Source organism: Pogona vitticeps, chromosome 3 (assembly GCF_051106095.1).
Source record: "Pogona vitticeps strain Pit_001003342236 chromosome 3, PviZW2.1, whole genome shotgun sequence".
Taxonomy (NCBI): domain Eukaryota; kingdom Metazoa; phylum Chordata; class Lepidosauria; order Squamata; family Agamidae; genus Pogona; species Pogona vitticeps.
In genome coordinates, this window is record NC_135785.1 from 243552815 (window position 1) to 243696993 (window position 144179).

Here is a 144179-nt window from a genome sequence, read left to right on the forward strand (position 1 = left end):
TTGAACACAATATGTTAGTTTAAAAATATTTCTTTTAAATACTATTTAGATCTCACTCTTTGCCCATCTTAGTACACTTTTGTTCCTCTTCTTAATTATAAGAGGTAAACAAGTATGCCCCTACCAACAGAAGCCAGTAGAATGTACACCTTTTATGAGCTGAGAGTGTAATTTTTAAACACACTGGAAGCTACTCCTTTCCAGTTCACAAAGATATACCTTAAGGTCGCATAGCAGGTTATACTACAGAAGCTCCTGAATTTCCCCCCTAAAGTTAAAAGAGCAGGAAAGTGGAAGTAAATTTGTATTTAACTCCCTATGTGCTGCTTAACAAATGCTAACTGATTCAGCCAAATCAACACCTGTGACTATTTTTTTAAAAGCTAAGCAAGAGATCTTCATTTGTGATCTCCGTATCCTCTTCATTTGAGCTTTCAGATGAGTTTTTCTCCCAAATTAAACTGGATGCTATATTTTTACTGTACCAGAGAAGAGCCCACCCCTTTCTCCCATATTTCTCAGTTCAGGTCTTCCAAGCTGGAAGGCACGTTTCAAAATGGAATTCCTCTGCAGTTTCCTCTGCTGTGTCTCTACACTGGAAAGACTGTAGCACTATAATCAGACACAAAAGCAACAGAGGGCAAAATTGCTCAGCAGGTGATGAGCAGTCTGGAAGGATGATGCAGCAGACAACATCCTTTAGATGCCATGGATCGTTCAAAACTCATAGGAGCCTTTATTCAGCTGAATATATTTTTCATGGCAGACTCGCAGTTCTCATGTGGAACACAGTGGGTAACTATTGGTAGATGATCATGCCATGATAAACAGAAAAAAAAAATCAAAGTGATATAGCAAAGTTTATTATAAAGATTAGGAAGATGTACTTCTGTGAGGTTTTTTCAGTTTTTATTGTATTATAAGAATGTATACAGTATTTGCATTTTTAGAAAGCTGATTTCTAAAAGCTAATAAAACAAAAGTTTTGTAACACCTCCTTTAAATGCAACTTTTACCTGACTGAATAAGTGGAAAGCAAAACAGGAAGCTTTGGACTTCATGACACAGATGGAAGTGGTTCACAGCAGCCTTGTTGTTGGATCTTTATCTTTTGTCTGTCCGGGTAAATATTAGTGTATGATATCCCTAGGTGTCACTATCTTCTTCTGTCTCATCACCGAAGATATGACACTTGTTTATGTACCCTCCTAACACTTTTCCTAGGTAATCAATATAAGAATAGCCTTTGTTTCTGCTGGAAGAAGACAACCAGTTCCAAACCCACTGTTATATAATGTCCAGTGCACCTGTGACATTAATGGCAATATTGTGCTTCTGTATGAATACTGTATGTCAGTCCCATGGAGTGAAATGGATATTTATGCTGACAATTATAACCCACTGAATTTAATAGTAGTGTATAGATAATGTAGATATGCAACCCATACTTTAGGAATTGTTATCAGTACAGTATTAACTTTTTATATTTTTGTTAGCAAGTAACTTTTTTTGCATTGTAGTCAACAGATTCTTACAGTATGTCATAATCATTTTGTTAATTTTTAATGTGGCATTGGATTCTTTCCCATCTTAATTTTAGAATGTTTTTTTAAAAAAATACACACAAATTAATAGGAATTATAGATAAACTGTGAAAAAACAGCAATTTATTTCAGCATTGCCTTTTCAAATAATTTTTTTAATTTAAATAAGGAAAATACTGTAAACCACTGAAACAATGTTTACATAGTACATTGTTGTGGCAAGATTGAATTCTACTGAATTCTACTGACTACATTAAAATTTGAGCTAAAAACTTAGGAAACTGAATTGAAATATTAACTTTGTAATATGACAACCATATGAAAATGTAAATTGTTAATGGTAAGCCTGTAGTCTAATGAAAAACAATAGCTATTAAACATGCTACTTTAATGCTTGAGCATTTAATTTATACTCACACCAAATATTAAACTAGTTGGTGTCATCTTTAGTTTGAATAAAAGTTTTAAAAATGCATATTTTACACACTACAGTACCAGTCATAAAAGTCTTCATAGATATATCGGCATGCTACTTCCTTCTGACTTTTCTTGAGTTTGACAAAAGTGTCCTAGAGTTTCTAAATCTACCAGGGTCATAAACTGATGTTTGGAAACCCTGAACCTAGACTGTTGATAGACTTCTATTGCTATTAAAGTATGGGAACTCTAGATTTAAGGATCTACCTTATCTAAAGTCAGGCTGTGACCTCTTTTGTTTAATGGTGTCAGGCAGCCAATAGCCTCCAAAGTAATAGTTTCCACAGGGTAAACAAATAAATGGTACCTTTGATGCAGAAAGCACCATACTCAGTCCCTAGCATTTTCAGTTATGAGTTTTTGGACCTGAAATCCTCTAAAAGGATGGCTGGGATGAAACCTCTCCATCAAGGGTTTTATTAGATTTTATTGGACTTTTTACTATTAAAACATGGCAGTTTATTGTTTTAACTAATGTAGAAGACTTAGAATTTTTCACAATAGTAAACTGTAGCAGAACTGAGAAAAATTATATAAATGGCTTCATTCTAGCCAAACATTATTCTCCCAGCTAATTTTGAGAGAGATTTGGCACACTGAACTAGGTGTAGAAATAAGAAAAATCTGAAACTCGAATGTTGAGGAATTACTCTTCCCAGTCTTTCATCCTCAGAGTATTATTCTTCAGTGTTTTACCACCATCAAAACCACTGCTAAAATTAGTATTAGGAGGTAGTGATGGGAAGGTTAACTTCACGAAATACAAACCTATTAAAAGAGTTTAAATATTTTTAAATTAGACATAAGACATTATTCATAAAAAGTTGTTCTAAAAAGTATTACTTTTTAAATATTTTGGCCAACATTTGAAAATCTCTTTGAATGTTCATCTCACTAAATAGAAATCTTGGAATACAGTATCTAAATCTGGATGTTCACTTAAATTGACAGGAGAGAAAAAAGCATGGGAACATATTTGATGTTTCGGTACTTGGAGGAACTTAACTGTTCCAAATGATGAAAACGCATTAGTAACTAGCTATCTTTCAGTTTTCATTATGGTCACGAACATAACTATGATTGTTTCTAGAGACAAGATGACTGATCTTCTTAGTCCAGCCTGTGGAATACTTGAATTTGAGGAGATCTGAAAGTAAGAAGAAAGCTGGCACATGTGTTGGTCAAAGCAGAAATGAAATTTATTTTTTATGATATGGAAAAAAAGTGATGTTAGAAACACATGACTGTCATTTCTCAGTGCACCTCAATTACTTCCTAGTTATATGCCCATTGTGCACAACTAGATATACTTCCTGCAGAAACCTATATGAGGGGCTGTCCAGAAAGAGAGGGGTTGAATAGGTAGCAAGACTCCCCTTGAGTCACCTTCAACTCATTCTCCCTGATAGTAGGCAGAGGGTTCAGTCCTCCTAAATGGATTGTGGAGAAACAGAATAAGTTACTAGGCAAAGGTACAGGTACCTCCTGTTCATGGGTGTCTGGGGGTTTTGGTGGTGTTTCTACCTTCCAGAAATGGAGTAGCCCTCACAATCAACAAGAGTGGGAAAAACTGTACTGGGATACAATCTCAAAAATGATAGAATGGTTTCAATACAAATCCAAGGTAGACCTTTCAACATCACAGCAATCCAAGTTTATGCACCAACCAACGATGCTGAAGACACTGAAACTGACCAATTCTATGAAGACTTATAACACCTTCTAGAACTGACACCAAAGAAAGATGTTCTTCTCATTATAGGGGACTGGAATGCTAAATTAGGGAGCAGTGGCCAGAGGACTGAAAAAGATCAATCTGCATCCCAATCCCAAAGAAGGGCAGTGCCAAAGAATGCTCCAATTACCGTACAATTGCACTTATTTCACACGCTAGCAAGGTTATGTTAAAAATCTTACAAGGTAGACTTCAGCAGTATGTGGACCGAGAACTCCCAGAAGTACAAGCTGGATTTCGAAGGGGCAGAGGAACTAGAGACCAAATTGCTAACATGTGCTGGATTAGGGAGAAAGCCAGAGAGTTCCAGAAAAACATTTACTTCTGCTTCATTGACTACATAAAAGCCTTTGACTGTGTGGACCACAGCAAACTATGGCAAGTTCTTATAGAAAGGAGAGTGCCTGACCATCTTATCTATCTCCTGAGAAATCTATATGTGGGACAAGAAGCAACAGTTAGAACTGGATATGGAACAACTGATTGGTTCAAAATTGAGAAAGGAGTATAACAAGGCTGTATATTGTCAAGATGGATGGGCAGTGTCATCGAAGCTACCAACGTGAATTTGACCCAACTCTGGGAGGCAGTGGAGGACAGGAGGGCCTGGTATGTTCTGGTCCATGAGGTCATGAAGAGTCGGACACAACTTAATGACTAAACAACTCCCTTCCAGTATCCTGAATGCCTTTCTTAATTTTAATGCACAGAGAGAAACACACTATATGGGAGTTGTACGTGCTGTAGGGGTAAGTTACACTACTATGCAGTCCCCCCCCCCCCAAATTCCTGCAGACACAAGTTTGTCGTTTCATTCTGGCCGGAGAGCCTCGTCTCAAATCTTTCTTGCTTTCTAGTCATCAAAAGGACAGCGAAGGCCCAGCTGGGCTGCAGCCGCTCCTGCCGCCTCTTTGTGGCTTGCCCATGCGCTGTCGCTGGACATCTACGCTGGGCCCAATCCTCCCGGCCGTGGCACGGGAGGGGTTGCTGGGCAGATGCCAAAAGCCTGTCGTGCCCTTGAAGCGAAGGACAAGAATACATCGATCGGGCGAAAAAAGGAATGCCTCAAAGCAAGTGGTGGGTCGAGGAAGGGAGAGCACCAGAACTGCGGAAGTGTGTGTGTGTGGGGGGGGAAGACCCCGTAATTAACACGTCTGAGATATTCCCCGCCTCCCTCTAGGCAACAGGCACCCCCGAGAAAGGAGATAAAAGCCTTCCTCCCACAGAGCTGAAGGGTGCCTGACTAAAGCATCCTTACGACCCTCTTCTCTCCCTCTCCCCCCACCCCCAATTTAAACCGGGCAGCCCTGCTTGGAAGGCGCTTTCCCGAGCAAATCGCCGAGGTCACGTGAACAACCAATAGGAGCCGTGCTTTTCTAGTAACCAATGGGAGTGGCTGTGACATCCCTGAAGGTGGAGGGTGGGGGAGGCAGCGTTTCCTTTAAGCCGGAGGTGGCCCAAGTTGCCCACGGGGGTGTTGGCAGTTCTCCTCTCTCTCTCTCTGCCGGGGGTGCTGCACTTGAACTTGCAAGATGAATCCTATACAGGAAGGACGGGTTGTGATTGTTGGCAGGTAAAGTTCTTGCTCCATCTGACTGGCTCTCGTGTAGGATGCCCAGGGAGAGGAGGTGGAAGAATGTTGAATACAACAAGGGGCTCTGGTGGTGCTCAACCCCAACTCCCAGAAAACCTGCAAGGCATAGGCTGCGAAGTCGAATTGCAAAATGTTATTTTTCTGGGGCTACAACTCCCAGAATTCTCCAGCCAGCATTACCAGTGCCCATACCAACTGGGTGGGTCTGGGAGTTGTAGTCCTTAAAAAGTAACTTTTCCAAGTTCTGCTTCTTTGTAAAAAAAAAAACAACAACAAGGTAACTGACATGGGCAAGTGCAAATCGCCGAGGTCACGTTGCTGGAGCAGCAGAGTATTGAGACAAATGAATAACTTTCCTGTGTGTAAATAGAACACTTGCCTAAACTATTGAATCTGCTTATGCTTAATCTGTGTAAATTACCTTGAAACACACGGAACAAAATATATATTGAACATTGTGAGAAAATAACTTTAGCAAAGAAAAAAACAAGAACAACCAGTATTCTTTCTCGTTTTTAAAAACATTGAATTGATATGTAACATAACTGACTGAATCACATTTGTGGAAGGATTTATAAATAACCCCTTTTTGTGAAGCTAACTGACACAGTTCTTTGTGGTTAGTTGCCATAATATTTTCATGCAAGATACAATTCAATGGTTTGTTATTTTTGGTCAAGTTTAGCTGTAACTGTAGGAGTAAATTTGCAGGTGAAATGAGTGCTGCTGTGTGCTGAGATTAAATAGCTTCATTCTTATGAGATGTTTTAGTCTTGTCAATGATCCAGAAAAGGATCCTCAAAGAATAAGGCGAGGCATGAACATTTGCTTCATAAGGGCTACAGCATAGGTAGCTGTAGAGGTGTGAACTGGACCATGTGTTTTTCACGTGGTCACATGATGTTTCACTAGGATAGCGGTTAGGGGCTGCATGCAGTTATGCATCATTCACCACTGGTATGTAGAGGGTAAGGTCAAGCAATTCCTAATGGTAGCACCAACTGGGGAAGTGTTTATGACATTTAAAGTGGAACACTTTAGCTAGCACAGAACAAAGGTCAACCACTAGTTTCTTATAGCTAGTGTTCTGTTGACAAACTATCAGGAATGGCTTCTGAATTCTTGCATGATATATGGTTAATTATACCAACTGCAATTTCATAGAAAAGGACCTCTTGAAAGGCCAATGAAATGCATCTTGAATTTTAACCATATGTTGGAGTAGTAGTAGTAAATGAAAAGCGGTAAACTACAGACAAACTATGTATGATTAGTAACCTGTAACGTAGAATTGCTCCATTACAATTAATTTGAATGTTACTGTAAACTTGTTCAGTGAATGAATGTTTGTTACATGACATCAAGTCCAATCTGACTTTTAGTGTTCCTTATAGGGTTTACAAATTATGTGAGATACTAAACTTGGGAAGTGCTTCTTTTTAACAGCACCACCTGCCCAGTGAGTTTCCGTAGGTGTGCTGAAATTTGAACCAAGTTCTTCCAAGTCTTAGCCCATCACTCTGCAGCCTAAGCAGAATCAAAAACAAAGCAGTACTTTTACTCAAACCAACAAAAATGTCATGAATTCTTCAGAGATCTTAATTAGACTAGTGAATACAAAAAAGGTAGGGGACAGAGAAATAAATTAAAATTAGATTAGATGCTATGGCCACAATGTGTTCATTTTAGCCTTCATCTGAGAATAAAGATTGCAGAGTAGATGAATTAATCTCTGCTAGATGGTTCAGATATTGGATTACACCTAAAATTCTGTTGCAGAAGCAGTGGCTGATCTTCATTTCTGTAAACAAAAGGCCAAGTCCAATCCTGATCTATCCTTTACCTTGGGTTATGCAATAGGTTCCTCAGTCTGCAGAAAGGAGATATAGTGGGGAAAAGACATTAGAGTGTTTATATTTGTAAAACTTGATATTTATTTTAGAAGGTGCCTTAGGTTTAGTCATTTGTAGCCAAACTATAGAATGTTACCTGGAAAATGGAGGAGAGGGAACCCTCAAAATGCAGTGTTTCTCCTCACTTGATAGAAAAGTCACCTTCCTCTTGTGATGGATTGCACTTGGGGAGAAAGATATATTATTATCGAAAGTATATGAGAAGCAAATACAGCTGTATTAGTCCATGATTTTTTTTAAAAAATCCATAGTTAGGTAATGTCTTTATTCAAATCAATCAAAATGTCACAAGTCAGTGTGCAAGCTTTTAAGTTCTTCAGAATTTTTCATTGGGTTAAGAGATACAAGGAAGGGACGGGGAAAATGCAAACAGAGAGAACCAATCCATATTAAAAATCCAAGAAAGCCAGCATTCACTCATACTTTTAAGGTAAAGAACTACAATGAAATACTCCAGCTCCTTAGGTCAATTTTTGTGAAAGGCTTCCTTCTATGAGGAAACTATTTACAGTATTGTGAAACCTTTTTCTAAAGGTCAATGCAATTTAATCATTTAATTAAGAAGTAATAGCATTAGACTATGAGCCTTACTGAAGATAAACTAGTATGTAACTGTTTGTAATTAACTACTTAATGTCATGAAAGGTGGTTATCTGAATTTGATTTCAGTGTCTTACCTACTTGTTAAAATGTCTCGTCTTTCTAGTTCTGAAATACACAGCTTGTAATACTGCACATTTACTAGCTTACTCAGCAACTTACTTTGAAATGTACTTCCTTTTCCCTCCCCTGTATATCTCCACAGCTGCCTTGTGTGTCTCTGGAAGGTTTTGTTTAAAAATATTTCTTTCTCCTGTAGCTTTATTTCTCAGGGATCCTAGATGTGATATTTGATTTGAACTGACAAGGATAGCCAACACTTAACAGGTTCTTGAGGCACTTGATATCCTGTTACATTCTGAGATCTGCAAGTTGTTGAAAATACCATAGTGATCTAGCAGTATGATTCCTTATCAGTTTCGAGTCTGAATCAGTCAGATTTGCAAACTAAGTCTATTTATTTCTCTGTGCTCAGTTGCAAAACAAAGCAAGATAATTTGCAAGCTGCAGAAGATGAGAAAGGTGTATGTTACGAGAACTAAACTTCTTTATCATTTAAGGAATTCCTACTACCCCTATTATTTATTTTGACCTTTTCTTGTGCATGAACCAATGTTTCCCCTAATCTGTTTGAATTTCACAATAAAGTTACATCACCCCCCACTATGTCATTACCTGAAGCTCTATGTCTCCTCATGATGTTCTCCCCACCACAACATACAGATGAAGGGCAGACCTTTAAAAAGCTGCACTGTACGATTCAGGCATCAATTTCTGCCTTATTCAGAATGGGGATGGGAGGCTTAATTCCTCTTTTGTATCACAGTTCACACTCCTGGTAGTATCAGACAAAAAATATTTTATAACTTCGCTGATTTTCAGTGACTATGGGAGAGCGTGGAGTGGAGGACAATGTCATTTCGTGTAAAGTTCCGGAAGTGAGCAATTGCCTGATAAAATCCTTGCTAGGAGATAACCCTGCTGAAAATCCTCAATCCACCACCATTGAAGGAGCTCCGTTTGTCTGTGTGTGAGACAAACCATTGCCTGAAGAAGCTAGGGGCAAAGTACCATGCCCCAGATGTTTTTGGACTGCAATTCCCAGTATTATTGCATAGGAGTTGCAGTTACTTTGCCAACCCAAGGTCTAACAGTAAACCTGCCCTTCCCTGCTTCCATGGCCTAGACACAACTTGACCTTATCCAAAGAATTCTTGAGATCATGTTTAATGTCATGTATGTTCTATCCTAGTTCATTTTTTAACATAGTTTACAGAAATTCAGTGCAGTACTTGAATGCAGCCTTGTAAACACCTACTTGCCTTTGGCAAGTATATAAATCTCTTTTATTCAAGAGTTACAATTTTGTAAATTCACTCAGCATTTTCTGCATTTTTGAGGAGGGAATTGGAGTCAAACCTGTTTGCCATGAGGATTTTAATGTATGTACAACTTAGATTAGTGAGGACAGTGAGGCTGAAAGATTTTTGTACAGTAGAATTTTTTTGTAAAGTTGCTTGAACTTGCCATTGTGTAGTTATTCAAGCTAGTTTTGTGAAAAAATGAATGGAATGTGTTCATTTTTCCAAATGCATGGAGAAATTCACAGATTCTATTTGTACAAATCAACATGGAGACTCAAAAGTATAAGAATATGAAGTAGCCCCACAAAACCCATTAACGTCACCTGCTAATACTTCATTTTGCAGTATCTGTATTTATTTATTTATTTATTTATTTATTTATTTATTTATTTATTTATTTATTTATTTAATATCCCGCCTATCTAGTCGTCTAAGACCACTCTAGGCGGCTAACAACAAAGAATACACAATATATGTATTTTAGTAGTATTAATTTATTTTATAAGCAAAGTCTTAATTTTTAGCGGTATGTATATTCAACATTAAAAGGGATGTGGTGGCACTGCTGGTTAAACCATAGAAGACTCTGTGCTGTAAGGTCAGAAAACCAGCAGTTGTAAGATTGAATCCACATGACGGAGTGAGCTCCTGTTGCTTGTCCCGGCTCCTGCCAACCTAGCAATTCGAAAGCATGCAAATGCAAGTAGATAAATAGGTACCACCATGGTGGGAAGGTAACAGCGTTCTGTGTCTAAGTCACACTGGCCATGTGACCACGGAAACTGTCTATGGACAAACGCTGGCTCTATGGCTTGGAAACGGGGATGAGCACCGCCCCCTAGAGTTGGACACGACTGGACTAAATGCCAAGGGGAACCTTTATCTTTACCTATATTCAACATTTATGCATATTTTACATCTATTAATTTTTATGTATCAATTTTAGCAGTTATTTTCCCATTCTTTGTTAGTTTGATTGCATTCCTTTTATTTTTGTATGGTTTAGTGCAGTAAATATCTACTACAATTCTTCATATGTTTCTTTCTTTTAAAATCTGTGAGGATTAAATGAATTTAGCTTTTGCTGGTTTATGCCTTAGTTTTATATGGAAATCTAATATGGTCATTATTATTTTTTAAATGTAGCTCTTCCATGTGAGTCAGTGTGATGTAGTGATTGAACTGAGTGTTGAACTAAGACTTGGAAAACCTAGATTCAAACCTCTATTTGACTGTGACAACCTACTGGGGGTGGCAACGGTAAATCATTCTTTAAACATCTCAAATATATAAAAATCCTGTTAAGGTTATCATAAATCAGATTTACTTGACAGCATATACAGTAACACACTTTTACAGAAAGAATGTCCAAAATGCATATTTCTCTGGTTTTAATATTAAATTCAATTTGCTTCTCAGTTTTTTTGTGCAATTAACAATGTTAATTATAATAATGAGGATGAGACTGTTTTACTCCTAATTACAGATTCTTAGTGTCTCTTCAATATGGACAGTCTACAAGACAATGTAATGTTGTATGAATATTCTATTAACAATGGCTGTTTTCAAATGATATAATGAGCGAAGAGACCTGTGCCTTTCAGTAACCAGTGACTTAAACTGCCCTCATCTTGCATCTCAAAAGACTTTCTTGATATCTTCTAGCCACATATAGACTATTCCATTTGGTAAAGCTGTTGAGCTCAGAAAAACCCAAAGCAGGGGCACTGTGTCATCATGAATGGGAAGCAGGCATTCTCTTTACTAGGTCAACATCACTACAGTGGTACCTCGCTAAACGACAACCCCGCTAAATGACGAATCTGCATAATGATGACTTTTTGTGAATCGTACCTATCTGTTCTAGTATACAGTAATGCCATCAATGAAACAATTAGCTTCGTATTACTTTAAAAAAGGACAACCACTTATGCAATTGGGAGATGTGCTCCAACTAGATCCTAGTCAAGAAAATACCTTTGCTCTAATACGAAGCTAATTTGTATTCATACAACATTACATTGTCCTGTAGACTGTCTGTATTGAACACTTGTACTAAGAATTAGTAATTAGAAGTAAAACAGTCTCGTCATTATTATCATTACCATTGTTAATTGCAAAAAAATTTGAGAAGCAAATTCAGTTTAATATTTAAGCCAGAGAAATATGCATTTTGGACATTCTTATGCAATACTTTCTTATGCAAGTGGAACTCTCTGTTTGCCTGGCAGCACAATGGCTTTGTTTTCATGCCAGTCTGGTGCACAGACTCAGCTACACGGACACACCTGGAGCTGGAACCGATTGTCCTGCAGAGAGAAGCTCTCAAGTGGATGCTGGAACACCATACGTACCATTAGTGGGCTATGCCAGTCTTTCTTCCTCTGTGGCAGTTTTCAGGCCTGCAATTCCCAAGTATGAACACCAGCTATGCTTTCTGCTCTGCCAGTCTTAAATAGAATTTCAGTCTACACATGAGTGGATTGGCAGGAATGTATACTAAGCCTGCATGCACTAATATAAGAGGTTTTAATAAGTTATATTTTAAATTATACATATAACTGTATAAGTTAGAAATGAAATAAAGTAATAGATTTCTGCAAGACATTCAGCAGTCCCTTCGTGATCTCTGTTGTGTGAATGCAGGCTGTATGATTAGATAGATAGATAGATAGATAGATAGATAGATAGATAGATAGATAGATAGATAGATAGATAGATATAGATATAGATATAGATATAGATATATAAAAATATAATATAAATCCATTAAACAAACCAGTTAAAATGTAGGGAGAGGGACTCCCATATTGAGGTTTCAGACTATGGCCAGGAAAGCTGGATCAAAGATTTAATGAACAGCCTCATATTTAGCAGGCGTTTGCCCATTCGGAGCAGAGATTCAGTTGTACTGTTTGTTCTCTACGTGCAGTTCAACTAATCTTTGACGTGAGGTCAAAGTTACAGTGACTTTGGATTTTCCTCCCTCCTAGCTCAACTTGTCTGGAACACTTACTTGATAAATGTAGCTCTAAATTCAAGCACCTTTTCTTTTTAAAAAGAAGAATCACATAATCTGTATAGAAGTAGCCCAAATAACATGCCAATCAAATAGCAGTCTCTTATTAAAACTAAAGTTATATGCTCAGACTCTGCCCTCACAGAATGGCTGACTTCGTGTTGATTAGTATGATCCAGGGGTATATAGAAGCCAACTGGTTTCTCCATGTCTGAAATTTCCTCTCTAACTCAAGTAAAGTCCACCCAGGTGATTCACAAGGAAATCAGGTTTTCCAGGCATGCCCAGGTCCAGGAAGAACATTCCAGGTGACTTCCACATGTAACCCAAACCATTTCTACACAAGCGCACATAAAGTTTGACAGGTTCTAAAATTCGTTGATAGACTAAAACAGTTTCCTGGTTGCAAACCTGATTTCAGATGTCATAAACCATGCATTATCATGAAGCGAAGTTATTGCAAGCCTCCTCCCTCCCTCCCCTTCTCAGGAAATCTGAAGTTCTCATTTCCAATTTCAGTTTAATTGCAGTTTAGAATTACAGGTGCATGGATTATACAAATCCATACTCAGAGCCACTCCTTAAATACCTTAAATATCTCACTTACCTTCAAAGCCCTATTAGGGTCACTATAAGTCAATTCTAACCTGATGGCACATAACAAAACAAATCTGTATAACCAAAACTGTGCTGCTCAGACCTGTGCAATTCAAAGAAGTGCATACACACATATACTTCTCCCTTGAATGCATGGGTCTGATACATGGATTTAAAAATAAATAAATATTTCAATAAATAAATATATAAACATTCAATAAATACTGTGCTGCTATTCACCTCCAGGAGGTGGCCTGAGAAAGGTGGGTCCCAGACTTACTGAGGCCCTATTGTTGGTGGCTGGCCCTCTCTCCTGTCATAGCAGCTCCACGTGGTGGCCAGGGAGGGTGCTGGTGCATGCTGTACAGTTAATATAGTACACTCCTCTGCTCTCTCTCTCTCTCTCTCTCTCTGTGAATCAGCTGCTTATACTTTGTAGTTATGTTTTTAGGGGCATATGAATTATACATGGATTTTGAACTATTTAGGGGTCTGGTGCCCCTAATCCCAGTGTTGTTGAAGGGAGATGTGTATTATGGAGGGGCTGGAAGAAGGGAAAAGGAAGAAGCCCTATTCAGATTATTTATTTATTATTTATTTTATTTTATTTATATGCTCCCCACACTACCCGAAGGTCTCTGGGCGGCTTACAACATTTGAAATACAATAAAAAGTCAAAACAATTAAAATGCAATTAAAATATAAACTCTAAAAATTGCCATTGGACCCACAGCTGATATTATTTCAATAACAGTGGTGCCCCGCATAGCAACGATGATCCATGCAGCAAAAATCATCGCTATGTGGGAAAAAAGCCCATAGGAATGCATTAAAACCCGTTTAATGCGTTCCTATGGGCAAAAAACTCACCTTTAAGCGAAAATCCTCCATACAGCTGCCATTTTCGCTGCCCGGTAAGCGAGGAATCCGGGCAAAAACACAGTGGGCAGCCATTTTTTTAAACCTGGTGGCCATTTTGGGACCGCTGATCAGCTGTTGGGAAATCATCGCTATGTGAAAATCGGTAAGCAAAAGCTTACCGATCATCGCAAAGCTATATTTTCTCATTAAAAACATTGAAATGCGATCGCAAAAACTTAATCGCTATGCGGATTCATCGTTAAATGGGGAGCCCGTTAAGCGAGGCACCACTGTAAAAGACTTCTGGAACAGGAAGGTTCTGATCTGGCGCCTAAATGTCATCAACGTGAGCGCCAGACAAATCTCAGTCGGGAGGGCATTCCATAGTCTGGGGGCAGCTGCAAGCCGTCCCTCTTACCTCCTTAAGGGACGGCTCTTTCAAAAGGGTCCCCTGACTAGATCTTAACTTATGGCCTTGAAAAGAATGCTTGACTAGGAGAGCTCAGCACTAGTTTTCTTTTGTTGTTTCTTTTGACAGCACCATCGGTAACTAATAAAATGCATACACTAACCTTCTCTTCTTGTTTTCTCATTAGTGGACTCATTGGATGCAGCTGGGCCATGGTTTTTGTGTCTGGTGGTTTCCAAGTAACACTTTATGATATTGTGCAAGAACAAGTAACAAAAGCCCTGGAAAAAATTGGGTAAGTCATTGGTGTCACTTGACTGATTCAGTGATTAATTTGATTGTATTATTAGCTTCTAATATTAAACTATATGAATAAAGAAGGAGGGCTTGAACACGGATTCATATCAGCAGTGCTCAGTTTGTGGCAGGAAGGGAAGAGAATGGTGTTAATGAAATTCTCAAGCACCATGCAGTAACTTTTCTCCTTGGTCAAATCATACCACTGATAGCCCCGTAACAAAGGTAATTTAGGGATCATAAAAGCTAAAAGGATTTCACTGTATTTGAGAGTTGACTAATAGTTCATTTCATGTAAGTTTTTCCTTCATAAGGATGGTTACTGATGAAAAGTAAGTTACCACTTGGCAAAAGTTTCTACAAAACACTGAGAAAAGTTACCTTTTTTTTTACTACAACTCATAAGTCATTCCTTCATCATAGACTCCCTCAGCTAACATATAACCTTGGCTATGTGGGTTGGTGGAGAATTCTGGGAGCTATACAATAACACAAAGCAACTTGTTCAAGCTTTGCTAAAAATCACCAAGTTGTTTTTGAATTGCAATTACCGTTGAATTACAATTAATAGAACAACAGAGTTCTATTAATATACATTTAGTAGCAGATAGATTACTTACATTTGGGTTCCAGTACTGGCCTACAGAGTACCCATAATTTGTTTATAGACAAAAGACTAGCAACCTTATTTCTTTATAAGCGTTCACAGATCAAAGTTTACTTCCTTGCACACGCCGAGGAACTGCACTTTGATCCACAAAACTCATGCTGAAATAAAGAAATTAGTTTTTGAATGGTTGCAATATATTATTTTTTCTTATTTTCTTTTGCCAACATGTTGAGACAAACGAACACATCTTCTTTGAAAGTGATCTGTATAATGTGCAGTGTCCCCCACTGCCCAGACAAGTGGCAATCACAAAATGACTGCCTATGTGTATGTTTTCAAGAGGAGAGTGAATATGCATGCACATGCCCATTGGAACAGACATAAGGAATCATAAAATCTGTAGAGCAGGAAAAACAAAGTGTACTGCTTATAGAATGCTCCGTAGTGCTTAAAACTCTCTCTGGGTGATTTTCAATTTAATTATGCGGGCTACACATTGCCCCCCAAAAAAGCTGGGTATTCAATTTACTGACCTCAGAACAATTGGAAGCCGAGTCAGCTTGAGCTGGCTGCTTGAGCCCAGGATTGAACTCAGGTTGTGAGCAGAGTCTTCATTGCAGTACTGCAGTTTAACCACTGCATTCTGAGACATTGGAAGATATCCCAATATCTCCAAGTACAATCCATGACAATGAAGGACATGCATAGCTAAAGCATCCTTAGCATATCCATCTCACCTCTTTTTAAAAATACCCAATAAGGGATCTTCCACCACCTTCTGAGATAGTCCATTCCATTGTCAAAGAGCTGAGTTCTTCTTAACATTTAATTGGAATATACTTTCTAGTAATTTATTTATTGAGTTTCTATACCACCCAATTACAGTAGTGAAAATACTACTCAGAATGCTGTACATAGCAAAACACGCAAACCCCACCAAATGAAGCAATCTAGCAAAACAATAAAAATGATATTTGATCATTTGAATCTTTTATATTGGTCCTACCCTCTGAAGCTACAAAAAAGAAGCTTGCTCTATTTTTCATGAGTCAGCCCTTCAGATACTTGAAAATGGCTAGCATATTACCGCTCAGTCTCTTCTCTCAATTAAATGCACCAACTTCCTCACCCATTATTCATAGGGCTTGATTTCCAAAACTTTTAACCATCCTGGTCTCCCTCTACTGGACACATTCTAGCTTTTCAATATCCTTCTTCAATTGTCCACTGGAATCAAAGTCTCTCTGCCTCACAGCCCATGGACTGATGTTTAGAACTGCACTTTCAGTCTCAACCCAAGCTATAGTAAAACATGACTTTTATTCTGCTGCACTAAATCGAAAGAAAAGGAACTTCCAACACAATTCTATCAGAGCTTGTAAAAGTTACTTTTTAGATTAGAAAAAGGGACTATTTGCTTTGCTTTATTTTTCTCAAAACTCTAACTTTTCCAAGTTGTGCATGCCATGTGTATTGGCTCAGGTGTAAGCCATACTTGTGTTTAATATTGCTTACTCCAAAGGAAGTTTTGTGTACTGGGCAGTGGCCCAAAATAGGTGGTGCATGGTGGTGAGCAGAAGGCAGCCAGAATCATTCTGTGTTGAAGTTTGAGCTCCCTATAAGACTGCTTTTTCAGGTAAACAGTGCCTTTTTAACCTTCTTGTAGAGTTTCATCCAAGGGTAGGCTTTGGGAGGATAAGTTGTTAAACTTGTTGCTGTGCAGAAAATGAACACTTGCCCCCGTCTCATTGGTAAAGGTAAAGGTTCCCCTTGACATTTTTAGTCAGTCATGTTCGACTCTAGGGGGCGGTGCTCATCCCCGTTTCCAAGCCGTAGAGCCAGTGTTTGTCCAAAGACAGTTTCTGTTGTCACGTGGCCGACTTAGATGCTGTTTACCTTCCCACCTGTGACAAACCCAGACCTACTGGGATCTGTCACACAGTTTCACTAAGCTGCCACCAACCATTCCCTATAAGAAGTCACACAGACCAGGGATGGATTTTCAAACAATAAAAAGAATAAGGTTTATTTTAAATACAAACAGGGTAAATAAAACAATCAGGTGAATAGATAAAGTAACGTGGCTTATTTCACTCATACATACACACAGTTTGGTTCACACAGAACCTTTACTTAAAGCACAGACCCTGAACCTATCAGTTCTGGCTAACCAACAGACACCTGAACCTATCAGGTTGGTACTCTGACACACAGTAGTACCCTGTCTGACACACAGACTCCCACAACAGCTTCTTCTTCCCAGCTGCTGCTCCGTCACAACCCAGTGTCTCTCAGTGTCTCCTCCAGTGTGTGTCTTTCACCACACAGGCATCACATATTTATACAGTACAGCCCCTCCTCCTGATGTCCCGCCTTCCACTCCCCATAGGATGGAACTTTCCCTCCAAACCCATGACAGACAGGTAACATCAGTGCTGTATGTAACACCTCCCCTCTTTATAAGTTGTTTTGTAGGGGGAAAGCTAAGGTGCTTTTCACCAAAAAACAACCTGTATAAAATACACAACAACAGTTATACATACCATATCATACTTACTTATACTTACATTCTAAGTTAAACCATAGCAAATAGGCATTTAAACATTTACCATATACATTACATCGATTTACCTTTATTCATACAAACCAAATTCAGAAAAACCAGGTACATTTACTTTTTGTCATCATTATATACACATAGTCCATGTTTCTTTCGCCGTCTTCAATCTTCAGGTCTTCTTGATAAGGCGTCAGCAACACAGTTCACTGACCCTCTGACCACCTTCACTTCAAAGTCATAGTCCTGTAGGTTTAAAGCCCACCTCATAAGTTTGCTATTGTGGGTTTTCATTGTCTTTAACCATTGCAATGGTGAATGGTCAGTACACAGAATAAAATGTCTTCCCCAGATGTAAGGCTTGGCCTTCTGGATCGCGTAGACTATGGCCAAACACTCCTTCTCCACGGTTGCCAAATGTCTCTCACCTTTTTGGAGTTTCCTACTCAGGTAGGACACTGGATGCTGGTCACCATTCTCATCCTCCTGGCACAGAACTGCTCCTACCCCGCTGTTAGACGCATCGGTGTAGATGATGAACTCCCGGTCGAAGTCTGGAGCCCGCAGCACAGGATAGTTGATTAACGCCTCCTTCAACCTCTGGAACGCCGCCTCACAGTCGCTGGTCCACGGGATGCGGTCATCAGCCTTCTTCCTCGTCAGATCGGTCAGCGGAGCCGCAATCTCGCTAAACCTCGGGATGAACTTTCTGTAGTAGCCCACCAACCCAAGAAATGATTTTACTTTTTTCTTGGTGTTAGGTCTAGGCCAATCACGAACAGCTTCTATTTTGGCCTCCAGGGGTTTTATCACTCCTCCCCCTACCATGTGACCCAAGTATTTTATTTCTGGGCTACCCAGCTGACACTTGCTGGCCTTTACTGTTAGCCCTGCTGCACTTAACCTCTGCAGCACTAACTCCAGGTGTATCAGGTGATCTTCCCAGGTATTACTGAAGATCCCTATGTCGTCAATGTAGGCCACTGTAAAGTCACTGAGCCCTGCCAAGGTCTGGTCCATCAGCCTTTGGAATGTGGCTGGTGCATTTCTGAGACCAAAGCTCAGGACTCGAAACTCATAGAGACCAAAAGGGCTGCAAAAGGCAGTCTTTTCTTGATCCCTGGGATCAATTCTTAATTGCCAATATCCCTTTACCAGGTCCAATGATGAGATGAACCGACAACCCCCTATGGTTTCAATCAGGTTGTCTAGCCTGGGCATTGGGTAGGCATCAGGAGTGGTTACACGGTTTAATTTCCTGTAATCAACACAAAACCTAATGCTCCCATCAGGCTTGTCCACAAGGACTATCGGAGAGGACCAAGGACTAGAAGAGGGGACGATTATGTTCTCCCTCAGCATCTCGTCCAGCTCCTTCCGCACCTTGTCCCTATAGGGTCCCGTTACTCGGTATGGGGATACTGCCTGCGGGGGTGCATCCCCTGTGTGGATCCGATGCATCACTCCCTTCACTATCCCCGGCTTGTTGGAAAACACCTGCTGATATTTACTAAGCAGCATTTTTAGTTCTTGCTGCTGGTCTTGGGTGAGTGCAGGACTGATCTTTACCTCCTCTGGGTTGTATTTTACTTCCCCTCTACCCTCCCAGAAGGGTAATTCAGCTTCCTCACTCTCAGCTGCTTTTATCGCGAATAAAACCCTCTGTTCCCCTCTGTAGTAGGGTTTTAGGGCATTCACATGAACCACCCTCCTTGCTTGGTTCTCCTCCTGCTCTATAAGGTAGTTCAGGTCTGACATCTTGGAAATGACCCTGTATGGTCCTGCCCATTTGAGCTGCAGTTTATTCTCTCTGCAGGGCCTAAGCCAAAGCACTTCCTCCCCTGGGTCAAAGTGCCTCTCTCTAGCTTTGTGGTCATACCATGTTTTCTGTCTGACCTTCTGAGCTTGCAGGTTTTCTGCTGCCAGCTCTAGATTTCTCCTTAGGTCATTCATCAAGGTGTCTATGTATGTCACAACGTCTTGTGGATCATCCTGGGTGATCTGCTCCCAATTTTGTTTGATCAAATCAAGGGGCCCTTTCACCCTTCTTCCAAATAAAAGTTCAAATGGACTGAACCCGGTACTGGCTTGTGGCACTGATCGATAAGCAAACAAAAGGGATTGCAGCTTCTGGTCCCAATTGTTTGGATTCTCTGCCAAGTAAGCCCTAATCATGCGCATTAGAGTCCCATTGAACTTCTCAGTTAACCCATTACTTTCCGGATGATAGGCAGTGGTTTCCTTGTGCTTAATTCCACAGATTTGCCATAAGCGTTTCATGAGCTTTGATGTGAACGATGCTCCCAAATCTGTGATTATCTCTGAGGCAAATCCCATCCTGGACATATACCCCACCAAAGCATCGGCCACTGTGTTAGTTTCAATGTTAGTCAAGGGTATGGCTTCAGGATATCTTGTGGCATGGTCCACAATTGTTAGAATGAACCTGTTCCCCCTCTTTGTGGCCTTGGGCAAAGGTCCCACAATATCCACCCCTATGCATTTGAACGGAGTGTCAATCACAGGCAAAGGGCACAACTTTGCTTTGGTCCTGTCGCGGTTATTCCCCTGCCTTTGACACACATCACATTGTTTACAGAACTCCCTGATCTGCTTCCCTATGTCAGGCCAGTAGAAATTCTGTGTGATTCTCTGCTGTGTTTTGTTCACCCCTAAGTGTGCAGCAAACATGTCAGAGTGCCCCCTTTGTAAGATCATGGGGCGATACTTTTCAGGTACCACCAGCTGACTTCTGATCCCATCTCCCCCTTTTGAGATATTCCTCAGGGTTTCTCTATATAAAATCCCCTTTTTCTCCAGAAATCTCACTGGGGTTTCAGGTGTTAGCTGGGCGTCGGTCACCTGTTCAAAACACTTTTGGAGAGTGGCGTCTGCCTTCTGCTCCTGTCCAAATCTGCTGTCTGTGGTTAAGGTTTCCACCACAGCTTCTGAACTCCCCTCTGCTTCCGTCTCTGGCTCATCATTACCCCCCTGAACTGTCCCCGTGGTGGCTTGTGAGCGTGTAATCACGAGCACCCGTTTCACATGTTCAGCCAGGTCATTTCCCACGAGCACGGCTGCTGGCAGAGTCGATGAAATCGCTAGCCGCCAAACTCCCCTCCAGCCTTGAAAGTTGACAGGTACCTCTGCTACTGGCAGAGAGATTACCTGCCCCTCAATCCCTGCCACCTTTATGCTCTCATTTGGGATTATAAACTCCCTAGGAATGATATCTGGATGGCACAGGGTTACCTGGGAACAAGTGTCCCGCAGCCCCCTATACTGACGGTCAAGTATTCCTACGTCCACTCCTGCTGTCTCAAACAATTGAGAATCTGTTTTCACCAGCAAGCAGCGCTTTACCTCCACAAGAGGACCATTTTCCTCAGCCTGATCAGCAGAGGTAGCTGTTCCAGACTGAGTAGCCATGGCAACAGGCTCCCTCTGTGACACTGAGCCTTGCTCTTTCTGGACACAGAACACAGCTTTTGGCTTGGTCCCACTAGACTCCTGAGGCACCATTCCTTTTAGCTGCTTTAATTTCTGACACTCTGAGATTAGATGACCCTTTCCCTGACAGAAATAGCATTTTCTGGTGTATTTTGATTCTCTCTCATCTTGTTTTGGTTTTCCCTCCAAAATCTGAGGTCTTAGTTTCATGTCTGAGGGCTTCCCTTCACCATGGGCCCCTCCCCCTTGCTGGCTTTTCCCTGGTCCCTGAGAGTACTTGCTGTAGGTTTCTTTGGGTTTACCTACAGATTTCCCCTCACCCAAGGGCTTTCTTATTTGGGAAATAAAATCCGCGATCTCTGCGGCTGCTGCCACAGATTTCGGTTTCCTTTCCCTCACCTGGAATTTCAATTCCCCATGCAGGACTGAATAGAACTGTTCCAGTGCTATCAAGTCTTTAAGCTGCTCATAGGTCTCTGTCCCCTCCTGCGACAGCCATTTCTCAAGCAGCCTCACCAATTGGGCCCCCACTTGGGTAAAAGTCTGTTCTGGCTTCTTGGTGAGGGACCTGAATCTTTGTCTCAGCTGCTCTGCATTTATCCCATGTCTTGCAAAGACCAGTTTTTTAAACTCTGCAAAATCTTTCATCAGTTCCTCAGGCATCTCGGCATAAACCTCAGCCAGGCTACCACTGATTAAAGACCGCATGATGGTCATCTTCTCAGTTTCCCTCACTGAGAAGTCCACAAACGCTCTTTCCACTAAGGAAAAGAACACCTCAGGACAATCTCCCTTGTGGTACACAGGGAATTTCTTCAGGTCAGCCTTAGACAGTTGGCCTCCCTCAGAATCCCTATTGTTATTATTATTCTGGTTCATCATTTCCAGTTTTCTTAATTCATACGCCATCCTTTCTTTTTCCAGAGCAATTTTCTCTCTCTCTAATCTTTCTTCTCTTTCCAATCTCTCTCTCTCTAATTCAAATTGCCGCTGTTTCTCCCTTTCCCTTTCTTCTATTTTTTCTCTCTCTAACCTTTCCTCCACTTCAAATTGCCTCATCCTCAGTTCATGCTGTTGGGCTATGAGCAATTTTCTAAGTTCTGGGTTCTGCTCTCCTGTGCTGTCACCCTGCACTGAGCCAAATTCATCCTCAGAACCTTGGTCAATCTGGGGGTCTTTCACATCACTCATTTCTGCCATCTGGCTTCGAGTCAAGGGCATAATCCCCCCTCAGAACAGGCTGCTTTAAAAAGTCAAGCCTCAAAATAAAACGACCACTTTTTTCCTTCTTGCCTCAGAACCAGCTTTCCCTAGAGATTGCTGCTGTTCTTCAGCACTACTTGCAACAGTATCGAGTCAGAGCCTACCCCCCTCTGCTGGGCCTCTCAGCTGGCAAGCTAGCTCGCTGTTGCTATGCAGTTTTGCCTCAGCTTTTTCCCGCCAAAACTAGGCTGCCTCAGAGCACCTTAATCTAAGTCTCCCCAGTTGGCACGTTCTTCTACTAGCGCACCTCCCCGTGAGGTACACCTAGAAGATTACCTACGCGCCTCAGACTGTCCCTGACTAGACCCCCCTTGCTCTGGGCACACTTGCCAAGGCTTTGCTGGACCGCTGGACAACTGGACCAGTCGTATCCCACACGCTGGACACCAATCAATGTGACAAACCCAGACCTACTGGGATCTGTCACACAGTTTCACTAAGCTGCCACCAACCATTCCCTATAAGAAGTCACACAGACCAGGGATGGATTTTCAAACAATAAAAAGAATAAGGTTTATTTTAAATACAAACAGGGTAAATAAAACAATCAGGTGAATAGATAAAGTAACGTGGCTTATTTCACTCATACATACACACAGTTTGGTTCACACAGAACCTTTACTTAAAGCACAGACCCTGAACCTATCAGTTCTGGCTAACCAACAGACACCTGAACCTATCAGGTTGGTACTCTGACACACAGTAGTACCCTGTCTGACACACAGACTCCCACAACAGCTTCTTCTTCCCAGCTGCTGCTCCGTCACAACCCAGTGTCTCTCAGTGTCTCCTCCAGTGTGTGTCTTTCACCACACAGGCATCACATATTTATACAGTACAGCCCCTCCTCCTGATGTCCCGCCTTCCACTCCCCATAGGATGGAACTTTCCCTCCAAACCCATGACAGACAGGTAACATCAGTGCTGTATGTAACACCACCGAGATGGTACCTATTTATCTACTCGCATTTACATGCTTTCAAACTGCTAGGTTGGCAAGGAGCTGGGACAAAGCGACGGGAGCTCACTCCGTCACATAGATTCGATCTTACGACTGCTGGTCTTCTGACCCTGCAGCACACAAAGACTTCTGCGGTTTAGCCCGCAGCGCCACCACGTCCCTTCTCATTAACACCCGTCTCATTAACATTCATTATTTGGAATGTCCTGTTTTTGAAAGGGAGGATTATAGGAGAATTCCATTATCTGTCAATGGAGAACATTTTGAAGGAAAGGACAGTAATCTGATCTGATTACCCAGACTGCTGATGCATTTCAGATATCATTTTTCCATATGACTGTTTGCACTGTGCTGATATTTGTGCATATGACACAATGATTACCACCAGCTTCCTTTTTCCCCAGTAACACCAGTGCAGTGGGTGTTTTTTCCCCTTGTAGATCAAAGTAGAAATTTGACATTATGTATTTAAATGCTTATGTTTTTAAGCAGTTATTTTTTAAAAAATAATATCAATAAAATATGCTGCAACCCTTTCTAAAAAAATACAGTCTTGCAAGGTTTAGAGATTAAAATTCAACTTTAAAAGGGAAGCTTTCTAAGAGAAGGACTCTAAAAAGGGGGGCAACATAGCTTCATGAGGCAGGGAATCCCATTCACTGGGAGCATCCTCTAAAAATGCTCTCTCTTGGGTCCTTACCAAATGTGCCTGCAATGATGTTGGAACTCAGAGAAGGCCTTCCCCCTAAAGATCTCAGAAACAGAGGTATTATATGGGGAGATATAGCTCTTCAAATAGCCTGAACCTAGCCATAGAGGGCTTTATGGCTCATAACCAGAACTTTGAATTGGGCTCGGAATGGACTGGCAGGCAGTGAAGTCTGGCTGCAGCATTTTGAACCGGCTGAAGTTTCTGAACTGTCTTCAAAGGCAGTTCCACATAGAGCATGTGACAGTGATCCAAATGGGATGTAAGTAGGACATGTGTCACTGTAGCCAAGTGAGGCATTTTCAAGAATGGGTGCAGCTGATACACCAGTTTTCACTATTCAGATGCACTCCTAGCTGCCACTGAAACCTGAACTGACACATCTCTAATGAAATTCTGCATTGTGAGCACAAGTTGTGAGTGAGTTCATTCTTTTATGTCTCTTAAGCACAAGTTTTTATAGCCTGACTGTATAGGTTAAAGCAAAGCTAGGAGATTGTTTTGGTCCAAGAACCTAATTTTAGTTTGGGAGTGTTGTCAGGGTCACATTCCAGAAATGAGAGGGGCATACAGCGGGAGACCACTAAAGTGGTCATTTTATTTATTCAAATTGGACAGGTCAATGTTAAACAAGTTTCCAGCTAAGCATGTAAAGTATAGCCCAGTTACATAAATACCTTGCTTGTGAGTATACAAAAGTGACTAAAACTCAGTTATGTACAATAGCTTCCAGTATTTTAAATAGCTTCACCTCCAGTCACTATTCATTGATAATAATACATTCTGATACTGAGGTTATACAAGGTGAGGCAGGGAAACCTCCTGGATTTAGCTTACTGTTGATATAAGCTAGTGAAATGGGGTGGGTCATAATGGGGTCTTTTGGTAGCATATGCCTTACCATTTTCAGTCACCACCATTGCTTGGACAGATACATGCTGTGCATTTGTCATTGAAGTGTTTATACTTTGACTGTGGATTTGATGCTATTGCACTACATTGTGGAACCTTCTGATTCAACTAATGTGTGGTTAAATAAAAAAAATTATGCGTCAGAAGACTAGCGGTGGTGGCGGATTCAGGTGTATAGTCACTGAGTTTCTAGAAATCTGGTGCTAGACCAGGTCCTTGGGATTTAAAGCTTCTCATTTTTTTTCAGACATTTTTGATCATAACTTGTTTTTCTGGTTCTGTTCTTTGCTGTAGAAAAGTGCCTGCATTTGCAGTCACATAAGTTTATTATCAGCAAAGTGCTCCCTAATGCAACTAGAACATCAATATACTGTATAGAAGATTTTAACCTAACCTTTGAAACTTGACACTTTGTCAAAGCTTGATACCAGAGAGTAAGAGATACGCTGGATGGCACCTTATTCTCAGAGCTTGCAATGTTAATTTCAGTGTGTGTGTGTGTTACACCCTTTAGAAACTGCTGGCCAGTGTTGCTAGGAAATTCTGAGAGTTATTGTTCAAACATTTTTCCAAGCTTCAGTTACTCTGTTAGGTGTATTATCACGCACCGTGTGCAATAGCTGAGGAAAGCTTTCTTAAATCTGTGGCATAAGACTGTTCTATGTGATTAACGTAATAATTCTAGAAATGAATAATACCACTCTTTTTTTTTTGTCTTTACCAGTGAACAGTTGAAAGAACTGGAAAAGATAGGAATGCTGAAAGGTTCACTGAAGGCTGACGAGCAGCTGTCTCTCATTAAAGGTTGCACAGATTTAAAAGTAGCAGTAGAGGGTGCTGTTTATGTTCAGGTGAGTAGCTCCATTTCCAATGTAGGAATGGGTTTAGAAACTAATTCAATTTGCAGTTTCCAGCCGAAACACAACCGAAAATGCATTTGGACCTTGAAATTCATATTCCTCAGGAATTTGAAGAATGGTTCACCAAAAAATGTACAGCAGTGCATACATTTGCATGTATTAAAATAATTAAGTGATCTCTCTCTCTCTCTCTCTCTCTCTCTCTGTATATATATATAAAGTCTTTGTGATTTTATACATGTTATATTGATGTGTCTTTATCGATGTAAGCTGCCCCGAGTAGACATAAAAATCAAATGAATGAATGAATGAATGTAATACATGTTTGGAAAAATGCCAGGTTTCATGCAGGCCAGGATTAGGGTGGAGTGAATCACTGTGAAAATTGTACAGATTTAATTTGTGGAAAAATTAGAAGCTCAATAAAATCAAATCTTACAAATATGCTCTCTCTAATTCATTTCAAGATGAATTTACTTGTTAAGAAAGCCACAGACTTGAGTTGACGAGAGCTGAGCAGGACTGTTGATAATAGGACTTTTTGGAAGTCACTAATTTATAGAGTAAACTGGCCACTAATGCCAGAAACATGTGTTCAGTTGTCAGCTTTATTTGTTTAAAGAAATTTTGTAGCTGATGAACCTAAAGACATTGGTCAAGCATAGTAAAGATGAGCAAGCTGTACTCTTCCTGTTCTAACTAGTTCCAACTATTTGTTGCTGATTAAAGCTTAGTAAAATAAAGAAGTGGAAATCTGTGTAATGATGTGCATTTTCTCTGGCAGTTTATAAGCCAAAGTCATTATTCAAATCCAATATTTCTTTGTATCATTAAGCTGCAAAAGTGCTTAAATATGTAAAATGTTCAGAAACCTCCTGGAAGAAGTTGCCATTTATGGAAAGGAGAAACAAATTGTAACACATAAGTAACTTGGATCCCTCAAGTGTAGCAAATGAAAAATCAGTTAGAAATGGCTCAGTTCAGTTTACTGGGAAATCCTGGTAAATAAACTGAATAGAGAAGTTGATGAACAAGCTGTATCATGCCTCCAGTTATAGTAAAGCCCCTTAAAGCTATACACGTTTACCTGTGTGTTAGTCCAGTTGAACTGAGTGAAACTTCCTTGTGAGACACATGTGTGAATGGTGCTTGCAGGTACCCTGATAAACAGTTCAAACAGCTTGTCACTGCTTCTGAAAAAACCCTTACATGTGTCAGTAGAATCATAGGATTGCAGAACTATAGAGCTCGAATGGACCCAAAGAGTCATCTAGTCTAGCCTCTGTCAAAGCAAGAAATCTGCAGCTAAAGCATGTTCAGGGAATAACATGCTCAAGTTTCATAAAAATCGCCCACCCCACCCTGCACAAAATGGTAAATTGAAAAACCTCTGCTCAGAGACATGGAATCTGTGTACAACTATATGTTGCAGTGTAGGGTACTCCTGTTGATTGTTCTAGTCAATTAGCTGTTGGGTCCAGCTTCCTCTATCCTGTTCTTCCTCCTCCAGTTTTCATGCTTTTTCATTAGTAATCAGAAAGAATTCCATTGTAGCCAAACGATTCTGTCCTGATTGTTTTTTAGTTTAGTTTTTTGTTGTTGTTGTGGGGATGGGAAGTTCCCACCTTAGACTTTTTAAAAAAAAACCCTGTTCATACTTCTTTAAAATTGCAGCTTGTTTATATTTATTATTTATTTATTTACAGTATTTTTAGCCGCACCATTACCAGTGGCTTCTGGGCGGCGTGTGTCTGTGTATCTGTGTAGTGCTAGTTTTACTCTGTAAGCTTAACACTCAGTCTGAATAATAGTAAAAACAATACTCTTAGAACTCCAGAGCTGGAAGGAACCCTATAGATCAATGGTCCCCAACCTTGGGCCTCCAGATGTTCTTGGACTTCAACTCCCAGAAATCCTGGCCAGCAGAGGTGGTGTGAAGGTTTCTGGGAATTGTAGTCCAAGAACATCTGGAGGCCCAAGGTTGGGGACTACTGCTATAGATAATTGAGTCCAGCCCCTGTCAAGGAAGCACAGTGGGGAATCGAACTCCCAACTGGCTCTGCAGCCAGATAGCCAAACCACTGAGCTATTCAGCACTGAAATCAGTCATATGCCATATGAAAATAAGTGTGGCATGAACAGCAAAGTGACTTCTGGCACTGCTGACAAACGTGTATCAGTGAACAAGCTGATCCTCATATACTGAACTCTAAAGAAAGATGAGATGCCACTCTTGAAAAATGTACATAGATTTGCAACAGACAATATGTTCCTTTCTGTATTGCTTCCACTAGAGGGAACTAGTATACTGAAGAAGACTGAAGGATGCCTAACTAACTACCCTACAAAGTGATTCATCTGTCTAAAAATAGCTTCCGAGCTGGTTATTTTTCTCATAAACTTCAGTATACAAGCACTTTCTGTTGTTCTATAATGACAAAGCTAGAACTGCTGTCAGTAACAGTAATATTCAACAGGGGAAGTTGGACTGCATGATTCCAGCCTAGATTGGTCCATGCAGCTCTGTCCTGTCTGTGCCAACTGAGAGCAGTTCTCAGAGGTTCCAGAGAGGAGCCTTTTCCAGCCCTACCTAGAGGTGTCTGTGAATGAACCTGGGCTGCTGAGCTCAACCACTGAAACAAACCCCTTCCTTAATCAATTGGCAGGATGTTGCAGCTACCTGGTGAATGTGATCTTAGCATGCTGGCTGATTGGATGGTGTTTCTTCAGTAGTGACACAGTCACAGACAGCTTGAAAGAAAAGGCAGAGCAAACAAACTGGCATACGTACAGTATAATGATCTGAGTACATGCTCACCAAAATGCCCAGGTGTTCCCTTCTTCCATTGCATTTCTTCTTGTCTGATATATCATGAGTTTTGAAGGTATATAATTTGATTGTATCATTAGAACAGTCATTGATATTGTTTCCCCACTTCTAAAAATGCCTGTTAAGAAAGTTAATGTGTGGTGTTTGAGGCTTTGTAGAATAGGATGGGCAATATGGAGCCTGTGGGTTGCAAACAGCTCCCTGTCCCAGAGCCTGAATGCAGCTCCCAACCTGTCAATTACACACCCTCCATTTATTTATTTTTAATTGGTGCAAAGTCTGCTTGTGTTCTCTAGGGGGCAAGGGGGGCAATTTTGCTATCTTAGGAGGGCTTCTCACTTTGTATTTGTAGTGGTTTAGAATGCTGATTACAGCTCAGGGCACCTGGGTTCAAATCCTACTCATCCCTAGAAATGAAAGATGAAAAATATATGAAATAAATAAGATAAATACATCCTTTTTAAAAATTTGGGAGGGGTCACTAGATGGGAGGGCTTCTTGGGGGTGGGAATTACTGTATGGAAGTGGATGCCAGTGCAGCCTCCCAATGTTCAACATCAGTATGTGTCACATCGTTGCCTCTGGAGGTTGCTGTCTCCATTGTAAAATATATAAAGAACATAAAATGTAGGGAGCTATTCAGTCATCGTTCAACCTCCTTTTGTTTTATTTCATAGCCATAAAACACGATGTTACTTTTGAGTCATAGTAAAAATACTCTTCATATTGATTCCCTAATATAGTATGGATATCTCTTTCCTTTTGTGTCTCAACTTATTTGGCTCCCAGGCATTGATTAAACAAGTGAGCTGATCAACCCAGGGGAAATTAGCTTTGGGTATTTTCCAAACTTAATTACCAGGATCATACCAGTGTTCATGTAAAGTTGCAAAAACCTCCTGCTGCTGATTGCAACTAATTCACATAGTGCTGGAGCACATCTCTGTGATAATGCGCCGAGATGTACTCTGTCACCTTGTCAGCTGGCGGCAGCAAAATATGCACATCCTACATGTATACCAGCCAATCACTTTAATTTCATTGGGAGGCATTAACACAAGCTTGAAGCCCCGTTCACTGGGAAACATTCTAAAAGATATGGCAGAATCCCGTATTAGTCCCAAACATAATAAATCCACTGATATCATAGAAGCAATGATGAGCATTTACTTTCAAAAAGTCTGCTCTGGGTATAAATAACATTGAATTGAGGCCAGTGTTGTTTTATGACTCTCAGTAGTTAAAGAACAAACTGCTTGATGTCATAAGTCTGTAATTCACAGTGCTGGATGATCAGTAGATGGAGCAACCGAGGACGCTTGTACTGATCTTGACAACCATCTATACAAAATCAAATCTACCTCTCAAACATAAAAATTAGTTTTTATAGAATATGCTGGCTGTCAGTGAGTAGGAGAAGAGCATAGACATCCTCTGACCAATGTAAATCATTTTTGGCTCCTTGAAATTTGTGTCTTGTTAGAAGATAACCTCATTCAGCACAATGATTAAAGGTCCTGGGTTGTTTAATAAGTAAAGTTTGGTTACTTAGTTACTAAAGTGAATCTTTGTACTTGGGGCTAACTTTTTTAACATCAGTGGAAATCTGATAAAACAAGGAAACAACAAAGTAGAAAATTTTGCCTCAATCTAGCTAAAACAATCTTGCTATTTTTAGGAAATTGTAACGAAAATATAGAGCCCAGATTTAAAATTAATTTGAGAATCATTAAGAAATATGTTTTGAATACATTTGACCAAATTTCAAATCAAAAATTTGTGACTAGGTTGTAGGAGAAGAAAGAGTCTAATGGCAACTTTAAGACCAAAAGATTGGCTCTAAAAGTAGCGTTCATGGATACAACAGCTTGTGCTAATCTTTTTTCTTTTTGGTTATTGTGCAGAAACAGACTTATGTGGTAACCTCTGTAAAAACTGCTCCAGTGGAGGTTGCTCAATTATATTGTTGTCACCTGCACTCCTTATTCCTCAAATTCAGTTGCACTAAAAGTATACCAATTTTTTTTCAAGAACTGCCCACTCAAACATGAAAAGCTGATGTTAAAATGTCATCCCCACTTTTACCCATAAGTTTTAGTAATATCATCAGCTTTTACTTAGATATGCTAAGGTGGGAAAGTCACAGGCCTGTCTATCAGCTTTATACCATACTTGGGTGCTTGGGTATTTGATCTTCAATGCTCTCTTTTTTGGGTGGCAGTTCTGACCCTCCCCCATGTGCCATGAACTTGGGAGTTATAAAAGGAAGCAACAGATGCTAAATTTAGTATCTTCTTCAAGAGCATATACAGTGGGGTCTTGACTTGAGAACTTAATCCGTATTGGAAGGCGGTTCTCAAGTCAAAAAGTTCTCAGGTCAAATCTGCATTTCCCATAGGAATGCATTGAAAACCATTTGATCCGTATCTGCTCTTTTCCCTCCATAGAAACTAATGGGAAGCTGCTATTCCGCCTTCGACCACTAGAGGAGCATACTTGGTTTCTTTTTTTCTTAGGTCAAGAAAGGTTCAGGGAAGGCAGGGAAAATACAGTCCAGGCAGTACAGTACCAGGCAGTCTGAAGACTGTCTCCCAATCCACTCTCTAAACGCTGGGAGGAGTGAGGAAGCAGACAGGCACCCTTTTCACTGGCCAACAGTTAACTGAAAGTTCAAATTTTGCAGTTTCCCTGCCTCCCACGTGGTTTTTTTTTCAGTTTGTAACACAAATCTAAGGAAGCCTCATGGCGCAGTGGTTAAAACGCTGTACTGCAGCTAAAACTGTGCTCACGACCTGGGGTTCAAATCCCAGGTAGCCGGCTCAAGGTTGACTCAGCCTTCCATCCTTCCGAGGTCGGTAAAATGAGTACCCAGCTTGCTGGGGGGGGGCAATGTGTAGCCTGTATAGTTAAAAATTGTAAACCGCCCGGAGAGTGCTTGTAGCGCTATGGGGCGGTATATACGTCCAATAAATAAATAAATAATAAATAAATATGTAAGTCAAGTCAATATTTTCCTGTGCGAGTGGTTCTTAAGTCAAAATGTTCTTAACTCGGGCCGTTCTTAAGTCAAGACCCCACTGTAAAGTCTGCTCACAGAAGTGTAACATGTTGCAAAGAAAGTCTCAAAGAAGTAAGGTTGACTAAGGTTTGTTTCTGAGCTAAATTCAAAGTGCTGATTTTCATCTATAAAGCCCTACAGCCTTTGGGACTGGGCTGTCAGAAATACTATTTTCTCCCATAGGTACATGTCTGCAGTTTGAGATCTTACAGGTTTGGTGGCTGAGTAAATGAGATCAGATTTTAGGTAGCAGCACCCAGTTGCAGAATTCCTTCACCAAGCCAAGTTTATCACTTTACAAAGCAGTGATTTTATAAATATTTCAAATAAACCTCATATCAGTAACCACTGAGCATTTTTCAGTTGACTTGTTCTCAATGTGGAGACGGTTGGCCATGTTCTTTTGTATTGCTCCTTCTACACTGGTTTCCGTGACACTTTTGTTCGTCCAATTTTGCAAAGCATCCCTGGAAGAGATGATGAGTACTATACGTGTTATCTGCTGGCAGACCAGTGTCCATCAGTAACGGTTAAAGTGGCCAGTTTCTGTGCAGCAACACTAGTCTGCAAGAGAGAAATGGTGCCTTAATCCTCTATATACATGTATGGATGCATATGTGAATATGTATGAATTGGGGGTAGGGGTATGCTCCTAACAATTATTTATGGAATTTGTTTCCCTAAAACTCTGCTGCACATAATGTATATTATAGTTGTATTGACTCTGTTTATTCTTATGCAGTTGTTCTGTGTTATTCACATCTGATCTGTTGATCGTACAAATAAAATTATTATAATGTGCTGTAGCTGCAGAAGAAGGGGGGGGGAAACGAACAATTTTATCTAGGTGGATTTTCCCTTCGATGTCTCAGAGGGAACATCTTTGCACACATGTTAGTATAGTCCTCCACCCATTTAAAATATGATGACTGTCAAAGTTCTTCTCTTATATATGGGATTCCTTATCTCAGCTATTTAAATACCATACCATAAGCCAGGATTATAAGAAGAAAAACCACCTAAACACATTTTGCGCTAGCTGATGTAATGCTGCAATATCTTACCTCCTGTCCAGTAAGTGACTGTGAAGGCGACTGACATTCAGAAATGCTTGAACAAGGAGTATCTGGCCACATCTAGTTGACAGAGATCTATTATGACACTTCCAGTTAGCAGAAAAGTTCCCTGTTCCCTTTTTCATCCTTGTTTTGAAGAAGTATAGGGCTTACTAGGATTTGCATCCAAACTGTGCTTTTAAATGCAATTTCTCTGAAAAGTACTACTCTCTAAGAAAATCTAGAAATCTTTTTTTTAATGTTAAAAATAGATTAAGCTTAGTAGCCCTCCCAATGTTGTGGCTGGCCCATCACTTGAGGTTTTCAAGAAAAGATTGGACAGCCATCATCTCGGGATGGTATGAGGTCCGGGATGGTATGAGGTCTCCTACCTTGGGCATGGGGTTGGACTAGAAGACCTCAAAGGTCCCTTCCAACCCTACAATGATTCTATGATATAATCCCCATGAACAGACTGAAATAAAATAAAATTAGCTTGCAGAGTCACAGACTTTGTCACTGAACATACTAAGACAAGCTTTACATCATATGGATGGCAGGGAAAATACTGATGTCATCGGTGACAAACTAGGTACTTTACATAGAACAAATGCACTTACAGAGCTTGAAAATATTACTACACATCTCAGATAGCCTCAACCAGTATGGCTAAGGCTAGGAATTCCGGGATGTATCATCCAAAAAAGTAATTTTTCCAAGCTCTGTTCTGTTATTTCAAAGGAACTTCTTCTGCACTGCAAAACCCTAACTGAAATAAGCCCAATATAAAGTGTTAGGGCTTGAGAAGGAAAAGTGCCTTACTTCTCTCTGTGAGGTAAGCAACAAAATGGACATTCTTTTCCTCCTCCTCTTGCTTACATAACCCTCCTGTACAGGCCTGGGCTTTGAAATTTCTCTTCTAATGGTCAAAACAACTTCAGAGGCCCATATGGTGAGGACTCCAGAAAGGGAGTGGCAGAGCCCAGGCTCTAGAACTTGCCAAGAGACTCTAGGTTTGCCACTTTTCTACTTGCTTTATTTATATATGATCAAACAGGACAACAATCTGATGAGGTCCTCCCAGGAATGGAGGAGAAAAGGGACACCTTCCTTTGTCTTCCATAAAGTCCAGTGCATTCTGACAACAATGGAATAGACAAGGACACGATTGTGGTTTTCTTCTCTGCTTCCTGCTTACGACAGTGTCAGCGAGGTCCCTACACTGCTTACAGCCACAGGATTTCCCATGGGGTGAGAGGAGTTTGTTACTTCCTGGATCTTTCCACATCACTATGTGTGTGCCCTCTCCCTCAAGTGAACTGTTTGAGAACCCACAGAAGCATTCAGAATTCCTATGTGCTTAAGTTGCTGTGCTTGCCAGCACTTGCCTGCCATGTTGCAGAAAGATATTTTGATGGTAGAAGAATTTTACTTTATTTATGAAAGCTGTGATAACTTGCTACCTCATTTCTTAATAAACTGCTTCTGCCTGCAGGCAGCCCTGCTTCCTCCCACTTTTATTCTTGCCTTAAATATTTTGAGGTGTCTTCAAGCACCATCCGTTAGCATTCTGCTACTCTAGAAAGCTGACCTTTTTAGACACATCAACACCAGACACCTAATTGTTTTTAAAGAACTGCATATATCTGTAATTTTCATTGCTGCATTAGCTGCCATGTATTAAACCATAACACCATGGTGATTAGAAACAAAAAATGCCCTGTAATGGATATGCGTATAGGTTAGTACTTGCCAGTTGTACTGAAATACTTTCTGCTGTTAAGGAAATTATTTTATGCACAGGAAAAGTATTACATCTGAGTGGTCTTTTTATAAAATGCACAAAATGCTCCAATAGAGTAATAAATAGTACATTGAGTTGCTGATAAAGAGGCATCAGGATGGTTGGAGTCCACTTTCTGATCACAGCTCCTGTGGAATTGTTTTTACCACAAGCAAAGCTCAGCTTCCTTTTAAATTCCTCCAAGACTATTAGAGCAGCAGTCCCCAACCTTTTGGGGACCACAGACCGGCTGAGCCTCTGAGGAAGGTGCCCCCCCCCCCGCACTCGCAGGGGCACGATCGCTCTTGGGCGCATGCGCTCTTGGGCGCATGTGCAAAGCGGTGGGGGAATGCGTGCGCACTCGCCAGCGCCAGCGTGAGTGTTCCCCCCCTTCATGCATGCACAGGAGGGCCTGCACGCCTGCTCACCCGCGTGCCCACCCCTTCACGCGGACGCTTGGGCGTATGCATGAAGGGGTGGGGGAGCGCTCACGCTGGCGCTGGCACATGTGTGTGTGAACAAAGCAGCTGTGGGGAGGGGAGTGCTGAGGGGGGTGGGAGGTCTGTATCTGTGGCCCAGTCTGACTCAGGCCACGGAACAGCACCAGGCCACGGACTAGGGGTTGACAACCTCTGTATTAGAGAACTGAGGATTTGTGAACAGAAGAACTCGGGGGAAAATACAATGCTAAAACTATATCTTTAGTTAAAGCCTATTGTCTATAATGCCACAGCTCAGTTCACACGTGATGACAAAGTAATCTTCAAGGGCATCATGGTTTCTTGTTTACAAGCAGCATGCTCATGCACATCATCCAGTCCTGCGCTGAGTGGCTAAGCAAACAGTGGCTGTATCTGTGGTTCGTAAACTGAGCTAGAGTCTGTGGTTGACACAGCATGCTTACCTGGACAGAGCATCTGCCATTTATTCAGCCCCTCCGACTTGCAGACAGAGCCATGTGGAAGTAAGCAAACAGCATCCATTGTTAGCAAGATAGCTTGTTCACATGAAACCCAGAACTACCGTGTCAGAACACACTCGGGGTCTAAGAGGAACATTTTGGAATTTGGCAAATAATTTTAGTGGTGTTCAGACATTTTGTGATTGAAATCCATATTTTTCCCCGCTCTGTTCTCCAAACATGCTGTGCACCACAATAAGAACTGTGATAAATCCTTCAGTTAGTCCTGCAGCTCAGTAGCTGTCTCACCAGATAACTGGATCAGAAGTGGTTACTGGTAGTTTATTGCTATCGGAGATACAGTGGTGCCTCGCTAGACGATGATAATCCGTTCCACTGAAATTGCTGTTTAGCGAAATCATTATCTAGCGAAAAGCATTTCCCCATTGGAATGCATTGAAACCTGTTTAATGTGTTCCAATGGGGAAGAATCGTAGTTGTCTAGTGAAGATCGGCCATAGGAAAGCCGCTTTGCGAACCACCGATCAGCTGTTTAAATCGCTGTCTTGCGAAGCTTAGGTCCCGAAAACACCTGTTTGCGAGCGCAGAGGGAACTGTCAGAATCGTCATCTAGCGAAAATCAGTTTGCGAAGCAGGGACCAAACATTGTCTAGCGAAATTCCCCCATTGGAATCACTGTTTTGCGAATCGCCACCTCAGCACCCAGCAGTGCTTCCTCCTCCTCCTCAGCCACCTCGGCTCTGGAGGCTGCCTGGGCTTACCTCGCAAAGTTTGCTCCTCTGTCATGGTGGGGGTAGCTGCTGCTGCTGAGTGTGCCTTTTTTTGAGGGGGGCCTTCAGAGGAAGGTGGCAAGACCTCCGTGTGTGTGTGCACGTACCTATGGGGGGCCCACCCCGTTCTCTTCAGGTACCGATGGGGGATTGTCTCCTTTGGCAAGGCAAATTCTGTGGGGGTTTTTAAAAAAGTTTTATGTCATGCCCTCCTCCCCCCTGCTAGGCAGTTGCCAGCGCTCCCTCCCTTCTCCGCTTCTTCATCCTGCTGGTGGTGGTGGTAGTGAAGAAGGAGCCGGAGGGGGTCGCATGCCCCTCCTCCTCCTCCTCGTCCTCAGAGCCCCAGCCGGGCTAAGGAAACTCCTGGGCAGCTTCCTCGGGCTCTTGCTCCACTTGGCGAAAAATCTGATGCGGCCCAGACTCACCCAGACTCTGCCTCCAGCGACCTCCACATAAACTGAGTTTGAGACCCCTGGTCTAAGAGCCATTCTAAAGATAATACATAACAATTAAAAACCTCCAGAAACAACATACACAGAAAATGGTTGTCACCAGTTAAGGATTGTCTGCATAAACAGGTATGTTTTGAGCAGGTGTTTTGAGTGGAATAAAATCCTTGCCTCCCAGGCATGTGGGAAAAAAATGTTCCAAAAGTGCATGCCACCAGTCAGATGGCCTGCCATCTGGATGTTCCTTTGCTTGTGGAACAACAAACAAGGTCTTGATGATAGTCTGGTCACGCATAAGGGAAGGCACACAAAGATGTGGTAAGTATCCTAGACCAGAGGTATTTAGGGCTTTGATAGCCCACAGCACAATTTCGAACCATGTCTCAGTAACTAACAAGCAGCCTGTGCAGTTCTTTCTCTGTGCAGATCTGAATGTGCCTGTTGCTCAACATACAAATGAAATAAGTGAAATTATTTTAATTAAAAAATGGGAGCAAACACAAAACAGGTGAAAATGACTGCTGAGAAACAAAATGGAGGAAATACATGTGCTTACTTTCTCCCATCGAAGGGACCCAGGGTGATGTATAACAGCTAAAAAAAGTGTACATATACAGTGGTGCCTCGCTTAACGAGTGCACCGTATAGCGATGTTTCTGTATAGCGATCCCTTTTTCGGGATCGCTATACGGAAACATACCCGATCTTCGCAATGGGGAAAACCCGCATTGCGAAGATCGGGTATTGCGGCGGCCATTTTGGAGCCACCGAACAGCTGTTCGGCGGCTCCAAAATGGCTGCCGGAAGCCCGGAAATGGCTGCCGGCAGCCGTTTTCACGCCAGGCCCTCGCTTAGCGAGGGCGCGAAAATGGCTGCTGGCAATTGGAATCCTCGCTGAACGGGTAAGTAAGAAAGGTATTGGAACACATTAAACTAAGTTTAATGCGTTTCAATACATTTTCCCTACCCGTTTAGCGACGATTCCGCATAGCGAAGGTTAATCCGGAACGGATTAACCTCGCTATGCGGGGCACCACTGTATTTAAAATCACAATCAGTTAGAATATTAAAATATGGTTAAATCTATTTCAATTTTTAAAGCATCATTAATTTAAAACAAATGTCTAATTCTGTTTTTTAAGGGATTGCCCTGCCCCGGGGAGCAATTGGTCAGTGGTTGTAATCATGTCAAGGGAGCCAGGTTAGGGAAAGCTAGTGTAAACCATGTTATATATTACATGGTAAAACAGCAGCTAGTGGAATGACTGAATAAAAGCTTGATTTCCAATCAGGACTTGTTTCACACACTTGTCTTACTCTCTTCAAGGATTATTTTCCAGGAATAAACAGACTGGGAGTGGAGTATTATAAAACTTTGAGAAGAATGTTAGTACCTAAATTAACATCCCTTTTAAATAAAATAATTGAAGGAAAGAAATTCCAATATCTTGGAAGCATTCATTAATCGTATTAATTCCAAAAGCAAATAAGGATCTAATTGACCATGGAGCTTGTACACCCATTTCATTAATAAATCAAGATGCTAAGATACTAACAGCAGTATTACCAAAGAACAGGAATATTTTTTATTGGTAGATGAAAATAAGACAATGTGATCGGGTTCAACTTCAGATTTTAACAACTCCTCATTTTGTGCCGGAAATATCACAGGAGATGTCTTCTTGATTTTAACATCATTGTCTTTATTATTTACATGATAGTCAACATTGTTCATAACCGGATCGAAAACACTTAATTCAGACAACAAGCTATAACTGTCCATCATGAATTCCTGTCCAAAGTCTGTTAAACTCACAGGGGTGCTGGGCCAAACTTCTCCGCATCGGTGGGGTGCGCTCCTCACTGCACAGATGGTGCCGCAGCATGGGTGTCATACCCAGTCCCCCTCTGGAGGTGGGGTGTTGTACCTGAAATCGGGACGGATCTTCCTTTATTCTTAGGAAACACTATCACCGAACACTCCAAGGCTTCATATCACGTTTCACCCGACTCCTTAGGAGTGGGGTTTGGAAGCAAGCCTCCTAACTTTAGATTGGGGAAATCTCTTAATAATTCTTGCTTCTTTATCTTCTCATACTCCCGTAACCTTTCCACCTCTCTCTTCCGTTTCCATAACTCCAATTCTATCTTGAACCACCACTCTCCCTGGCTACTTATACCCTCTTCCCAAACTGACAAGTCCTGCTCCTCCCCTTTCTTATTCCCACGCTCTTCCACCAAACATATTTCAAATTTCCCGCTTCTCTCCGCTCTCGCCCCCCTCTTCGGTCACATTCTCCTTTCAGTCTGTCTCCAGACCGCTGCTTTCTGACTTCGCATCCCCCTTTTCTCCCTCCCTCTGGTGGGACGGCACACTCTCCTCTGGTCCTCCTTCAAAGACAATGAAAGGGATAAGTTGAATTCATAAGATATGAATAGATGCAGAAATCCAACAAGAATTTCCTAAAACATTATGGAAATATGATTTAGGAAATAAAATAGGTATAGAGGTATGGAAGAATATATGGGATAAAAGGATATTAACGTTTATGTCCATAAAGATAAAGGAAAAAATTTATAAATTAATTTGGAGATGGTATTTAGCTATGGTGAAATTAAATCAAATAGATGCTAATTATTCTAGGTTAGGTTGGAGAGGATGTCATAAAATAGGTACTTATTTTCATATGTGGTAGGAATATAAGAATATTGAAATTTTGGCAATTGTTTTTAAGGATATCAATGAAGTAGCAAAGGTAATTATAAAGGTTTGCCTTAAAATTGTTCTTTTATTAATATTTGATAAGGAGCGCTAGAGTTAGACAATGAAATTATTAATTTCAAATTTATTGACAGCAAGAAGTTTAATGGTAGCAAGGAACTAGAAAGTAAAGCATGCTTTTCAATTACTATAAATGAATGGTATAAAGAAGTTTGGAATATAGCTATTCATGAAAAATTATTAAGTGATATTAAACTAAAGAAGAGTGAGATAGATAAGAATATTTTTATTGAGGGAGTTTTTATCGAGGAAAATTTTGGTTATATTTCCACATGATCCTGGTAGAGGGGAGCACATTATTTATTGCTGTTTTGTTTATGTGGTTTTGTGTTATTATGATTCTCTTTAGTTATTTTTTTTTGTTTTGATTTTTTTCTTCTGTATCTTTTTTAGTTTTAAAAATAAAAATTGAAAAAAATTATGCTAAATTAATATTTTACTTTTCTGATTTAGTGGGGGAAAAGCTGTAGTTAAATATGCATTAAGAAAATATGGAATTGTAGAGAAAGAAGGGACTGAAGAGTTATCAAGTCTAAACTTCAAGGCACAATCCTCTCCTTCAGCCTTGCAAATATTAACTCCTCAAACCAAGGTAATCAGGGGCTACAAATTTAGAGGAGGAGTAAACAAGGCAACGACATGCAGATCCCTGAACTCTACAAAGCAGATTAACTCCAGACAATTTGAGTAAACAAACCAAGTCATGTGCTGTTAGAAAGGCAAACAAACAGTCTTCAAGATAATGAACTAATTTGATAGAGATAAAAGAAATTTCTTCCTCTGATAGATAAAAAATAAAGCAGTTTACTTCAAAATCATAATCATCAGCATCCTTCCATAAAGCTTATTGTTAGATTTTTAAAGGAGTCATTTTGTGTCAAGATAACAAACAAATGTTATCCTATTGGCTTTAGTGTATCAAGCTACTGAATTTCTCCTCAAAATGTATGGTCTGTGAGCGTTCCACTTCATTTTTGCTCTTCATTATTTATTCTAAATTACATTTCTAAAATATCAACTTCTTATTCTATCTCTAAGGCATTCCATTCTGAAGATTCTGAGTGCAGCATTAACCTGACAGCTAACCTGTTACAGTCAAAAACTTTCCAGAACAGGAGAGATATTTCTAGCTTTTAACCCATGAAAATATAAGTAGGGAAGGGGAACATTGTCTCGTTGATCCAGGAATGTTGGCATCATGGAAACTGGGCATATTTGTTTCAGTAACTAACTCAAGTATTCAGGCAGTTCCCGTAACAGGATGGCAGGGAGGAAGAATGTCTCGTTCAGTACTGTATATGTTTTACACAATTCCCAGCGTCTCTTGGAGTTGGCCATGCTGGATGGTGTTTATGGGAGTTTTTGTGTCAAAAGTTCTCCACCCCTTCTGCAGAGCCTCCACAGGATCAACAATCACTTGGGATATGTACACCTATATCTTATATAAGTGTCAGGCTACCTTATATTTTGAATGATGACATTTCCCAGAGTTAATTCTTGAATTCTGGGACATAACTTTTCCTCTCTTTAAGAAAACATTTTACATCAGAGGTGGCAAGCCTTTAGCCTTCTAGATGCTGATGCTCTATGCCTCATCATTGGCCAGCCTGGTTAGGAATTATGAGAATTGAAGTTCAGCAGTATCTACAGTAAAAGGCTACAACTTTCCTAGTCTTGTTTCAAATAATTACACTGTTCAATTCACATATTGTATATTTAAAATTGCATCATGTGTTTATTTTATTTATATATAATATTTTTACTCCCACCCTTCTTGAGAAGGACCCAAGGTGGTTTACAATACTGAAAGACAATAATTGAAGTTGGAAACAACGAATATACAACAGTGGTTAATGTTATTAAAATATAATATTTAAAGCTAAGAACAATGAGTAAAGAGGCATCTTACATCCTTGAAAGACATTATTAGAACTAAGAACAATACATAGAAAAAAAATTAAAATGCCACTCTGAGAAATGGAATTTACAAAAAATGGAAAACACAAGTAGTACTAAAAATCCAGTCGAAGCAGTAATGCATGTAGAATTACTTTGATACATACTGGGTGTAATTTACTTGAGAAGGCTGGGATAATTTCTTCAGATTAGAAAATTTCTTGATGCATTCCTAGCATATCAAAACAATCCACCAGAATTCAGTATTTATTGCAGTCATAGAGATTTTCAGTGACCTTATGTGTTTATGGCCTTGATATGCGATATATGCCTAATGATCTACATTTACAACATAGCCCTGTAGCACCGTGGTTAAATGTCAGTACTACAGGCCTCTGCTCACAACCTGAGTTCTATCTTGGTGCGCCCAGGTAGCTGGCTCAAGGTTGACTTAGCCTTCCATCCTTCTGAGGATGGTAAAATGAGTGTCCACCTCCTTGGGTGGTGTGTGTCTGCAAATTGTATAATTATGTTATAAACCACCCAGAGAGTGCTCTAGCACTATGGGGCAGTATGACTGGCCCATCTTTACTATCACTCTGTAAGCAGGCGAAAACTTTTCTCTCCAGGCAAGCTTTGCCTCGAATAAACAGCTGCTAAGTGGGATTTTTTTAAATGGATTGTTGTACCTTACACAGCATTGAATGCATTATTTTACTTTTTTGGTATTGTATTCATTGATGTATCGTATATTTACTGTTACCAATCTTAAATACTGTTTTTTTAAATCTTAAATACTGTGGGTTTTTTTAAATTCTGGTAAACTACTGTACCTTGGGTCCTTTTTAAGAAGAAAGGTTGGCTAAAGTATTTCAAATACTGTACTACTAATAAATAATATACAGTATAAGTAAAAAATGACAATGAACAACATTTACACACAAAGCTTGCAGCTTGTACACTTTTAATGTACAAAGAAAGGGCAAATTCTGGCCAGTAAGGAATCATTGTTCTTGAAAATCAACAAATTGGTGTGTCCTAATCAGACTTTTACAAGGGATGCTGTAACAAAGTTCAGTTAATGTGAAAGTCAAGAGTACAGCAACTGTATTCAGGCGTTAATGCTTTTCAAATAAAGGATTACTGTTTTTGTGCATATGAGAAGTGTGGTCTTACCAACCCAGGAATGGGCACAAGAATCTACTGTATCCTTTAACATTCACTCAGCTGGACTCTTATTGTGGTGAGCTGACTTTCAGTACCTGTGCCTTCTCAGTTTCATGTTTGGTCTTTTTCTCATGAGGAGCTAAATAGCTACACAGGCTTTGTAGTGTGGTAGTAAGTGATGAAACTCTGATTATGAGCTGTCTTGGAGCTTAATTTCCCTTCTGTTCTTCAGGGAGTCAGTCTCACTAACAAAGAAAATAAATCTGTGCATGACAAGGACAGAACTTCTAATGCATCAGTCCAACAAATTGAATACAATTGTGCTTCTATCAGAGAAGCCCTAGCAAATGGTCTATTTAGAGCTTTTGTGTAATCATGGTAGGTTTGAGTTTCCACCAGTGTTGAGCTTTACCTCTGTGATTATCATCTGATCTGAAAGAAAGCATTGGATTTCAGGTGGAGAGTCTCACAATACAGCTATTCAGGACTGCTCTTTTATTACTGTGAACAAGTATCTACAGAGTTCTCCTAGCCTTGTGACTTTGCGAAAGGAAAGTATTTAAAGGCAACCACCTTGCAGACAGAAGTGATCCCGGAATTACAAGCCAAGTATTGTTTTGTACCAACAGTACAGTTGGCTCTGTTGTTCTAAAATGGCTCTCTTATCAAGGCACATTGTCTGTTTTGTGACTTTTAAAAGTCAGTAAAATTCCATGCGGTGCAAATAAAATCTTTGGAGCATAAAATGTTTTCCACAAGTCCACTGATTTCTGAGTTAACTTTTAAAATTGGAAGTGTAAAGCTTCTCTTAAGAAAAGTCTGGCCTTATGAAATTGGTGTTTTGTTTTGTTCTGTTTTCTTGAATGAACAAATCGGAAACAAATCTGTATTTTCCAACTTTAATAGAAAATTCTTTTGTCTCATAAAAAATGGTTCAAAGGGTTGATAGCTGCTGTGGCCAGAAGCTCCAGTTCATGTTCCAGATCCTCCCCTTTCCTAGGAAAGGTGGATTTAGCAATGCCTTAATTACCTTAATTACCTCTTAGATTATTGTAACACACTCTGTATGAGGCTAACCTTGCCAAATTATCAGGACTACAGATTGCACAAAATAAGGATGTCAGGCTGGTGTGCTTTTTAGAGACCATACAGTAGTCTTGAACCAACTGTACTGGATAAATTCAAGCTGGTTTTGTTCTATAAAGTCCTAAATGGCTTACAAATATTGTACTGTACTTCATCTCCCAGATATTTTTCCCACGATAACAGACTCACTTTAGAAACTTCAAAGGTAAAATAGATTCTTTGCTCTTGGGGTCACCCAATTGCCTGGGGTAATTCACACACTATTGCAACTGATTACCAAGAAAAGCTTGTAGTGGTGAGTTCATCAAGGACTGTAAACAGCCAATCCAAGATTCATGTTACTCTACAATCTTCAGATATACTCTACTGCTGTTATTTTATGACAGAGATTCTCACATTCTTTACAGCACAAGCTTTAATGAAAGACCTGCATATCAAAGATGCTATTACTACAGTGTTTTGCTTTTATCTATAACGCTTGCACAGACTAACATGACTATCACTTCTGCAGCTAAATTACTTGTGTCTGGGATATCTTAAGATCAACTCTGAATCTGTACAAAATTTGAGTTCTTCACTGGAAGTCTTGGTGCATGTACCATCACTCCAGAGGACTACGTTTGTGAGCACATTAGATAGCACTTTCTGTAGCAGCACCTCATTTATGGAAATCTCTATCAGGAATTGGTTCCATCCCTGCTGAATTTCCAGTGGAGGACCAAAGTGTACTGACAGTGTAACCTTCCACTTTTAAAGTTATCTTCCAAAAAATGTAAATGTTTTAAAGTGAGTGTTTTAAAAAGGTTTCATTTTTGAAGTATTTTAAAATATTTTTTCTTGCATATCATTATGACACTCTTAGTGTGCAGAGAGGATTAATAAATAACTTTTAATGAATAAATAAATAAATAGAATTAGACACAATAAAAGAACAGTGCAATAATAGTAAGAGAAAGATGGCATCTTACGCAATTGGTAAGTAATATCAATAAAGAAAAATGGTTGATATTTGCATTCTGGATAGTTGTTACAGCAAATGAAAAAGTTGGTAGATATATTTCCAAAGAATCCTGTATCAATGTGAAAATATTGTCATTGGACCCATAACTTTTAATTTGGTATGCTAGCTTTTTGTTGTTGTTTAGTCGTTAAGTCGTGTTCGACTCTTCATGATCACATGGAGCACACCAGGCCCTCCTGTCTTCCACTGCCTCCCGGAGTTTGAACAAATACATGTTGGTAGCTTCGATGACACTGTCCAACCATCTTATCTTCTGTCCTTCCCTTCTCCTCTTGCCTTGACACTTTCCCAACATCAGCTTCTTTTCCAGGGAGTCTTCTCTTCTCATGAGATGGCCAAAGTATTGGAGCCTCAGCTTCAGGATCTGTCCTTCCAGTGAGCACTCAGGGATGATTTCCTTCAAAATGGATAGGTTTGTTCTCCTTGCAGTCCAGGGGACTCTCAAGAGTCTCCTCCAGCACCACAATTCAAAAGCATAAATTCTTTGGCAGTCAGCCTTCTTTATGGTCCAGCTCTCACTTCCATACATCACTACTGGAAAAACCATAGCTGTGATTATGCAGACTTTTGTCAGCAAGGTGATGACTTTGCTTTTTAAGATGCTGTCTAGAATTGACATAGCTTTCCTCCCAAGAAGCAGGCACCTTTTAATTTCGTAGCTGCTGTCACCATCTTCAGTGATCATGGAGCCCAAGAAAGTAAAATCTGTCACTGCCTCCATATCTTCCCCTTCTATTTACCAGGAGGTGATGGGACCAGTGACCATGATCTTAATTTTTTTGATATTGAGCTTCTGACCATTTTTGGCACTCTCCTCTTTCACCCTCATTAAGAGGTTCTTTAGTTCTTTAGTGTAGAGTCGCCTCTTGTGTTGTTGGAAAAGAGTGTTTGTGATGACCAGCTTGTTCTCTTGACAAAACTCGATTAGCCTTTGCCCTGCTTCGTTTTGAACTCCAAGGCCAGACTTACCTGTTGTTCTTTTTATCTCTCAATTCCCTACTTTAGCATTCCAGTCCCCTATAATGAGAAGAACATCTTTCTTTGGTGTCAGTTCTAGAAGGTGGTGTAAGTCTTCATAGAATTGGTTAATTTCAGCCTCTTCAGCATTGTTGGTTGGTGCATAAACGCGGATTACTGTGATGTTGAAAGGTCTGACTATGAGGGCTACTCCATTTCTTCTACAGGATTCTTGCCCACAGTAGTAGATATGATAATCGTCTGAATTGAATTCACCCATTCCCATCCATTTTAGTTCACTGACGCCCAGGATGTCAATGTTTATTCTTGCCATCTCCTGTTTGACTACATCTAGTTTACCATGGTTCTTAGATCTTACATTCCAGGTTCCTGTGCAGTATTTGTCTTTGCAGCATCGGATTTTCCTTTTACTACCATGCACGTCTGAAGCTGAGCGTCTTTTCGGCTTTGGCCCAACCACTTCATTAGCACTGGAGCTACTTGTACTTGTTCTCCACTCTTCCTCTGTAGCATGTTGGACACCTTCCAACCTGAGGGGCTCATCTTACAGCATCATATTTTGGCCTTTTGTTTCTGTTCAAGGAGTTTTCTTGGCAAAGGTACTGGAGTGGCTTGCCAGTTCCTTCTCCAGGTGTGCTAGCTTAGATGGTTGCATCTCAACGAGATGGTTCCAATCAGGCCGGGTGGCTGAGGGGCCTAATGTCAAGAGAGATCCAAAGGGAAAAAACTAAAAACAGGGCCTTCTCAGCAGCGGCCCCTTGTCTCTGGAACAATTTACCTGCAGAGATCTGCCTTCCCCCCTTGCTGAGGGCCTTTAAGACCAATTTGAAGACATGACTATAGCCTTCCCTACAGCCATCACCTAGCCTAATTTTCTTTCTTCTTCTTCTTTTTCCGTGTTGGATTCTGTTGTTAATTTGGGTTGCATCTTTAGTTTATTTATACTTCCTCAGTTTATTTTTTTATATTTTGTGTAAACTGCCCAAAGTAGACACATTCTAGACGGGCAGTATATACATTTAATAAATAAATTAATGAATGAATAAATAAATACATTGAGTTTTGACTTTTATTGAGTTCATTGGCTTATATTCAATCAATTAAGATGTCTCATATTGAGTCCATTACAGCAGATGGGACATTTTATATTTGATAGTTTCCTAAGAATCCTTGGCTTATACAATATTGAGTCCACTGAGGAGGGTTCTAAACATATGTATATATTTTATCTTATCTCTCTCTCTGGATTCTTGTTCTGTAATTTTTCTTCTTGAGAATGGCAACTCTCAAAATCTTGTACAGAGTGTCCAGGCAAGTTAAAATGATCTGAAACCAGTTTCTTTGTATTGCCATTTATGATGTCTGACTTGTGTCCATGAATTATTTTGCGCAGACTGTCCTGTTTGTACCAACGTTTTGTTTTCTTGTGTGAAAACAGTTTGTGGAGTTAATACATTTATGGTAATGCATACTACTTAAAATACCACCATCATACTGTAAGCACCTGATTATTCTGTTTTCTAGGAATGTACACCTGAGAACCTAGAACTGAAGAAGAAGATTTTTGGCCAGTTAGATCTTATTGCCAGCAATGATGTGATTCTAAGCAGTTCGACCTCCTGTCTTTTGCCTACAAAATTGTTCACTGGACTGAAACATGTCAAACAATGTATAGTGGCACATCCTGTAAGTATACCATGATATACAGTCGTGCCCCGCTCAACGATTACCCCGCATTAAGACGAATCCGCTTCACGACAACGTTTTTGCGATCGCAATTGCAATCGCAAAAGGATGTTTTAAATGGGGTATTTCCACTTTGCGAAGATCGGTTCCCTGCTTTGGGAACCAGTTCTTCGCATTATGACGATCAAAACAGCTGATAGTCGGGTTTTCAAAATGGCCAACAGGTGCTCAAAATGGCTCCCCACTATGCTTAGGGACGGATTCCTCACTATACAGGCACTGAAAATGGCCGCCGCATGGAGGATCTTCGCTGGCTGGTGAGTTTTTAGCCCATTGGAACGCATTAACCGGGTTTTAAAGCGTTTCAATGGGTTTTTTATTTTTGCTCTACAGCGATTTTGCTGGAACTAATTAACGTCGTTAAGCGAGGCACCACTGTATTTGTAATTGTTTGTATTGAAGCTTGTAATTGGGTAGGGAGGCAGAACCTGTGTGACTGAATTGGAATTCTGTGGCTAAAATCGAGTAGTAAATCACAACTAGAGTAGGCCCATAATCAGTGGGAATTTGGTGAGTCAGTTCCTCCATATGTTCCATTGATTCAATGAACCTAGTTAAGTTGTGACTTCTTACTGTATTTCAGCCCATGTATCGGCTTCAAGTGAAAGTAGTATCTCACATGAAGGCTGTATGGTTTTGTAAATTGCTTTTATAAATGAGATTGGAGAATATCTTAAAAGAATGCATGTAATGAATGAATGAATAAATGCAATAGAATTGTATATACTAGTTAACGTTTGAAAGTTTTTTATTAAGTAAAGTAAACCCACTGATGGCATTACATGTATAATGACAAATAATGACTTGGTCCAAGAACTTGTGAATTCCTTGAGAGATGCAGAAAGATGCCAACCGCTTTGCAGGAAACAGTAATTAAACCACACCTCATGTAACTCAATGTGGACCAAGAAGATTTAAACAGCATTAGGCTTGTTGCTAACAATCTCTTCCTGGGCAAGATGCTAGACCAAGTCACTGGCTAACTCCAGACTTTTCGATACCAGGACCTCTCTTGGAATTTACAAGATCGTAGACCAAGTCATTATAGCAATGCTTTGCCATCTACATTGGCTTGAGATTGATTTCAGGACCAGATTCAAAGTGCTGGTAAATTATCTTTTAAATCGTTAAATGATTTGGGTCCAGATTATCTGAAGGATTGTGTCCTCCTACATATACTTGCATGGACCTTTAGAACATCTTATGGCCTTATCCAAAAGGCCCTGTCAAGTGAGGTTTTTCAGGTGACACAGCTCTTTGAGTTGTAACACTGTGATTATGTAATGTCTTCTTGAAGTGGCTCACCTGGCATCCATGTTGTAGTCCTTGCGCCGGGTGCAATCCTTTTAATTTCCCCCAGTCATTTAATCTTAAAATCCTGTGTGAATTTTAAGTCTTATGTATATTGCTAGAGTTTAAAAAGTTAAGCTAATTTTGTGCTGCTCTGACTTGGTTTACCTTACATTTATGTGTCATTAACTCAGTTTTGACTTATGATGAGCCTTACCAGGGTTTCCTAGATGTAAAGTCATGTTTATTAGGCCCTTCTTCTAGTGATGTTGTAGGACTATACTGTCCGGGGCTAAAGATGCTAGCTGTTCTCCTGAGAAGCCCAGTGAGAAGTCAGATTCTTGATGCCTGGGTACTCCAAGTCATTGAATTTCCCAGCCAGGTTTACCTGAGATTGTTAGCTTTGTTTTGCATTATATTTAATGTTTTATTGGATTTCATGGCCTTGCATTTTCCCCCAATTTCAGGTCAATAGTGTAATGAGTGCTTAAATTGCTAAGTGGCATATAAATAGCATAAATAATAACTGAAAGTTTCCAGAGTACTAGTATTCAGCTATAATAATGTCTCCATTAATGTATGTATTTCTACATGATCTCTTACTCTTTCTGGTTTATGACTAGGTAAATCCACCATACTATGTGCCTCTGGTTGAACTGGTACCCCACCCAGAAACAGATCCTTCTACGTTGGATAAAACCTACGCTCTGATGAAGAAGATTGGACAAACACCCGTTAAACTGACGAAAGAGATTGATGGATTTGTGTTGAACCGGCTTCAGTATGCAATTATTAGTGAAGCATGGAGACTTGTTGGTGTAAGCATGAATTCAGATATCTTTTTTCTTTCCATGTGCTTTGAGTTCTGTGGAATACAGTGTTCCATTTAGGCTGCAGGGGATACACTGACAGTGCAAGTAATACATTATTCTGAGTTATGCCCCATTGAGTCCAGTGAGCAGGAGTGGGCAATGTGTAGTCCTGCAGATGCCTTCCTGTTCGATCATCCCACATCACAGTCCAGCAACATCTGGAGGGTCACATGTTGACCATTCCAACCTAGGAATAAATCTTATTGAACTAATTGGAACTCCTAGGACTCCCATGCATTAGCAAATACTGGTGGTATAAGAAAATAGCAGCCGGGTAGGTAGGGCTTGTTAGCCTAGGAAGGCAGCCCATCTAGGAGAAGGAAGACTCCTATTTCAAACCTCCACTGCCTTGTGGCTATATCCACTGATGGAAAAGGCTTCAGGAGTCAACCTTGAGGCAAAATCCGGAGTCGGAGTCCCAGAGGCAGTTCATGTCGTTCTGTCAACTCTTGCGACGTCGCTGGAACCATTTGTATTGGCTCTTGCCTTTCCATTGGACTATTTCAGCAATGTGGAGAGGGGGGATTTGCTGCTTAGGTAACAGCCTATCCTTCATATTATTTTACCCAGGCTTCATGCTCTGGAGAGGACATTCCAGCTTCGCATACAGTGTCGACGTCCTCCCTACAGAGCACGTTACCATAGTCTTTCGAGACTGAAGGGTGCCTATGAGGTAGAAAATAGCAATATGCACATTTTCTTGCAGAGATAGTTTATAGACCAAGACACCTTGGAATGATAGAAATTGCATCCTAGAACATCCAAGGTGTTCTAGGATGCAATTTCTATCATTCCAAGCTGGTAGCAGGCTATCAAGTTAGGATAAAACTATATTAAATACCAAAAAAAGGAAGCAAATTTGTACAGTAGGTAAGATGAGAAGGATTCCAAAACAATGCTGTTTTCATTCTAGCAAGAAAAACAAGGTGAAAAGGTCAGAAAGAGAAATACTGGCTTTCATGTTGTTTCCCTTCATTTCCTGATGCATTCAGAAAGATCTGGGCATACTTGTAACATTTGTGCTTTGTGAAACAATTATGAAAATAATCCTTTAAGCAGAAGTAACTTTAGCTGTTCAGAGTCCCGTCTCTCATGCTTTGATAATAATCAGATACAAGGGAATAAAGACAAATTTCTCATCTTTTTTTTTAAATTCTAGCTCTGTATTGTTAGTTATGAAATATATTTCCCACCACAAAAAGATGTCTCTCAGTCTTTTGATTGTCATTTTTCTGTAGAACTGCAGAAACAGCAAGGGAATCTGGATATCATAAGAACATAAGAAGAGCCCTGCTGGATCAGGCCAAGGGCCCATCTAGTCCAGCTTCCTGTATCTCACAGTGGCCCCACCAGATGCCTCTGGGAGCACACCAGACAACTAGATACCTGTCTCCTGATACCCCTCCCCTGCATCTGGCATTTTGAATTACCATCCTTTTAAACCTGGAGATTACTCGTACACATCCCCATCATGGCTTGTAACCTGCAGTGGACTTTTCCTCTAGGAAGAAGAACACCCTCTTTGAATTCTGTGGCTTTATGTATCAGGACACAATAAAAATCATCTGGTCCTTAACAGGTCTGAAAATATATTGTGACATGGTGCATTATGTCATGTGTTGTTCATCTGAGCTTGTATTTACCTAATTTTCAGGCCTGTTCAGGACCAGATGATTTTTATTATGTCCTGATACATAAAACTATAGAATTCAAAGAAGATGTACTTTCTTTTTCACTTGACTGTATATGATTCACACAATCATTGTTGGCATCTAGTCTGTGAGAAAGATGTATGGGCATGCCCTTCTTAGTTTTTATGTTCCTTAACAAGGAAGCTTATAAAACGTCAGATATTGTATGCAGAAAACGACCCAAAGGGAAGTTCATGCCTATAAAGCAATCCTTCTGAAGGAAGTGTACAGACTTTACAACAAAGTGCCTTTTGAACTTCAGCTTGAGAAGTAAAAGTACTATGACAAAAATCAGTTTTAAAGGAAGGGGTTTCATTTTCTTTGCAGAAATTTATGAAGATTCCTTAAGCAGATTTGTATATATGGTCTTTGGATTGGCAAGCTACTGAGGTGATATGAGGGCATAGAACAAGGTTGGCAGGATGGCGTGTTGTAAGATAATAGTATGCCTTTTTGGCATTCTTTTAATGTCAGGAAGGAAACTGAGTTGAAGATCAGTTTAACAAGCCAGGAAATGAATGTTTTCACTGATCTCAACATTCATGCTTTGAAAACATTAATTCCTTGGTAGACACTGGTCTTTGGCATTTCTTCCCTATCAGGAATAATCTGTTCAGGACAAATAGTTGCTTGTAGACTGCCACTCTATCTTTATGCCAATAGGTGAAACAGAATAACCCAAAAGATATGAAGAATGAATATTATGAAATGGAATCTTCACCTGTACTGTGATTAACCAGATTACAACTTTTTCCTACTACTATCCAGATGTCATTGGGTTGACTGCTAGTCGACCAGAGTTTGAATGCAAACTCCTCCAATGTGAACTTCCATGCCCCATTGTAGGCAGTGTCCAGATCCTTCTACAGTTGAATTTGACCTCTAACGCTTATTACTGCCATCAGTTCATTCCTTGCTAGTTTTTTGTCTCCTCAGTTGACTGAAAAATGTCGTGGATGAAGGGAGATGAAAGCCAGGGTCAAGGAGTGTGTTTTAGATAGAAGGAAGTCTTCTGTGTTTCAGTGGCCCAAATCATTATGTACACACTCAAAAGTGCCATTCGTTGCAAGGATATATGGAAATTAAACTGAACAAGAGCACCCAACTTTCATGTCTCTGGCAAGAAACTGAACTGATGGGGGATTTAACTAACTAACTAACTAACTAACTAACTAACTAACTAACTAACTAACTAACTAACTAACTAACTAACTAACTAACTAACTAACTAACTAACTAACTAACTAACTAACTAACTAACTAACTAACTAACTAACTAACTAACTAACCTGGCTGGATTAAAAAAACTTGCAATGGATGAACTCTTGCACAGGAATTTCAGTGTATTGAAAATCAGTAGGATTAGGGTTCATGGAGGGTTATATTCCTGTGTAATGTGTTTCCTGAGCCTATTGAGAATTCCAGTGTTTACTCCCCTAGCAGGTTAACCTACTGGTAATCAGAGTAGTCACCTCTGCTTCTCTGCATTATGGTTTTGCAATCATAATGACATGGGACTTTTTTGTCTCAATAAATTACATTGGTTGGAGATGAAAAGGTAGCTCTGTTGCCACCCTTTCTTCCTCTATTAAAACAAACAAATTGTAGGTAGCTGAAATGCAGGGAAGTGGCCACAGCTAATTGATGAGGTGCCAGTAATAAATCAGTCATGTGCCCAATCAAGCATCCACTTGCACACCAGCATTTTGTCACTCAGTAGCAATTAGCCATGAGGACTTCTGTGATTTCCCTTTCATGCATATTAATATCCAGTAGCTTGTTGTCCATTGATTTGTTCATTGTACTTGTCTATTGCTTTTCTGCCCAGCAGGGTTCCAAAAGCAATTTATACTAGAGTATATTAAAAGTATTTTTAAAATATATAAAATATTTGAGAAAAGATTAAAATCTTTCTTTAAAAGGTTATTACTCTCAGTTTACTTTGTAGCATGTGCCACATCCTCAGGTATTTCCATTAAATTGAAAGCAACACATTTTCTCTAGTGTTATATTGTCACCATGGACAACTTGTGATCCAAGCAGGGGAGGCACCACATCTCAAAATTTGGGAGTGAAGACATCCCACTCATGGAACACAGGCCACCTGTGATTTTCACTAGCATGACACTCTCACTAGTCCAATAAAATATTATGTCTATGTACAGTGGATGTTGGATACCCATGTAGAGCATAAATAGTTATGCTGTTGTTTATGCCCTTTTTTGTAAAGAAGGAGACTGGATGAATGTCATAGTCCTGGCAGTGTAAAACTGTAGAACTCAGGTTAATTTAATAGTAGAAACGGTGAAGGCATGTAGGGAAAAGGCATGTGACCCATCAGACTCTGCTTAGTATGTGGCAGTGTCAATTCACCACTTGGGGTTGAAATAGATATGCTAGCTGAATGGCCGGGGAACTTCTTTTTCCAGGGATAAATTGTGCAGTCATAAGCATCAAATGGAATAGGGCAAATTGCCAATTGAAATAACATAACTCGTAGGAATTTAACCAATAATTTCACTACTACAAATGACTACTATTTAAACTTGCAAAAATTGTTAATGAAGTGATCCTGAGAACAGATAGGTGTGAAAGTACACCAGACTGGTACAGGGTCCTCCCCCCAAATGGATCTGTGGTTGGGACTTTCAATGGTTGTTTGTTTTGACCTGAATTCTAGAAAATATTAAGGATGGCTCTGTTGCTGGAAAGTCACAGAGTGGCTGTGATGATAGAGCCAGCTCAATTATGCACTTCCTTTCTGGTTCATCTGACACTTCAGGAACATGTTTTCTGCTTTGGTTATTATGACTTGGCAATGCTAGCTGAACATGGGAAAAACTACAGAATTTGCTTAGCTTGCCTGTAGTCTGTAGCAGTTTACAGTACAATCTGAAGTAACTGCAGCTGAGGTTTGACTCATTGACTCATATACCCTTTAGTATATTCAGGGCTAACTATTACAGATAATAAGGCAGGTGCCCCAGGCTGCAGATGTTGGTGCAGCAGTGGAGCCCTGCAACCATTTCTTTGAGCCTTTCAGCCATTTCCTTCTGTTATTAAGTCCATTCTGTGCCACCATCAAAACCAACCAGGTGTTGAAATAAGATTCAACTGCCAGTCTAATCAGATGGGTGTCATGTTGTCTTTTGCCTTAAGCAGCATCTTATATATCACATAAACTCTTCGCTGTGACACAGTGGAGAGAACTTTCTTGGCTAAGCTTGTGCATTTTTATTGATTAAAAAATAAGATGAAAGTAGTTATACGAAGGCAGTGTTACGAAGAAACCTTACAGAAATGTGCGGTGATTTGTTGATAGACAAGATAGAGAACTTGCCCCAGCTTGTTTTTAGGGTGTGCTAGTTTACTTAGAAACGTACCCTGTAGTTGTAACTGAGCTTTGAACAGCACTTCATGACATGGAAGATCTGGGAGTTGCCTTGGGCATGTTGAGGCCATGCACGTTGCCTACATGATGCAACCAGTTTTTAACAGTGTAAGGCAGCTGTGTTGTATTCCGGTCATATTAATCTTTATATTTTACATCACACACAAACTTACAATATGAGAACTCCAATTTAAAATACTACTACAGAATGATTTTAAATGTAACGTGATCCTTTGAAGTCCTGATAAAAAGGTACATGTTTTGTGAGATGTGACAGAGGAGCTCAAACACTAAAATTATTCACTCGGTATTGCTGATGAGTGATGACTGACTTCTACCTATTGCATTTTTCCTAAGGAATGTGTCAAATTATGTCTTTTCTTCAGTAAAGGTCTTAATATTGTTGTGGTCCTTGTGGTTAATAATGTCTTGGCCTTGCATAAACTGGAAAACATTTGCCAGTAATGTTGCAAGACATGGAGAGATGCACCTTACGTCTTTACCCAGAGTTGCCTTCTCACTCTAGTCCTGCATTTACATCCAGTCTCTTGATATTCCTGTTTCTGTGTATCATTGTTGTCTCAAGTTCAATTTGTCTGTCATAAGAAAATTTTTAAAAATAGCCACCAAGATGTTTAGAAAAGGACAAAGGCAGGTTTTGAACCCTCAGAACTCTTAATCAGGCTGGGTGTTGCAAAACTTTAGTAGTAGGTAAGGGGAGAGAACCAGAAGAGTTGAAACCATCTGGCTTGGATGATTTTTTTCTGTTTCCCTCCCTATGTCCTGCATTTTGGAGTACACAGCCTGAAGAAAAGTTTTGAAGGACTCCATAAGCTTCCTTTTTGCCCTTTCTTTCTTAACATTTTTGTGATCTAATAAAAGTATTGCTGAACTCTGCTTTGTAATATGGCCATCTTATTGAACAAGTACAAACCCTTGGCTTTATCTTCTCTGGAAATCTTTTTCTTTCAAATATTTCTCCACAGTCAACTCACGTTGCATCCCTTTTACAACATTCCAGAAATGCAGTGCTGCTTCTCCTGTCTTTTCACCAAAAGCTTTGATCCATGCCCTGCCCTCTGTGGTCTTCCCTTGTCTTTCCTTGGTCTCCTCATGTCTATTCAATGCTCCACTGCAAAAAAAAACATTTCATCTCACGTGGCTTAGATCACGTGAAGTCCCTTCCTTAAACAATTACACAGATTTCTTAACCATGCTCACACCCAGTTTTTGTTCTTTGGTGTTATATCTCTAAAGCTCTCCATGAAGAGTGTGGTACAACTCCCTAGTTCCTGTGCCTCTCATAACTAAGCTTACATATGTGTAGCCGAAATCCATGTGGATTCTTCTATTTACTTTCAGGTCTTCTTCCCTCCTCCTCTTCCTCCTCCTCTGTTGTTTATCCTCTTCACTGTTATATTGCAGTCTCCTTTTCTCTTGTATACTGTTATGTGTCAAGCACACTGATGGCTATATGATTAATGATGATATTGAACATAATAGATATTTTAGCAACAGGGTTTTTTAAAAAAAAATATATTTTTACATTTTTGTTTTCATTACTTCTGCCCCAAATGGGTTGCACAGCAAACAAGAAAACAGGATTTGTGTAAAATAGTATTTCAATATTCATTAATATTCTTGCTGTGCAGGAAGGAATAATATCTCCTGTTGATCTAGACCTTGTGATGTCTGATGGCTTGGGAATGCGGTACGCTTTTATAGGGCCCCTGGAAACAATGCATCTGAATGCAGAAGGTATGTAACCTTTACTACCAGAAATGAAATATGGGTGTTCCCTGGATTCAGGACGTAATGTCATCAAGGATACCATTTAATCTTATAATGAGACTGGATTGGAGTTACAGGTCCTGTCCTTTGGGAGATTTTCTTCTATGGTTCTTAGAATTTCTGGAGATTTCTAAGAAATGTGCTATATGAATTACAATTGCGATTGCAGGCAATAGATTGCATTTCCTTAAGATACATTTAAGATATACCATGTTTAAGATATACTGTGAATATTTTGGCAAGACTGTACCTTTTTCAAATTATAAAATAATAGCTACTACTATTAGTAGTAGGAAAGAGTGGACATCTGCATCTACTTCAAGGGTTTCTTAGCTAGGGTATACCCACTATTTTTCTCTCTGTAGGACCTGCCCTGTACTTTGTGGGGTATCCCATTACCTTTGGTATTTGAGGGATTGATGCATGTAGGAGCTCCTCCCCAAAGATATTGCCTTGGGATGTAATCCTTTATCCCATGGAGGGGCAGCATCCCCTGCAATAGTATATGCTGGGACAATGTGCTGCAGCAGCAGTGGCAAAACACGGTTTAACAAAACCAAAAGAGCTTCAGTTAAAAACAAGATGGATAAGGAGCATGCACCCTCTTTTAAGCCAAATTGTACTGCTGGGATCATGATCTTGCTTAAAAACAAAGGTGCACTGTCCTTGCTCACCATGTTTTAAAATCAAGGCTGGTCAAGAAATTAGGGAGCATAGCCACATTGGGGGCAGAGTTCACGATTGTAGGTTCAGTGAGGAGTAGTGTAACCTGCCACTGCTGGAAGATGCCCAGATCTCTCTGCACGTTTAACTAAAACTGGGTCCCATTGAACTCGTGGGGCTTCAGAAAGAATGCATGGGAGCTTACTGTAAGAGTCTTTGCTCTGCCCATACAGTCAATGAGAAGAGAGTTGAACGTAGGGCTCTGTGCCACAGCCTTCTGATTTGAGTACAAATGCTAACAGCAAGTCAGTGAGAACACAGAGAGAGAAAGAAACATGAGAACTAAATGCTGACAGACAGAAAGGAAGCCCTCAACATTTTTTAACAAGAGAAGTACTGTAAGGCAATCCAAATGACTTAAATATGATAATGGTGGATGTTGATTTGGGAACCAGAAAGTTCTTATCCCAAGGCTAGACATTTTAAATTTTTGGCATAAAGCACAAGAAAATAAATGCTATCAGAGATCCCTGTAGTATAGTGCTACTGGAACTATTCTCTCATTTAACTATCATAGTATAATCTTAATACAAAATTCTTCCTGTGTGTGTGCCTAATCTTTTGAGATTCCACATTACACAGTAAGATTATATGCTTGTTTTCAACCATTCTGAATTAATGGAAGGTCGTAAAAACCTAGCCACTAACAAAAGAGAGGAAAAAAGCAAGAAAATGAACTGGATAGGTATGTTTCCAATAAATTCTTAAATATCTTCACTGGAAAAAATACTATAGTTTTAAGAACTGTTTATGCCATCTGGACCTTTTAGTGTTGATTCACAGTTCATATTGCCAATGCAATAAATGTCACTAAAAGTTCAGCAAAAAGGTTTTTTTTACTCTTCTTTTCCTAATTAAAAAAAAGTTGACAACCTGAACATGGGTCTTACATTAGCTATATATGTCAGTAGGCTCATAATGTTTACTATTCTGTATGGAATTCAGAATTCCATCAGAATTGGAAGTAACATGTCACAAGTAACAATGTTACCTGTAACATAAAGGTATTCGTTATATCAGTGGTTCCCAATCTTCTTCTTGGACTGAAACTCCCAGAAACCTCAGACACAGAGCTAGTGTCAAAGGCTTCTGCGAGTTGCACTTCAAGAACATCTGGATTACCCAGTGTTACCCAGTGCATTTTTGTTTTACAAAAATATTTTTAAAAACCTAAAACATAACATACTAGTAGTGTGCTAGTGCTCTCAGCAGTGAGTAATAAGCAAAGTCAACACATTCCTTTAACAACCACTTGAACAAGTATTTCAGTTTCCCAGAGTAATGATTTGTTGTGGAATTCAGATCAAGCTAGACATACAAAACAGGCATTTTTGTATTATCACCTGAAGAGTTGTAAAATGTATCCAAGTTTCAGCCACTTGCCAGGTTATCAGGTTTTGGGGAGATCAAAAAATATACCAATCAATGTATTTTACCACTAAGGCACTTTTTAATTACAATCAATGTAATGTACTGGGATCAAAAAGAAGTTCCATACTGTTCTTCAGTGAACTCGGATGCTGAGAACCACACCTTGCGTACTCTGGCTGCTGGTTGTTTGTCCCAATTCAGAGGGGTCACCAAAATTCTCATTGGATTCTAGAAATATGAGATGCGTAAAGGCAAAAGCTCAAATCCTAACCAAAAATCTAGGCTTAACCCTGCAACTGACATAACAAATGGATTGTTATTTTTAATTCCGAAATTCGAGAAATCTTACAATTTTGTGGCTTATGTAGGATTTTCTGTTTGGGAATAACAAACAAGAAGTTTCTATTTCTATTTCAGGAATGCTGAACTATTGTGACAGATATCGTGAAGGCATGATACGTGTCTTGAAAAGCTTTGGGCCAATACCAGATTTTGCAGGAGCAACAGAACAAAAGATTAATCAGGTACATTTTCCAACTGGAGTAACAGGACATGAGATTGATTAGAGAAAGCCCATTGGCTGCATTGAGCATCCTAATAATTGTAGAGATACTGTTTAGATACATTTCCAGTGTGAGAATCTTAATGTCTATCTCTCTTTTTTGAAAATGTAATAAGTAATGAATTTTATTATAGATCTGTGGGTATTAAGATCAGTACAGTCAATCTAGACCTGGTTTTAATGAGCTGTCAGAGCACTTGCTTCTGGCTGCTGTCACTTTGAGTGGCATCTGTTTGATGTGGTGTACAAAACACATTGTGCATATGATAGCTATCAGTACCTGCCCCATTCACTATGTCATTACATTTGCCACATGTGGACATTAAGAGCAAGGAAACACACCTTTCTTTAAAAACCATGCTAATTTGATTTTGGTTTCACTTGTTAAAACAATTTAAGTAGCATTGCCCATGCCTGAAGGGTCTAACAATGTTTTAGTTTCAAAGGATATATGTATATGGCTAGAAGGTTCAGCTTAAGTATATTTCAGTCATCTCACTAATTTATGAGGCATCTGGTTGTCATCCCATAGCCCAAACTCTCTTCTATACTTGTCAGAAATGCTTAAATAGTATAAATGTGAACCTGTTAGTTATATCAAAACACTTCAAAATTTCCATTCTAGGATAATCTTAATGTTCACCATTGTGTTCCTTCAGAATGCATAAGCTTCTGAGAACACTGTCTCGCAGTTCTTATCTTACCAGCATCATTGTCTCTAAACCTTCAAGGTCTGCTGTTGTCTCTCAGTACAAAAACAATAGCTTAATGCCTTAGCTGTATGTCATTCTGTAATTTACCTGCTTCTCTTACAAAGCGACATCTAATCAGAATCTGATTTATAATGTCTACAAGAAGGCAGAGAGGGAGGGAGAGAAATCAAAACTTCAGATGCTCAACAGGTACTTAACTGGCTGAAAGCCTAAAAACATTATCCCATTTCCTAGCATCAAAAGACTAGTAGGAACTGGTACTGCTCTAGACCACTTGAACAGTGGGAAAAAATAAACTATGGCTGCAAAGATAGTTAAAGAAGCAAAAGGAAATTCCTGTTTGCACACATGGCAAGCTTGTAAACAAAGTACACGATTGCATATAATTCTTAGGACCTTGTTTGTATATTTTAAAAGCCACCTCAGAGCTTATCTGAAGTGTTGATTACAGATGGGGTATTCGAGATGGGGGTATTCGTATTCGTATACGAATACCCCTGCACAGGTGGACGTAACGTGGGTTGAGCACCCTGGGGCCAGACTGTCCACTCACATTCTGCTGTTGCTGCGGTCTGCGCGCTCCCTTCCTATCGCCCCGGAAGCTTGCGGTCTGTGAGCCACTCTTTGACCTTGAAGCAAGGCTCATCCTCCTGCCAGGAGTGGTTTCGCAGACTGTGAGCTCTGGAGCAATAGGAAGGGAGCACGGAGCCCTCAGCAACAGCAGAAGGTGAGTGGACATTCTGGCCCCAGGGGGCTGGACCCTCGTTATGTCCACCGGTGCGGGGGTACTCATATATGAATACCCCCATCTCTAGTGTAGATGTTTCTCTCTACGAGTCCCTTGACCAAAAAAAAAGAGGTCAAAATGATTCTCTCTCTCTCTCTCTCTCTCTCTCTCTCTCTCTCTCTCTCTCTCTCTCTCTCTCTCTCTCTCTCTCTCTCACACACACACACACACACACACACACACACACACACACACACACACACACACACACACACACACACACACACACGGCAGTTAGCCGCCACCAAGCTAACCACAACAGTGGATTAAAAGACAGATGACACAGTTAAGAAAGATGGGGAGGGTATTGATAAAACGAACCAAGCACATTAAAACACACATCAGTATAGAAGATTTTTTAAAATGTGTGCAAAAGATGGGTGTCTACAAAAGAAGGGATGTTGGGCTACAGATATAATAGAAATTGTCCTGTATGCATAGTTTTGAATGGTGGAGGGAGGGATGGAGAATCGTCATAAGCTGTGAGCTGTGAACCAACTGTATGCGCACAAACCTTTGCCTCTGCAAATAAAATCCTGCTTCCCCTTTTGTTTTCAAGAAAGACGTGCAAAGCATGTCAGTACTGTATTCTAAAATTTCAACTGAGCCAACTATATCCAATACATGTTTGGGGTTTATTTTTCTTTCTTTCTTTCTTTCTTTCTTTCTTTCTTTCTTTCTTTCTTTCTTTCTTTCTTTCTTTCTTTCTTTCTTTCTTTCTTTCTTTCTTTCTTTTAACCTGTAGACAGGCAGTATAAAAATTGCATTTTTCAGGTCTCCTCATTTTAAACAAGTTGTTGAGACATGCACAGAAATAACAGAATAGTATTCAGTGGAAGGAAAAATGTGGAGATTGGACCAAATAGAATGACAGTTGCATATTAACACCTGTTAACTTATCCAAGGTTGGCAAAAGTACAGGATAATTTAACACAAAAAGCAAGCCCTATGAAGTGGGGGCAGGGAAATCAGCAACAAAAGAATACCCCCCCCCAAAAAAACTAAGCATATTGAGAAGCCAAGAAAATAAAATAACAACTGGAAAAGAAAATGGAACATGGAGGTAGGAGGCAGGAAGTGAAGTGTGTTTGGAGAGTGTTGAGAATCCTAAACTGGAGTCCTCCTTTAATAGAAGAGGATATTGTAGTTTTTTTATTTGTGACTTACAATGCTTTTTCCTCTGTTTCAGGCAATGTGTAAAGAAACCCCAGCTGACCCAGAGCATCTAAATGCCAGGAGACACTGGCGAGATGATTGTCTTGTGCGTCTGGCCAAGCTGAAAAAGGAAATCAAGTCTGATGGCATGTGAATTATCTTTTAAGTTAAAAGGCAGTGGCCATCAGGATGGCTTTCAGGTGGATGCATTCTTTCTTTAGGCAAATGTTAAATTGTGAGAGACATGATTACAAATGCAATAAGTCTTGTTGATCTGCATAGACATAGTTAATTAAGGCTGAGATATTTTGCTCTACATATCGTCAGAAAGTAGTTCACATAGGATGTTTAAAGGCATAATATTAAATTACTTGGACACATACATGGATTTCTTGAGGAACACAGATAGAGATAATACAGTATGTGATTTCAAATTCTGCTTCAGTGCCTTGAACAATTGGATTTAACATTTAATAAGTTTTTTTATAAAGTGTCCTATGGTTCATAGGATGAAACAGGATACTTCATAGACCCTGCTATCCAAGCATCCCTGAGTAGAAGTAATTTCACTAAGTTGAGTCCTTGGACACAGCTACCTGTCAACATCATCTTAAGTTAACAGACAGCAATGATATTTATTTCAAATTAAGCTTTGTGTGGGTTTCCTTTGTCATTCATTTAGGCCACACAATTTCTGTATTTACAGAGAAACAAGATAAGGCCAGGAAAGAAAGATGGCTGTTCCTTGTGGACTGAGTTCTGGCAAGTCATCCGAGGGACACATCGGCCAATTTTCCCAATGGTCCCTTCTCACCTTTCTGTATACACCCAAGGAAATAAATACTGCTTAGAAATAAGCAAGGAATTAGGGATAGAAAGAGGAGGCAAAGGACTGTCTTCATCCTTGTACTTCCTATTCCCCTTTTTATTTTTAATTAGTACTGTACTTTGGCAACAGGGTGATGAATTAGGTATAGTGAAAATTTCTTCTGACCTCCTTCCCTCCCTCTTCCCTCAAAGGCAGCAGAACCATTTCTTCATCCCCAAACAACCACAGAGAAAAGCTTCAGGGAAATACATGAAAGGAGCACACTGCCTGTGAGCCAAATTTCAATCAAATCATATTTCAGGGAGTAAGGAAGAAACCTAGGGAGAAAGGTGCCATACTCTGTGAGCATTTTTAAGAATCTGAGAACCATTCTTGAGTCTGCAGGCCTGGCAATATCTCTTATTTACTGAGATGAAATAAAGTGTTTCTTAGCACCAGGGCACATTCCCAAGCATAATAAGGAAAGCATAAATGGGAGTATTGCATCTTCTTCAAGGATGATGGACATGACACCATCTCATTTTATAAACAGGTTTTATTGTGCCCTGTAATGTGAGAGTTGTTTTACGTAATAAAAAATGTGTACTTTCAAGTCAATTCTGACTCATAGAGGCCCTTTGCAGAGGGTTTTCTAGCAGAGAGTACTCAGAAGTGGCTCACCATTCCTTTCTTCTGGGGGCATTTCTGGGACTGTACAGCTTGCCCAGGGCCACACCGGGAATTGAACTCCCAATATATGACTCCACAGACAGATAGCTGTCTCACTGAGCTATCCAGTTAGCTGTTTTACATAAGGGACCACAGAAATGGACAATCTGTTTTTAAAAATGCCATGAAAATATGTGCCAATGTTCAAGTACCAACAGCTACGGGTACCAACCAGCGTTTTTACTGCATTTTTAAATCAGATTTCCCATGCCTGTAGGTCCTACAGTATAAGTAAAAACAGTTCTCCTTGCCAATCATCCTGATGTCAGATTTAAAAGATTTTATGAGGGGAGGGACTGACCTTGTTTTAACCATGATTGACTAATAGCAATTTTCTTGGTGAGATCAGCATGTCTGAAAACTTCAGCCTGAGAAACAACTTGTAGAAGTAATTTTTGTAGATCATGCATAGGGGAATGATCAGAATTTGCTGTTCCAAAGTTTACAGAGCTAGGGAGTTAATTTGATACCCCTGCAGACTTTTGGCTACATTATACAGTGGTACCTCACTAGACGACGACCTTGCAAAACGACGAATCCGCATGACGATGAGGTTTTGTGATCACTATAGCAATTCACAAAACAGTGATTCCAATTTTTGCTGGACAATTATTTGGTCCGTGCTTCGTGGACCTTTTTTTGGAAGACGACGATTTTTACAGGTGATCGGCGGCTTTGCAAAATGGCTTCCCTATGTTTTTGGGACCAATGCTTCGCAGGACAGCCATTTTAACAGCTGATCGGCACTTCGCAAAATGGCTGCCTTATGGCCGATCTTCGCAAAATGACGACGATTTTTCCCCATTGGAACGTATTAAACGGGTTTCAATGCATTCCACTGGGGAAACGGTTTTCGCAAGACGATGATTTCGCTAAGCAGCAATTTCTATGGAACGGATTATCATTGTCATGCGGGGAACCACTGTAATTGTACAACCTGGGGAAATCTGTGTTTTCCTTCATGTTTTGAACTTCCTATTTAGGACTGGTCCTACCATTAGTCTGGATGAGTTGGCTTCCTCAGACAGTGAGACATTAAGAGCACCAAAGTGTGCCACTCCCTGCATGGAAAAGGGCCACTGCTGTCATTTCCTCTCTTCTTAGCCTCCTTCCCTCTCTTCCTTTGCTATGACAACCTCTTCCTATCTTTCCCTTCTGCCCCCATTCTTAAACCCACTTGTATGTTCCAGTGGTAGCCATGGTGGTTCTCTCTTCAACCTCTGGGCTTCTTTTGCTGTTCCAATCACCTCCTCCCTCCCCTCCTCTTATATGGTTAGTTGGCTGAACAACAGCAACATCCATGAAAAGTAGCCAGCAGGGAGTGAAGATGATGTAAAGCTTGGTGTTGTACATGGGATGGAGTTGCAGAGTTGGAGATGGTGGCAGGAGAGCTTTGGCTACTGCCACTCCAACAACAGGTTGGCTGAAGAGAATTACAAACACTGGGGAGACCCTGTTCCATGTCCCTCCTCCATCTGAAATGAGACCGATTGCTACCAGGGGGATATACCTTCTTAGCCAAGTTGTGTACACTAGGGAATTACTTCTCTTGGAAGTCAAGGCAATTCTCTGGACATTTTATAAATTGGTGCAGAAAGTTGTGTTTAGATAGGACCTCTTTTTGAATTTATTATGACAGCTCTGTATAATTGTTCATATTTGACTGCTTCTGGTGGTGTATTTTGTACTGCTTTTTATCATGTTAATTTTTAAAATTACTAATGTCTGCATGGTATTCTCAAGAAAGCTGGGATGTAAAGCACAATATACATGTATATATCCCTGTAATACATTTTTAAAAAGAAGTGCTTGCATGTTGGATGTTGAATACTATGGGCTGAAATTCGGTTGTCTTGCTGCCAGATGCCAAGCCAGAGCAGGAATGTTTCTGAAATTGGGATGCACAGTGATGTGTTAAATAATTTGCATGCATAGCATGCATCTTTACAAAACAGTACCTCTGTTCATGTATATTAAAATGATAAGTACATTTAGAATAAAGGAAGAGGGAAGCAGCCCCACTTTTTGTCCTCAGTTGGAAAAAAGAACTTACAGTAACTCAAATGGTTGGATTTTATTTTTATAGTAGACGCTCCCTTAAAAGAAAAAGGACATTAGTAAATGTAAGTGAAGGAGAACTTCCATTCCATATTTATTTCTTATGTGCTTCATAGTAGACTTAAAATACTCCTCTGAGAATAATTAGTATAAAATTAATTTTCTTTAAACTCAAACGTGTCATTTATTTTAACTTTTTTGTTTGCCTTTGCTATGAAACTATTAAAATTCTCTTATATTATGCTTGCTAGACAATAAACATATTAATAAAATCTTTGTTATATGTTTGTGTGACATTTTGATTCCAGTGCTTAAATTTAAACTTCAGATATTCTACGTGGAATTCAGACATTACAATTTATTTTTGCAGTTATGACCTACTGATATCTGTGTGAAATGGCACTGTCTGAAAGGGCATTTTGCATAACTATTCTGATGCCAAAGTGGTTTTGGCAGTAAAGATTTTTGCACCCAATTGCAAATGTATCTCAAGTTATTTACTTGCTATTCTATTTATTTACTACATTTTTATCCCACTCTTTCACTGAAAAGCAGTACTGCCCGTTAATACATTTAAAAGAAATCAAACAATAAAGCAATTAAAGGCACCATAATCAAAACCATTGAAACACTCACTGTAAGTGAATAAACACCAAAGCAAACTAATTCTGTAATCACAATTATACGTCCAATATTCCTTGATCAGAGAGCATTGCTGAGTTGCCATGTTCATAAAAACAAATCAGGTATCAGGATGCTGTATAACATGGCACACACTCAAAAACTTCATATGTCATATATAACAGAATTGTCAGCTGTTTGGGTTTTGTGTGTGTGTGTGTGTGTGTCTTGGATCTGACGCATCTGTTTGGGCTGCACATATCAATGCCAAAAGCAAAATATAATATTGCCTTATTCCTGGACTATATAGCTCAAGTCTCTGAGACTAAACAGAGCTTCTTTCTCATAACAGAGCTCAAAACATTACTTATGAAAAGTAATTCATTAGTAATTCACAGAGCATGGACTGAGTTCTTACTCCAGTCCTCTGAAGATGCCGGCCACAGAGACTGGCGAAACGTCAGGAAGAACAACCTTCTGAATATGGCCAAAGAGCCCGAAAAACCCACAACAACCATCAGATCCTGGCTGAGAAAGCCTTCGAGAATAAATTCATATTGGCTTGTTGATGATCAAAATGTAAGTTGTTAGTATTAATGAGGGATTTCCTGTTTGTACAGAGTGACCAGGAAGTGCCATTCTCTGTTTTTGTTTTTGTTTTTTAAAAAAACGAGTCTCACAGTACAGGAGTTCCTACGAATCTGACACTCAAGACCTTTTAGAATGGGGAAGAGCAACATGAGGAATTGTGAGTTCTTAAGCTATACCAGGAAGTTTGGGTAGCGACATGCCATATTTCTTGGTGTGGCATGAGTGCTCAATTGTTAGTCATTAGTCTGCCCTCAGTTCTCATATTAGTGCTGTGTCTTCTCATTTTATTCACATGTTTATATATATAATCTGCCCTATTCCTACAATTTAGCTTGGACAATAGTTCCTTAACTCAGAGGTGCAATAAGTTTACTATCATTTTAAAAATCACAGAAGTGGGAGTGCATTTGCACATTACTATGGCTGTAACACAAAGGTAAAGTCACTTACTGGCCTCAAATCTGGAGAATGGTTTAATTATGACTTTGAAGACTACCCACTCTACTGAAAAGCTTGCGCAAAAAAACCCCACTCATTAAGCCATTTATTAGATCACAAATTGCAATGTGAAACTCTATCATGTAAGGTAATGAGTAAAGTAAATGAAGAGCAATTCAATTATTATTTGGACATTAAGTAATTCTTTGAAGCACCCTGTAAATGGGGTTAGTACTAGAACCTTGCGTTGGGGCTAGCTAGATCAAACCTGTTAAGTGACATTCAGCTCTTAACAGTAGACAACAAGGCCTCTGGTGGATTTTCCTGTAATCCTTTGTGGGTGCAGCATCTGATAGTGGATGATAAGCGATGTTTTCATAGGGTATTGCCATTACTGCTTCATCCTCCCCTCATGAGACAGAGTCCTGAGAGGAGAAGCGTGATTACTGCTACTTCATCCCTCTGAGAAGAAGACAACGTTGTGTCTTTTGAGACCACCCCCCCTCCTTGAGACTGAAGTGCATGAGAGATCATCTATGAGGTAGGATGAACAATTTGAAAGTAAATCAGTAAATATAACTTCTTCAAAGGGGGTTTGCATTGTTGAGCAGAATCGTGATGGTGTGGTTGAAAGTTTAAATAAAGATTCTTTATCCTGCCTTGCTTACTTTAAAGTAAGCACGACAGCAAGTCACCAATATCCATGTTGCCTTATGTGGATGCAGGAATTTGCAAATTTTAGAGATTAGTGTGCAATATGTCTTTCTCAGAACCAGTGTAGTATAGTGGAGAGAGTGTTGGAGTATGGTTTAGGAGACCTTGGTTCAAATTTCCCCTCAATCATGGAAACTCACTGGGGGATGGCAAAGTTAAAGCATTCTTTGAACATCTCACATACCTTGAAAACCCTATTAGAGTGACAACAAATTGGAAACAATTTGAGGACGCTTTTGTTTAAATTACTGTATCTCTTTTATTTATGTTCTTCCAGCTTCTAATCTCTTACGGCATACGGTTATCAGGTTTTGTATTTCCATGTGGGGTCATTTCATCTAACATTACAAGCATTACTGTGAACGTCTTACACCTGGTGAAATACTAAACATCAAAACTAGTATTAAAGTATGAAATTCTTTGATCCTTGTGAAGAATCCTTGAGAAGGATTCATTTCCTAAATGGTCAAAACCCAAAACATTCCTGTTATCATATCTTTGTTCCAAGTGGGTTTTTTTTTCATGAACTACTTGTTTAACACAAGAATTGGTGAATACCTATGAACTACTGACCTAAGGTGGCATACTATACGGTGCATCTTAAGTGCTGAGGTAGTATAGATCAGTGGGTTGTAGCATTTGGTTGCAGAGCCAGGAGCCAGGAGTTCAAATTCTCATTGTTCTTTCTGGGTGAGGAGGGGCTGGCTGAGACTACCCAGAGGGTGTGTAACTGATGGTGTTGTGTGCATCTATGCAGCTTTGGACAAACTACATAGTCCCAAAGTTCCATCAGAAAGAGAGACTGGTAAAACAGAAGGAATCTATACCCAGAAAACTGTAGGAGGTTATCACAAGTCACATATAGCTTGACAGCACATTGTTATTATTTTGTTGTAAATGTCTGCAACTTATTCAGGTAATTGATCCCATTGCTGAAATGATGTTATTGTTAGGAATTTCAGTTTTGAAATGGTCTCTGAAAGATATACAAGCATTTGGTCAAATTTGTGGAGGATTTTTGTTGCACTATATTCCTGTACAGTTCATCAAGAGCCAGCCTGGTGTAGTAAATACAGGGATGAAATATGACTCAAGAGATTTGGATTCAAATTATCACTTGGCCATGAAAGTTCACTAGAGAGTGGAACTGGTAAAACTATTTCTTAAATATCTTATATTACCTTAAAAACTCTGTGTTCACATGTGATTTTTTAAAAATTTATTAAACAAAATGCACAAGACATTTACATTATATTAACACAATAATAAAGGGAAATATTTAAAAAAAAAAACAAATTACACACATGTATATACTCTTGTGCTCTATTCACCACTTGAGACAGTTTATTCACATATAAAATATTATAATTAATTACTTGTTTATTTTTAGTTATTATATTAATATAATATTAATATTATTATATTATTGCTCCATTTCTCCAAATACATGTAACAAGAATGGTTTCCATACATCTCTAAAATCACTGATGCATAATATTCCTTTTCTTATTTTAAGTTCACAGGTTAGTTAATAATCAATAGCCACATTTCCTTGTACTAGTTTTCCATATTAAGTTGGCTATTGGATATCCAATTCTTTGCTATAATCAGCCATGCCACTGTTACCATAATAACATTTTTCCTGACTTAATTGATTATTACTACCCATATTCAGCAAAGCAACCTTTGAAGACATTTGTACATCCTTACCTAAAATGTCATTTATCTTTTTAAAAATTTGTGACTCCTTTTTTCTCTTTTCACAAAACCACCACATATGTAAATAAGTCCCCTTTTCTTTTTTTACATCTCCAACATAAAGATTATACAGAGTGGTCCGGTGGGCCAGATAGGCGGGGTATAAATTAAATAAATAAATAAATAAATAAGTTTCATTTATTAACTTCATTTTAACAGGCATTAGGCACCATCTCCATTCGATTTTGTACAAATTTTCCTTGACTCTTATCAACATATTTTTAATTATTCTTCTATTCCACAATATATTCCAAACATCCCCCTTGATTTCCTTAGCGACATCATTTTGCCATGCTTCTTTCAGTGTTATTGTTTTAAATGATGCCTGTACTAACATATATTACACTTATAATACCCCTTCTATTCTCACAGGCTTCAAATTTCTCTCTTTTTTCTATTATTTCCTCAAATTTAATCAATGATCTTCCCTCTTCTTGCTTAGCCTTCTGTTTCTTAGTCCATTTGTCCAGTTGTCGTATGTTTAGTCAAGAGATCTCTCCTGCTAGTGTATCTCTTATTTGCTCCCTGTTGTACATCCTCTTTGCCCAATTTTTATTTTTATAATTCCCTGTTCAATCGAAATATTTTTTATTTTCCTCAGTTTCTTCAGGAAGTTCTTTAGCTCTACCACCTGACTCAATGAGGAGATCGCTAGACATATTATTTTCCTGTATTCTTTCCAACTTTCCAACATAGTAATTGTAAAGGGATTATTAATTTCTTTAATTACATCTTTAGTTTTTTCTTTATAAAAAAGTATTCCTATTGAACCCATCTATGGCAGAGCTTTTTTATTCTATCCAAATAAATTTTTTATTATTTGCTATAATATCTGGAATACGCCACAACTGATTTGCTATATAATACATTTAAATGTTGGGTGAACCTAATCCCCTCTTCACAGATTGCTGCCTTATCATGGAAAAAGAGCTTCAGTAACTCAGAGAAGCTATGGGCTATGCCGTGCAGGGACACCCAAGACTGACAGGTCATAGTGGGGAGTTCTGACTGCACGTGATCCACCTGGAGCAGGAACTGGCAAGCCATTCCAGTATCCTTGCCATGAAAACTCCATGGACAGAAACAAAAGGCTAAAAGATATGACGCTGGAAGATGGGACCCTCAGGTCAGAAGGCGTCCTTCATGGTACTGAGGAAGAGCGGAGGACAAGTACAAGTAGCTCCAGAGCTAATGAAGTGGTTAGGTCAAAGCCAAAAGGACACTCAGCTGCGGACGCACCTGGAAGTGAAAGGAAAGTCCGATGCTGCAAAGAAAAATACTGCATAGGAACCTGGAATGTAAGATATATGAACCTTGGGAAACTGGAGGTGATCAAACAAGAGATGGCAAGAATAAACATTGACATCCTGGGTGTCAGTGAACTAAAATGGACGGGAATGGGCAAATTCAATTCAGACAATTATATCTACTATTGTGGGCAAGAATCCCGTAGAAGAAATGGAATAGTCCTCATAGTCAATAAAAGAGTGGGAAAAGCTGTACTGGGATACAATCTGAAAAATGATAGAATGATTTCAATACGAATCCAAGGCAGACCTTTCAACATCACAGTAATCCAAGTTTATGCACCAACAACCGATGCTGAAGAGGCTGAAACTGACCAATTCTATGAAGACTTACAACACCTTCTAGAACTGACACCAAAGAAAGATGTTCTTCTCATTCTGGGGGACTGGAATGCTAAAGCAGGGAATCAAGAGATAAAAGGAACAATAGGTAAGTTTGGCCTTGGAGTTCAAACCAAATTAGGGCAAAGGCTAATAGAATTTTGTCAACAGAACAAGCTGGTCATCACAAACAATCTTTTCCAACAAAACAAGAGGCGACTCTACACATGGACATCACCAGATGGGCAATACCGAAATCAGATTGATTATATTCTCTGCAGCCAAAGATGGAGAAGCTCTATACAGTCAGGAAAAATAAGACCTGGAGCTGATTGTGGCTCTGATCATCAGCTTCTCATAACAAAATTCAAGCTTAAACTGAAGAAAGTAGGAAAAACCACTGGGCTAGTCAGGTATAATCTAAACCACATCCCTTATGAATACACAGTGGAAGTGAAGAACAGATTTAAGGAACTAGATTTGGTGGACAGAGTCCCTGAAGAACTATGGATGGAGACTCCTGACATTGTACAGGAGGCTGCAACAAAAGCTTCCCGAAGAAAAGGAAATGCAAGAAAGCAAAGTGGCTTTCCATTGAGGCCTTACAAATAGCTACATCCCAATCCCATAGAAGGGCACAGCCAAAGAATGCTCCAACTACCGTACAATTGCACTCATTTCACAAGCTAGCAAGGTTATGCTCAAATTCCTCCAAGGCAGGCTTCAGCAGTATGTGGACCGAGAACTCCTAGAAGTACAAGCTGGATTTCGAAGGGGCAGAGGAATTAGAGACCAAATTGCTAACATGCACTGGATTATGGAGAAAGCCAAAGAGTTCCAGAAAAAAAACATTTACTTCTGCTTCATTGACTATGCAAAAGCTTTTGACTGTGTGGACCACAGCAAACTATGGCAAGTGGTTGAAGAAAGGAAGTGCCTGACCACCTTATCTGTCTCCTGAGAAATCTATATGTGGGACAGGAAGCAACAGTTAGAACTGGATATGGAACAACGGATTGGTTCAAAATTGGGAAAGGAGTACGACAAGTCTGTATATTGTCTCCCTGCTTATTTAACTTCTATGCAGAACACATCAGGCAAAAGGCAAAACTGGAGGAATCCCAAACTGGAATTAAGATCGCCGGAAGAAATATCAACAACCTCCGATATGCAGATGATACCACTCTGATGGCAGAAACTGAGGCGGATTTAAAGAACCTCATAATGAGGGTGAAAGAGGAGAGCGCAAAAAATGGTCTAAAGCTCAACATCAAAAAAAGTAAGATCATAGCCACTGGTCCCATCACCTCCTGGCAAATAGAAGGAGAGGATATGGAAGCAGATTTTACTTTCTTGGGCTTCGAGATCACTGCAGATGGTGACAACAGCCACAAAATTAAAAGACGCCTGCTTCTTGGGAGGAAAGTGATGTCAAAGCTTGACAGCATCTTAAAAAGCAGAGACATCACCTTGCCGACAAAGGTCCACATAGTCAAAGCTATGGTTTTTCCAGTAGCGATGTATGGGAGCGAGAGCTGGACCATAAAGAAGGCTGACCGCCAAAGAATTGATGCTTTTGAATTGTAGTGCTGGAGGAGACACTTGGGAGTCCCCTGGACTGCAAAGAGAACAAATCTATCCATTCTAAAGGAAATCAACCCTGAATGCTCACTGGAAGGAGAGATCCTTAAGCTGAGGCTCCAATACTTTGGCCATCTCATGAGAAGAGAAGACTCCCTGGAAAAGACCCTGATATTGGGAAAGTGTGACGGCAAGAGGAGAAGGGGACGACAAAGGACGAGATGGTTGGACAGTATCATCAAAGCTACCAATATGAATTTGACCCAACTCCGGGAGGCAATGGAAGACAGGAGGTCCTTGCATGCTCTGGTCCATGGGGTCACGAAGAGTCGGACACAATGACTAAACAACAACAAACCTAATCCGCCTTCCTTTTGTGGTGTATACCATAATTTTTAAAATTAAATCTTGGTCTCTTATTTCCATTACAGTATTCACTAATCATTGTCTACTATGATTTTAATACTGTACCTTCTCTATAATTTTAAAAGGTAACATCCAGAATAAGAATATTTTCATTTTATATAAAGTAATTTTGCCAAAACCGCAATTGTTTTAATCTTTGATGTTTTATTCGTGCCATGTTTTTTCTTCAAAATTCCATTTGACAATATCCTGAAAATTCCATCTTAAATTTAATACCTAATATTTCATTAAATTATTAAATTTATCCCCAGACTTAACCTTCATTATTTCCTTCTCCTTAATCTCATAATTTAACAACATACATTCTGATTTATGCCTTTAACTTTAATTCAGTTGCTTCCTCAAATGTCTTTAAATGAGTTTTAATCCTCCCTATAGTTCCTAATGGGTCCTTAATAATTAATAATGTATAATCTGTAAATAGATTTATTTTATTTTATATTTTATGTCCTATACCCCTTATGTCTTGATCTCCTTTTATTTCATTTGCTAGTAATTCTACTATTCATATAAATATGAATCCCTGTCCCATTCCTCAGCCTAAGAATATTGTTTCGGTTACACCATCGTTTACTATCACTGATGCTGTGTTCTCTGAATATAATTATTGAATTATATTACTGAAGCAGCTACTGAAACCTACCTGTGTAATCAATATCTTTAATGTATCCCATTCTACCAAGTCAAAAGCTTTAAATATATCTAATGATGGCAACCTTGCTTTCATTTTTGCTTCTTTAACGGTATGCCTTACATTGAATACTGTTTTCATAAGGTCTGCCATCTGTCTTCCTTCTATGAATCAATTTTGATCATTAGCAATATATTTCCCAATAAATTTATTTAATCTGTTAGCCAAAACTGTTGTACATATTTTCACATCCTTATTTATTAACGATATTGGTCTCTATGATCCCATAGTTATTGTCTCTTTTCCAGGTTTTAATATTACTACAATTATTATTTCCAGGACTGGGGAATTTCTTCTCTTCAATAATTTTGTTAAATAAACTTTGTAGTCTAGGTGAGATGGCTGGACAGTGTCTGCGAAGCAACCAACATGAACCTGACACAACTCCGGGAGGCAGTAGAAGACAGGAGGGCCTGGCGTGCTCTGGTCCATGGGGTCACGAAGAGTCGGACACGACTAAACGACTAAACACACACACACACACAGTCTAGGTACAATCTATACCAGATTGATTATTACAATCTTTATTATCTCTTTATTTTCTCTTCTGTTTCTAATTCAGTAAAGGATTATTCCACGCTTTCCCTGTGTTCTTTTTGAATTTTTCTAATGCAGTTATTCTCTATATGCCTTTATGTAAAGATGGCTTACTGCTGGTATATATTTTTTTAAAAAAATTCCTCAAATGTTCTCAGTTTATCTTTCATTTTATTACACCTTTTACCCTTCTCATTCTGGGTCATCCCATTGTTTCCTTTAGCTTTTCTTGCTTGAGCAACTTTTGATAACATTTTTGAGTTTTTGTTCCTGAACTCAAAATATTTAAGTATATTACATTTCTTTGTACTCTTTACAAATGAATCCTTTCCAATTCTTTCTTCTTTGCTTGTATTTCCATCAAGACTTTGTTTTCCATGTTACTAATAAATATCTTTTCCAAGTCCTTGATGATCTCCTCTAATTCTTTTATTCTTTTTTCTTGTTTTTTTAAATATATATGTCTCCTTGATTGCCATGCCAGCAATCACTAGTTTCACTGCATTCCATATTATACCAGTTTGCCCCCTTGCTCATTTATCTTCTAAACCTCCTCCAAATTGCTTTGTACTTTATCTACTGTGTGTTTATGTCTGTATATACTGATATCCATCTTCCATCTGCTTTATATTCACATTTAACTATTACAGTATCTCTAAATTAACTCTTGTGTGATCTGATACTTGTATACAGGATTACATGTGACTTGATAGCAGATATCAACAGAAAAATATTCATTGACAGGTATCGTGATGCATTGGGATAGGTAATCTAAGACAGATATTGCAGTTTCTTTATTGAAGAGGTTGCTTGGAGGATATGCAATAACTTCAACACAGAACATGAGTTACCATTTGTATTTTCAACATAGGTCAATTTTCTTGGAAGTATCATCATCATTTACCAAACAAATGATACTTATTTCAGGGAATAAATAAACAATAATCTAAAATTTAGAAAATACAGACTTAAATTCCATAACTAATTGTTCTTTCTGTATGTATTTGGAATGAATGTCTGCATCGTAGTTACTTTCTCTAATAATTAGAGGTTAGGTCCAGACACTCCAGTTGCAGTTACAACAGAATTTTCCTTTCTCCCCTCCCCATTCCTCTGCACTGCCTCAAAAAATGCTTCCAGAAGGTTTTCCAGCTTTCCAGAGCTAGTTTGGTTGGTGGAAGAGGGAGGGTGTGATGAAGAGAGAAATCCCTCCCTGCCTCATTTGCATTGGACACTACCATTCTGCTAGCATAGTACCCTTTTTGGCTATTCCCCTAGGTATTTTTGCAATATACACTTTCCTGTGTAAGGCATCTCTCAGAGTTTAAGGGATGTTTTTTAAATTCCTACAACTTTCTATGAGCACTTCTTGCACTTGGTTTGCTACTGTTTATTTTAACTATTTTAAAATATATTACTTTACAATTGTCTCAAAGTTTCAACAATTTATTTGCAACATTTCTACATGACCTTTTACCTAGCAATTTCAAAGTTGTTTACACCAAGTGCCGGAAGAGTTGGACATAAACCTCATGGAGGGCCGTTCAACATCTCTTGGGAACACTTTGCTTTTAGTGAAGGTCTGCTTCTCGAAATAAGAGGGACCCTGAAATATGGTGATGTCTTATTATGCCCAGATACATTCATTGTCTCCAACACCAAAGTCAGTAACTAGTTTACTGAGTAAATTTTTCCACTGTTTTGTTAGTTTGTGTGGTTAGTCCTGTTGTTTCATCATTCTATCAGATTCAGAGTTGTGCTACATCCTGGCATGACCCAGACTGTGACTGTGGATATAATAGCAATCTTAATACATATTCAGAATGTAGCTACTTTTTTCCAGAAAAAGAAAACAAGTTGGTTTTCATAAATTATGATTTCTAGTAGATGGCATGAAAATGTCATCGGTATCCTGCTGACACATACTAGCCTCATTTTGCATTCTCAGCACTCACTCGGCGCCTTTTCAGGACAGTGAACCATGTGAAACATAATTGCACAAAGCTGGCAAGAATGCCTGTAATTGATGTTATTCAGCCTTACTCAGTCTCTCAAATCCTCTGCTCAAATGAAATTTTGAATTCAGTCCACATCTGTTGCCCTGTCATACAGACATCTGTATCTTGAATGTGTTTGCATCATAAAACCAAACCACCAAATGTTTGAATATGCCTATGTATGGTACCATACAACAGGTAGCAATAGTATCATATGATGTATAGCAACTGCAACTCAAGCCCCAAACATCATAAAATAATTTCCCTCTCATGTCTTGAGAAAATGTTCCTGCTCTAGAAATTTCTAGAGAATAGATGACAATGTGCAGAACAGGAATTCTATGCCAGATAAGACAGCTTTCATTGTTTGAACCTAATAATTATCATACACTTGCTCACATATGTTTTCATAAAGCGGCTCAAGCAATTTCAACAGGTCTGTCTGTAAGGGATCATTGGACAGCTGCAAGTCAACCCTTGAGAAAATGCTGGTGAGCTGACAGTAGTACCCATATGAAGCACATGAAAAGCTGACTGCTTGCATTCTGTACAAAGCAGCAAAATACGGGTATTTGTCTTTTCTTCCTGGTAGTCTTTTGATATGCCGTACTGGCAAAAGTATTGTAAACAAAGGGCTCATCCAGACGGATTATCTTGAAACGTATGTGGTTTAGTGCTGATCATGCTATTTTCTCCCAAGCCACAATTATGTAAGTATCTTCTTGGTAAAAACATAAATAAAATTTAAAATTTAAAATCCCTGACTTCATATACTTTTCATTCCCTTCAGAACGTTCTTTCTTAATAATTTCCTCACTCCCCCAACAACTCTAGTTAATTTTTGCTTCCAGTTGTTGCTTGTAAAATAAAGTAAAATAGGCTTATATTTAATAGCCAGCGATCTCCTTTGTTGTTGCCATGTACTGTCAAATCAATGCCAACTTATGCCAACCCTATGCACGAGTGACCTACAAAATGTGCTATCATGAACACCCCTGCTCAACCCTTGCAAACTCAAGGCTGTTGGTTCTTTTGTGAAGTCAATCCATCTCGTTGTTGGATTGACTTCAAACTGCCTTCAATTTTTCCTAGCGTTATGGCTTTTCCTTTAAGGCTTAAAGGGTTAAGCTTGTCTTCTTATCAAATGCCCAAAGTGAATTCAGGCTTGATCTGACATGTGGCCCACTTGTTTGTCCTTCTGGCTATCCAGTGTATCTGTAAAGCTTTCCTCCAATAGCATACTGGAAATGAATTCATTTTTTCGTTTAAAAAGATAAAAATAATGACTACAGAAGAATTAAACAATCCTGCCAATGAAATAAAAAAAAATAAAGATTTTCTCTATTAGTGTTAAATCATTAACCCAATAAAAGACGGCAAAGTACACTCGCATCAGTTTTGTCAGTTTTACTTATGTTGTTTAGTCGTTAAGTCGTGTCCGATTCTTCGTGACCCCATGGACCAGAGCATGCAAGGCCCTCCTGTCTTCCACTGCCTCCCGGAGTTGGGTCAAATTCATGTTAGTAGCTTTGATTACACTGTCCAACCATCTTGTCCTTTGTCGTCCCCTTCTCCTCTTGCCATCACACTTTCCCAACATCAAGGTCTTTTCCAGGGAGTCTTCTCTTCTCATGGGATGGCCAAAGTATTGGAGTCTCAGCTTCGGGATCTGTCCTTCCAGTGAGCACTCAGGGTTGATTTCCTTTAGAATTGATAGGTTGTTCTCTTTGCAGTCCAGGGGACCCCCCAAGAGTCTCCTCCAGCACCACAATTCAAAAGCATCAATTCTTCAGTGGTCAGCCTTCTTTATGGTCCCTCTCTCACTCCCATTCATTGCTACTGGAAAAACCATAGCTTTGACTGTGTGGACCTTTGTCGGCAAGGAAATGTCTCTGCTTTTTAAGATGTTGTCTAGCTTTGACATCACTTTCCTCCCAAGAAGCAGGAGTCTTTTAATTTTGTGGCTGTTGTCACCACCTGCAGTGATCTTGGAGCCCAAGAAAGGAAAATCTGTCATATCTTCCCCTTCTATTTGCCTGGAGGTGATGGGACCAATGGCCATGATCTTGGTTTTGTTGACGTTGAGCTTCAGACCATTTTTTGCGCTCTCCTCTTTCACCCTCATTATGAGGTTCTTTAATTTCTCCTCTCTTTCTGCCATCAGAGTGGTATCATCTGCATATCAGAGGTTGTTGATATTTCTTCCAGCCGTTTTAGGATTCCTCCAGTCATGCCTTTCACATGATGTATAGTGCATAGAAGTTAAATAAGCAGGGAGATAGTCATTTTTGAGATTTTATCCCAGTACAGCTTTTCCCACTCTTTTGTTGATTATGAGGGCTACTCCATTTTTTCCATGGTATTCTTGCCTACAATAGTAGATATGATAATCATCTGAATTGAACTCGCCAATTCCTGTCCATTTTAGTTCACTCATGCCCAGGATGACAATGTTTATTCTTGCCATTTCCTGTCTGACCACATCCAGTTTACCAAGGTTCATAGATCCTACATTCCAGGTTCCTATGCAGTGTTTTTCTTTGCAGCACCAAACTTTCCTTTAACTTCCAGGTGCGTCCGCAGCTGAGCGTTCTTTCGGCTTTGGCCCAACCACTTTATTAGCTTTGTAGCTACTTCTACTTGTCCTCCGCTCTTCCTCAGAAGCATGTTGGACGCCTTCCGATCTGAGGGGCCCATCTTCCAGCGTATACTTTAGCCTTTTGTTTCAGTCCATGGAGTTTTCTGTTCTCATATCTTTTATCCTTTTGTTTCTGTCCATGGAGTTTTCTTGGGAAAGATACTGGAGTGGTGTGAAGGACAGGAGGACAAGAGTGCACTGTCTCCTCCAGAAAACAAGGACTCTGAGAGGAGAAAGGGATGGCAGTAAGAAAGAAAGAGTAGGAAAGGGTTAAGATAGAAGTGTGTCTAAGGGAGGAGGGTAAGGAGAAAGGGGAGGAGCAACATATGGGAGGAGGATATAAAAGAGAATACAGGAGTGTGGGATTTTCGTATTGAGATGGGGGAAGGGGAGAAAGAGAGGAAAAGACAAGAGGACATCAATGACCTGCTGATAGACTTTCCCAATCTGAAAGTCGGTGGCTTGCTGCCTGACCTGATACCAGGACAAAAAGGAATTATCATCAAGGAGACCACGGAATGGACAGTGGTGGTGTACCCGAGGGGACGTGGTCCCTGGAAGAAGGTGGTGCAACCGGACTCCACCTTCAACAAACCACCCCCAGTGGGGGATTGGGCCCGTCATCTGTGCTGCGGCACTATATGTGCGGTCAGGAGCACCCCCTTGAGAAGACCCAGCGACAGAGAGAGGTTTGGACCGGCACCCCAATATTGAAGTGAGACTTTGGTTATGGCAATGGTGACAGAGTTGATAGGCAGTTGATTAGTGGGGATCTGTATGTCCCTACTGAAGTTATTGTTGACACCCCGTTGGTGAATAAAATTTGTTATGGTTTAAACACACTAGCTCCGTCTATTCCCGCACCAAATTCGGGACCGCCTAAGACTCCTAACGAACCCTTTGACAGTGGCACCCAACGTGGGGTGGTCCTGAAGTGGGAAACTAAGAGATCTCATACCTGCGACAGACGATAGAACAACAAGCAAGATTAATAGATAACTTGACGGAACAACAAACTTTGATCATGAAACACTTTTTGAAAGAAGAGCCAGAAGAAGTGAAGGAAGTTAAGAAGGAAGCTCGGTTGAAAAATCCATGGGTAGCCGGTCCTGCACAAATTAGGATACAGAAAATGGGGCAGCTGACAATCCTGAGGCTTATCTACATACTTTTGAGAGAGTGGCAGTGGCAGCAGGATGGCCGAAGGACCAATGGACCCTAATCCTGATAACTTGTCTGATGCGAGTCTTGAAAGAAGTAATTGACACGTCCCCCAAAGAGGCTGCAAGGTATGAAGACGTCAAAACTGCTATACTACATACTGTGAACTTGACAATAGAGGCATATAGGAAAAGGTTCAGGGATTTGAGAATGAAACCTGGTATGCATCCGAAACAAGTGGCTTGCCAGTTCCTGCTCCAGGTGGATCGCGTTTAGTCAGAACTCTCCACAATGACCTGTCAGTTTTGGGTATCCCTGCATGGCATACCCCATAGCTTCTCTGAATTACTCAAGCCCTTCGCCACGACATGGCAGTAATCTGTGAAGGGTGTTTTACTTATAGGGAAAGCCCAAGCTTAATTTGAACTAGGACCCATTTGTTTGTCTTTCTGGTGGCCCATACTATCCACAAAGCTCTTTTCTTGCACCATATTTCAAATGAACTGGTCTCTCTCTCTCTCTCTCTCTCTGTGTGTGTGTGTGTGTGTGTGTGTGTGTGTGTGTGTGTGTGTGTGTGTGTGTGTGTGTGTGTGTGTGTGTGTGTGTGTGTGTGTGTGTGTGTGTGTGTGTGTGTGTGTGTGTGTGTGTGTGTGTGTGTGTGTGTGTGTGTGTGTGTGTGTGTGTGTGTGTGTGTGTGTGTGTGTTTATTTCCAAGCTTTGGCATCTGTACACAGTAATTAGGAATACAAGAGTGTCAATGATCTTGTTACCCCAAATGGGTTCCTGTTCTTTATATCCTGGGGAGAGGGACCATGAGAAGAGAGAGAGAGAGAGCCCAGCCAGACTACTGACAAGAAGACCATACAACAATAATTTTGGGTTAAGCACTATTCATGTAACATTTCTTGATGAGATATAAGACATCGGATATAAGAGAAAAGGTACCAAGAGGCCTCTCTTTCATACTTCCCATTCACACAAGATAGTTACTCATCCAGAAGGCCCTTCTCTGGTTCTTTTGATCCTCTGAATGCATGGGGAGTCCATTTTATTTACATTAACACACAGTTTGGATTTGCAGTATGTAAGATAAACAAGTTTACCATCAAACTTCCTTCATGAAGGCCATCAAATGTGTTAGTGCTGATCCTTGATCTGACAGAAAATGATGTTACTAATTTACATCTTTCCTTCCTTCCTTCCTTCCTTCCTTCCTTCCTTCCTTCCTTCCTTCCTTCCTTCCTTCCTTCCTTCCTTCCTTCCTTCCTTCCGATAGGAATCGAAAGTCTTTAATTAGGAAAAATCACTGCTGTGAGGATGACTTAACTGGCAGCAGCAATTTTCTATAACTGAAGATGTCCTTCACTCAGCCTACAGCCCCATACTTTCTTTATGATTGAAGTGGAATTACATGGAACCCTTGGGAACCTCAGAACAGAACAGAAATGTTTAATTTTCTTTTTAAAAACCCGTCCTACTGATGATGTCATCAGCCTTCTGCAAGGATAGTTATGCAGGCTTTCAGCCATAATGTTTATATGTAACAATACTGCCTCAAAGTAAAGCTCTGATTCTATGTAAAATAGACTACATGAAAGTAGAAACTGAGAAAGAAAATACTTTAAAGCAAATAGACAGAACACAATAGAAAACTTTAGAGAAAGTTCATTTTTAGGTAAATAACCAAAGAATCCAAATAATATTTACTGGGGATTCTTCTTGTTTTTGTTTTTGTTTTGTTTTGTGTAGTTTTATTTTTGGCCTTAGCCTGATGAAGACAGTAAACTAACAAACTTTGAGCCAATGGTCTCACTTCTTTGATGATTAAGGCAACCATCTAGATTGCCCACCTCAAGCCCAGGATTATTATGAATGCAGATAATGGCTCTATTTTGTTAATCCTACACCGGATTTGTAACTTTTGAAATGAAAAACGTTTTGAACTCCTGTTTTTTGCTTCTGAAGAAATGGGCATATGTTTCAGATAGGCTAACATTCTATATAATAATAAATCTTTGTACACTTTGTCAGTTAGTCTTTTTGCTACAGACCCAAAGTAAGTTTCCCTGCTCTGCCGCAAGCATATGGAATGATGGAAAAATACCATTATGCAAGTATTTGATCTGAAAGCAAAGATGTACGTATGTCCTACTCTTGGAATGCAGTTGATGGAACTAGATTAGGCAGTCTTCAGTCTCGAGAGACTATGGTAACATGCTCTATTGGAACATTGTCTAGTGCGGCTGAGAAGGCCAAATCAAGAGTGACACTCCCTTCCACACTGAAGACAAATACAATTTGTCCCCTATCCAGCACCCTGATTTGGCTGCTTTCAGGACTGCCTCTTTGCCTTGGCCTGTTAGACAAGGGTCTCTTCAAATTGGGAGAGACCGTTATGCACTGGCTGCCTCCAGGCTGAACGCTCAGGTGTCAGGGTTTCCCATGTGTTGAGGTCCATTCCTAAGGCCTTCAGATCCCACTTGCAGATATCCTTGTATCACAGCTGTGGTCTCCCTCTGGGGCCATTTCCCTGCACTAATTCTCCATACAGGAGATCCTTTGAAATCCGACTATCAGCCATTCTCACGACGTGCCCAAGCCAACGTAGACGTCACTGTTTCAGTAATGTATACATGCTAAAAATTCCAGCTCAGTCTAGGACTACTCTATTTGGAACATTGTCCTGCCAGATGATACCAAAACTGCGTCTGAGACAACGCATATGGAACGTGTTCACCTTCCTCTCCTGCCATGCACAAAGGGTCCAGGACTCACTGCAGTACAGGAGTGTGCTCAGGACACAGGCTCTATAGACCTAGATCTTGGTATATGCCATCAGCTTCTTATTGAGCCATACTCTCTTTGTGAGTCTTGAGAACATGGTAGCTGCTTTGCCAGTGTGTTTATCCAGCTCGACATCTAGGGAGAGAGTGTGAGAGATCGTGAGCCAAGGTACACAAAGTCATGAACAACCTCCAATTATTGCATGGAAATGGTAGTAGAGGGAGGTGAGTCCACGCCCTGGCCCATGACTTGTAGGAGGTCTTCAGCAGAGTGGGCAACAATGACTGCATCATCCCTGAACAGGAAGTCCTGCATACATTTTAGTTGGACTTTGGTCTTTGCTCTCAATCTAGAGGGATTAAAGAGCTTTCCATCTGATCTCATCCGGTGATAGGCACCTTCTGTTCCAAAGGCTGTTCCAAAGGCATGCTTCAGCATGAAAGCAAAAAAGATCCTAAAAAGAGTTGGCGTGAGGACACAGCCCTGTTTCACTCTACTTCAGATGTTAAAGGGATCTGATGTTGAGCCATCAAAAACTACAGTGCCCTTCATTTCCTCATGTAAGGATCTGATGATGTTTAGGAGTTGAGGTGGACATCCAATCTTGGGAAGTATTTTAAAAAGGCCATCCCTGCTAACCAAATCAAAGGCCTTTGTGAGATCTATGAAGACCACAAACAGTGGCTGTTGTTGTTCCCTACATTTCTCCTGCAACTGTCTGAGGGAGAATACCATATCAGTGGTGGGTCTATTAGCTTGAAATCCACACTGTGATTCTGGATAGACTGTACCTGATGGAACTACTTCAACACAATTATATAATTTGCAAGAGTGACAACTATCTTTGATCTTTTTCACTGGATTCTCCCTCCACATCTTTCAAAGTGATTAGAAATGGAAAATCTAGACAACTTCATCTAGAATTTAGAACAGGGTATTCCTGTAAGAGACTGGAAAATACCAACTTTTAATGCAGCATGGTTCAAAGCTATATGCCCTGTGCTGCAGTTACAAGAACCTAGAGTATGTTTATTATGTCAGATCATATCATTGGCTGATCTAGATTACTTCCATCTACATTGAATAGCAGCATCTATGCTGGGTTTCAGAGCAAAAAGAGACATTAATGATAATCTGTGATTAAAAGGGGAAAATCCTTAAGTAGCAGAAATGCAAACATCACAGCAGAAGCTTCTCTCACCTCCAAAGTAGCCTGCATATATGCAAATAAGTTTGTTTGGTTTATTGGCTGGTAAGCACAGGCCTCTTTTCATTAGCCTAAAAGATTTCCACAGTCACTTCTTTCATTCAGCTCCAATTTCCAACATCTGAGACATGGATGCATAGTGTTTGCTCATCCCTTAAAAGAGACTACTTGAGGCAGCACAAAAAATGCATGATACTGAATTCAGCCTCAAATTTACTGCAAAGAGGTGCATTTTTTTTTCAAGACTCAACTAGCAGTAATAATACTTTCAACCAGTCTGTAATTATTAGCTTCTAAGAAACCAGTGCTGTCTAGTTTTCTAACAAGATACAGTTAAAAGCATTTTGTTACCTAAGGTGGACCATAAAATGATGCCTCTGCTCCAAGACTCAGACAGCATATGAACTGAGAAAACTTTGAAAGAGACTATTAGTTTTCTCTTTTTTCAAAAATGACATGAAAGAAGCAGATTTTATTTCAAAAAGAAAATTATTATAATTGAGTGCCAGTGAAATGACTTCTGAAATAAACCCTCATTAAGTCATACAAAAAAAAAAGGAAGACTTCTGCTTGGGCTTCTGCCCATTTGTACAAAACACTGGTAAGGCTACACCTGGAGTGTTGCGTACAGTTCTGGTTGCCACACCTCAAAAAAGACATAGTAGAACTGGAAATGGTGCAGAAGAGAGTGACTAAAATGATGACTGGGCTGGGGCATCTCCCTTCTGAGGAAAGGCATATAAGACATATAAAATTATGTAGGAGGTGGATGACGTGGATAGAGGGAAGCCCTTTTCCCTCTCACACAATACTAGAACCAGGGGACATCCACTCAAATTGAGTGTTGGGAGAGTGAGAACAGACAAAAGAAAATATTTCTTTATATAGTGTGCTGTTAGTCTGTGGAACTCCTTGCCATAGCATGGGGTGATGGCACCTGCCCTAGATACTGTACCTTTAAAAGGGAATTTTTCCTGGCCTGATCCAGCAGGGCTCTTCTTATGTTCTTATGAATAACATAGCTTGTTTTTGAGCCTTAGCTACAGGAGCTGTTCTTAATGTAAAGTATATCAGTTGTAAACGAAGAGAGAAGAGTGTGTGAGAGTAAAATGTTAGATAAGGCAATCTATATATAAACTGATACTAACGTAATGTGGCCAAAATCCTGTTGGTTTTCTGCAGTGCAAACTGGAAATCGCACAGTTGTACCAACCATCTGTCACCTACTCAGATGTGCCTTGGTTGCACTAAGTCACATGTCTGGGCATGCAAAAACTCTCACAATCTCCCTTATATACAGCCTTCCTTACACCTAGTATTTCACAATAAAATGTTGGCTTATAAAGATTTTGCAGAGTAGTTTATTATACCTGTGGGCATTAATGGAATTTACATGCAAATACAGATTTTCATTATAAACCTCTAAGGCATTAAACCTTGATTATTTCTTCTTCCACTTTAAAATTTAAATGAATGATGCAATTAAGATTCTTGTCAACCAAAGCTACTTGTGAATCAAAGCTGAGTGCTCTATTACTGTAGACACTTAAATGACAAATTTATCTCCACCGATATGAACAGATGAAACTTAATGAGAATATAAAATCAGTCAGAATTTATTATAGTATTTTTCTTCATTAATGTATATCAATTTCATGAAGCTACATATAATAACATGGGTTTTTACTTGCTTTCTGGAATTTTTCAGTATGGAGAGGATGAGGGCTATATTGCTTTCACAATAGAGAGAAATGCACCCAATAGATAAAGATGTTTAGATTAGATTGTTGAGGTCAGTTGCTTGTTTGGTGTTTCATTCTAGATTTTATTCATTCTCTTGTTTGAAAATTGGTCTTTTCTAACCTCAAGATAAAATCTTAGTAGTTTTTTAGCAGACAGGGACAATGAAATAATATGCCACCACCTCAAGCTTCCTGCAGTCCTCACAGTAGGAGACAAATGGATTTTCCCAGAACAATGTATTGTTCCAAGTTACCCCTGTGGTATTGCAAAGTATTTGAGAATTTGTCTCAAATGGATGATTAGAAGCCACTAGCTTTATAGAATACCTAATAGAAGTAGTCTTTTCTGAAGTGCAAAGTATGATAAACAGCATACTGGAACTTTAGGTTGCTATGCTGTCTCTTTTGTGTCTCCTATGTGCTGTCCTTCACCCTTTATTCTTCACACAACAACCTAGTGAGATAGGCCACTGTTGAAATGGCTGGCCAAAGATCCCCTATGGAATGTTATGGCTCAGCAGGGACTTGAGACTGGATCTTCCAAATTTCAGTCCAGTCCTTTAACCACTAAACAATACTGGCTCTGTCCAAAATATAATAAATTCTGACTAATTTTATATTCTCATTAAGGTTCATTTGTTCATATGAGTGGAGAGAAATTTGTCATTTAGCTTTGAAGAAGAAGAAGAGAGGGACATAGAAATTTTCAACTGAAATAATCTATTGACTTCCAAAGACTATCAACCAGCAAACTGAGTTAGCAGGATGAACCAATTGAGGGCAGACAGTGACTCACTGTAACACTGCCTCTTGAAGTGATGCACCTATTACCGGTAGTTGTTTTTTTCCTCTTCCAGGACTGCAAGATTCATGGTCCACGTAACTGTTAATCCATGAACTCACATGACCTTTAAGGGTGGAGTAATTATTGTCAGGAAATCTCTCAGAGAGGAACATATTCACCCAACATATTCCTTGTTTGACAAGTATTTGGCACTAAGCAAGCATTATGAAAAGGGACGTGGTGGCACTGCAGGTTAAACCTGAGAAGCCTCTGTGCTGCAAGGTCAGAAGACCTGCAGTCGTAAGATCGAATCCACGTGACAGAGTGAGCTCCCGTCGCTTGTCCCAGCTCCTGCCAACCTAGCAGTTTGAAAGAATGTTAATACAAGTAGATAAATAGGTACCACCATGGGGGAAAGGTAACGGTGTTCCGTGTCTAGTCACGCTGGCCACGTGACCACGGAAACTGTCTACGGACAAATGCTGGCTCTATGTATTTGTGAAGGCTTTCATGGCCAGGATCTAATGGTTGTTGTGGGTTTTTCGGGCTCTTTAGCCTTGTTCTGAAGGTTGTTTTTCCTGACGTTTTGCCAGTCAGGCTTGAAAACGGGAATGAGCACTGCACCCCAGAGTCGGACACGACTGGACTAAATGTCAAGGGGAACCTTTATCTTTACCTTTTAAGCATTATGAAAATAGTACAGACCATCTTGCATCACCAGTATGGCTCATGTATGATTCAAGATGCTTATAAATGTACAGTGGTGCCCCACATAGCGACGTTAATCCATTCCAGATTAATCGTCGCTATCCGGAAACATCGCAAAACAGAACTAAAAACCCCATAGGAACGCATTAAACTTCGTTTAATACGTTCCTATGTGGCCCAAACTCACAGTTATGCGAAGTTCCTCTATAGCACCGCCATTTTCATGCCCTCGGTAAGCGAGGAAACCGCGCGAAAATGGTTGCACCGGCCATTTTGGGCACCCGGTGGCCATTTTGGAACCGCCGATCAGCTGTTTTAGAAACATTGCAATGCGAAGATCGGTAAGCGAAATGCTTACCGATCATTGCAATGCGATGTTTTGCCCATTAAAACATCGCAATGCGATTGCATTAGCAATAAAAAAAAGATCACTATGTGGATTTGTCGTTAAACGGTGCGCTCGTTATGCGAGGCACCACTGTATATTGATAGTTCAAGGAAATGATAGCACATTTGGGAGCAACTAAACAGCAGGGATAATACACTTTGATCTACTTTGCTCTATAGTTATTAAAACTGGATCCCTGCTGACTTCCGTGGCTGAAATCACTGTTGCTGTCCAGATAACAAACAAATTATTTTTGAATCAGCTGGGGCAGAGGTAAAGAAAGCTGTCAAATATGTTTGCTTAGAGCTCCAACTGCCTCTGATCTGATGAGATGCCAACTGGCAATTTCCACTGGGAGCCCCCCTTCTCTTTGCCTCTGTTAATAACAACAAATATACAGTATAACTCATCAGGAGTAGATGGGATGCCAGTAGAATTATTTCAAGCTAGGCATAATTAATGCCAAGAAATATGGAAAACAGACCAACAGTCATGGACTGGAAATATTCAGTACACATTCTAGTTCCCAAGAAAGAAGACAAAAATATGGACCATTGCATTAATGTTTGATGCAAAAAAAGTTATACTCAAGATTTTACCACAAAATTTTGTTTTGATTTTACAAATTATTATAATTATATATAATTTTAAATGGAGCGAGAAATGCCAGACATGCAAGGTGGATTCGGTAAAGACAGAGGTATTAGAGATCATATTGCAAATATATGTTGTCTATTGAAGTGTAACAAAAATTCAGAAGAAAATCAGTGGCTCCTAAAAATGTGTGGATCATAAAAAAATTAATTATTTTAAAAGGAATTGAAGTGTGATCCTGAAGCATAACCTATACTCTAGACAACAGCACATAATATAGAAAGACATAATACCTTTCCATTGGCAAATGTGTTGGACAATGTGTATTATAATTTCTTAATCAGTTCAATGTATATGCAGAATATATTATACAAAAAGCTGGATTAGATTTCAATGAAATAACGAAAACTGCTGAGAGAAACATACATTATTTAAGATATGCAGAACATACAGGAAATAATAGCTATGATGTGAAACAACTATTGATGCAGATGAAAGAAAAAAACTAAAAAGCAGAATTACAGTTGAATACAACTGTTGCTATGTACCATCAAGTTGTCTTTGATCTATGGCAACCCTATTAATGAATGACCTCCAAAATGTCCCATCATTACAGGCCCTTAAGTTTGTGAAAACTTAAGACTGCTGCTTCCCTGAGCATGTCAATCTTTCTTCTATTTGATCTTCCTCTTTTTCTGATGCCTTCAACTTTTCCCAGTGTCATTGTTTTTCCACAGAGTCTTGCCCAGTGAGTCTTGAAAAACACAATATCCCTTGTTTCATCATTTTTGCTTCTAGGGAGAGTTTTGCCTTGATTTGCGAAAATAGGTGATACCTTTATAGACCACTTAAAATCATCATACAATACAGACATTTTCATGGGGGGAAAAACACTTCATCAGGTTTGTCCCAATGTGAAGTACATAAAGTTCATGACAAGATAGATTTTGCCAGGAAAGTTACTCTTAGATGTAAAGTCCAAAAGTTCTTGGCAAGATGGAATTCACCAGGGACTTCTCTCTTAGAATATATCTCTGAGGATTCTCAGTCATCCAGGTGAGGTTATCTGGAAGTTGAATCATGGCAACTGGACTTCTTCTTAGGTTGAAATGTTTCACTACTCATCCAAGTAGCTTCTTTGGTCTAAGGAGAGTTGTTAGGAGACCTCTCATATATCCTCCATGTTGGTTTCAATTCCCCCTAGTCTAAATAGGATATATCAAGGGTCTCCTACCAACTCTCCTCAGACTGAAGAAGCTACTTGGATGAGTAGTGAAACGTTTCAACCTAAGAAGAAAGAAGTCCAGTTGTCATGACTCAACTTCAGGATTCTCTCTTAGAAGTATATGGTTGCTGTTTTATGGTTACAGCTGAGGCAGTTATGGATTGTGTTTAACAATCCATTTATCTAAAGAAAGAAGCACAGGCCATGTGCATGCACAAACACCTACAATACATGAGCTTTTGTGGATAAAAACAGCACTTTATTAGGTTTGTTCCTCTTTCCAATGGTCCATGGTATCTCTTCCAGTAACATATTTCAAACAAATAGATTTTTTCATTAAAAAGACAAAAATTATGACTACAGAAGAACCATTTTATGCTGACAATAAAACTGAAATACCATATTTTTCTGTTTATAAACCCCCCATTTATAAGATGCACACTCAATTTTCTAACCCCCAAATTAAAAAAAAAACTTAGCTTTGAGGATTCAGCCTCTGAGCTCAGAATGTCGGACAATTTGCCTCTGTTGAATCTTGAGCCTACAGGCTCCACCTCCAAAGAGGTGTGCTCCAATTGGTTTGTTCAGGATCAGCTGACATCAGTTCCATAAAGCTTGTGATTGGAGGAAGCTAAGTCTCCTAACTGTAGGAAACTAAGCCTCCTGGCTGAAGGAAGCCTGTTTACAAGAGGCAAGGTATGTGCCGTTTTGTTCTCTCCTCAGCTATCTCAGCTTACTTCTGTGTAAAAGACGCCCCTCAATTTTTAGGGTAATGATATTAGGGGAAAAATAGCCTCTTATAGATGGAAAAATACAGTAGTTACAGATTTTTAATACCTTGGTTAAAACATCAGTCTGAAAGAAGACTACAACTAAAACATAAGACAGAGAATTGGAAGGGCAGCTAGAAGGAACTAGAAGAGATCCTTAAGAGTACATATGTATTGCAGTAGACCAAGACCAAGATGATACACACTGTAGCACTCCGAATTAAGTGTGCAAGTAGGTGGAAATTTAGCTCTTATTAGTTCCAACATTAAGGATATGCAACATATGTGCTACACATATGTGCTTGGAGGTGACAGGTTTTAAGACTCTGCTATAACATTCTTAGAAAGCCTGGCTAACAACAAGGCTAGTGGAAGTGATGACATTCCAGTTGAACTATTTAAAATCTTAAAAGATGATGCTGTTAAGGTGCTACATTCAATATGCCAGCAAGTTTGGAAAACTCAACAGTGGCCAGAGGATTGGAAAAGATCAGTCTACATCCCAATCCCAAAGAAAGGCAGTGCCAAAGAATGCTCCAACTGCCATACAATTGCACTCATTTCACACGCTAGCAAGGTTATGCTCAAAATCCTACAAGGTAGGCTTCAGCAGTATGTGGACCAAGAACACCCAGAAGTACAAGCTGGATTCCGAAGAGGCAGAGGAACTAGAGACCAAATTGCTAACATGCGCTGGATTATGGAGAAAGCCAGAGAGTTCCAGAAAAACATCTACTTCTGCTTTGTTGACTATGCAAAAGTCTTTGACTGTGTGGACCACAGCAAACTATGGCAAGTCCTTAAAAAAATGGGAGTTCCTGACCACCTTACCTATCTCCTGAGAAACCTATATGTGGGACAGGAAGCAACAGTTAGAACTGGATATGGAACAACTGATTGGTTCAAAATTGGGAAAGGAGTACGACAAGGCTGTATATTGTCTCCCTGGTTATTTAACTTATATGCAGAATACATCATGCGGAAGGCTGGACTGGAGGAATCCCAAACCGGAATTAAGAATGCCAGAAGAAACATCAACAATCTCCGATATGCAGATGATACCACTCTGATGGCAGAAAGTGAGGAGGAATTAAAGAACCTTGTAATGAGGGTGAAAGAAGAGAGTGCAAAAAATGGCCTGAAATTCAACATCAAAAAAACTAAGATCATGGCCACTGGTCCCATCACCTCCTGGGAAATAGAAGGGAAAGATATGGAGGCAGTGACAGATTTTATTTTCCTGGGCTCCATGATCACTGCAGATGGAGACAGCAGCCACAAAATTAAAAGATGCCTGCTTCTTGGGAGGAAAGTGATGACAAACCTTGACAGCATCTTAAAAAGCAGAGACATCACCTTGCCAACAAAAGTCCGAATAGTCAAAGCTATGGTTTTTCCTGTCGTGATGTATGGAAGTGAGAGCTGGACCATAAAGAAAGCAGACTGCTGAAGAATTGATGCCTTTGAATTGTGGTGCTGGAGGAGGCTCTTGAGAGTCCCCTGGACTGCAAGGAGAACAAACCTATCAATTCTAAATCAAACCAGAGTGCTCACTGGAAGGACAGATCCTGAAGCTGAGGCTCCAGTACTTTGGCCATCTCATGAGAAGAGAAAACTCCTTGGAAAAGTCCTTGATGTTAGGAAAGTGTGACGGCAAGAGAAGGGGACGACAGAACACGAGATGGCTGGACAGTGTCTGCGAAGCAACCAACATGAATTTTACACAACTACGGGAGGCAGTGGAAGATAGGAGGGCGTGACGTGCTCTGATCCATGGGGTCACGAAGAGTTAGACATGACTAAACGACTAAACGACGATGATAAAATTCTGTGTTGAGAAACCCTCTGTGCTATGAACTGATAACTAGTACCTAGGTGGAGATGAAGATGCTGTTGTCAGACCCTTTCATGGTGGGGTTACCAAGAGTGTTGATGAAATAATAAAGCAGATTTGTGAGATATAAAATGAAAAGCAGTCAACGGTTTGGGTTATATTTGGATTATATTTAATCCATTAAACCAAGGCTGCTGCCTACTAGTCCACAGGGATTCATACATATTTAATACAGAGACAGGCAAAGTTTAATCTGCAGGCTGCACACCACCCTCAAATTCTTTCCTTCCTTCCTTCCTTCTTCCTTCCTGGTTCTAGGACACTTCTTGGGAAAAGGTGTGTCTCTTGAACTTGCTTCAGGAGCATCGTTTGACATCAAGTATACGTAGTCCCACATCACGGATTTGCTTACGCTGAGCAAATCACATATCTCTGAAGCAACTTCTGATGTGTCAGCCACATCCATTACTGAGCTATGATCTTATGCCATGGAAAAGCTGATTAAGAAAGTAAAAATGAATGAACTGGGACGACCAGTGTTCTATATGAATATGCTGCTTCATTAATAAAAACAGATTTGGGCTCATCTGCCAGTAGTATTCAATTGTTTGGGGTTGTTCTGGATCATTCTAGCATTTTTAAATTGAAGATTTGAATAAGACACCCAGTATATATTTATGAACACATCATGGGGACGGTATTTGTTGCTGGATGTACTGGATCCAGAATTGCTCGTTTACATCTCATTCTCAACACATATCACCCCTTTTGCCTGTCTTCCTCGCCTACTTCACTCTCACCTCGTTTTCCTCCTTGTTTTACCTGTCCATTTTAGCTTGGAACAATGTAGTATTAGGGTTCACATGAGCAGTTCCTGCACTGGACCAAACTGGAGTAAAATGGGACAAGAATACACCACCTGGAAGAAAGCAAGGGGCTTTGGACTATTTTGATTTCGTTCGCACTAGTTTCAGACCTGCAATGTTGGATATGGGCATCAGGGCTGTGAGCAAAGCTGAAGAGATGCTCAATGCAGAGGCCTTTTTGTTCAAATAATTTAAATAATTTAAAAACTTGACTATTTCATCACAAAAATCCAGTAAACTACAGTCCATGAGTGAGTTACAGCAAGAAGCTCAAAGATTTCAAATGGTCAGAGGTTCACTACTGTCACACAGTTTTAATTTGCTTTAGGCAGTGTTCATGTTGATTAGGGCTTGGTCTTTTGGAGTAATCCGAACTAGAAGGGGCACAAAAGGCCTTTTATTTCATTTTCAGAGTCTCTGGCGATTTTATGATAGGGAGCTTCTTTAAAACAATAGATTAAGGATCCCAAAAGAGAGGTTAATGGAATTTATGGATTTATTTCCTATATTGAACAACCCAGGTTTTACATCCTTTTATTTGATTAATCTTTAAAGAGATCCACTCCCTACCCCCATTTCTTTTATTACTGCCAGGAGGGCCTGTCTGCTGTCCTTCACTCTGTTGACTATTGCCTGTACTGCTGAATTTAAGCTATCAAAGTAATAGGGCCAATCTCCCCAGTCCCCAGTATCTGAGAAGTTTGGGTTGGGAAGATTTAAAAATATTGCCTTTAGTGTGTGTTTCAATTTGATTATGATCATGATGAATAATCTCTCATCTATATTGCTTCTTGCTGATGAATTGATGAGGATAATGATGTGATGAAAAATACTAATTTCTCCACTGTTTTTAGTTTTAAGTACTTGTTAATGGCTGCATAGGTCTGTGGGTCATTGATTTTTCTTTCTCATGTACTATTGATGTTGCCCACTTTTGAAGTAGGCAATTGCCTTGTTCCTGCTTTTCTTTTTTTGACTAGTTTTGAGGATTCTGTAGGGCCTAATTGGTTCTCACAACAAATACCAGAATGGGAAAAATTAAATGGAAGAACCCCAAAAGATTCAGTTACGTACTTGCAGGTATACTTGTAACTGAAAGAATCCAAAACTGAAAGAGAAATTCCTCTCAAAGACCCTGAAATGAAAGAAAAGCTATCTCTGCAAAACACTCATTTTGACAACTCAGATCCTAAGTTAGTCACAACAGACCAAGTCAGAATTAAATGGTTATGCCTTGTTAATTTAATTCTTGTTATTTATAGAGATATCTTGATTCATAAGAAATGCTTTAGAATCTTCTGTCACTGCAGGAAGTCATGACTATTCCTCAAAAAGATCTGAACTGAGAAATAACAAGTTAGCCAAGACATGCTGCTTAAGAAAGGATACAGGTATTCAGATGTATAAAATATGGAGGTGGAGACAGGAAGCTCAGATTACTCATATTTTATATTTCTCATTCTTTGAAGTACCTCATATGGAACTGAAGCATCTAACACGGACATTTATCCACAATGAAAGCTTAACAATCTGAACATGAGAAGAAATAAAAGTTTTACACTGGGCATTACAAAGAAGCAAGTGGAACTGAAAACAAGAGACATTTCTTCTTCCTGTCACCCTTCCTATCCCCACCTCACACACATGGATTGATTTTTGACAATTTCAGATATGTCATCCAAATAGAAGTATAGGATTAAATCTAGTACTGTGATGGTGGTCACAAATTTTCATCCCCTCCCCTCCCTGAATCAGCCTTTTGTTTTGCTTAAACTAGTAGGGGGGTTTTTTTAGAGGCACAATAATGTGCAGAGAGACTACTAGCACCCTATTCCCTTGCTGCTTTTATAAAGTTCTATCACTCCCACCCGTTTTTCTCTGTCTTCTTCACAGGAGCAAAATGGCTGATGGAGCATTTGTTAACACCTATAAGTAATCAAAAACTACTGTGAGGGCTCTGGTTTCTTTCACAAGGCCCACAGAATTATGGCTAGGGGAATTCCTGATAAATTCTGGGAGCTGAAGTCCAAGAAATATGAAAGCTCCATGCCTGTTAGATGTGTTGCAGCCCACAGATGTTGCTGAGTTATACCTCTTTCCTCCTTTTGCATATGCCTTTTACTTCAGTACTTTCCCAACTGTATGGCATAGGGCTGTTGGGAGTTACTGTGTAAGAACCAGTTACCCAACTCTACTACAGGGTTTTGAAAAAAGAGCCACAACAATTGTGGTGTGTTTAGGTGATAAATGATTCACTGATGGAAAAAACAAGGAGTCAGGTTCTGGGATTTTCCCTTGCTTGGTGTCTCTTTGTGAATGGTAAGCAAGCAGCAGTGAATCCTGTAGACCTTCTTGACATTTATGTGACCTTTGCCCTGTAAAGTTTCTCATCCTTTTCCCTGCTGGCAACTAAGGCACATGTTGCGTTCTATGCTGGTACATTTTAAATCTTGAATGCAGAAGTAATAATCCACAAAAATAAACAGGATTTTTTTAAAGGATTGGGTCAACCAACTCCACCTTCTAAATGTGTTAGAACACTGAGCAGGAATTATGTAAAGGGGAGTGTGCAAGCCGTTTCATATGGTTTGAAGCAACTTAGTTGTCCAAATAGGCTACAATCACATGCCAAATATCTTCATTTAATTAATTTTGCTGAATAAATAATTAATTTGGTGTGGGCAAAGCCAGCACTAGATGTTTCACTTGCTTCTGTAGGTGTGCCCTGCAAATGCACATACCCTGAGTGTGCATGGATTTCACAATAGGAGAAAGGCATAGGCAGGGCTTGAAAAATTTTAGAATGTCTCAACAGTCAGTGAAAAATTTAACCAGTCAGCATGACCGGACTATAACCTTGCAATTTATTGGGATTGGGAATCACTGATTTATACCCTCAGACTTGGATTGCTTTATTACCTGCATGCCTGTGGGGTCATGAAACTTGTATTTTGAATGCCTTTCTTTTGAATGTCTCCAGCAAAAATAAAATTGAAAGCAAAAGCGCCCGGCCTCTTAAGGAGCCACAGTTCCCTCCCACCCCAAAATGTGTCCTCATTCTGTTGAAATTGGGAGCAGGGAATCTCCATATTCTACAGCATGGGCCTACTCTACATTCTCCTATGGACCACTTGAACTCTCTTCTTGCGAGAAGAGGGCAGTTTTCCTTTTGCAATGTGGGAGGGGAGGACTGCAAGATTAGAGAGAGAGAGAGAGAGAGAGAGAGGCAGAGGGGAAGGAGGCAGGCAGGGAGGGAGCTGTGACTCATTTTTCACTCATCATAGACGAGTGGATGAATGCATTTTTAAGCCCTGGGCATAGGCCATGATTTTTCAGGAAATTTCTTTTTGATACAATGGAATTTAAAAGAAGAGGGAAAGTAGGTTCCCAGGGAACATTTATATTGTCTATAATGCAAATGCCACTAATGTCAGGAGAGTTAACTTCTGAGTAAAAAATGCCTGTTTTGCACTGCACACTTAAGTACATATAATTAAATAGCTGCACATTTTTCTTTGTTCAACTCAGTATTACCACTATATGATGTTTCTCTGTGTTTAGACTACATTAGCCCTTTAGAGTAAGGACCTGCCAAGTCAGACACTTGTAAAGCCTTGTGTATATAGATTAAGCTATAGAAGTAAGTACTTTATTAGTTAGTAACAATATCACTACTACAATAAAAGAGATGGGAAACCTTGACATCTGACCGTTCAGCCTGGAGGCAGGCGGTGCATCACGTCCTCTCCCAATTTGAAGAGACCCTCGTCCTGGAGGCCAAGGCAAAGAGGTAGTCCCGGAAGCAGCAAAATCAGGGAGCTGGACAGGGTACAGATTGTATTTGTATTCAGTGTGGAAGGGATTGTCACTCTCAAATTGGCCTTTTCAGCCACAGTAGACGTTGTTCCAAGTCCTTGATACAGAGCACGTTACCATAGTCTCTCGAGACTAAAGGATGCCTAAGATAAGAATAAAAAGTAATGGTGCAGAGCACAAAAATACAGTACTTGTTCTAAATTAAGCTGAACTATTGCTACTGAGTCAATGGTCTTGTGTTTGTGCTGTAGATATGGCACCATGACTGGCTTTTTCAACAACGTGTTATACAGTATGATAACAGATGCAGCGTACAATCAATAACCCCAAGTGTGCATGAAACATGGACTATTGCTCCAGTCGTATATATCCATAGGATATGCCACTTTCATGAGAATTCGTGGTTCCCCTACTCTCCTATACCACTGATTAACAGAAGAGTTGGATCCCCCCCCCCCAAAGTTATGGGCATCACATAGGGCTGCAGTGGGAAGGGAAAGGGGAAGGAAGTCTTGGTTCTACTGGTATTGGATTTCTTAGGAAAATTTGTAGAATTATTTTTTGCTTTTAAGATAATGATTAACGCTAACAAAAGGTGTGAAAATTACTCTGCATCTGGAATGTATATCACTTAGTGGTGGGCAGGAAAACAATTATAATGAAAGCAAGGCATTTTAGGAACAAGGGGAAAAAAGAAACATTTGATAGTTCTGAGTAAGGAGGGTGTGCAGTGGCTACTAGATTTAGTTAACACAAGTAGTAGTCTCTGAAAATGTTTGTAGAATTAGGGAGGACTCCTTGCAATAAACAAGTAAATAGAATATAAAATATTTGACTTATGGGCTAATATGAAGTGAATATTGTGTTTGTAATGCTCGTTTACTGATTGCAAAGAATCACAGTTTTAAATAAGTAAATTTACCAGTATGATTTTTATCAGTCTTATTGTTTTATCATTTATGTTTTATGTATGTATGCACCATGTTGACACCCACCATTCTAAAACTTGCAGATTAAAAAACCTTGTTAACGATTCTCATATTCTCCAAATCATTTAGAGCACAGGGATAAATCATTGGCGCATGCAGATTACAGTGATCTAATACGCATAACTTGCAGTTTACAACAGAAAGATCAAGACTTTGTGAGTCTATTGGGCAGTTGTACAATATTCAAAATAACAAATAACCAGTGATAGCAAGCAACAACAGATGCAACAAGTCAAAGTGTATTCTGTTTCCAATCACCAGGTGGCACTGTGCATAAAAGTGCTGTAAATATTGTACTGTAATGAACAGTGTAGAGGTGGTACTCTCATGAAAATTAAACAGTTTGGCATTCCCAAGTTCCCTTGAAGGCTTGATAGCATTTCGAACTAAAGCCATCCAACTTCACATCTGCTTTTGTGGCTTAAAAACCAATCATCAGCAACATATAGACGTGAAGTCATTTAAAGTGCCTAATAAAAATAATCGTAATTACATGCCATCAAGGCAATCCTGACTTACAATGACCCTTTCCTCAGTACAGATGTCAAAAGGTTCGTAAGGAGTTTTTGGCGGTTCACCAAGGTAGGCAGGAATAGGAGGAGACCGAACTTCAGAACCTGAACAATTTTTATTAACATGTAGCAACGGCGTATCAATTACAGCTTCAGTAGGTTCCAACGAATCCCATTCACTTAACTTTTTCTCAATCTGTCCATACTTGTTAACGATGTAATCTTGCTTCAAAACGGGGGAGCCAGTCCAAAACACTCCTTGTCGGTAGGCTTCCGAAGGGGGGAACTTCTCACCGTGCAAATTGTCCCACAGCAGGGGTGGCGAGCCCAATCCCCCTCAGGTGGAGGCTTGTGTGTTTTATCCGGGCATACCACCTTCCTCCAGCAACCGCGCTCCCGAGGGAACACCACCATGGTCCATTCTAAAGTCTCTTGAACTACAATGCCTTCTTGCCTCGGAGCAGGGTCAGGTAGCAATCCACCCACTTTTAGATTCAGGAAGTCATCTATCAAACTTTTCACTTCTTTAGCTTTGATCTCCTCTCTCTCCTCTCTCTTCACACCCGTTACTATTTGAAAATCCCATGCAACCATTCCCTCTTTTAAGTCCTCCTCCCACACTTCAATCCACTGCTCCTCCCCCTTATTCTTCCCTTCCTCAGATAAGCAAACTAGTCCTAGTCCATCACTCTATTCACAACACCACACTGGGAATCCATGTAAGATCCCAATATTGCTAAACAATTCCTGGTCTGTTTTGACAAATATCCGCAATCTCATTATCGCTAATAACTATTAAACAACATAATTGAATGGGTTAAATGTGAATGGAAGAAACACATGTTAAGCCAAGAATTCTCATTTATTTTCTGGAAGTGGCTTTAACATTTATTTGGTATGGTTGCCGTGCATTATCTGTACAAAAGTAATGGAAGGAATGCCATGCCTTTCCTCACACAAGTCCAGACTGCAGATACTTCCTCTCATATGGTGAGCAAAAATGTCTATTTTGTTGAATCTGCGAAAAGGAGATTCAATGCACTTTGTGAATTTACAACCATTTGCTGTTTCCCTTATGCCTGTACCACAGTAAAGCAGATATGTCAGCATTCATAAGTTGCAGCAGTTTATATTCAGCCTGTACTCAGTTTCCTCCAAAGCCATAATATATGGTTATATTATAGCAGTGGTTCCCAAACTTTCTTTCAGGCAAAGACATTCAGGCAAGCAGCCTTCTCTCAGGAATGTTATGCATCACTGCTTTGACTGGATTTTTAGTACTACTCTACTTGTGTTTTCCATTTTAATATTGCCTTCTAATGATATAAGATGCTTCTTTACTCTTTATTCTTAAGGTTGAAATATTGTCTTTTAATGATGTTAACCATTGTTGTACACTCATTGCTTTCAACTGTAAAAATTGTCTTTCAGTGTTGTAAGCCGCCTTTGATCCTTTTCAATGAGAAAGGTGGGTTAAAAATATTTTAAACACATAAATAAATAAATCTTAGGTCCTCAGATATTCTTGGACTAAAATTCCCAGAAACCGGCCAGGATTTCTGGGAATTGTAGTCCAAGAACACTTGGTGACCCAAGGTCAAGAACTGCTGGACTATACGGAGAAACAAATAAAATTTCTTGGACTTCAACTTGTAGAATTATTCTTTCTAGGAGTTCCATTTGACATAGGCACATGTATAGACATCTATATTTCATGTACCTGGAGAAATATTAATTGTGATGCTTCATAGCCTATCCTTCTGTCCCTTGAACTCCCAGAAAACACCAGGGCAGCTTCATTTCTGAACAGCAAGCTAAACCATAAAGGCTTCTAGCTGGTGCTTTATGCAGATGAGCCACATTATGTAGGTGGATCTCTTAGGATGGAGAATTATGAGAGCTGATGTTCAAAATATCTGAATGATACAAACGTAGTGTTGTTTAGTTGTTAAGTTGTGTCCAACTTTTCATGACCCCATGGAACAGAGCACGCCAGGCCCTCCTGTCTTCCACTGCCTCCCGGAGTTGGGTCAAATTCATGTTGGTAGCTTCAATGACACTGTCCATCCATCTCGTCCATCAAACAGTACTTAAAATATGTGCTCTTTTGTTTCTCCAGTGCAGACTTATTTGAACTCTTAGTCTTTAAATTATATTAAATTCTTTCCAGTTCATTATTATTTTATTATTTGAAATATTTTCATTTCACCAAGTATTTCTGCAAGGAAGAATTAAACTGAATGTAATTCCAGTCATAAAACTATGAACTGCGAGATTCAATGTACCAAAGGTTAATATGTTGAAAATAACAGAGGAGTGACAAAGATCATACACATGTATCCCAGTAATATATGTATTTTTAAAAACCCACCTTTTTTCTTTTACATGTTTCTTGGGTTATCTTGAAGCATGGATACATGTTTTCCTTCATGTGGTGGGGAACAGCAAGAGCAAAGGAAACTGAAGAGTAAATTCCAAAGTAAATGAAAGAAGAGATTTGTTTTAGTTAATAAATAAATATGGGTTCACTGCTTTGCTTTTCTCACTACTAGAAAAACCATCTTTTACTAAAGTGTTAAGCAGCTGAAACAATCAGTTTTAATCCATCAAGTTTTTAAGGAAAATTATGAATCTTAAATGAGGTAGAATTGCATCATATATATTCCCTTAGATTAAAAGCATTAGAGAATTAGACAATGGCTACTTTGAAACCAGTTCTCTGCATTGTGTACTCTAAACTCTGTAATTGCTTGCCTGTTCTTTTCCTTGTATTTACAATAGAAAATATACTTAAGGTTATATTCTATTCTAATTTTTAGTACAAGGTACTAATTTTTTTGGTACAAGGTATTTGGATTTGTAAAATACACTGATTATGTATGAGTATGATACAAATCTGAAAAAGAAAGTATTTAATTGTTGACTAATGTTTAACCATGGAGACATAAACTGCTATGAATAGGCCATCATTTGGTCAGAACAGTATACAACCATGCTGTTTTAACCAAGATTAGCACTTAATTAAAATGCTTCTCTAACAGCCCACGTAATGTCATATTGTAAGCAAATTTCATGCAAAATTATACATCAGAACATAAGCATCCTGGAACACCCTTTCCCCGACCCATTTTCTGAAGGCAGCAATTAAGATGTTTCCAGGTAATATGACATAAAGTTTGTTTGTCTCACCAAGTAATACCCTGTTGTCGGTCCCAACAAATAATATTCAGAGACATGGTGCCTCAGAACATGGGGTTCCTTTAGCTCTCACTCCATTGAATAACAAACTTAGTCAATACATCTGTAGTCAGAACAGGACCAATGAAGTAAGAGGAAGATACCAGTAGATGACCAACCTAGACATCATCTTAAAAAGCAGAGACATCACCTTGCCTACAAAGGTCCGTATAGTCAAAGCTATGGTTTTTCCAGTAGCGATGTATGGAAGTGAGAGCTGGACCATAAAGAAGGCTGACCGCCGAAGAATTGATGCTTTTGAATTGTGGTGCTGGAGGAGACCCTTGAGAGTCTCCTGGACTGCAAGGAGAACAAACCTATCAATTCTAAAGGAAATCAACCCTGAGTGCTCACTGGAAGGACAGATCCTGAAGCTGAGGCTCCAATACTTTGGCTCTCTCATGAGAAGACTCCCTGGAAAAGACCCTGATGTTGGGAAAATGTGAAGGTAGGAGAAGAAGGGGACTACAGAAGATGAGATGGTTGGAAAGTGTCACCGAAGCTATCAGAATGAATTTGACTGAACTCCGGGAGGCAGTGGAAGACAGGAGGGCCTGGCGTGCTCTGTTCCATGGGGTCACAAAGAATTAGACACGACTTAATGACTAAACAGCAACCAGTAGACTTAGAGGAAATGTTTGGAGAAATACAAACATCTTCTTGGGAAAGAGGGTACAACTTTCTTTACCATCCTATGAGAATTAAGCAAACTCAACAGTTACAGAATTTTGAGTGCTTTCGGGTATGCGTGGAACTCAAGATTCCACTTGTCATCGGTAAGGTTCTCTCTAAGCTGTGCAGCTGTGTGGGCATGCAGCACTGCACCCCTTCCATACATCATTCCTCTTCCTCTGTTCACCCATGGTGAGTGTTTCCAGCTCCTTTGGTTCTGGTTGTGGTGGAACTCTACATGCCTGGGGTGGAGTCAGATGAAGGGGTGGAGTTGTGTGCACAAGGGGCGGAGCCACACCCAGCTCAGCGGAAAATTAGAGGGAATACTGGATAATAGTTATTGACATCCCAGTCCTCCCTGAAGATAACAGTCTTTAAAGCATTCCAAATTTGTAGTCATTACCACGTGCTGTGATAGCAAATTATGATATATATCATAAATATCCTTTGTGAGTAAATATTCCTTTGTGAAGAAGTAGACATATATTTTCCATGGCAATCCATGTTTAATATTCATTTATTTAACTCCTTGAAACTATAAACTGCCTTCCTGAGTAATTCCCAGTTTCTGATGTATTCTTAAGAAAAAGGGAGAGAGAGTAAAATATTGTGTGGAATGGGTTTGACACTATCCCCTCATGGTTCCAGTGCTCTTGATACTCTGCTGCCAAGGCATTCTCTTTTTGTGATTATTTTAAAAGAAGTTTTTTGGTCTCTGGTTTGATACTGGCAATATGATATATGCATACTATAAAGTATGCATAGACTAACTGATGATATTTCTTTCCAGATTTTGTGATTTAAAAAGAACTTTTCTTGTTTTGGAAACTGTAGGAGCTGGAAAACTATCTGAGGGTTTTAGTATACAGTAGTTTAGCTTTCATGACTATTATCTCTGGCTTGAGGAATAAATAGCTTATATGAGGATCAACTCTTTCACTTCTGTGGAACCATAAAGACTAACACCTTTATAGTATGCATTTTCTTCAACAAGAGTCTGTTTCATCAGATATTATTTGCACTTCATCAACATAATGAGCATCATCAAAAAATTGATGCCTGGTTGCTACAATAGACTTAGGGCTTGGCTAGACAGCCAAATTGGAGCAGGCTGAATCAGGCGTAATAGGATTGTTTGAGGTTAATTGTAATTGCATAGGGGTGCATGGTGCAATTCTCACATCCACATGCATTAAAGGTAAAGGCAAAGGTTCCCCTTGATAATTAAGTCCAGTTATGTCTGACTCTAGGGACCGGTGCTCATCCCCGTTTGTAAGCTGAAGAGCCAGCGTTTGTCCATAGATACTTTCTGTGATCATGTAGCCAGCATGACTAGACACAGAATGCTGTTACCTTCCCACCAAGATGGTACCAAATATCTACTTGCATTTGCATGCTTTCAAAATGCTAGGTTGGCAGTAGTCATTTTCTAAAGACTTGCTGAACTCTAGTGGGTTTATTTATGATGTAACAAGTTGAAATAATAGAAAATCTGAAACAAAAGCTGTTTTGAAGGAGGATGCAATGCTTTACATAGATAAATTATTTCAAAACAGAGTTAAAAAATAATTTCTGGAGAATGGAAAACTCCTAATAACCCTTGTATATTTTCAACACATGCTAGTTGAATCATATTGGAAAATTAAGCTCATCTCACTTGTCACCTAGATTTTCAGTATAATTGTAAACCAACAATTATTTCTTACTGCGGCCTTTTCCAGGATTTTCTAGAAAAAAACAATATATTCAGAAGTGTTTTACTGTTCCCTTCTTCTTGGAGTGTTCTGGGACTGTGCAGTTTGGCTCCTCTTTTGGGAAACATAGTGGGGAATTGAACCTCTGACCCTTAGCATTCTAACTTAGAGAGTTATCCAGCAGCTGACTTTTTATCTAGTGGTTTATTAACCATTTAGCATGGAGAAATATGCCAATTTTTCCCATCTGTCAGTTACAAGGAAGCAAAAATGAAGCTGAGTGTTGCCCTATTTTGGGCATATCGTAAGAGGGCAGGATCCTCTGTAAAAGATAATAATGTTGGGGCAGGTGGAGGACAGCAGGAAAAGAGGAAGACCAAATATGAGATGGGCTGACTTCCTAAAGCAAACCACAGGCCTGAGTCTATAAGAGCTGAAAGAAAGGAACTTTATTTCGTTGTTTCAGATGAATCGTCTAAATCAGGATGGATATATAACACTTAGGACCTGTCAGCACTAGCATATCTGGGGATTACAGAAGCAGCTTTTCAAAAGGATCTTATCTTGACAAAGTTATGACTTGTGATTTATGTAGAAGTCTGATTAAAAGAAACACCTGGCCTATTCTTGCAAAACTAAAAGGCTGTAAGTACTAGAATCATTCTCTTATCACTATCCAGCAATAGTTTTTGGGATTAGACTAAAAGAGTATGATAGTTTCTATTTGTGCCGGAGTTCCTGTATTTCAGTAAAAGGTGTATAGAAATGTACACCTTTTACTGAAATGTACACCAATGTACAACTACAATGTAGTTTCACTGACTTATTCAAGGTAATTGACAATGAGGGCGAAATTCTGTCCCATAAGTTAAACCCTGTAAAGTCTGATGACTCATCAGCCAGAATTATTTTTCAGATGTAAAAGACTTATGAATTCCCACCTCCAAAGGTCCTAAGGCTCCCGTGGAATCCCCTTCATAATCGGGAAGCTATTGGAGGCCCCAGGACAGGACAAAGTCTTTAATTACAAAGAAGTGTCACTGCTGGGATAGATTTACAAGTTATGTACAATGAAAAGAATGTAGAGTATAAGGGGCATGAGAATTGGGAGGGATGATAACCCTATATTCCTCTCATTTGTATAAATTTTATTTAAATAATATTAGAAATTCTTATTACACCTAGAGACAAAAGTGCAGAGGAGCTCTGTGTCACAGTGGCTAAACTGCAGCACTGCAGTCAAAGCTCTGTATTCACAACCTGAGTTTGATTATTGAGTTTGATCAAGCAGCCAGCTCGAGATTGACTCAACCTTCCATCCTTCCATGGCTGGTAAATTGAGTACCCAGCCTGTTGAGAGAGCAAATGTATAGCCTACATAATTAAAAATTGTAAACTACCCAGAACTACTTTAAGCAATATGGGTCAGCATATAAGCAACACACTTTGCTGTTTGTTTTTATTGCCAACAAGACAAAAAGGAAGATTTTGCCAGATAAAAGTGAATGTGCAACAATGAAAACAAATTAGAATAATAATGGTCTTATTACTTGTTACATATTTATTTATTTACCTTATTGGTAAGTACATGATAATTAGAACAGTCAAAATGTACATGAAACTAGAAAAAATGTAAGAAATTGTGTTGCGCAAAGCTTGACTTTTTTTAAAAAAGGCAACAGATGCATAACTTGTAGGTTTATTTATGATGTAACAATCAAGCATCACTCGTTATTTCTTGAGCGGTTATTATTACCATTGCTCTAGAAGTGTAAGTAATTTTGTTTTTTATGCGTTATTAACTAGAAGATTAGAAAAATGCAGGGAAATACTCTCTAGTTCTTGCCAGGAGCCAACCCTAAGATTAAATTTTGCAAATATTTATAAAAATACAAAAGATAGAACAAAAGAATACCTCCCTTGCCACATAGATTAAAAAAACATAATTCTGAAAATTTCCTATCAGAGTGCTTCTACAAATATCTTTACAAATACCTTTAAATGCCCTTTAAAATTAACTTTTTTCAAATAACTAGAACATTTTATGTATTATACTTACAAAGTCATATTTGTAACTGCTGTTTGGATTACTTTATTGAAAGCATTCTTGGGCTGAAATAGTTTGACTCTTATTGAATTAACAGTAACAACAATAATTCAGTCCCATTGAAGTAAGATTGTGTGTAGTAGAAAAGAACTTGGATAGTAGAGAGAGAGAGAAACATAGCAATGTCCTCCAAGAGAAAGGAACAGATTGTTGGTAATATAGTGGTGACTCACAGTCAAAAGATTGCATGGGGAGCAGTGCACTGAATTTATACTCTGTAGGGACAGTAAGAAACAAGCCAGTTAAATTTAATAGTCATATATATAAGCAATCCAAAGCAAATAGTAACCAAGTATCACAAAGTGGGTAAACTGAAGAACAAAGAGATAAAACAGTTGGAATATTCCATGTTATGAGCTGTGTAACAACAGTGCAATACTGCAGCCAGCTGCTTCTTTTCAAATATCTGCCTGCAGTCTTCATTTCAAATTTCTAGCTACAGTCTTGCCTTTCAGATAAACATTTCCAACTCTGGAAATTACCTGGGATTACCCCACTTTGGCCGAACTGTGTGCTGGCAGAGTGTCCCTGGGATGGAGAAACCTTGGATCTGGAATAACCCAGTTCCTCCTTCACTGCCTCTTTTACTGACATATTTTAATTCACAGAATAATTCTTCTGGCAGACCCCTTTCCTGGCAGATCTCCAAGATTAGCCAGCAGAGGTTCTGCCAATATGTGGCTTTTTATTCACCATAGAAGATTTCAACCTACAGTATTCCTGTCCCCTTATGCTGGTTGCCTTTTCTAGTTCAGATTGCACTTCCAGACAATGGCTGCTTGCCTGAAGATATTAACATAGAAAATGTGTGCTGCTTATATACTACCCCATAGCACTCAAGGAATTCTCTGGGTTCTTTACAATTGTAATTATGCTGGCTACACATTGCTCCCACACACAAGCTGAGTATTCAATTTATAGCCCTCAGAAGAATGGAAAGCGGAGTCAACTTTGAGCCAGCTAGCTGAGCCTGTTGGGACTGAACTCAGGTCATGAGCAGAGTCTTGACTGCAGTACTGCATGCAGTGTAATCACTGCACCACAAGGCTCAGGAACTGTGAATGTGATAAGATCTACTATTGAGATTTTATTTATCAGATGTGTGATAGGGATTAATTTAATTATCTGGAAAACAAAAGAAGCACACACCATATTTAGGAAAGGTAAGAATGTGACAAAATGCAACATTATGGTGAAGACATAAAAACAATGAAATATTCAAGCTGGCAAAAAAAATTCTATTCACAAAGATAATAAATGCCTGTGTGTTTTAAAGAATGCTTTGTAAAATAATAATAATATTCTAATCAGAATTAATGTTATCATTATCACATTGGTATGCATTATAAAATTAATTCAGAATCGGTGTATTTTGAAAGAAGACTACTGTCTAGGTTTCCTAAAATCTTCATCTTCCATAAGTATTTTTAATGCTATGTTGTTGATGATGATGATGTCTGCATTGTTAGTGTTAAGGGTCAATAAAAACAGAATTTGTGTGCCTAACAGCTGTGCTCATCTATTTTCCAAAATGAAATAAACTGGTGTCTGATTAATTTTTTTCTTGATAAACCTGCAATGAGCTAGCTGCTTTATGCAACTGACAAGTACTCCCTAGTTCACAAATAATTTATACACTTATATATATAAATTACATGTACAAATTACATGCAAACTCTTTCATTCTGCAAAAGGATGGGGGCATGGCCCCCCAACAATCTAGTTATGTGAGCTGTTCCTCTGGAACTTTCCTAGACTGATGGAGGAGGGCCTGGGCTTCCAAGCACAGGTAAACCTACCCTGTTGCCTCAGTGAGCCCTAGTGAGTTCCTGACTATCTTTCTTCCGCTCCCTGTAGCACCCTGCTGGAAATATGCAATCTGCCCCTGAGGTCTAGTCTCTGGTAGTAGACCAGGTCAATCTTAGAAGTCTAATTAGGGATACTATTGGCTGAGAAAGGGGTGTGCCCTCTGAATTTCGCAAGGTTCACCTTAGTTACGGCCCTGACAGAGATTGAGATCTAACAGTAACAGTGCCCCTATCAATATATCCATAGAGTTGGTTTCTCCAGATTACGTTCACAAATTGTTTGAAACCATTTTTTTGTTTAATGCAATTTATAAATTTTATTCATGAATATAAACTGTAAGTGGCATCTTAGCTGGATCGAGTCTGAGATTTTGCCACAGAAACTTAGTGAATTGGAAATGTTCTGTTTTATATTATAAGTAGCCTTTTCCATACAAGTTATAATTTCAAATGAAACAACATATCATCTCTGTTTTGCGCTCCTGAAATAAAACTAATAATCTGAATTAAAATTAAGGATTAATGAAAAATGAATGACTAACCAATGACTACAGCGATTAATCAACAAGTATTTCTTAATGTGTACGAGATTTACAAGACACTGCATCTTTTCATATAGTAATTATGCAGAAAAGGAAATAATTCTTTAGGTATAATTCTAGAACTCTAGAGTTTGGTTTGTTAAGTATCTGCACACAATATTTGGAATGCAAAACATAATCTAACTACACTGAAACACTGCCTTGCAAGAGCAAATACAGGTTGTGGGTGCTCTCAGGATGGAAGCCAAACAGGGTCATTGAGAAACAAAAAAGGAAAGTTTCAGTATGCCAAAGGGAGAACTCTGAAGTTTACAGAAGAACAAAGATCTTTCCAAAGAAACCTGAGGGACTTCAGAGGTAGAATGACTTATTTGGATGGCTTAAATAGAACTGAAAAACATAAACTTGTTAAAGATGGTGAAAGGTCACACACTTAGTTTTGTAAACTCAAACCAGCATCAAAATGTTTACCTCATGAATGCTGCACATTGCACATTCATCAACTGAAGTAGATTTCCTGCTAAAATCATACATTAGTTTAACAGATGTTTATGATTATGATTAAAATAAAATGTCTCTTTGGTCCAATAACGGTTTATTTCCTTGCAATGTGATAATGAGCTTTAGATGCAAAGAGTAAGAGGGCATGTTTAACATCGTAGGTACTGGTACAAACTAGCTTAGTCTAGAATGCTGACCTCCTTCAGAGTAAATCAGTAGCTCCAGGTTTGTTTTTAAACTTTTTCCACTTGTAGATAGGGCATGTCAAGTAACTCTATTTTTGTAAAAGTCTAAACAGTATTACATTAATCCCACAGTTATCCATACATAACATATTCCCAGCATGTGAAGGAATCTGCCAGTGTAACTGTTTTATTTACAACCCTGCATGCTGTGTGTACTTCATATGACTGGGACAGACTTTTTTTGGTTATCTATGATGATGTGGACAGGACCCTTGGAGAGGTGAAGACTACCACATGCCTCACCCGTTTTGGCTCATAAAAGCTGTGAGAAAGGGACTGATTGAGTGGGTAGGAGAATAATTGCTGACCAGCATTTAATATTCCATTCTTGGAGAAGGTGCTAGAGCAAGTTGTGGCTTCTCAGCTCCAGGGGTTCCTGGATGAGATAGATTATCTAGATCCATTTCAGTCTGACTTCAGGCCTGGTTATGGGACAGAGACTGCTTTTGTCACCTTGGTGGATGATGACCTGCGCCAGGAACTGGATAGGGGGAGTGTGTCCCTGTTGGTCCTGCTGGAACTCTCAGAGACTTTCAATATGGATTCCTTCTGGCCCACCACTCTGAGATGGGACTTGGAGGCACTATTTTACAATGGCTCCAGTATTTCCTGTAGAAAAGAGCTCAGAAGATGGTGCTGGGAAATTTTTGTTCAACACCCTGGCTGCTTAGCCCCCTCCCCCATGCTTTTTAACATCTACATGAAACTACTGAGAGAGGTTGTCCAGAGTTTTGGAGTTTGGTGTCACCACTTTCCATCTCATTCCAAGGAAGCTGTCTTGGTTCTAAACCAATGCCTGGTATCAGTAATGGTCTGGAGATAAGGGCAAAGAAATTGAAACTTATACCAGACAAGACAGAAGTGTTCCTGGTCAACTGGAAGACAGACGAGGGATGTTCTGGATGTGGCTAAAATCCCCCTAAAAACACAGGTGTGAAGCTTGGGGGTGCTCCTAGATTAATGTTTGAGTTTGGATGCCCAGGTTTCTGTGGTGTCCAGGAGTGCATTTGTACAATTAAAATTTGTACAATCAGATCCCTGGAGAGATCTGATCTGGACACTGTGACACATCCCAGCTGGATTACTATAATGTGCTCTATGTAGGGCTGCCTATGGAAGGTGTCAGAAAACTTCAGCTAGTTGAAAATGCAGCAGCCAGATTCCTGTCTGGAGCTGCTTATAGGGATCACATAACCCCCCTGTTACAGCAGCTCCACTCACTGCCAATCTGTTTCCAGGTACAATTCAAAGTACTGGTTCTAAACTATAAAGCCCTAAATGACTTGGGTCCAAGTTATCTCAAAAACGTGTCTATTACGAGCCTGCTCAGGTGTTAAGATAATCAGGAAAGGCCTTTTTCTCAGTCCCTTCACAAGTGCATTTAGTGGAGATACAGGAGAGGGCTTTCTCTCTTACTGCTCCCAGATTTTGGAACTCTTTCCCACCGAAGGCCAGACTGGCCTCATCTTTGTTTCCCTTCTACAAGCAGTCAAAGTCGTTTTTCTTCAGGCAAGCTTTCCCTCAGTGACTGAGTGGGATTTTTAAATAGATTGTTATGCCTTACTGCTTTGAATGTATTTTAGTATTGCTTTTGTTTACCAATTCTCAGAGTCTGTTTGATCTTTTTTGATCATTTGTACATTTATTATTTGTTTATTATTACTACTTTATTTTTCTTTTGACATTTTGAGCCCCTAAGAATTTTGCACCCCGGGCAACCACCCTTGTTGGGTGGGGGGGACTCATGCTGTGCCACTGTTATGGAGCAAATCTCTTTTGGTATCCGTCATTCTGTTCTGCAGACTTGATCCCATAATCTTTGGTGGAAGATTTGAACCTTTTCCCTCAGAAATTTTATCTTTTTCCTGTCTGAAAATACAATATGTGCAGATGTGCCCTTATCAGTTGTTGTCTCTGTATAATTAAACGTGTGTGTGGGTGTCCCTTCATGTTTTAAACTGCACCTGATTGATGAACTGAAAATTAAAGTCAATTAGAACACAGTATTTTATATGTCTACTTAGAAATAAGTTCCACTGAGTTCACAGAGTCCAAATAAATGGTAACAGCTTTGCAGCCTCAATTATTCAATACTTAACAAGAATGGGAAGGAGAAAGAATGCAGCACAATGCAACAGTTGATGTAACAGACTCAATATATGGTTTAAAAGTCCAACAGTGCAATATGTTGGAAGTCCCATATATGCAGTGGGATTTTGCCATGTATGTGAGTGTAGTTTTGCAGTTTAAGTGTCTTCTAACCACAGTCTCTGTCCCTCTACATAAAATCTCCAGGAAAATATATCTACATTTACTTCTACATCTATATCTATATAACTAAAATACAAATACTGTACTTGGACACAAAAATAAAGAAAATCTTTAGAGAAAAGATAGATTATAATATAACTAATAAAAAATAAATCTATGCACAGGAGGATGAACACAGGAGTTACTTGTAAGTAAATCTGCACTGGTTTACACTGCACTTTGCAGTCCTATAACACTTTCCCATATAAGGTTGCCTCACTAAACATGGTGCATGAGTACAGTGTAGACCTTTAAATGAATGAGTGCAAACCTGATAGCATTTATTATTAAATTAGACATATAACAGGTTAAAACATATTAAACCAACAGATAATGAATAAGAACAATTTGGAACAAGATGGTAGTCATCTTGTGTTCTGTACTAGACACCAGACAGAGGCTTCATGTGTCTCAGGTAAATGAATTTTGAGTTTTGGGAACTAGTGCCGGAATCCATTTGAGAATCATTCATTTAAAAAGGTGGAGGATACGGACATGAAATTACAAGAATAGGGAGTGGCATGGAGGAAGAGAGAAATGGACTTTTCAAATTGACATCTTTGTTTCTGTCCAAGGTTCAAATCAGGGTTACGAGAAGAGCGAAGTAAAATAATGGGTGGGATTTTTCTAACTGTTTCTGGTTAGGCTTTATTTTAATCCCAATAGTTAACACTAATCTAAGTGTTAAAAATTCCCATCCTCTAACTTCATTTTAACTGAATTTGATTTTTGGACTCAGCAACAGTTAACTAAACTGTTAATTATTTTCTAGTAGCTTTTCTAAGAAACGAAGTGGATTGTAATCCAAGGAGGTTTAGGCTGAGATAAACCTACCAGTCCTAAGGGTACCAGGCTCCTTTTAGTTTTGGTCTTGATCTTCGTTTTGCTTTTCACTCTTTTTGCAACACTGCCTTGCCCTAAGAAAGGTATCAGGCTACTGCAGTTGTTTTGGACTTTTATCTTTCTTAACTGGGCTTAATTTTTTTATCTGCATATAAGCACCCAAATAAAAGGGACGTGGTGGCACTGCGGGCTAAACCGCAGAAGCCTCTGTGCTGCAAGGTCAGAAGACCAGCAGTCGTAAGATTGAATCCACACGACAGAGTGAGCTTCCGTCACTTGTCCCAGCTCTTGCCAACCTAGCAGTTCGAAAGCATGTAAATGCGAGTAGATAAATAGGTACCACCACGGTGAGAAAGTAACAGCGTTCCGTGTCTAGTCACGCTGGCCACGTGACCACAGAAACTGTCTACGGAGAAACGCTGGCTCTACAGCTTGGAGATGATGATGAGCACCCCGCCCTAGAGTCGGACACGACTGAACTAAATGTCAAGGGGAACCTTTACCTTAAACACCCAAATACCAACATGAATTTGACCCAATTCCAGGAGGCCGTGGAAGGCAGGAGGGCCTGGCGTGCTCTGTTCCAGGGGGTCACGAAGGGTTGGACACGACTTAACGACTAAACAACAAAAAACACCCAAGATTACTAAATGGGGTCTCACAATGCAGGCCTGACTGGATTTGTGTCCCAGAGGGTCTGAGTGTCTGGACTCTGCACTGCCCAGGGTGCCAAGTGAAAAGGCAGAGAGTGTGTCCTTGGAGCTTCTTCCCTCCCTTGAACTGCTTCTCAGCTGCTTTTGCTCTTCTCAGGATGAGGCCAGGCACGCCCTCCACCGACCCAACCATCCTTCCTCCTCCGTCGCCCTGAGGCGCGCTCTCTCCCAAGCCCTTCCTCTCCTCACACGCCTTCCCTCCTTCCTTCCGACCGGCCTTTCTCTCTTCTCCACCTCTCATCGCAGCACGTCAAGAGAGGGCGGGCGGGAGCCCCAGAGGGGGCGCGGTTAAAAACCGCCGCCAACCAACAGAGAAGAATTTTTAATGCTCCGAGGAGGCAGAGAGGGAGACTCGGAGCCGTCGTCGCACCTGGAGTGGACGACCGCCGCCCACCGACACCAGGAGGAGCGCCGGCCACTTCAGGAGAGCGCGGGGCAGCCTGGCCCCGGCGGTGATCTGAGTCTGTTCCATTATTTTTTCCCGCCCTCTCATTCCATGGTGCGCTTGGCTTGGTGGGGCACTCAGGGGCTTTGATTTCCCTCAGACTCTGACAGGTGAGACGGCCCGCGCTTTCTCTTCTTGCCTCAGTTTGTGTGGCTCCCGCCCTGGGAAACGGGGAGACCTAGGGCAGCGCTACCCGGCCCGAAGCCTTTTCCAGCCCCAAAGGGAAAGGGACGGAGCTTCGCTTCTCCACGCCACTCCCCGACTTGAGTGGGGCCAAGGGTTTTTAAGACGCCGGAGCCGAGCGCTCGGCGCTCTCCCTTTGTTGCCTTGTCAGCGGATTTCTTATTTCTTCTCGGGGGTGAGGGTCCCAGGTTAGAGACGTGACATTTTCGTTCCTAGAAGGCCAAATCTGTGTAGAGGTCTGTCCTCCTAACCCTAAACAAGGGCAGCTTGAGCGAAGAAGCGCGCTCTCTACATGCGCAGAGACCTTTAAAATGTTTTACGAATTATTAGAGGATCGAAAACAGACTTGGGTGGAGGTTGAACCCATGTTTTAGGGACTGGGCTGGACTTTAGACGGAGCAGTGATTTTACAGGGCTCAGGTCGAGGAGGAGGTTTCAGTTGCCCAGGGAAAGGAGAGGAAGGGAGAGGGGAATGAATGAGGTAGCTAGAGGTACTTGTGGAGCTAGATCTCATGCTCAGATGGTCTGAGTCATCTGAAGGAAGGAAGGAAGATTTTTTTTTTGCTACACTCTGGATCTTTTTAGAAATAATGCAAAACTGTAATAATTATTTTAGGACAGCAGAACTGGAAGGGACCCTTTGGATCCAGACCCTCTCAAGGAGGCAGAGTGGGGAATGAAACTCCCAACCAGATACTGCACCTAAACCACTGGTCTATGTAACAGTTCTAGATGGAGCATGTCTTTATCCAACGGGAACTCTTTGTATGGAGGCTTTCCTAACTTTGTGAAAAAATAAAAAATTCTGGTTAGGAAAAAAAATCCCAGTGTAGTACATACACAGGACACACACCAAATTGTTCATGAAAACAGGATTTATGCATGAAAGTTTATGCAATGAGCTTACCTTACGTGGTAAGGAAAAGTGTTGTTTTCCTAACTAGGTTTTTCATTTGTGTCTTTTCTTTTTTAAATCCTCTATTAAAATCATTCCTAAATGTCTTTGGAAGCTAAATAATAATCTCCCACATGTTTCCTTTCCAGAATTTTTCCACTCCATTGTAATGATCAGTTGAATCTTAGTGGGATTTCTTTTGTTTATTTAGTAGTAAAGATTAGGCATAAAGAGGGCAGCATATCTGATTTTACTCTTCCAAAAAGTTGACTGGATTGTAATTGACTTGCACAACAGGTTTGGTAAACATGATAGTAAAAGAGATGGCATCTTGTAGAATCATGTCTTCAATTGGTCACTTTTCCTTTGTTTCATTTTCTTCTGATCCCTCATCTAGGTGATTATGCTGATAATCCCAGAGACAAATGGTGGGTTTATTAGTAACAGGGCCATTTTGTTAAGAGAAATCTGATTCCTCCTTTTGCCTTCTATCAGGTAATGGAAGTCAGAATGCCACATTCAAATTACCAAATCCAAGCCATAAAAACTGGGTTCTTAATCCCTACTGCTGATGTCTCTTGTAATACTAAAGACATGAATGTTTGTCTGCCTAGTCCTCAAATTATATTCCTGTTCATTTTGCCAAGAATGCACTTACACACCTCATAGCAGGTTAGATTACTAAACTTTAAAACATCTAATTTATTTTTTTACCACCTCATACAGAACAGGCACATTTTAATTATGGGTGGATTAATATTTCTGTTCTGCTCTCTGTTTGTACCTTAGAATTACAGTATCATAGAAGAGACCTTGAAGATAGTTTAGCCTGGACCCCTCACTCAGTGGAGTAAATTACACCAGATTTTGTTTCTGTACAGTGGTTACTGCTTCATTCCTATTTTGGCTTCATTATGTTTGTAAAAATGGTATTTGCTTCTCTCGGTTCATGCAAGTATGACTATCCTATATTCTAATGATGCTGAAGTTTTGATAAAATTAATATTTGTAAGCTTTGGGTCTTGGGAAGACAGAGATGCATATCACTCCACAATCACTACCTCACTAATTGGGTTTTGGCAGAACATTAGCCCTGATACAGGGAAGAAGCAAAAAGATGTAAGCATTTTTGACAGCTGATGTTTTATCAAAAATATTGTAAAAGGATCTGACTGCTGGATAGCTCAGTGATTTAGTTCCCTCTCTGAAGAGCCTGAAGTAGGGAGTTGAATTCCACACTGTGCCTCCTTGACAAGGGCTGGACACTATGATCCATAGAGTCCCTTGCAGTTCTGCAGTTCTTCTTCTTAAAGGAATGACAAATATAAATGAATTGTATTCCCTTTCCTTCTTCAAGGAGATTATAGCCTTTATCAAGCTGGCAGCTCTAACCATCCATTAAACAGCATCATATTACAGCCATCAACACTATAATATTTTTTATTTTTGTTTTTCTGTCCATTGTACTGTCCTTTTAAAAGAAGTTTTTGAAAGGGATCTGCTTCTGCATTCAAATTGCTTTGTTGAGTTGGAGTGGCTCGTAATGTATTATACTGTAGTGTTGAAACAACAGTAATTCATCTCACCTGACAGAGGCTGAAACTACATCTTATTTGCTACAATACGATTCACAGCCTGTGTTGGCTGAACTAAAAGAAAGTGATCTCTCTCTATATACTGTATATATCAAATAAAGTGGACTCTATATAGAGAGAGTCCCATACTATAACTACAGCAAAGTCTATGGTATTTGATAATGTAGTCACAGCCAGAGTTCTTGGCAAGGTCCATTTAATAAAGTTTGGAAAGACATATCCATTTCAATAGTCTACTGGTTTCCAGTATTCTATTCTTGGGCAAGGTACTGGAGTCTGTGGTGATTTTTCAGCTCCAGGAATTCATAGAGGAGATGACTTTTCTATATCCATTTCAGTCTTATTTCAAACCTGCATATAGCACAGAGTTGGCTTTGGTCTCCTTGCTAGATAATTTATGCAGGGAATGAGACATGATAAGTGTGTCCTTGTTAGTTCTGCTGGTCCTCTCAGTGGCTTTTAATATGATCAATCATCTGGGTTACCTCTCTGGGATGGGACCTGGGAGAGCTGTTTTAAAATGATTCCAGTATTTCCTGGAGGACAGTTTCAAAGGGTAGTGTTGAGGAACACCTGTTTTTCACTCTGGCACATAGCCTGTGAGATTTCTCAGGGTTCAGTCCTGTCCCCCATGTTATTTAACATATGCATGACACATCTGTCCAAAGTTTTGAGATTTGGTGTCATTGATATGCTAATGACACCCTTCTCTCTCTCACTCTCCCATTTTACTGCAAGGAGCTAAACCAGTGTCTGGTATCCATAAAGGATGGAATGAGAGCTAAAAAATTGAAGCTTAATTCATATAGGACAGTGAGGATGAACACTCAGGTTTTAGAACTACCTAAGAAGGTGTTTGCACAATTACAGTTAGTGTACCAGCTGTGCCCATTCCTGAAGATGTGTCATTTGGCTATGGTGACACATTTCTTAATTACGTCCTGCTTGATTATAATGTGCCGTAAATTGTGCTGCCTTTGAGGAATGTTTGGAAGCTTTAGTGGGTCCAAAATGCTGCAGTGAGACCAGGATTGGTTATAAGGAATATATAACTATATCAGTGTCACTGACTGCCAGTACATTTCTGGACCGAGTTCAAAGTGGACTGGGTCCAGAAATGCACTGGCAGTCAGCATTTGTACAAAACACTGGTAAAGCCACACCTGGGGTATTGAGTACAGTTCTCAAAAAAGACATAGTGGAACTGGAAAAGGTGCAGAAGAGAGCAACTAAAATGATTACTGGAATGGGGCACCTCCCTTATGAGGAAAGGTGCTTGGGGCTCTTTAGTCTAGAGAAAAGGCACCTGAGGGGGGCCATGATTGAGACATATAAAATTATGCAGGGGATGGATAAAGTGGATTGAGGGAAGCTCTTTTCCCTCTCACACAATACCAGAACTAGGGGACATCCACTCAAATGAAGTGTTGGGAGAGAGAGAACAGACAAAAGAAAATATTTCTTTACCCAGTGTGTTGTTAGTGTGTAGAACTCCTTGCCACAGGATGTGGTGATGGCATCTGGCCTAGATGCCTTTAAAAGGGGATTGGACAGATTTCTGGAGGAAAAGTCCATTGCAGGTTACAAGCCATGATGGGGATGTATAATCTCCAGGCTTAGAACAAAGGTACCTCCAACTGCCAGATGCAGGGGAAGGGGTATCAGGAGAGAGGTATCTAGTTGTCTTGTGTGCTCCCAGAGGCATCTGGTGGGCCACTGTGAGATACAGGAAGCTGGACTAGATGGGCCCTTGGCCTGATCCAGCAGGGCTCTTCTTATGTTCTTAAGTACTGGTTATATGATCAGGCTAAACAGAAAGTTTTAACAGGTCATGCTCTGCCTTTATGTTCTTCTTTACACTCCTTTTTAAGGCACATATGTATTTTGCTGTTTTGTTTCTAAATTGTTTTAAGTTTGCCTTTTAATATATGTTTCATAGCATTCAGAATATTTTAACTTGTACTGTTGTCCCATCTCCCCAACATCATTTATTTTGTAAGCCTCCTGGGGTCCCTGAATTGGGAGGAAGATGACATATAAATGAAATGAAATGTATAATAAAATAATTTAATAAATGAGGGTTAGAGTTAGGGTTACTTATTAATAAATAAAAGGAGTCTGGCAAGTTATTTCAGTCTGGATCCATGATGTCATTTTAATACTGATTCCACAAGTCTGAGAAGAGTATGTGGCAATGCAGTTGCATTTAATACCATAAAGAAATGTAATCTGACATCTTGGAAAATTTCTTCTGGTTAGTTTCAGCACCAGCAATAAGGAGTGTTTGTCCATGTTTCTCTTAGTTTCTGTATTTGGAATACAGAAGCTTCAGAGAATTGGTTGAACTATCTCAGCAAAAATAAAAACAATCAGATTTTATGCAAAATGTTCACTATTAAATGTTTATATTAAAATTTATGAGGCTTCCACTTTCCATTTCTTTTCACTAACATGTGTTCTACCTGATAGTTTACATCATAAGTTTTTGATACATAGACTTTAAGCATCAGTGGCAACTTGCACTGTGCTTTCATGTCTAGTTCCGTAATTAGTGTCAAATACATGAAACAGTTATGAAAATCTCCTTGTCTTATAGTTAATGCTAAGGTTCTGGCAAAAGTGTAGTCCTTCTGGCTGTATATGATAGACCTATTAAACCATACCACTGAGCAAAACTAATAAAGATAGTAGCAATTAAAGTTAATTTATGACACACCTGGACTGATTTTAAAAGACTCACACAGAAATGAAATAGATTTGCTTTTTTAAAGTTTTTACATTCTTCCCTAGCTGCTATTGCCAGTCTAGCATTGACTATGCCCCAACTCATTATAATTGATTAGAAAATGGAAAGTGTTCATATTTGGGGGACTAACTTCAGCGATAAATAATCCAGTTGCAGATTACTAACTAACCTTTCTCTGAGGTCTGCTAGAGTTATTCCTGAGCAAAAGAACTAGCTGCCCACCAGTTCTCTCTGAAAATGTCCCCACCACTTTTTCTTGCCATATATGGGAATAGAATATCCCTGTGTGAATGTGAGGCAGCCTAGAGAAAGAGTTTGAGCAGTGCAAAAACTTCTTTTTCTTAATATGTATAAATGCTGATTCCCGTTGCAATCCTGAGTAATGCTAGCTCCCTAAGTATTGTTTGGGAGCACACATTAGCTGAGATAACCTTTGTTTTTGTCTTGGGAGGTTAGCTTTTCCTTTTCTGACATTGGATCCACAGTACTGCTGCATGTTGACTACCACATATGGCATCCAAAGCACCATGACAGGTGACAAGGAAGGATGGGGGTTATAGCCGAACACATCTGGAGGGCACTAGGTAAAGAAAGACTGACTTAGAACAACAGTTATTGCTACATCTGGAATGTCATTAAGTTTCTGGTTAGATAAAGAGTTCTTAATAACTTACCGTATTTTTCCATGTATAAGATGATACTTTTGTCTAAAATCTTCAGGAAGTAAGGAGGGGGAAGGGATCAAAGCACTTTGATCCCTGCTATCTGCTTGCACTCTTTTCGCAAAAAGTGGAGGGGGAAAGCAGGAATCAAAGCCCTTTGATTATTACTGCTTTCCCCTTCCACTTTCTTGCAAGGAAAGTGCTTTCCCTCTCCACTTTCTTTGCAAGAAAGTGGAGGAGGAAAACAGGAATCATCAAAACGCTTTATTCCTGCTTTCCCCCTCCACATTCTTGCGAGGAAAGTGGAGGGGGAAAGAGGGTGGAAGGGGAAAGCAGGAATCATCAAAGTGCTTTGATGATACCTGGTTTCCCCCTCCACTTTCTTGTGAGGAAAGTGCAAGAAAGTAGAGGGGGGAAAGAAAAGGAGGGGGAAAGCAGGAATTGTCAAAGCATTCTGATGATCCCTGCCTCCACCCTCCACTTTCTTGCAAATAAATAAATTTTGGGTTAGAAAAGTGGAGAGGCATCGTATACATTTTTCTTATACCCAGAAAAATACCATATTTAGTATTCCCCCCAACACATACTAATAAAGGCTTGGTTCAATTACTTGTTACTTTTCCTATATTGTAGGTAGTTTCACATGCGCTATTTGTCCAAAGAATATTGGCTCCAGTTCTTTTAAGTCTTTTGTTTAGTTGCTAAGTCATGTCCGACTCTTCGTGATCCCATGGACCAGAGCATGCCAGGCCTTCCTGTCTTCCACTGCCTCCCGAAGTTGGGTCAAATTCATGCTGGTAGCTTCGGTGACACTGTCCAACCATCTCATGTTCTGTCGTCCCCTTCTCCTCTTGTCTTCATACTTTCCCAACATCAGAGTCTTTCCCAGGGAGTCTTCTCTTCTCATGAGATGGCCAAAGAACTGCAGTCTCAGCTTCAGGATCTGTCCTTCCAGTGAGCACTCAGGGTTGATTTCCTTCAAAATGGATAGGTTTGTTCTCTTTGCAGTCCAGGGGAGTCTCAAGAGTATCCTCCAGCACCACAATTCAAAAGCATAAATTCTTCGGTGGTCAGCCTTCTTTATGGTCCAGCTCTCACTTCCATACAACGCTACTGGAAAACCATAGCTTAGATTATGCGGACCTTTGTTGACAAGGTGATGTCTCTGCTTCTTATAGTGGACCAATGAAGCATTTTATATGTACTACATAATAGACTGTGTGTATAATAATCCCATATTTTCAGTTTCACGTACCATGTTAGTGCTGTCACAGAGTAGAGGTCATTTTCTGTACATTATTAGCATTGGCTGGGATCCACTATTAAACTATGCAGAGGGAATAGTAATGGTGGCCTGTAATGAAATGCAAAAGCTTCAGTGCCCAACTCCTTACAATTTTACCAAAACCCTTCCCTCTCTCATAGCATTCTGTGAGAGTAGTTGTTGGTGGCAATCAAAAAAAGGTAAGGAGATGGAATACCCATGGTATCATAGTATCATAGAATTGTGAAGCAGGGGTCATGTAGTCCAATTTCTTGTAGATGCAGGAAAGTTTAAGTACTTAGAGCTAGGAAACATATCTGGATCTTGGGAAAACTACCAGTTATCTTCTGATACCAAAAGATATTCTAATGAAACTGTTCAGCCACAGGGGATTACTACAGCCTTTTCCAATGCACCACACACTGAATATGTTAGACTACAACTCCCATTGATCCTAGCAAGCTGGGAAAGGATGATAAAAAGTGAATTCTAACATATTTAGAGGGCAGTATTTTAAGGGGGATTGCTGTAATATGAACTGTACACCTGTACAGTGCCAATAATAATAATAATTCAGTCTCTAGACATCATGGTGTTACAGAGTGCGCCCTCTGGATTAATGAGAATGGATTATCCATGCTGATATCTTATCTCTAGCACCTACAGATTTAAAACACTAATAAGTAGATTATTTAGCTTTGATTCTTGTTTAATTCTCTTTCTTTAAAAAGTAACTGTAGCTCTATTACAATTAACTGTCAGTGGAGTGTTTACAAATATATAGGCTATCATTAGACCATAAGAACACAAGAAGAGCCCTGCTGGATCAGGCCAAGGGCCCAGCTAGTCCAGCTTCCTGTATCTCACAGTGGCCCCACCAGATGCCTCTGGAAGCACATAAGATAACTAGATACCTGTCTCCTGATACCATTCCCTGCATCTGGCATTTTGAGGTACTAAAGAAATGTACAACTGGCTGGTTTAGCTCAGTGGTTTAGGTATCCGGCTGAAGAGCCAGAAATTGGGAGTTCATTTCCACACTGCCTTCTGGGAGAAGAATAAGCTTGATTGTCATAGGCAAACTGCACAGTACCAGGGTGCCACCAGAAGAAAGGAAAGGTAAACTACTATGGTGTATTCTATACCAAGAAAAACCCCAAAAGCGTCACCATCAGTTAGATTTGACTTAATAGCATGCAGAAAAAGTGGGGAAAAGAAAGCACAACTTGACCATGGAAGGTGAAGCTTCTGAATAACAGATGCTGCATGAGAAACCCTTTTGAAACACTGAAGGTTTAAAGGTAGTTTATTGTGTCACATGGAAATGCTGTCAGAGAAAAAAAATTAGGGCATGTGCAAGACCATGAATTTACTAAGGCCTTAATCAATTACAGTAAGAAATAATGACTAAGAACATATTTTATTTATTTATTTTATTATTTTATTTATTTTATTTATATCCCGCCTATCTGGTCGGATTAGGACCACTCTAGGTGCTAAAAATGCTAATTTTTAGAAAGAGTTTGATAGAACCAGTCATATAAACTGAATATACTTAGAAGTGAGCTCGGTTGATTGCAGTGGAATTGAATTCCATAAAAGCTTGCTGTCTTATACAATTATATAAATATTTATCTGAAAGTAAACCCCATCAAATTCAATGTGGCCTATTTCTAAGTAGATATGTATAGGACTGGACTGTCAGTATGTCTCTCACAGACAAACAGTGGGGCTGATCTGTGATGTGATAGACTGGAACAATATAAAATATAGAAATAAGAGTTAATATTTTACTTTCTAGTAAAATCCAAGAAGAGTTACATTCGCAGAATCTTGAGTCAGCAGTTTCTATCCCACAAGACTATAGTTTCAGTTGTGATGAGTCAACTTTAAATCAAAACAATGGTACTTTTAAAAAAATAGCCATTCAACCTCTGTTCATGCAGTTGCATTGAAAGCCATTGTTCCAGCTTGCGTATTCTTTTAGGACCATCATATTTTACTTGATTGTTCTCTCCATGTGAGCCATGCTTGAAGACCTACTAAGTTAAACTCAGCAGCAGTACTGTTGTTGCTGCATGGTGAAGTTATATGTAGTTGTGGGGAGAGTCATGCCCTCAACCATTAGTGCACAAGAACAATGTGTTCGATCTGTTACAGATGAAATCTGATGCATGCAGAGGGACATGTCTCTTCTTCAGTTAGTATTTTAGAATGCAGACTTAGCCAGATGTACCTGGATCACTGGATTTAGTTTAGATGAAGGGGGGCACTATTTGAGCTATACTTCAGGCAACAAAATGAGTACAGCACTGTATTTCAAGTCTCTCATATTGAATATGGAAATAAATCCTTGGGTCTCTGTTTTCTCTTAAAGTATACTATGCATAGTGCATACATTTAACAAAACAGAGAATACAGATCTGGAGTCAAGAACAATTTGTGAAATCTAAACTTCATACTATATATTTATATTTATATTAAAAAACTAGATGTTCCAATTATCCTGGCCTGTTTTGGTCTACATTGTGCTTAACAGAGTTGCTTGAGGTGCAGTCTATCATTTATCTACCACATCTCATGATCTAGGCCAATTTTACAGAAAGCCAGACTAGTTTCAGATGAAGGAGAAGTGAAAAATGGTCAAAAAATCAATAATTAAAAATATGCAGATAACCCCATCATACTGGCAGAAAGCAGCAATGATTTGAAACAAGTGTTAGGGAAAGTGAAGAAGAAAGTGCCAAAGTAGGACGGCACCTGAACATGAAGAAAACAAAAATCATGACTACAGAAAAAGTACACAAATGTTAACAATGAAAAAATTGAATTAGTGAGAAATGTTTTATACGTAGTGAGAGACTTTGTTTAGTCATCAGTCCAAATGGAGACTGCAGCCAGGAAATCTGAAGAAGATTGGGACTAGGAAGGGTAGCAATGAAAGAACTATCATCAGGTATAAGGATGTATCACTGGAGACCAGGACCAAGATCATCCATTATCATCACCATGTAAGGGTGTGAAAGCTGGACAGTTAAGAAAGCTGACAGGAAAAAAATTGATTCATTTGAAATGTGGTGCTGGAGAATAGCTTTGTGGATATCCTGGACTGCCAGAAAGACAAACAAGCAGCTCCTAGATCAAATCAAGCCTGAACTATCTGTGGATGCAAAAATGTTGGAACTGAGGTCCATCCTACTTGGGACACATAATGAGAAGACAAGATGCTCTGGAAAAGAGAATTATTCTGAGTAAGATGGAAGGCAGCAGGAAAAGAGGAAGACCAAATATGAGATGGATCAACTCCATTGACTTCCCTAAAGGAAATGTAGACTTGAGTCTGCAGGAGCTGAACAGGGTTGTTGAGGGCAGGACATTTTGGAGATTGCTTATTCATACAGTCACCATAAGTCAGAAGCGATTTGATGACTCATAACAGAAAAAGGCTAATCTTTCTCTTTAAAGGAAAACAAAAAGAACAATAAAATCTCTCTCCTGTCTCTTTCTCGTTGCTTTGCCTAAGCCACTTAACAATCTTGAGAAATGAAAAGCTTCCTTGTGGCTCAGCTATGGAGGGGAAGGGGGGGGAAGCTTTCCATTGCTTATAATTGTTTATCACTGACACACCACATCAGTGATGCTTTTTAAAGAAACCCATTCAAAGCATTGCTAATGTGTTAAAACAATTAAAAAGAAATTGAAAACTTTCTCTCCCTTCCCTCCACAGGTGAGTTTCATTTTTTAAGTCTGTTAAACAGCAGCATAAGCAAAGGGACAGCTTTAGTTCAGTCCCAGTGATTATGAATGCTCGAACTGAACCAAAATGTAGTGATCCTTCCCATACAAAAAAAAGGGGGGAGGACCTTAAAAGGTGTTGCTAGACATTGATGAGGGTGGGCTGATTTGCAATGGCATAAACTGTACAGTGTGTGTTCACCAGGAAAAAGAACAAACAAGCCCATCTTCAACCCAGATCAAACCTCAGGACAAATGATTATCTGATCACACCATTAATGAAGGATTCTTATACACCATAACGTTTCATGGGCATGCCAGTGTTTAATCAATATTTGCCTGTGTGAAACCTAGAGGGAGAACTATGTCTCCCAGCATGTGGAGACAGTCAATGGATATGTGAAAGACAGTCATAACTGATATTGGCTCTCTGATACCTCTTGTCTCTGTGTTTGAGAACACAATTTCCTTTATGTTTGCTGGAAAAGCATTGGTCAAAAGTTGATGTTTTTCTAGTAATATGTGAAATGTTATGTAGCTCTAAGCAAAATTCTGAGCTGTGCTTATATAGTCTACAAAGAACAGAGAGGCATTCTGACAAGTAATGAGGTCCCAAACCATTTAGGGCTTTGAATGTCAACAACAGCACCTTGAACTTGGCCTGCAACCACATCACGACTGATTAAATATGATTGTATTTTGATGTTCCTGATAACAGCCTGGCTGCTGTGTTTAGCACTTGTTCTAGCTTCCTAACCACCTTCAGGGGGAGTCCCACACAGAGAGCATCCCAACAGTATATCCTGAAGACTACCATTGTATGAACCAGTGTCATCAGGGAATTCCCCATGAGATAGGGACACAGGTGTGCTATCTATCTCAGTTGAAAGAAGGCAAACCCAGCCACAGCCAAGATAGTTGTGTCTTACTACTACACTTCAGCCGTTGCGTACTTCGGAGCACATTTTTAATTCATTTGTTCAGAAAGAGTCTTACATTCTTTCAAAAAGTTTCCGTTTCACAGACTGCTTAACTAGCCCCAATTATCTCAGATTTTGACTCTGTCTGGTTGTTTCCAATGCTAAAAAGAGCAGTTCTGTATTATTTTGAGTCAGCAGATCTGAAAATATTTTGTGCCTTTTTAAGCAAAAGGGTGTGACACACTGGTTTGCTTGCAAGTGGCAAGACTTGTTTCCTGCACAATTCTCATGACCTGAGTCAGCATTTTGAAATGTTATATGAATGACAATAACAGGGATGAAAATAAACTGCATCCCACATGTGATGTTAGACACCAACTCACCTGTGAACAAGATGCAGCTTAAATTAGTTTATCTTTATAAAGTGTATCTTTATTTGAACAAAACAGAGCAGGGGAACTCATGGCTCTCCAAATGGATTCCAACGGCTACCAGCGTAGCCAACACTTCCAAACAACTAAAGTTGTAATCTTGCAACTTTGGAGAGCATATTTTTAACATGCATATTTTTAAATGATATCATTAGTTGTGGCAAGAGGTAATTGTTAAAATCACCAGAGAGTTGGAGAGGATTTAACCCCCCCTCACTTGGGGAAAAACCTTCTCTGAAGGTGCTCTTTGCATTCTCCAGGTGAATTCCAGATATTGCTTCCTATACTGGCTGGAACATATGTTCTAATAATTAAATACTTTCACAAGCTGTTAGTTTTAAGAAGTGCACTGCCATAAAAAATTCTATGTGTGTTCTGTGCTGTCAAGTTGGAATCAACTTATAGTTACTCTAATAGGGCCTACAAGGTAAATGAGATATTTAAGGAGTGATTTTACCAGTTCCATTCCCTCAATGAGTTTTCATGGCCAAATGGGGATTAGAACTCTGTTCTTCAGAGTCATAGTCTGTCACCCTGTCTACTACACTACATTACACTACACTGGGAATTATTAAAAACTAGGGAAGTATTAAAAATGCTGAAAAAATGCTACAGATTTATTTTAAATAAATCTGTATTAACTGCCCAATGCTATGCAAAATGTCCAAACAAATTCAGTGGACATTAATTTCTTTGTGAGCTTGCACAGGCTTTCAGCCTTAATGTTATTTGATAACAACAAATACTATCTGAAAATCCTGAAGTAAAGTTATTCTGCATTTATAATACTTTCACATTTGGAATTTCACATTTAGACTCTTGCTGATTTTGATCATTCTTCAGTTTATATTTTCATCAGATATGTTGGGTGGCAAATTCTGGAACTTTTCAAAGCTCTTAATTCTTGTGGTGATGTCTGAGTAGCTTATTCATGGATCTTAACGTATCAAGTGGATGTATGTTTCATAGCATCTTTTTTTTCTTTTTGTCATAATAGGTCGAAAGGTTCAGACGATAACATGGACTGGGGAACACTGCAAGCTGTTTTAGGAGGGGTAAACAAACATTCCACCAGTATTGGAAAGATCTGGCTGACAGTCTTATTTATTTTCCGTATTATGATCCTTGTAGTTGCTGCAGAGGAAGTCTGGGGTGATGAGCAAGATGATTTTGTCTGCAATACTCTGCAACCAGGATGCAAAAATGTCTGCTATGATTATTTTTTCCCCATATCTCACATAAGACTTTGGGCCCTGCAACTCATCTTTGTCTCCACTCCTGCGCTCTTGGTGGCAATGCACGTTGCATACAGAAGGCATGAAAAGAAAAAGAAGTTCCAAAAGGGAGATAAAAGTTGTGAATATAAAGACATAGAAGAAATCAAGAGTCAGAGATTTCATATTGAGGGACCTTTATGGTGGACATACACTGTCAGTATCTTGTTCAGGCTCATCTTTGAAGCTTCTTTCATGTATGTGTTTTACTACATGTACAAGGGATATCACATGCCTCGTCTCCTAAAATGTAGTGTTTGGCCTTGTCCTAATGTAGTAGATTGTTTTGTTTCTCGGCCCACTGAAAAAACAGTCTTTACCATTTTCATGATTGCAGTGTCTGGTATTTGCATTCTATTAAATGTAACTGAGTTTTCTTATTTGCTACTGAAGTTCTGCACCAGGCGACCTAGAAGAACAAGAACCACAAAGAATCACTCCAACCATGAAAACAAAGAAGAAACTAAACAAAATGAAATGAATGAGCTTATATCCGATAGCTGCCAGAACACTGTAACAGGATTTCCAAAGAACTAAGGTGCCCACAAACCTTGCATGCATTTGCTGTAGAACTAATGAATGGGCACATTCATGTGTGCCCATGAAATTGATTAACTGAGCAATACTTCTGAGTGGATACACCTGAGTATTACTACATGTTGAAAGTATACATGTGTTATGTTTTCAAAAGGGCAACAGCAACACAAGAATAGTAAGAATAATGAGGATTAAAGAGAGTATATAATTTTATGCAGCTTCTTACCAAGTCAGCTCTGATTTTTTCAAGAGTTATAGTTATTAGTTTCTCCATTCTGAAACTGATCCTAGCCTTAAAAGGAAGGGATTCCTTCCAAATTAGATACTATTAGCATTATAAGATACTTTATCATTGTGGTAGCATTTTTGAATTGTGAGCTTGTATCTAAATTTAAGTATTTTTATAAAGACTGAGATTCCATGAATGAATGAGTAATAGTGCCTTCCTTTGTTAATATTATTATTCTCTTTAAAACAAGCATGGATGTAATGTATTCATTCTATTTACTGTTGGAAATGAATAATTTCTAAGTATATATCTTAATGGTGTAAATAATTTAACAAATATTCTACATGCTGCCACTTATAAAATTCTATGTGTTACAATTTATTAATGATATATTCATTTTTAATAAGATAGGTACATATATTTCATGCATTGTAGAAGATCTTAGAATATTTCTTGTTTTTTAAGTTTTTTAACTGTTGTCTAGAAATGGTAAGAAACAGGGTAATTGGTTTAAAATACTGTGAAGAAATTTATTTCAGTCAGCACAAGAAAATTTTTAATATGTCTTCCAAATAAATGAAAAATGCTTTGGTTTAGTATGTGCTTATTCATTTTTTTAAATTGTCAGTGAAGGGTTGAAATAACAATGTCTACATGTATTTTCTGAGACACCAAATAATAGAAAACTGAAATGTAGATTTGGTCAAGCTTGTTCCACAATGTTGCTCAATCCTCAAAAAATCCTACAGGGTGAAAATGTTCTGGCTCCACTTGAACGGCAAGGAAAGTAAAAACTACAACTGAATGGAAGAAGAACAAGTATCTTGGTTCATACAGCCAAATACTCATGTAAAGACCACAAACAGGACAAGAGCCACCATTTCTGCGGCACACATACTAATTATTTTATTTTATTTTTCCTGGCTGGTACATCGGTATATTGATAAAAGCATGTCATGAGGCGGGGATCACCAGTATTGCCACATGGATTTCCCTTGCCTAGGCAGCAGCTGCCATCTTTACTGCCAACTGTGTGCCATAGACAGTGGTCCAGTGTTCACTGTGTGCAGTGTGATTCTGCAGGAGCAGCCAGCACAACAGAGGACACTTTCCAAAACAGAAACCTTTCCTGATATATCGATGTATCAATCAATGTTATTTTTAAAATATCCAGATGTGAATCAAAAGGCTAAATTGCCCCTTGAACCAAGAGGAAAAAAAAATAAACTGGTACCATGGTATAGCTGGTAATGATGTTTCAAAAAGGTGGAAATAAATTGGTACAGCTAAAAGTTGTTTGGACATTCTCTGCAGTATATATACCATGTGATTCTAAGTCAGTACAACAGAGGTATGGAAAGTATCAGAAGAACTAGAGAATATTCTTCTCATGTGACCAGGACCTTAGTCTTACTCTTTCCTAAAATCTTATGTTCAGAGTGCAATTTTACTGCTGGTTCTAAACAACCAAATACAAATTATAAGGCATTTAAAGAGAGTGCTGGGGGATTGTGGCTTGTTGGGAGATTCTCTAGAATCTCTACATAACTTTTTGAAGTGTACCAACAAGTCATAAGTAAATTAGAGCTCAGAAAAGTTACTTTTCTGGACAACCATCTCAGATACTGGAAATCATAATCTAGAAAGGTAACTTTTCCAAATTCTTATCCCAAGGCATCTACTTTTTAATGTTTTTTTTTAGGTTCCCAAAATGAAAAGAATGTATTTGAAGTCAGCATGGGCAAGGAATAAATGCTGCTTGTACATTGCCCAGTGCCCTGAAGTACATGACATGAGCTTGAAAGTTATTCAAAGCTGACCTACTTCAGACATGCTGTGAACAAAGGATGCTGAAATAAGATTACACAACTTCTTCTAAAAGGCAAACAAGGAGTGTCCGAACCTAATGTGAAAGTAGTGTCTTTCCTTCAGTTTTGAATCATTGCCCATTTGGTCTAATTTATACCAGGAAGGAAACCAATATTTCTCAAATGATTTAATAGCAGAGAGATAGGCACAAATATAAAAACGAACCAGAAAATTCATCAAAAATCGCTGATTTATTGATTCAGGCTGGTTCAGGTTCATCCAAACCACAGAACCCAAACTTTTCAAAATTAACATCCTTACCTTGTCCTGCTGCCTCTGCCACTGCCATCCAGAGAGATAGCATCCTGTTCCCTTCCAGGAACCTGGACTGCTATCTCTGCTTCTGTGCAGGCACCACCTCTCAGCTAAGAGGCGGGCTCATGCACACAGGCAACCAACTGGCCCGCTGCTTAATTTTTTTTTATTATTTTAGTTGGCTTGTCAGCCCACCAGTGGGCTTCTGCACAGCTCCTTGCCATGACTGCAGAGGCTGCCACGCTCACTGATAGGCCAGCTAAGGAAAAAAAAAATCAATTTATTTTTATTTTAGCTAGCTTGTCAGCCCACCAGGGAACCTCTGTACAGCTTCCCGCCTCTCAGCTGACTGGCGGGGATGTCTGCAGAGGCTGCTGGGCTGGCTGACAGGCTGCCTAACTTAATAATAATAATAATAATAATAATAATAATAATAATAATAATAATAATAATAATAATAATAATAATAATAATAATAATAATAATAATATATTATTATTATTATTATTATTATTATTATTATTATTATTATTATTATTATTATTATTATTATTATTATTATTATTATTATTATTATTATTATTATTTTAGCAGGCTTGTTGGCCCACAAAGGGGGCTCCGCACAATTCCAGGCCTCTCAACTGAGAGGCTGGGAGATGTGCAGAGGCCGCTGGGCTGCAAAGCCCTCTCAAAATGGCAGCAAGAGTGGTAGTGGACGGAGGAAAAGGTAAGGGGGCAGTAGGGCAGTAGGAAGGGGATGGGGAGCAGGCTGTGAGTGTGGGAAAATAGCTGGGCTTCCCCCCCTCCAAACGAATTAATGACTTGATTCGTGGTTCATTCTGGAATAATTCCTATATTTGTGGTTCATGGATGTCCACAAACCACAAAACAAGACAAACCATCATTTTGGTGGTTCATGTGCATCTCTGTTTAATAGTAACTAATTATTGCTGGCTGAGCACTGTACTGAAGTAACTGAGGAGTAATCCAGTGTGGATACGTTGTGTGGGAATCACAACATTCACAGCACAGCAAAACTCATAAGTCAAGGTAATTAGTTTTTCTCTTTTACTTTCAAGGAATTCAGTTTTCCTAAATTACACCATGACAAATAAAAACTAAATATTTTCTAATATTACTCACAAATTGTACTCAATAATCAGAGAAGAAGAACTTTAATAGATACAGAAAATTATATAAGCCTATTGGTAACTTGAATATACTGTCAATGGAAGTCACAACATCCAGCATTGCACCTTGCTGGATTTTGTAAAAAATCTCTGGGGGAAACTACTTCATGTAAAATAAGACACTTCCTTTTCTTCTCATATTTTTCAACAAAGTTTACCTACCTCTTTAGTTATGTTGAATCCCTACAAACTTGGAAACACTGAAAGCAATGGGACTTAAGGCTAAGCATATTTATTCAGTGTTTTTCAATCATGCAGAATTCTGTTATAACTTTAGAATTCTCAAATCATAAATGTATTCTGCACAAAGAAAGGGAGGATGAAATTCTGCATTCCAACAGTACAAATTCTGCAGTGAGAAAAACAGAATTCTGTGATTAGTATGAATTGTGCACATTGAGCAAATCTTAGTATCTTTCTTTGCATAGTTTTTCAGGGTTTTTGATGATATTTTGACCAATTATTTTGTTCCACTTTTGCTAATAATAGGAAAAACAAAAACACTAATCTCTTCTCCAACCACTTAAAATCTTATCCAGCTTTTTCTCAAGTAATTGAGTAGTACTCATGCCAAATTTTTGCAACAGTACCACTTGCATATTCAGTCAACATCTCAGTCAAGAAGTCTAGAAGTGTACAATGTGATCTTAAGAGGAATTCTCTACTCATATTATACACCTTTTCTTTATACAACAGCACTTTTTTTGCTCTGTTCACTTAGACTGTATAGAAATGTTCCATAAATCACAGCTAAGCAAAGAACTAGAGTACATTACAGCAGAGGTCCCACCAATAGGATTTTGCTAGACCATATTGTTTAAACAGGTTAACCACATTAAACACTTCAGACAGAAGAACACTCATTGTGTACAAGAGCTAAAGCTTGCACTTTATTTGTAAAATATTTCTAACCCACTCTATATCAGCAATTAACAGGGTGGGGTACTGTCAATAAAATCACATAAATAGGACTAAAGCCACCTAAATGCTTTACAAGAATTAAAATATAAGAACTTTAAAGCACAATAGCAATAAAAAATAAAGAACAAAACAGCAAACTAAACAAACTGAGACCAAGCTTTGGAATAATCTGTGCTCAGGTGAACAACCAGCTATTAACTTGGTGCCAAAACAGAGAAAATGTTGCACTAATTAGGCTTCCAAGAGGAGTGCATGTCATAGCCAAGCACTATACAGTGGTGCCTTGTCTTGCGAACTTAATCCATCCCAGAAGATGTTCATATGTCAAAACGTTCGTAAATCAAATCAGCATTTCCCATAGGAATGCACTGAAACCCAACTAATCTGTTCCGGCTGTTTTTTGTTCTTATGTCAAGGCACGGTTTGTAAGTCGAGGTATTAGTTCCCATAGGAACTAAAGCAAAACCGGTTAATCTGTCCTCTACCACTAGGGGGAGATTTTTTCTTCTTTTAACCTAATGAACTTAGGTTTAAAAAAGGGCAGGAAAGGAGGGAAGGAGGGAGGGAACAATGGGGAAAAGAGGAAAGAAAGAAAGAAGGTAATCACTGGGACATGCAGACCCCTCAGACAAAAGTTTGTGCTTTTAAGCACAAAAAGAGAGAAGACACAGAGAGAGAAGACAATGGGGAGGGGAGAGACAGTTTGGAGTCTAAAACACATTTTAAACCCACACATGCTAAACCCACACATTTTAAACCTACACATTTTACAACAACACATTTTAAACCAAGCAACCAAAAGACTAAAATGCATTTTAGAGGTCAACAGCCAGACAGACCTTTGCAAACAGTTTTCTGATTTTAAAACCAACAGCAAGCACAGAAACATAACCCCGCAACTTAGCCACCTAGCCCAACCCCAAGCTGCAAAACCAATGTACAGTAAATACGGTGTACTCACCCAGAACAGGCAGTCTCTCTGCCCCCCAAAAAAAGCAAAAAAAAAGTCTGTACAGTACAGTACCAGGCAGTACCAGGCAGTACAGTACCAGGCAGCAGGTAGTCTGAAGTCTCTCTCCGTATCCACACTCTATAACTGCTGGGACGAGCGAGACAAGCAGCCTCTTCATTGGCCAACCGTTCAAATTTTCTGCCTTCCTCGTGTTTTTTTTTTGTTCATAAGTTAATGCTCCGTTCACAAGTCAAAGCAAAATTTTGCAAATGGAGCTGTTCGTTCATAGGCTGGAACGTTCATAAGTCAAGGAACCACTGTAGCTGAGAAAATCAAGGAAAATATTTTTCAGTAAACCTGAAAAGAATCTTGAAGGAACTGTAGAGGATGTCGCCAGGAGTTCAAGGCTAAATCAGTGTTCAATATCAGTAATGGACTGGATGAGAGTGAATAAACTGAAACTTAATTCAGACAAGACAGAGGTGCTCCTGGTCAACCAAAGCGCAGATCAAGGAAAAGGGATTCAGCTTGTATTGGATGGGGTTCCACTCACTCTGAAAACAGAGGTGCGCAGCTTGGGGATGCTCCTGGATTCATGTTTCAGTGGCAGCCAGGAGTGCATTTCCAGAATTAAAACTAGTGCATCAGCTACATCCTTTTCTGGAAAGATCTGGCCACTGTTACAAACACCTTAGTGACTTTCCAGCTGGATCATTGTAACCTGCCCTATATGGGGCTGCCGATGGTGTCAAGAAACTTCAGCAGGTCCAAATCGCTTACCGATCTTCGCATTGCGATGTTTCAGAAACAGCTGATCGGCGGTTCCAAAATGGCCGCCGGATCAGCAAAATGGCCACCCGCAGCGTTTTCGCGCCGATTCCTTGCTTACCAAGGCGGCGAAAATGGCGGCCCTATGGAGGATTCCCGCTTAGCGGTGAGTTTATCCCCCATAGGAACACATTAAACGGAGTTTAATGCGTTCCTATGGGGTTTTTATTTCCTTATAGCGACGTTTCCGGATAGCGACGATATATCCGGAATGGATTATCGTCGCTATCCGGGGCACTACTGTGTTTTCCTTGTTTGTTTCCTGTATGTGAATTGCCATCTTTTTCCCCAGCACACCCTCTGGCAGAACATAGATTTCAACCCAAGACTGCAAGATAATATCCCTTTCAAGGAAACAGCTCCAGTTGTTTGCTCCACTGAAGGAACATTAACAAACAAGCCCTACTAGAATGGCAATGTAGCCATGCCCTGGCTTTCTGCAAGTGCCCTGATTGGAGATGTTCTTGGTTTTTTTTTTCAGGCACTCAAAGACTACCATTCTCAGTTGCATTCCTCAGCTGCTACTGCTCAGTGAAAACTGCTCCAGTACTTGAACATGACCTTGGTTACACTTGGAACATCTGACTTGCAGAAACTAAGTTTGGAAATCTCAGGTTTATTTCAAATCACATTCTGTCAACGTAAATAACTTCCACACCCATTTTAATTAAACACAAGCAGCTGGAAGCCGGTCTTGCGAGTCAAGAACCACAGAAGTGCTGCAACCTTTGTTTCTTCTCCAAAACCAAGTTCACTCAAGACAGGGGAAAGACAGAACAAGGATGGCCCAAACAATTTTCTTGACTGATGAAATCATCACTTCAGTGGAAATGCATATCCTCAGAATGGCTTATGTAATAATGCTAAACCTGAACTTTTTGTAGCTTATCTTGGTGTATATCTGCATAGATCTTTTCAAGAGTTACACACAGATGACGTACACCTGAATCTGTACGTCAAACTGTACATCACAGATGACATACACCTGAATCTGCTCTTATATGTACTAGTTGCAAACACTGCAAACACCCCTATGGCTAACAGTGGAACCAATCCAAAAACTAGCAGACATGAGACCAACATGGGGTTCAAATGTACCACATGGAATCTTTCTCTATAAATTTTTATTAACTTGTGTTCTGCTTTTTGCACTAGCTGTAGACAGACACATCTGCAATTTGATGTGAGGGAGTGTGTGTTATTTTGAAACTTAAAATTATATAGATCTTAAGTATCAAAGTCATGGCATACCCTGTCTCTGAACATATCCCACCCACCACTGGACACAAGTTTTAAAATCCCTGTTTTTGCAACCTCAGGCACAATCAGGTGGTTCATCAAGCTCCTGGTAAGTCACAGTAATTAATGGGTGTTAATAAAGCAAGCAGCACCAAGCAATGGTCTTGGTCTTAATATCGAGATGGGAAAGATTATGATGATCCTTAGCTAACTAAGATGGATGTGCAGGAACCCGCGGCTGCCCAATCACCTCTATACAGGAAAAGAAGAAACCTAATACAGGATGGGTAGACTCAATAGAGGAAGCCATAGCTGTTAGCTTGCAAGATCTGTGCAGAACTTAATAGAAAAGACAATATTGCTAGGAAGCAGGGGGAGGAGGAGGAAGACATAACAACTTAACATGAGATATTGTTAGTTTGCAAGATCTGAGTAGATCTCTTAATGATAGGACATTTTAGAAGTCAGTAACTCATATAGTCACCACAAATCAGAAGTTATTTGATGGCATATAGCATCTTTTGGGGGTTTTTCTGAATTACCAATCAATTGTATAATGACAAGATTGGTGCAATAGACACCAAAACTCTGCTAACATCCCGCAAGAGCATTCCCAGCCATAAAGCAAAACAAACAAACAAAAAACCCGGTAATTTTGCAGTTTAAATGAATGAGTGTCTAAATATTTATTCTCTGTTTTTCAAAATATATTTTAAAATATTCTTTATACCAGAAATATAAACTCTCTTTAATGTCTGTTCGGCCAAAAAGGAGTTAAAAAATTCTCCTCCTGAGAGTCATTTAATTTGGCCTTGACCAGCAGGGTCAACAATTCATATCTTTCTTCCCAGCTCTCAACCTTGCAACACTGTGTTTGGAATGTTCAGGCTGATAACCAATTCATTAAAAAGCCAGAAAGTCAGAGGTTTTTCTCCCTTTGAAATCACTTTTCTCAGTTTCAGTTTAATCCCCCCTGAAATTGGATTCCTTCCAAATAAAAAAAGGGGGGGGGGAGTCTGAGATGAACTATTTCCTTTCAAGATAAGCTAGTTTTATTTTCAATGTATCTAATATGTTTTAAAACTGCATACTGAAAAGGTTGCCAGTTTCTTCACAGGGGAACAGTTTTACTTCTAAAAAAGTAACTTGAAAATTGTTTGCCCAAATTTGGCACACAAGAGCATACTATCTGCCATTTCTGTGCCAAATTAGGTGCTGATCTGAAGCCTAGTTTTAAAGTTAGAATTTTTTGATTGTACTGCCACCCTTTTTAGAATTACCCGGTAGTATGCTGTTTTTCTCAGCTACACAAAAATTGTGGCTGGGCTTCTGCCTGACCATAATCTAATTGATTACACACTCAGTCCCCTGCCAAAGCCAGCCAGCCACCAGTGCCAAGTAGGAGCCATCATCACTGCCATTAGAGAAGGACAGCACACACCTAGGTGGCTCAGGAGCCCAGGAGCCCCACAGTGAGGAGTGAAGAGAGCTCGTCTTCAGGGGATACAAGCAAGGAAGGGGAGGTGATTGCAGAAAGGAATCAGGTCCTCCTACTCCAAAAAGCTCAACCCCCCCCAAAAAAAATTTGCAACCCCCTTGGGGCGGTCATGACTCACAGGTTGGGAACAACTGAATATTCTAGATATGCCACTATACCAATCTGCAGTCAACCAATCTTGTCCAATTTTGAAAGCTAAGCATGACTGGACCTGGTTAGTATTTGGATAGGAGAGCATCAGGGATTTCAATGTAGGTTTAAGAAAGAATGCATCATGCAATCCTGCACAGCCAATGAATTAAAGTTGATAATACTGGAGCAAATGTACCAGTGGTTTGACCCTCTGGCTAAAATTCAATAATAATTTGCAGCTAGATTGTGCCCATTTGAATTTACATAGGTATTGACTGACCACATCCTTACTGATTCAGTGGGCTTATTCTAGTTGTGACGTAAAACTGCATTTTAGCCAGTGTAGGATTATGTGTATGTGTGTTGCCTATGTACCAGCCCATGAGCAGAGGCTTCACTACAGTACTACAATTTAACCATTGTGCCATTGGGCTCCTCAAATAGCTTCTAATGCGCCTGTGCTCTGTTAACAGATCTCCAGTCTAAACTGAATGTTTAATTTAATCCAGTGGTTCTTATCCTTGGGTTACTCATGTGTTTTTGGACTGCAACTCCCAGAAGCCTTCACCACCACCTGTGCTGGCTGGGATTTCTGGGAGTTGCAGTTCAAAAACACCTGAGTAACCCAAGGTTAAGAACCACTGATTTAGTCAGTCAAAGCTATGGGAGTTCATAACAACTGGCTTTTCTCTAGACTATTAGATTTATCCATTGATTGGTTTTATTTTAATTTCATTGCTGTTGTGTTTTATTATCTTGGTATAAACCACCCAGAATAATGCTTTGCACTAGTGGGGCAGTATACAAATCAAATACATAAATAAATCCACTTTAAAAGTTTCCATTTCTCAGATGTTTAAAACTATATAAATTCCTTTCCCTCCTTTACATTTCCTCAATTGGTCTAAGGTAATACATGTAACATGCAAATATATTTCTTTTAGTAACATAGCCTAACCACTCCAATTGTGCAGATTTTCTAAAACCAGCTTTCCTCATTTTGGCATCTTACAGGTATGTTTGATTATAACTCCCACCATCTTCCAACTAGCATTGGGGATGCTGACTGGGGATGATGAGAATTTTAACGTAACACATACAGAAAGTCTTGGGAAAGGCTCCAAACTGGCCATCAACCACAGGGTGAGTTCACTGCTTTTGCATTCTAGCTACAATTCCACCAAGGCACCCATCACTGATGGATGTCATGAATGATGCTATCAGCAAAGTGCCATCTTTGCTTCATCAGGATTGCCAGTAGTGGTGTCACATCATCTAAAGTCATCATAGTCTTAATCCAAGGAGCTCAATTCATACTACAACTCTGTTCTCACTTGATCAAGGTAGACAGACCAATGCTTATTTATAATAACAAAGAGTTGTGTGACACTCCCAACAGTAGGACTAAGAAAGTTATAATGCTAAAACATTACTTTTTCAAACTACAGCTCCAGGAATATTACAGTCAATGTTGCCTACAGTCATGGTGATTGGGAGATATAGAGTGCTCTAATCCAAAAAATAATTGCTTCCAAATTTTGATCACACCACAAGCTTTGATGGATACATAGTCCAGTTCCTCAGAAGCATGGAGTTAAATTTTGGTGTTTTGAATATTTGTAAACACTCTTTCTCCAGTCTTTAATCCTTGCTTCCTAATAGATACCTGTAGCCCAAAAACTTCATTCCATGCATTTCAGGAAATATTCTAAATGTGGCAGTCTTAAAAGTGTCATGTAACTCTGCTATTTTTCTGCAACAGACTAGAAAAACTATCTGTGGATGCTCTTAACTTGTTTCATTCTTCTTGAGACTTTCACATTCAGGCATCTTCCATGGTTTCCATTGTATCACCACTCTCTGTTCCATACTGCCTCACCCAGTTGTCCTCCTATTAACAGCTGACTATTGTCAAACTGTGAACTCCCTAATTCTGCTTTGCAATGTCATCACCATTATCAGGTTGCTCCATTATAAGATAACTCCCATCAATAGAATTCTGTCTGTGGGAGTCTCTCTGCTGCCATCTAGTGTGTAACCGTTGGTCATACTAACATATTGGATTGAATTCTGAATAGTGTAAACTGTAAGGGTTGAGTTTTTCAAGAACAAATTCATTATCTCTGATTATCTCCCCTATCCACTGCAGCAACCTTGTCCCACACAGCTCTTGTGGGGTAGAAGCAGTAGCTAGATATCCTGGAGGGCTGGGTGTAGGAGGGATGAAGAGAATAAGAAAGTTCCATCTGACCAGCCAGTGGATTGTTGGATGTAACCCAATATATTTACCTTTAACTGTTATTGTATACTGTATATTACTTCAATCAATTTTTAAAAAACATAATGTGCATTTCTTTACTATTTTATTTTACTGTATTTTAATATGCCATAAAATTATTTGTACGTATATGTTACAGGGGCTGGGCCACAAGAGTTAGGATATGAGCACCAAGATCCATTTTGTGCCCAGATACCAAAACAACCTAGTCTCAATTTACTTCTCTTTCAGTAGTAAGCAGTTTTTGAAAAGCATCTGTTTTGAACCAGCAGATTTTACAAGCAAATCACCTGTGAGGATGAGAGTAACCCCAGGGATACTCTCCAGGGTGTACCGTCCAACTGCCATATCAAGGAGAGAGATCACTGAAAAAAGGTTAAAGCAACTGGAAATAAATACAGAAGCACTAGGGGGTGCTAATTTGGTGGGAAAAGGGGAGGATAGAAAAGAGGGGAAGAAGGAGGGGGAGAGCAATCTGAAAGAGGAAAAGGGAGAGGCGTGTTGGGCTGAGGAGGATATTACAGAGAAAAGAGAAGACTTCGTAGATTTGATACAAGAAGGTCCCTGGACAGGGAAATGGGTAGAGTTTCAAGTACCCAGAGAATATGCTGAGAAAGGATGGAAAAGACAAACCTATAGAAAACCACTAGGGTTTGTTAAGTGCTCTTTAAAGCCATACATATTGTGCAGATGATTTCAAAAATTTTAATAAAAACTTTAACTTTTTAAAAATCATAGAAAAACATTTAAAAATCAGCAAACATGAGGCAGGAACAAAAACGGAAAACATTTGTCTTGTGAAGCGTGGCCATAGGAACATTCGTCTTGCAAGTCATCAACCCCATCGCCAAAACCATTCGTCTTGCGAGTTTTTCATCCTGCGAGGCACTACTGTAATGTTATCATGTTTGAGACTGATAACCTGTTAGATAGTAAACCTGTTTTGTTGGAAGATTTTGCGCTGCCGTCACCTCCTTTACAGACAAATGCATCGAAAAGAGTAAAGGACTTTAACCATGATCACACCACCACATAATAATGTAATAATATTTTACACTTGGAAACACTGTAACAGACAAGTGCTACATGAATTGATTCATAGTAAGATAAATAAATAAATCACTCTTCACAAAAGGGAGTTAAACATTCATTTGCCTGTGGGTTAAACACATATTATGTAGCTTATGATCCTTTTCTTTTTACTGTCTAATGTGCCAGACCCTGATTTAGTCCAGAATTAATGTGTGCACATGTGGGAGACCTGAGCCTTTCCTTAAGGTGTTTTTTATTTCCAAATTTAAGCAACCCCCACAAGATTATGAAACAAAATAATAGCTGGAGGGTGGGAGTTTGTTTCTCCAACATCAGATGCACAGTACTGTACAACACAGACATAAAGGGGGGAGAGTATCTGAGCACATCTTTACCTCAGAGATAAAGATACTGTATGTTCTCTGAGGTTTGAATATTCTGTTAGATTTTTTAATACAGTGAATGTGACATACATCATAAGAAGCAACTATTTAAATTAAGTAATAGCTCCAAGAAATGTAATAAATAAAAATTATTTGTTTCCAGTTTAGCATAATCTCATTTTGTGGGAATTCCAGCCAAAATATGAGAGCAGAAGGTGGATCCTTGTAATAGCACAAGGGTGGGGCAGGCAACAGCTGGGATGAGGCCAGAATTGCTTCTGGGCCAGATGAAGGTGAAAATTGGCATGAAGAGAATCTGTGTAAACAGGGCCAGAATCCAGATAAAACCCAGCTATTGAGGATTATGACAATTATTCAGAGCCAATCCATGTTTGTCTCAGCAGCCAAGAAGGCAGCAAACCATACCCAATGGCTGCAGCAGCTAATACAGTTCCTGCTAGGGTTTGCATTCTGATTCCAGCCTTGCACACATGCAGATGCCTTCATGCTGAGCCAGCAAGTCGTGGTAACAGCTCCAATGTGATGGAGATAAATACTTTGGCTTTAAAACCACCTCACACACAAAAATTAAACTTTGTCCTCCTCCACTACTATGAGATTTGTCTCCTTGCCTGGAAACTGGGGAAAGCATAGGCTGGCAAGTCCCTGAAACTTCAGCCAATGTTCGGAGACTTGACATCTCTGCTGCTGGACAAGTGCCGACCTGTTCCCAAGAAATATACAATTTTGTCTTTGCCATATAGTTACATGCAATGTGTATAGACTAGATAAACAGCTATCTTCTGGTCTAGTGCTTTTTGAACATATTTAGTGGTTAAATTCTGTTAGCAGCAGAAATGCAGGAATTCACAAAGCAGTACTGTATAGCTTCAAGTTCTCCAGAGTACGTTATGTGATCCCTGTAACCAGCCCCAGTTAACAATCTGTACTGGGTGGACTGACAGTCACCCAGCCATATCTACTAAAGGCAGCATATCTGATTGCCAAAACTCCAACACATACAACATTAAAGGAATACACCATGCTGTCTTCTGCGAATGTGTGGCATATGAAGAGGTGAGCAGAGATCTACTTGTCACCATTGATGTACTGCATAGATATGCTTACTGGCTACAGCTGCTAGCATGTTGTTGATGCCTGGTCACACTTGTGGTTGTTGGAAATTAAGACTGACAAAAATGTGTAGTTCTTTTTTTAAAAAAAAAATTGGTATCTCATCCAAGCTATTTAATGCAGCTTACTGTGATTACCATACAGTGGTGACCTGCAAGACGATGTTAATCCATTCCATTGAAATCACTGTCTTGTGAAAACATTGTCTTGTGAAAACCGTTTCCCCATTGGAATGCATTGAAATCCATTTAATGTGTTTCAATGGGGAAAAATTGTTGTTGTTTTGTGAAGATCGCCCATAGGGAAGCCATTTTGCGAAGCGCCGATCAGCTGTTAAAATGGCTGTCTTGCAAAGCATCGGTCCCGAAAACACCCATTTTGCGAAGCGCCGATCAGTGTCAAAATCGTTGTCTTGCGAAAAACGGTTTGCGAAGCATGGACCCAATCATCCAGCAAAAATCACCCACTGGAAACACTGTTTTGTGAAGCGCTATAGTGATCACAAAACCACATCATCATGCGGATTCGTCATTTTGCGAGGTCATCGTCTAGCGGGGCACCACTGTATTCTACCCATCACTGCCATGTTACATGTTGGTCTGACATGTGGGTAATGAATTTTGTAAAGCACTCACTAGAAGATTTTATGCTGCATATTAAACACACTTTGCTGTTTGCTATTTCAGTTCTGGATGAGTGGCTGATGTCAGTAGTGGTCTGGATGAGGAGAAATAAACTGAAACTTAATTCAGACAACACAGAGGTGCTCCTGGTCAGTCGAAAGTCAGATCAAGGAATAGGGATTTAGCCTCTATTGGATAGGGTTACACTCCCTCCCCTTACATGTGATCCTGGATTCTTCTCTGAACCTGGATGCCCAGGTTTTAGAGGAGGCCAGGAGTACCTTTGCACAGATAAAACCAATGGGCCAGCTGAACCCATTCTTGGAGAGGTCTGATCTATCCACAGTAACAATGTCTTAGTTATATCTAGGCTGGATTATTGTATGTGGCACTACCTTTGAAAAGTGCTCAGAAACTTCACCTTGCAAACTCTGCTGCCCGATTGTTAACTGGAGCCAGTTACAGGGATTATATAACCTGTCCGTTACATCAACTCCACTGGCTCTCAATCAGGGCACAATTCAAAGTGTTATTTTTAATTGGAATTTTTACAACCTAGGAATCTGCCTGGAGAAGGTGTGGCTGAGAGGGACTTTTCTAGGCAGGGGTGACTGTCAATCTATCTAGCACTAACCAATTGTTCATTCCCTGACTCTGAATTCAAAGAGAGCCCCACTTCTCTGCTCTGTGCTTTCCCTCTCTTGAGTCTGTTGAAGTCTGTTGCCAAAAGCAATAATGTTTGTCAGTTTGCTGTTTGATCTGTTCAATTGTAAGTAATGAAACCTGGTGAACTTGCAGCTATTCTGCTCTGTGAATTCCTGCACTTCTGCTGCACAACCAGAGGAATTTAAGCAAAAATTCAAAACTGCAAAGATTTTAACCTCTAAACTCTAAACAGCTTGTGTCCAAGCTATCTTAAAAAAGTATTTCTTTCTATGATGCTGCCTGGGTGTTAAAATCATTAGATAAGGCCTTTCTCTCAGTATCACCATGCTCACAACTGTGCTTGGTGGGGACATGGGAGAAAGCCTTCTCTGTTGCTGCTCCCAGACTCCCTCCAACAGGAATTCAGGCTGGCCCTATCTTTGCTGTGCTTCTGGAAGCAGGCAAAGAACCTTCTCTTCGGCCAGGCTTTTCCTTAGGGACTGAATACAGTGGTGCCCCGCATGATGACGACCCCGCAGAACGACGAAATTGCATGGTGATGACTTTTTTGTGATTGCTATAATGATCGCAAAATGATGTTTCCTATGGGGTTTTTCGCTGGACATCAATTAGATCCTTGCTTCGTGAACCGTTTGTTTGCAAAACGATTTCTCCAGCTCTGCAAAATGTCTGCCCTGTGTTTCCTGGACCCATGCTTCGCAGGGCAGCTATTTTAACAGCTGATTGACACTCGGAAAATGGCTTTCCCTATGTGCGATCTTCGCTGGATGACGAGGTAATTTCCCCACTGGAATGCATTAAATGGGTTTCAGTGCATTCCAATGGAGAATTCTTTTTCGCATGACGATTTCGCTTAACAGCAATTTTCCTGGAATGGATTATCGTCGTCATGAGGGGCACTCACTGTATTTAGGAGTGATTTTAAAACAGGATGGTTTGTATTTTATTACTTTTAAATCTGTTTTATTTATGTTTTTACCTAATTTTAATATATAACATTATTAATCCTTTTTAAATATTTGAATAATTTACTGTGGTTTTTTTAGCATTTAATTTTGTGTTTTTAATTATGGAAACTGTCTTGGGTCCTTTCTTAAGAGAGAAGCAAGGTAAAAAATAGTTTAAATAACTAAAATAAAGTGTGATGCTTACGTTTAAGCTTTTAAGGCCAGCATTTTCCAACGATAGTTTGCATGAATTGACTAAAGCTTTGATGGCTCAAATAAATAAACCAGAAATTATTTAATCATGGAGCTAATTATGAATAAATACTAGGTAATTATTTAGATAATGAGTTAAAGATTCAACTCCAATGAACAAATGTTGAATTTCAACAAAAAGTTGGTATGTCTTTAGATTCTGATACACGTTTTTC

At 39.5% G+C, this 144179-nt stretch overlaps 2 protein-coding genes and 3 long non-coding RNA genes across 6 annotated transcripts in view; 3 read left to right on the plus strand and 2 right to left on the minus strand.

Moving 5' to 3' along the window:
* The first annotated feature begins 5134 nt into the window (after positions 1-5134).
* On the plus strand, positions 5135-65691 carry CRYL1 (crystallin lambda 1). Its single transcript, XM_020802022.3, has 8 exons — positions 5135-5329; positions 14301-14408; positions 25597-25723; positions 47054-47215; positions 49189-49383; positions 56172-56277; positions 58822-58928; positions 61656-65691. Exons 1-8 carry the CDS (start codon positions 5289-5291, stop codon positions 61773-61775), a joined length of 966 nt encoding a protein of 321 aa, XP_020657681.3. The 5' UTR covers positions 5135-5288; the 3' UTR covers positions 61776-65691.
* Positions 65692-71959: 6268 nt separating this feature from the next.
* Positions 71960-75318, plus strand: LOC144588057 (uncharacterized). Its single transcript, XR_013543385.1, has 2 exons — positions 71960-73997; positions 74156-75318. It is a non-coding gene; the product is annotated as an uncharacterized LOC144588057 (long non-coding RNA).
* A 10370-nt stretch (positions 75319-85688) lies between these two features.
* On the minus strand, positions 85689-113093 carry LOC140705594 (uncharacterized). The gene is made up of 3 exons (XR_012084987.2): positions 112838-113093; positions 100588-100676; positions 85689-96858 (listed from the first exon to the last, which is right to left on the minus strand). It is a non-coding gene; the product is annotated as an uncharacterized LOC140705594 (long non-coding RNA).
* Positions 113094-113212: 119 nt separating this feature from the next.
* LOC110083557 (gap junction beta-6 protein) lies at positions 113213-128399 on the plus strand. Of its 2 annotated transcripts, none has more exons than XM_020802063.3 (2): positions 113213-113443; positions 126762-128399. In XM_020802063.3, exon 2 carries the CDS (start codon positions 126784-126786, stop codon positions 127573-127575), a length of 792 nt encoding a protein of 263 aa, XP_020657722.1. In that variant the 5' UTR covers positions 113213-113443; positions 126762-126783; the 3' UTR covers positions 127576-128399. The 2 variants fall into 2 exon arrangements, with proteins under 2 accessions (XP_020657722.1, XP_072849792.1); XM_072993691.2 differs by lacking the exon at positions 113213-113443 and adding an exon at positions 113757-119336.
* Positions 128400-131981: 3582 nt separating this feature from the next.
* Positions 131982-144179, minus strand: part of LOC144588058 (uncharacterized) — a 24957-nt gene continuing 12759 nt past the window's right edge. The window contains exon 2 of the long non-coding RNA XR_013543386.1: positions 131982-133314. This is a non-coding gene — a long non-coding RNA (uncharacterized LOC144588058). The remainder of the gene's footprint in view (positions 133315-144179) is intronic.

Excerpts from the sequence above, each read along its gene's own strand:
- CRYL1 (XM_020802022.3), top strand. The coding sequence starts at position 5,289 with ATGAATCCTATACAGGAAGGACGGGTTGTGATTGTTGGCAG. Across the intron at positions 25,724-47,053 it reads AGGGTGCTGTTTATGTTCAG|GAATGTACACCTGAGAACCT; the intron begins GTGAGTAGCTCC and ends TCTGTTTTCTAG. Across the intron at positions 58,929-61,655 it reads CAGAACAAAAGATTAATCAG|GCAATGTGTAAAGAAACCCC; the intron begins GTACATTTTCCA and ends CCTCTGTTTCAG.
- LOC110083557 (XM_020802063.3), top strand. The coding sequence starts at position 126,784 with ATGGACTGGGGAACACTGCAAGCTGTTTTAGGAGGGGTAAACAAACAT.